We start from the raw sequence: 144,179 nt of genomic DNA, 5'->3' as shown, positions 1-144,179 counted from the left end.
AAGAGATGGAAGCCCTGATTGCTAAAAGAAATCCCAAAGGACCAGCTGGAAGTAAGTATGAAGGAAAAGTCCCTTTTAAATGTTTTTCATGCAATAAGATTGGTCATTTTGCATCTAGATACCCTGAAAAAGATGCTAGGAATCATGAAACATTTGGGAAAAGTTATAAGCCTAATCTGAAATATTAGAGCAGACCTAGATCCAGAAGGAATAAGGATAAATCATGTTAGTATGCTGGTGATGATGATTTTGGTATTTTTGATGATGATGATGATGATGATGATGATGATGATGAACCTGTGAGTGGATCCAATAATGGAGGTAACTTCGGCAAAGATTGGGTTTTTATTGTTATCAAGGATGATTCTCTAGAATCAGACATTGAAGCAACTCATACTGAGGAGATTGCTTTGGCTGCTGAAATTAAAGAAAATGACGAATGGGTCATAGATAGTGGATGCTCGCATCACATGACTGGTGACAAGAGAAATTTTCTAACATTGCAAGAATTTGATGGTGGACTAGTCAAATTTGGAGACAACAAGACATGTAGGATCAAAGGCAAAGGAATAGTATCATTGGATGGTAAGATTGATACTGATAATGTTTATTATATTGAAGGCTTAAAGTATAATGTTTTAAGTGTAGGTCAGATGGTGGATAGAGGATTTCATTTGCAATTCAAGGATGGAAAATGTAAGATCATCAATAGATCTGGATTGGAGATTGCTTCCAGAACTCAAACCAAAGGTAACAACTTTCATTTGAACTTCAATAAGAAATCTTACTTGATTGCTCAGATTGATGAAAGTTGGTTATGGCATAAGAGGATGTATCATGTAAATTTTGATTGCATAGTGAAGATCAGTTCAATACAGACTGACAAAGATTTGCCCAAGATTGTTAAACGTCATAATCCAGTATGTAGAGAATGTCAAATGGGTAAGCAAGTTAGAACTTCTTTCAGAATTATACATGATAAATCTAATGAAATTATTGATCTTATTCATACTGATCTATGTGGACCGACAAGAACTAAAAGCTTTCAAGGCGATAGATATTTTATGTTACTTATTGATGATTATTCTAGAATGATGTGGGTAGCATTTTTGAGAGAAAAAACTGAAGCTCTTGAGAAATTCAAAATCTTTAAAGCTATGGTTGAGACTGAGATAGGATTGAAGATAAAATGCATAAGATTATATCAAGGAGGTGATTTTACATCCGGTGAGTTCAATAACTTTTGTGAGAGGAATGGAATCAGAAGACAACTTTCTGCACCTAGAACCCCAGAGAAGAATGGATTGGTGGAAAGAAAGAACAAAATAATATTGGATGTGACAAGGACAATGATGAATGAAGCTAAATTGCCTGATATCTATTAGAGGGAAGCTGTCAATACAGTCGTATACACCTTCAACAGATTACACATTAAAGGTGATATCAGTAAGACTCCTTATGAATCATGGTTTGGTCATATTCCTACTGTCAAATCTTTCAGAATTTTTGGAAGTAAATGTTACATTAGAAGAGATGATGCATTTGGAAAGTTTGATCCTAGAAGTGATGAAGGAATATTTTTGGGTTATTCTACTAAGATAAAAGCATATAGATATGATAACAAATATTGAACAGGATAATGGAAAGCATAAATGTCAAGGTGGATGAGCATGGCATTAATCAGATTAGATCATATGACTATGGACTAGAAGATGAATTTATTAGACCTGAACTGATGATGTAAGAATCAGTTCAAAATTGTGAACTAGTGACATTGATAACATCAGAAAATTTAACATTGATAGATGAACAACAGAAAGAGTCAGTAAATCAAGAAAATTCAAAGACTCCCAGGTATGTGAAACTAAATCATTCTGAAGATCAAATTATTGGAGACAAAAGGAAAGGTGTGATTACTAGAAGAAGATTAGTTGCTGAAGAGGTGTGTTTAATTTCTCAAATTGAACCAGAATCATTTATTGAAGCAAGTAATGATGAAAATTGGATAAAAACAATGGAAGAAGAATTAGATCAGATAGAAAAGAATAAGACATGGGAACTAGTACCTAGACCTAAAGACAAGAATATTATTGGAACTAAATGGGTTTTCAGGAATAAATTGAATGAGGAAGGTCAAGTTGTGAGGAACAAGGCTAGATTGGTTTGTAAAAGTTATTCACGGGAAGAAGGGGTTGATTATGGGGAGACTTATACCCTGATTGAAAGAATTGAAGCGGTAAGACTATTTCTTTCTTATGATGCACACAAGAACTACAAAGTATATCAAATGGATGTTAAATGTGCATTTCTGAATGGAGATCTTGAAGAGGAAGTTTACATTGAGCAGCCTGGTTGATTTTATTTATTAGAAGACAAGGAAATGGTTTGCAAACTGAAGAAAGGTTTCTATGTACTAAAACAGGCCCCTAGAGCATGGTATGCTAGATTGGATACATATCTTTCTAAGCTTGGATTTAGCAAAGGTAATATTGATAGTAACTTATATTATAAAATTAAGCATGATGATATACTGATTATTGAAGTCTTTGTGGATGATATCATTTTTGGAGGAGAAGATGGTTTATGCATGAAATTTATTGATGATATGAAGAATGAATTTGAAATGTCTATGATTGGTGAGATGAAATTTTTCTTAGGATTACAGATTACTCAAACTGATAAAGGTATATTCATTTGTCAAACTAAGTATGTTAATGAGTTACTTAAGAAATTTGGACTTGAGAATTATAAACCTATTGGTACTCCTATGATAACCGATTGCAAATTGTCAAAAGATGATGAATCTCCTAAAGAAAATCCAAGTAGATACAAGTAAATGTTTGGTGGCTTGTTGTACCTAAATCAGACTAGACCTGATATAATGAATGATGTTTGTATTGCTTCTAGATTTCAATCAGATCCTAGAGAAACTCATGATATTGTTGTCAAGACGATATTCAAATATTTGGTAGGTACAACATGTTGGCATTGACAAAACCGGTTAATCTAGAGAACTGGTATATGTATTGAGAATTGTCATTGATGTCTAACACTAATCGGTGGAGTGGTGTAACTTAGTAGAAAAGGTGAATACTTGTAAACACATGGAAACAACATAAGAGATAGATGACCAAAGTTAAATCAGCTCAAGGGAAGACAGACTAAGCTAACCGGTCTGTCACTCGAGAAGATCGGTGTTGAGGTCAGATCTTCAGGTTAATCATTATGATGATGATGAAGTTATAAAAGGTGACTTAGAAAATAAGGCTTGAGGTTGTCTGCAAACCAAAACCTCATTGACAAACAGGGAAAGAGAATTGATGTTATCACAACAAACTGGCAATCAAAGGATGAACAGGTAGTATAAAGTGCAATGGTATACTGGTACACAGGTGATGCACAAGGATGATAGGTGATCACCATAAATATCAGAGTGGTGATTGGTTATTGAGTTGCGGTGGCAAAAGGTGAGTCGGTGAGCTTGTGTATATGCCAAATTAAAAGTTGGAGAAGTCAACTTTAGTCATCATGCAATTAAGCAATGCTTACCTGTAGATTTTCTGGTTTGCATTTATATGACTGAACCCAACCCAGAAGTCACAATTTATGAGGGATGTGGTAGCATAATTGGTTGAGTAGTTGGCAGAGTTGTTGCAGGGCGTGCAGAGAAAGAGTGGGAGATTTTGAATTTAAAATTCTCTGCAATTTGTGATTGCATTTATTAAGGAAATGCTTGAAGGTGATGACAAATAATGTATAAAGTATTTTGAGTTCATTCAAAATATTTTTTATCATAAATTTTACAAAGTACAGATCTTGTAGAGGGCGATCCAAAGTGCAGGAAAGAGTGAGAGGTAGTGCTAAAAGACTTAGCAAAGCAAAGAGTGTGTGAGTTAGACTGACAGAGTGCGGAGCCGAGGATCAAATGACTGACAGAGTACAGAGTTGAGGGTCAGAGGACCCGCAGACTGTAGAGTCAAGGGTCAGAGGACCGACAAAGTGCAGAGCCAAAGTTTTTAAGCAGAAAATCGATGTTGTGTAGAGCAGACACAACCAATGCATGATTTTCAATGTGATGTGATCAAGCTTTCAGTAGCTACTCTAGCAAATCATTCCTCTATTTCTTTCTAACCATTGCAACTTAAATCCCTTAATTGAGTGAACTTTAACAGGTCCCTTTGTAAAATCCCTTAATCGGGTGACATCTTAATTGATGTTCTTAAGACCTTTAACTAGGCTACCTTTAACAGGGTAAAGGCACTAATAGGCCTTATACAAAATCCCTTAACTGGGTGGCACCTAACAGTGTCTTTGTAATCTCCTAATAGGTATGGCTCTTCACCGGGCGTACTCGAGAAGAGTACAAATTTTGTGAGTTCCTACTCACACCGTGGTTTTCTCCCATTTGGGTTTCCATGAGATATATCTTGGTGTCACTGTATATCTTTTCATGCATGCATATTCCTTTGTAGTAATTATGTGTATTGATGATTATTAAGATAGTGCAGGTTTGAGTTAAAAGTTTTTATTGTTGAAAACTAGTAAAGTGTTGATTCACCCCTCCCCTCTCAGCACCGGTTGGGATTAACACAACAAACATTGGGTTCTGGTATCCAAAGAATGATGACTTCACATTATGTACATATATAGATTTTGATTGGGCTGGAGATGTGGATGACCAGAAGAGCACTATTGGTGGTGCATTCTTTCTTGGGAAGAAGTTAGTTTCATGGCTCAGTAAGAAACAATCATGCACTTCATTATCTACTACTAAAGCGGAATATGTAGTTGATGCTACTAACTGTACTCAAATTTATAGATGAAACAAATGTTAGAGGATATAAGGGTAAGTTATGATGATCCTATTATTATTCACTGTGATAATACTATTGCTATTGATATGTCAAAGAATCTGGTATTTCATTACAAATCAAAACACATTTTTATAAGGTATAATTTCTTAAAGGAAAAGGTTGAAGCAAAGGAAGTCAAATTGGTTTATGTGCGTACTAAGGAACAAATTGTAGATAATCTAACTAAAGCATTGCCTAAAGATACTATTCAATATCTCAGAGATCCATTGGGGGTTACCAACCCTCCGAAAGAGACTTAGAGATGTAGGAATGCATCCATCCGGTGAGCCTATCAGACATACTTTTCTAATATGGGTTGATGAAGATGGTGCTACTACTTAGGGGGGGTAGTCATTTGTTTGGATCAGTATTCTTTTTTTGGTATCTATCCTTTGTCATTGATGACAAAGGGAGAGAAGGTATTCATGTGAAAACCAGTCAATCTTTTGGGAGAAGGCATTAATCTTAGGGGGAGAGATATTTTGTTGTTTCCTGATTATTTGAGGAGATTGTTGGCATTCCTTGGCACTTGGGTGTTTTTCACATTCAGCATTGCCATCAATACCAAAGGGGGAGATTGTTGGAAATATGTTGGATTTGGCTAAGTGTTGTCATTGATGTCAACACTGTATCTCGGTTGGACCTATCCTGGTTAGTCTTGGTTTTGGCTATGATTCCAATCCAGTATGATCAAATCTTTGGACTTGGTTTTGGATGCATATTCTGGATGTATGCTTGCTATATTCCATTGGTTCATGATTTGGTGATATCACTTTTATTCTCGGTTGGTATTTCCCTTTATCGGCTAGCTTCTAGCTTTCCCAGTTAGCTCTACTGGTAAGCGATATTTGATGATTTGGTCAGATGATTTTGGTCTAGCTAATGGAATCGGTTTATATCATGCTGAAGGTGCTTCTTGATCATATCCTGAGTATTTGGTGACTTTGGTTTGGCTGATGTGTTGTCATGATGGTCCTATTTGGATCCGGTTAGACTTTTTATTATTTCACTAAGGGTTTCTACCGGTTGGTGAAGTGTGTTGGATTTTGGTCTTAACGGAATTTACGATAGATATAATTGTTTGGATATTTGATTTAGGTCCATGTTATGTAAGGGTAAGTGCATAAAGATGGTGGTCAAAAAGGGGGGTATAAGTGGACACTTTTTTTCTAAAATCAGGTGAACCTGAAACTTGGAGGCAAAATTTTAAAATCCACTCAAGATATGAAGATAATCAAAGAACAAATATTGTAGTACTCTGAATCTAGTTTCCAAACTACTAAACTTTTTCAAAATTGGATAAGATTAAGGGGGTCAAATCCTTCGCGCACGAAAAACTGACCCTGATTTTTTCTGAAAAAACATAACATAGTGTCTGACGTGCGCATCAAAAAATTCATAGTTAGATTTTAGTATTTTGACAAATTCTTTGGCAGAAAGATAGTTAAGAGTGAGCACTAGAAGATGTGTATTTTTTTGTAATTTTTTGAGTATTTTTATTTTTATGATTTTTCCCAATCGAGCACATCCTGAAAATTAGGTACCTGTTCATGCATGAAGCATAAGTTGCACTAAACAAAACAAAAATATAATTTTTTTCTTTTTAAATTGTAAAGAATAAAGTGAACTACAATAATATATAATTTTTTTAAATTTTGGATAAGTATATCAAAAGTTATTCAAAAAAATGGTTCACCTATATCTGTGAGAACTATAGAGACACTAGTAAAAGAAATTCAATAATAATATGCTATTGTTGTTTCAAATTGAAAACAAATTATATGGTTAGAAAGCTCAAAAGATGGGTGAAAATATGGTGGAAATTTTAGAAATACCCACTTTATGAAGTCTAAACCTGATGATGACAAAGTCGATAAACCAATTTGATAAAATAAAACATGTCAAAAATGAGAGAAATGGAGGGAAATCAAACTTCCAATTCATAGCTTTGTTATCCAGGCCTATTTCCAAGCCTAAACAGTCAAAAGCGTGTACCAGGTTATTATGGTTTAAAAAGCGCGTACGGGGTACTTATAGTGTAAGCAGCGCGTACGCACTTGTTTCCCTATAAACAGTGCGTATGCGCTACCTTTACTATAAACAGCGTATACGCGCTATTGTTTAATATGATATTCTATATATAATATATGTATATACATATAATATATGTAATATATAATATCTGTATAATATGACATTGTATATATAATATGTTTATATACATATAATATATGTATATATAATATATTAAACATATATATATATACACATGTAAGTGTATTGTCTCCCCTCCCAAACGCATACAAGCTCTCTCTCTCTCTCTCTCTCTCCCTCTCTCCCTCTCTCCCTCCATACCCCATCCCTCTTTCTCTTCTTCTCTCCCTCCCTCCCTCCATACCCCACTGCAACTGTGTCTGCACTTCTATAGAAGTAAGTGAATTTATTTCTTGTCTGCAACTTCCTCTTTGATTTTTATCATGTATCCTCTCCTAAAAAAATTGACTGATGGATTTTTGTGTGTATATTGAATAGGAGGAATAGGGTTTGAAATTGAACCACAGGTGTATTACCGTGACGAACAAGGAAACCTATAGCAATATTCTTCTCGAATGTGTTTTTAATGAGCTGAGCAGATGTGGAAAATAGTGTCAACAAAGCAACATGATGAGTCAGAGTACGTGCAATATGTTTTTCAAAAGAAAACAACAGGTAGGAAGAGAAAGAGGGAGAGTAACACAGATTATGTCCGATAGAATGATAGTGGTGGGTATGCAAGAGTTCCCATGTTGTTACACAATGCTTGTCACCTAAAGAAATTAAAGTTTGTTGTATGCATGGCAGTGGTAGTATATGATGATCATCACTTGTCAAACAACTTGGAATGGTACATATCCATGAAATAAATCAAGTGTGTAATTCCTATAGTCACAATCAAGATCAGTCTTATAACCTTGCAAATTTAATAGCATCATATGTTTTAGAACTTAGGCAGTACTCTTAGGGTTAGGTCAAGCTCTTACACTTGCTTTTTAGTGAAGCCTCGTTATTTGTTTGCTTGGAGTCTCGTTGTATGATGTTCTATTCATAACTTTAAATTTAATATATCATTTTATTAGCCCACCATATGACCCCTTAGGTGTCATTAGAGGTCGTATTGTTTCTTAAGAGGTCATATGGTATCATGTGACCACTTAAGATCTCTCTCTCTCTCTCTCTCTCTCTCTCTCTCTCTCTCTCTCTCTCTCTCTTCCTCCATACCCCTTCTTCTCTCCCACACCCCCCTCTTCTCTCTCTCTCTCCCTCCCTCTACCTCTCTCCCCCCTCTTCTCTCCCTCTCTCCCTCTCCCTATCCCTTCCCCCCCTCTCTCTCTCTCTCTCTCTCTCTCTCTCTCTCTTCTCTCTCTCTCTCTCTCTCTCTCTCTTCTCTCTCTCTCTCTCTCTCTCCCTCCTTCCATCTCTCCCTCTCCCTCCCTCCCTCTCCCTCCTTCCCTCTCTCCCTCTCCCTTCCTCCATACCCCTTCTTCTCTCCCACCCTCTCTCCCTCTCTCTACCTTCCCTCCCCCCTCTCTCTCTCTCTCTCTCTCTCTCTCTCTCTCTCTCTCTCTCTCTCTCTCTCTCTCTCTCTCTACCTCTACCTCTCCCTCCCTCCCTTCCTCTACTACTCCCTCCTTCCATCCATCCTCTCTCTCTCTCTCTCTCTCTCTCTCTCTCTCTCTCCTCTCTCTCTCTCTCTCTCTCTCTCTCTCTCTCTCTCTCTCTCTCTCTCTCTCTCTCTATCTCTATCTCTACCTCTCCCTCCCTCCTTCCTCTACTACTCCCTCCTTCCATCCTACCCTCTCTCCCTCTCTCTACCTTCTCTCCCCCCTCTTCTCTCCCTCTCTCCCTCCCTCTACACCTCTCTCCCCTCCCTCTACATCTCCCTTCCCCCATTCTTCTCTCTCTCTCTCTCTCTCTCTCTCTCTCTCTCTCTCTCTCTCTCTCTCTCTCTACCTCTCACCATCTCTCTCCCTTCCCCCCTCTTCTCTCCCTCTCTCTCCCTCTCCCTCCTTCCCTCCTTGCCTCTCTCCCTCTCTCTCTCACCCTCCCTCTACCTCTCTCCCTCTCTCCCTTCCCCCCTCTTCTCTCCCTCTCTCCCTCTCCCTCCTTCCCTCTCTCCCTCTCCCTTCCTCTATACCCCTTCTCTCCCACCCTCTCTCTCTCTCTCTCTCTCTCTCTCTCTCTCTCTCTCTCTCTCTCTCTCTACCTCTCTCAATAGCACGTACGAGGTACTGAAACTATTAGTTCCCTGCCCTGCCATAACTTTTTAAGGCTTAGTAGCGCGTACGCAGTACTTATTACTCATAAGCACGTACAAGGTACTATTCCCATTATTTGTTACCCTGTGATAACATTTTTTAGGATTAGTAGCGCGTACACGCTACTTATCAACCCAGAATAGGAAAAAAGAATATTGTTGGGCTTGTCAACATTTTATAGTCTAATAGCACGTACGCAATTTATAGACATAGTTTTAGTTGCCCAAGAGCCTCAACGGCCTCAAAAGAATTTTTTGAGGTTGTTGAAGGCCCCACTGGAACTGTGTTTGCACTTGTATCACTGTTGTATACATAAAAGTAATTGAATTTTTTGTTTTTGCATGATTTCAAATGATTGAATTATTTCTTTTTATTAGTTTTTTGTTTTTGCATGGTTTCAAATGATTGAATTGTGATTGTTTAATAGTTTGATTCCAAAAAATAGTGATAAGATGCATATTTATGATTATTTATTTATTTTTGAACTTTTCTTTACATATATATGTAATATGATTCTATTTAGGTCAACCGATATCATTCATGGGAAAGAACAAGCGAGGAACGATGGAACAACAAGAGGCTCAAAAGGAAAGACAAAGGCAACGTATGAAGAAATTGTGTGACATAAGAACAATGGGAGAAGAAGGTATGTCATCCTCAACATCTCAATTCAATTTACCAAATGAATATAATGCACCTAATGCAATTGAAGAAGAAACATTTGATAATTTACTGTTTGAACCTAATGCAATTGAAGAAGAAACATTTGATAATTTACCGTTTGAACCTAATGCAATTGAAGAAGATACCGCATTGAATAATCAATTAAATGATGAACATATTACACCTTCTCTACTTGATGAATTGAATGTACATAATGCATCGATGTTAACACCTCCTAGAATCATTTGTAGGAAACCAAAGTATCTAATTGACATTGATGAGAATATATTGAAGTCAATGCCCAATAAAATGAATGAACTAACTTGTAGGAGAATGGTTAAAAGAATATGGAAAAATTATTTTAAAAACTTAAATCAAACCACAAGATATCAATTAATTGTTCAAATGATTAAAATATTGAATTTTAGAGAGACAATGAAAATTATAGGCCTGAGATCATCTGAAAGTAATAGTGAAAGAACTATTGTCAGAAATCTATTTGATGCATATCAATCTATTGGTTCAAAATCACGTAGTAAAGATTCTAATGCTACTCAACGTGTCATTACATCAACCGTAATGAGCAAGAAAATAAAAAAAGATTGTTTGATAAGAAAAACAAGCAGGTCATTAAACGTTAGTAGAACAACATTAAGTAAAGCATTAAAGAGGCGACAACAAATAGAGAAACCTAACAATAATTCTCTTTGGGCATTCTTGGGTAGACTACCACACAAAGACAAGGTTGTTGTTATGCACTAAAAACATTTATTGAAAATTTCTAGCATGACAACACAAGAGTATCGCCCAACCAAAGAGATGTTGTTAGAAGGTGAATTGGATCTAAAAATCATGAGCCACATGTGAAACACTATTTGGATATGACTCAAACTAAATTTTATGAAAGATTCCTTCAAAAGTTTCCTCAATAAAAATTTCTCAAAGATTTTTTGAAATGGCAAAACCTTTTTATATTAAGATTAATCATGTACGCACCATGTATTGTTGTAGGATGCATATTGAATTTTCCATGCATTATGGTATTTTTCATCATATTTGTTCTACTTTGCACACTAACGATGTTTTACAGGAATGTAATATACAAGCACCTCCTAAGTCGGCAAGAGAATTTATTTCAAGTGTGCTATGTAATAGACATGATGGTTGCATTTATTATAAGATGCCTTGTTTGGAAGGTTCTTGTGCTATATGTGGTGGTTTGCAACGTTTACCAAGATGCATACACTTGGAGAGCACACATGAAATTGGTACAAAACTAGTTTCTTTCAAAAAATACAAGACAATCACATATGGAGTTAAAGATGGAAAATATTTGAAGAGATGTGAGCTAGTGAAAAATGATATATGTGTAGCTCAATTTATGAAAATGTTTCAAGAGAAACTAGTCTATGAGTACATAATGCATACACATAGAGTGCGATGGTTAGATGAGCAATTCAAGTTATGTAAGGACACATTTCCTCTTGGCACCATTGTCTCTATTGTTGATTTCACTGAAAATTATACACTACAACCTCAAAATGAAGTGCAATCCATATATTATCACTCTACACAAGTTTCTATTTTCGTACACATAGCATTCATGCATGCAGATGATAGCACATAGGAGGATAGAAAGGTTGTAAGAGAGTATCACTTCTACATAAGTGATGATCATACTCATTCATTAGAGTTTGTACAAGGATGCTTTAAATTTTTCTATGATAGTTTAAGGGAAAGGAACATATGATACAACCGACACTTAATATGGTCAGATAATTGCACTGCACAATTCAAGAATGTAAGGATGTTTTATTGGTTGAAAAGGATGCATGTGACAAGCAGTGTACAACATTTTTCGAATTTCACTAAGGCTGGACATGGTAAGGGAGAGCATGATGGTGCAGGAGCATGTGTGAAAAGAGCCCTAGCCAAGGATGAATTGAAGTACGAAGGTGGTGTTGAGTTGGTAGATGCAGAAACAATTGTGCGATGGTGTAAGTCTACGATTGGTCCAGGTAATCCAGGTACATCATTGGTTCGTAGATATTTTTGGTTGATCACTGAATCTAACATTGAAAACTATCTAGATTGTTGTACAATTGCAAAATCGAGTGACATGCTCTCATTTATGAGTTCAAATTCAAGTTCACTAGTAATTTATACGAGACAAATGGTATGTTTTTGCTCTTCATGCATGTATTGTTTGTGGGAAGAATGTGAATCAGAAGAGTGGGTTGACAAATGGTCTTGTAGACCGTTGGTTCCCATTGATTCATATCAAATTCCCAAAGCACTACAATTGAGCCATATGGAGACATCAGTGGATTTTGACCATGTATCTGACCTAGTGCATTAAGGTGATTTTTTGAGTTAATTTTTTTGCAAGTATTATTTTTGGTTCATTTTGTTGTACATCATACTTTATTTTTGGTATTAATTAACACTTTGTAAAATGCAAGTCATGTGTATGCAGTTTTTGCAGAAGAGAACAATGAAGAAGGAACAAATTACTATTTGTGTCGTTGTGTTGAGCCTAAAAGAAAATTGACAACCACAATCATTGATGGAGAGGGTATTGAGTACCCAATAGAGTCTATTGTCGTGACAGGAACATGGCTTCGGAGATATGCTATCAAGAATTATGATGTTTGGTTGTTCGAGGACTTTGAAACACACAGACATATTCTTCATTTCTCTAACCTTGTTGTTGCAACAAATATTCATTTGATGAAGTATCGTGGTAGACCTTGTAACAAAATTTTATGGAAAGTTCGTGAATCTAACCACAAGGCAATACTTGACACATTACAGGTTAGAGATGATCCTGAAGGCTCACTTGATTGATTCTACAGTTCAAAGTAGAATGATTTTGAGAATTTTGTATAAATCATCGACAAATTGTTCTATATTCATTTTTTGTATATATAAATGCCCATGAGCTGATTTTTTACATGTTTAGGGGCATAATTTTGTATATTTAAGTGGCAATGAGCTGATTTGTACGTATGTACATGCCAAATTTTGTATATTAAAATGGCAATGAGCTGAATCGCACATATTGTAATGCCAAATTTTGTATAAAAGCCCATGAGATGATTTGTATATTAAAATGGCGATGAGCTGAATCGCACATATTACAATGCCAAATTTTGTATAAAAACCCATGAGATTATTTGTAAGACAATTTTTTGTATAATCAAATAGCCAAGAGCTGATTTGACCATATTTAGAGGCAAATTTTTGAATAATATGTGACAATGTTTTGTGACTATTTTGTGTGTCAATATTTTGTGACTATGTTTTGAGTATATGTGATGTGTCCCTGGTCAATCATGAGCATTCTTGATTCTTGTATAATCATGGATAATTATTTGAGTCATTATCGAGGTCATAGGGGTCATAGATTGAGACTAGATACAATTTGAGCAAAAATTGTCATTGTTGTCAAAATAATTGTCAAAAAAATTGTCAAACAACTTCTACATTGCGTCGATAGGGTATGACTCTCAAAGTTTTGGTGCTTTGGGATGCATGAAAGAGGCATGCCTAGCATAAACCTGCCCACCCAGATGCGCTCGCGATGACGGTTTGTGCATACGACGAACCGAATCAATTCTAGCCAATCTTGCAACTTTTCTTTGCAAGCAACTGACGATTTTTGGAGCAGGCAAAAAAATGCTACTAATTGAAAATGGCTCTAAGTCATCAAAAACTAAGATAGGCCATTGTAGAGGATCCTCACATGACCCCATGGGATCAAAGAGATTGACCGTATGTGTCCTGGATTGGAAGAAACAGTCCAATCAAATTTTGATAAATTTTTGGACTCAGGGCACTTGAGAGATCGCACCAGTACGGTATGACTCTTGATGTTCTAGTGCTTTGGGATGCATGCCAGGGGCATAACTAGCATAAAATTTCCCACCCAGACGCGCTCGCGACGTCGGTTTGCACATACGACGAACCGAATCAATTTTAGCCAATCTTGCAACGTTTCATTGCAAGCAACTAACGATTTTTGGAGCAGGTGAAAAAATGCTACTAATTGAAAATGGCTCCAAGTTGTCAAAAACCAAGATAGGCCATTGTAGAGGAGCCTCACGTGACCCCACATGATCAAACAGATCGACTGTATGTGTCCTAGATTGGAAGAAACAGTTCGTCAAATTTTGATAATTTTTTGGACTCAGGGCACTTGAGAGATCGCACCGGTACGGTATGACTCTTAATGTTCTGGTGTTGTGGAATGCATGACAGGGGCATGCCTAGCGTAAACTTGCCCACCCGAATGCGCTTGCGACGTCAGTTTGTGCATACGACGAACCAAATCAATTCTAGCCAATCTTGCAACTTTTCCTTGCAAGCAACTAACGATTTTTGGAGCAGGCAAAAAAATGCTACTAATTGAAAGCCATTGTAGAGGAGCCTCATGCAACCCCACAGGATCAAACAGATCGACCATATGTGTCCTGGATTGGAAGAAACAGTCCATCAAATTTTGATAATTTTTTGGACTCAGGGCACTTGAGAGATCGCACCGGTACGGTATGACTCTCGACATTCTGGTGCTTTGGGATTTATGACAGGGGCATGCCTAGCATAAACCTACCCACTTGGATGCGCTCGCGATGTCGGTTTATGCATATGACGAACCGAATCAATTCTAGCCAATCTTGCAACTTTTCCTTGCAAGCAACTAACGGTTTTTGGAGCAGGCGAAAAAATGCTACTAATTGAAAATGGCTCCGAGTCATCAAAAACCGAGATAATCTATTATAGATGAACCTCACATGACCCCATAGGATCAAATAGACCGATAGTATGTGTCTTGGATTGGAAGAAACAGTCCGTCAAATTTTGACAATTTTTTGGACTTAGCGCACTTGAGAGATCGCACCGATACAGTATGACCCTCAATGTTCTGGTGCTTTGGGATGCACAACAGGGGCATGCCTAGCATAAACCTACCCACCCGGATGCACTCACAATGTCGGTTTGTGCATACGACAAACCGAATCAATTCTAGCCAATCTTGCAACTTTTCCTTGCAAGCAACTGACGGTTTTTGGAGCAAGCGAAAAAATGCTACTAATTGAAAATGGCTCTGAGTCGTCAAAAACCAAGATAGGCCATTATAGAGGAGCCTCACGCGACCCCATGGGATCAAAAAAATTGACCATATGTGTCCTGGATTGGAAGAAACAATCCGTCAATTTTTGACAATTTTTTGGACTTAGGGCACTTGAGAGATCGCACCGGTACGGTATGACTCTCGACGTTCTCGCGCTTTGGGATGCATGACAAGGGCATTCCTAGCATAAACCTACCCACCTGAACGCGCTCGTGACATCGGTTTGTGCACACGATGAACAAAATTTGACCATTGCGAGTGTGAGGGTGCTCTCGCACCAAACACATTGTTGTTTATATTCATATTGTCGATTTTTGTTGTTTATATTCATATTGTTAGTTACATATGAAAATATTCATTTAAATTTATAAAATGGCAACCACCAAATATAGCAAATACACAATAATGACCTGAATACAAGAAGTTTTGTAGGGTTAATTCAACATTTTAGAAATTTTATCAAATCATATTCCACGATTGCAATGTTTTATATCATATATTTTTGTTGTTTATATTCATATTGTTTTGATTAATTAAAAAAATAGGTTTTCAAGACCCGAAACCTTTAACAAAGGAAATTTTAAAAAAACACCAAAAAGTCCAGCTCATAAGAACCGCATACATAAAGACTGGCAAAAAGCCAGCAACCAAAAAGGACAGCAAAACTAACAACAACAAAGAAATGGAGAAGGCGCTACACAGCTATTTTCTTCAACAGATCCTCCGCCTTTATCACCAGCTCGTGGTAAGTGGCCCCGACAGCTTTAAGGTCTTCCAGATCCTTGTTGGGTTTCTTTTCCTTCTTTTTGCCTCTTGTGCGGGTTCTGGGACCTTGAACTTCCCCTATTCCTTCAGTTTCCGGCTCAATGTCTATGATTTCCTTTTCTTCATCCAGCTTGCTAATAAGGGTGTTGGTGTTGTTAGCTGAAATCCTCAAGATGCTAAGGCTCTGTTCAACAATGCTCTTCAGACACTCCTCAATTTTGCCAACTTTGTTAATAGTATCCGAGAGAGTTTGGTCGTTAACATCAACAAGCTTATTCCTTTCCAGCAAATCCTTCTCAATTTTTTCAAACCTGGGATTGAAGGCATCCCTTATGTTTTCAGCTTTAGCTATGGTGTTTTTCAAATCCTCTATATAGTTGGCCATGGTCTTTCCTTCCCCAGTATTAATGGTTTCCAAGATCAAAACTCTGTTGCAGAGTTTTTTATTTTCATCCACAACTTTCTTGTAACCATTAATAAGCCACTCCATAGTTTCCATGAAGCCTATCATTCCCTCGGGGGGAGGGTTAGCAGGGGGATCAGTTTTTCCAGGGGTTGCCCGTTCCTCTTTAGGAATGTGTTGGGTGATGATAGTGTCAACAACCCTAAGAGCTTCTCCCATAGTCTCCTTTTCCAGACTCTAATCAGCATCCAGGGCACTCTCCTGCCGGTAGACATCTAGTTCCTTAACAGTCTCCTCTTTCTTCTTGTGCTTTTTCCTGGCCTGGGTGTTAGCTTTTGTTTTCTTCTTCAGAATCCCTTGAGGGCTCTCCTCCTCAGAGTCATCTGACGCCTCTTCTTCCAAAGAAATACTTATCTGGGATCTACCTTTAGGCTTTTTGCCCTTAGAGGATGAAGGTCTTGTTTTGGCGTAACTCCTCTTCTTCCCGATTTCATAGTCTGAGACATCCATGTTGTCCTCCATATCAGTTGAAGGGTCACTGTCAAAATCCTCTTCCTCTAAGAAGGCCGAGTCAGACCCCTCATCCTCAGAATCCACAAAGGGCTGCATTCGAGCTATTTGGTTGGACTTAATATGGTCATAAATGAGGACCATAAGGCCTTGGTGCATGGCAGTATCACCCATTGGGTTTTCTTTGTATGCCTTGATGGTAGAATTCATCAAACAGAGCAGAAAATAAGGGAAGCTAACCTTTTCATTGTGCCTAAAGTGATTTAATAGAACAAAGTGATAACCATAAACTTTCGTGAACCTCCCATCTAGAGTGATATAACGCATTAAGACAAAGAGAATCTCCCGCTAGGGTTTGGCAAAAGCCCTAGGTGGGTAGTAAGTTTTGCTCAATTTTACCAGTCATTTTTTCTCCTTCTCGATGGTCAAGTATCTTTCAATTGCTTCCTTGCTGACTTTCCTATCTTTGTAGAAGTTGCACCCTTCTCTTGTGAGACCCGTGGCTTGAGCAATTAAATCTTCATCAATTTCCACCGTTTTGTTTCCCATTTTTAGCATGCCCTTTTTCTAGTTTTTGCAGAAAAAATTGGTAACTCTGCCATCTCATCCATGGAGTCTCTCCATAAAGTTCGAGAAACCTCCCTTCTGCAAAATACCCCAAACCTCATCCTTTTGTTTCCATTCTTTACAGCTACTCGATTCATATCTCCTCCTGTTTCTGCCCATGTTGTCACTGTTGAAAGCCAGATTTTGGAACTTGCAGAGCAAATTAGCTTGAGAGCTTTTCAGAACTATCATAGTTACCTAGAAAGAATGGGAACTACTGGCATTGATATCGTAATGAATGAGTCTATTATTATTATAGTGACTCGAAGTTCTCAAGTTAGTACTTTTAAAAATTATCCTGTCCATCAAGAATCTTTGGGGTACTTCTATATCGATCATTAAAAATGATTTGCCTGACATTTTCGGGGAGACCTTGTTTTCTCGTCCACGTAAACTTTTCCTCTTTGTTTATCGCCACATTAGCTGCCCAGTCAGCAGAGCAATTGGCCTCCCGATAAATGTGGGAAATGTAGCTTTTTTTAAATGTGCTAATAAGGTCTGTAGTAGTGATGATTATATTGTAGATCGACCAAGATGGTTTTGTAATTCCCTTAAGACAATTAATTATGTTGTTTGAGTCCCCTTCAATCCAAATGTAGGGACAGTTCCATTTTTTAGCTAGGAGGATACCTTGGAGAGCTGTCATAGCTTCAGCATTATGGTTAGTTTGAGTTCCAATAGGGACAACAACCATCTCCTTTCATATTCCTTTGTCGTCTCTTAGAACAGCTCCACAACCTGAAGGGCACAGGTTACCTTTGGCAGCACCATCAAAATTAACTTTGAACCATCCATATGGGGGGGTGTGCCATCTTGCTTCAAGCCTTTTATTTTGGATGGGGTTAGGTATGTCGACAATCTTCATATTCCACTCACTTAAGATGGTTGATTGTAGAGAGTTATTCGAGAAACAAGGACCCTCAATGATCCCTATATTTTCCTGGATAGCCCATTGAATTTTCTAGAACACAATATCCTGATTGAGGGAGACATCCCTGAAGATTCCGTTATTTCTTTCTTTCCATAGAACCCACAGGATGTGAGGAAGAGAAATCTGCCACAAAGATCTCAAAAAGGGGTTAGTCCAATTTATGTTCCAGGAGAAAAATAGATCACTGATAGTATTAGGAAACACCCAGGCCAAATTAAAACTTTTAAAGAATCTCTCCCAAACAGAGGCTGAGAAGGAATAGTGGATGGCAAGGTGGTCCACAGACTCTTCTTCCTTAAGGCACAAAGCACATCTATTTGGGAACGCAAAGCCTCTACTTTTTAGATTGTCAAGGTTCAAGATTTTATTTTGGAGGATGGTCCAAAAGAAGAAATTGATTTTGGGGGTTAGGCCTCTAATCCAAGCTTTAGACCAAAAGGGGTTAACTGAAAGAGAGGAGGACAAGACACCATACATAGAAGAAATAGTTAAGGTACCTTTAGGATCATGTTTCCAAATCAGGGAATCCACCTCTTTGTTCAACCAAACCGCAGACATATGGATCTTGAGCTTAGAAAGGCTGGGATGGATACTTTCAATGTTCTTCCATTTGTTGCCAGTCCAGTATTCAGCAACTAAGGAACCAAAATTTCTAATACAGGAGGGAGAATGGGGGGCCCAATCATTGATTTCAACTAAAGGTTTATAGCCAAGGATCCTCCCAGAACTTAACTTTCCTACCATTTCCAACTTTCGAGATCACACCTTTGGCTAAACTTTCTTTACATTTAGATGCATGATTCCATATATGGGATCCATTGATGCTAAGATCCGATTTGATAAAAGAAGAAAGAGAAGAGGACTAAAGAGAGTACTTACTTCGTCAAATTTTGTACCATTCAGTATCAAAATGGAACATTCTCCAAACTTGTTTGGATTGGAGAGCTTCATTTAAGGTTCTAATTCTCCTCAAGCCCAGACCACCTTTGCTCTTCGATCTGCAAACCTGGTCCCAAGCCACCAAAGACATTCTTTTCTTGTCTTCAACCCAAGACCAAAGGAATCTTCTTTTAATTTTCTCGATTGCATCAGCATACTTAACTGGAATTATGAAGAGGCTAAGAGCATAAATCAAAATACTTTGAAGAGAAGCTTTAAGAAGTTGGAGCTTGCCAGTCTGACTTAAGAGGGCTTCTTTCCAGCCAGCTAACTTTTTATGGAATTTGTCCACTAAAGAACTCTAGAAGGATTCAGGAGATGCAGTGCCCATGGGGAGTCCAAGGTAGGTAGCAGAAAAATCAACAATCCTACACTCCAGGATTCTACTAATTCTCTTTTGTCTTCTCTCAAGGGAATTGATGAAAAAAACTTCACTTTTTGTCTAGTTGATTAGCTGGCCAGAAGCTGAGGCAAACTTAAAAGGAGTATTCTTCAGGATTTTAGCTTCAGATATGCTAGATTCCCCCATGATAATAGTATCAAGGACAAATTGTTGATGAGAACAAACAAGATGAGTTGAGAAAGGGTGCAGACCCTTAAAGGATCCTTGCAAAACCAAATTTTCCATAGTCCTTCCAAAACATTCAGCCATAATAATGAAGAGGATGGGGGAAATGGGATCCCCTTGCCTAAGACCTCTTGAAGCTTGGAAGAAGGGGGAAGGGGAACCATTGACAAGGACAGCAAAAGAGGTTGTGGTGGTGAGGAGGGTGATGAGATCCAAAACTCTAGAGGAGAAACCAAAAGATTTAAGAACCTTCATAAGAAAAGACCAGTAAACCCTATCATAGGCTTTGGAGAGATCAAGCTTGAGGATGAGACCCTACTTCTTAGCTTTGACAAGAGAGTGGATATTCTCATGGATAGTAATAATCAAGTCAAGAATTTGACGACCAGGGACAAAACCATTTTGCTGGCGGGTTATAATATCAAGGAGGACAGACAGCAATCTAGAGGTGAGAACCTTTGAAATAATTTTATAAAAGGAATTACAAAGACTGATGGGTCTAAATTTGTCCATAGAGTTGGCACCTTGAGTTTTAGGAATGAGAGCAATAAAAGTGCCATTGATTTCTTTCAGAAGTTTTCTAGCCCCAAAAAATTCCTTGACCCCATTGGAGACATCTTTCCCGATAATGTCCCAAAAGTCTTGAAAAAAGAACATGGGAAAACCATCTAGGCCTGGTGCTTTATTTCCCTCAAAGGAGAAGACAACATTTTTGATTTCCAGAGTTGAGGGAATGGAAGAAAGGGAAGCATTCTTTTGTTCATCAATGAGACAAGGAATGTTACGAAGGAAGGAAGATTGAGTTTCAACATCCAACCTCTGATCCCTTCTTAGCAAATCCGAGAAAAAACTTTTAGCTTCGATCCTGATTTCATCCTCCTTGGTGATCTCCCCATTATCAACCACAAGTTTAGTGACCCTATTAACTGCTTTATGCTTGATCATCGACATATGGAAGAATCTTGTGTTCTTGTCTCTTTCCTTAAGCCATATGCATCTGGATCTCTGCTTCCAGAACGTTTCCTCTTTGGCAATGATGTTATGGTATTTTTTGAGAGTCTCATTTTTATCAGCAATAGACATAGTACTGAAACCATCTTTCTGGATTTGAGCTTGTATTTCTTTAAGGTCTTCCTGGACTTTGCCTTTAGCCTCAAAAATGTTCCCAAAGCTGGATTTAGAATCTTATGTTATCCTTTACACTTTTAAGCTTCTTAACAACTCTATACATAGCAGTTCCCTCTACCTGAATGTTCCACCATTTCTAAATGTTACTTTTGATGTTTGGGTGAAGGGTCCACATTTTTTGAATCTGTAGGGGAAATTTCTCCTTCTATTGATAGAGTCAGCTATGAAAGTGATGGGAAAGTGATCCGATCCAACCCGAATACGGGTCGATAAAGAATGAAAATAATGACTATACCAATCATCAGAAATAAGAGTCCTATCAAGACGAACTTGGATAAGGTCATTACCAGTTCTCCTATTAGTCCAAGTATAATTACATCCCTGAATATCCAAGTCATTAAGAGCCTGAGAATTAATGAAGTCCATTAGGGCCATCCTACTTTCTAGCTGAGGGGGACTTCCTCCATATTTCTCCTCCTCTCTCAAAGGAGTGTTGAAATGTCCCATAACCAACCAACTAAGATTTCTGAAACTGTCCCTAGCATGAACAAGTTTTTTCCATAAGGAATTTCTAGCCTTCAAAGTGTTGGGTGCATAAATGTTGGTGAGAACCCATGAAGTGCCATCTATTAAATACTCAAATTTGATACAAGAGAAGTTGTTGTCTTGAATAATAACATGATCTTTAATAGAATTAAGATTCCAGATGGTAGCTATGCCTCCTGAAGCACCTTCAAAACTACCACCACTAACATATCCATTTTTTAAAAACTTCAAAGATCCAACTTTTTCTTTACGCATTTTGGTTTCTTGGATTAAAAAGATATCAAGTTTAATGTCCCTAATCATATTCCTAATGATGTCATGCTTATGGGGATTATTGATTCCCCTAATATTCCAAGAGATAATCTTCATAGTTACTTGCCAATTCCTAACTCCTTGAGAGTCTTCTGGGTTCCATCTGCAATGTTCTTGCTGGCCTCCTTGTTTCTGACTATGTGATTAGAGGGTCAACCTGGGGAGGAGGTATACCCAACATCAACTTGAGCCATTTTGTTATATTTCCTTAGAAGAGATGTCGAGGGAGTACATCCTTTCTTATTCCTATACTCTAGTATTTTCCACTCAGCATTTATCTCGGGAACCTCTTCCGGGTTGCTAAGGATTTTGTAATTTCCTCTTCATTTCCCCAATTTGGGGTTCTGGAAACATTTGAATCATTTGACTCACTATTAGTTGTTTTTGAACCCCAATCTGAGTCCGAGAGATTCAGACCCAAAATAGCACATTTTTGGGCTTCTTGTATTTTAGGATTAGACATGAGCAGAGTGGAATCAGTCTTTTCTTCTTGGGAGTCAAGGATCTCTCCTTCCTTCGGTTGATCTTTTTTCTCTTGATGTTCCTTTCCCTCAAAGGTGTCAACTACCACTTCAACTATTTCATTTGAATGTTCAGTCTGGTCTTTCAGCTCCCCTGTTTGAGAAGTAACCGGAGAGTTGACTTTGATTGAATCATTGCTCAGAACTTCCTGGGTTGGGGGACTAGAGATAGGGGCTAAGGGCATAACCTTCGTCTCCCCCAAGGGATTAAAACAATTTGAATTTTCTTCTTTGTTCTTTGAGAGTTTGGCTTGCCATAACCATTTTTTCTGGCGCCCTTTGGTTCTCAGTATGGTTCTTAGGCTGCCTGGACTCCGCCTTTGGTTTGGTAGGACAGGACTTTGCCCAGTGGCCTACTTTTTTACAATGGAAGCAGGCAAAGGGAATAGATTCATATTCAATATGTTGCTTCCAAGTTCCCAGCTTAGATACTAAATCTATTTGTTCCGACATATCTGCATCATGGGCTAGCCCTACACAGAATCTAACATGAGTGAGTCTCCTTTTTGAAGCTGTAACTGGGTCTATTGAAAGCAGTTCACCAAAGGAGTTTGCAATTCCAGAGAAGATGATTTCTGCCCAATATTCAAGAGGCAAACCTGGTAGCTTAACCCAAACTAGAACATATGTCAAGAGAGAGTCGTTCATGTTCAGGTTCGGTTGCCATTTACAAAGAACCAGGGTTGTCTTTCCTACCAACCAGGGGCTCCCGTAGAGAATCATAAGTTTATCTTCTTCGCATGAAAAAGAAAAAGACAAAAGGCCTTTAGGTAAAGTTGAAATTTTTACATTGCCTTTAAGGGCCCATTTTTGCTTGACATAGGCCCTAACAACTTCAATATTTGGACGTGGTCCCATAAATTTTCCTACCAAGGAGTTTGACATACTATTTATATTATGGTCCAATACCAGATCAGGGATAGAGATAGCGAACTTACCACCTGAGGGATTAGAAATATCCTTCACAGGAGGAAATGAGGATTTACCAGTTGGTCTTGTAGCAAAGAGGGAAGACCATTTTTTGGATCTTTTTCGCTCTCCCCAAAGTCGTCACGTGGGATGGGTCCCTCGCTAGACCCTTCCCCCAAGAGCCCAGAGGAACCCACTGTCTCCTCTGGCAGAGTACCACCAGTTAGCGGAATGGCTGCAGATTCCAGAAAGTCCAGAGGCTTATCCTTCTCTCCTGTGGAACCAGCAATCATCTGCCCACTCCCACCATTGGAACCAAAGTTCCTGCCTTGCAGTGAATTTGAAATTTGAATACTCCCATTACCTCTCCCTACTCCTTCTCCCATCGTAATTAGGTCTAAAATATATAAAGAGAGTTACAAACTCAAAATACAAATATTCATATGCAAATATTCATTTAAATTTATAAAAGGACAACAACAAAATACAACGAATATAAAATAATGAACTCATTAAACATTTATTGGATCGAATATCAATATTTATATATATATAAAAGGCATGTCTACCAAGTCAATACAAGTATTATAAAAATGTGGCATATGCCATGTCCAAATCGATATACAATAAAAATGTAGAATATATCTACATGTATTGGTCATTCTATGACCAAAAATAACACTATATGATCCTAAACTTTGTTGGGAAAAATGGTGTCTCAACCTTGCATTTATGCGAGGTTACTATTTATAGTAAGTTTTCATTTGAGCACGAAATGGTGCGAAACTCTCCCTGAAGCTTCTGGTTGGCTAGATAAGCATTCCGGTAAAGTTGCATCGCAAGGTCACAGCTAGTTTTGAAGATATTAATGTTTTCGTCTTGGAGGGGTGCAATAAAATATTTAAACTTAATTTTGGGGACTTTAGAGGCTCCGAAACGCCCTAAAAAGTGGCCGTAACTGGCAAAGCTGGTTACGAGGTGATAGAGCACTTCGCGAGCTTTCCGGCGCTTCAAACGGTTTGTCAATCGGACACCCGGTTCTCAAGTTATGGCCTCCGGAAGTTTGTACTCCTGAAATAGGAAAAATTATGAGGTGATAGAGCACTTCGCGAGCTTTCCGACGCTTCAAACGGTTCGTCAATCAGACACCCGGTTCTCAAGTTATGGCCTCCGGAAGTTTGTACTCCTGAAATAGGAAAAATAATTTGTATCGGATACATAAATGAGCTGTAAAGGGGAGCGACACATGTTGATGTGTGCTTTAACATGTCATAGGGCATCTAGAAGGGAGATAAGGTCGGCTACACCTTATTGGGTGGTTTTAGCCCATGGTTTTGTAATACCATTTGACAGTTTCTTGTATTGTATCTCCTATTTATGAGGTGTGTGAGATAGAGGTTGTGTGTAAGAGTCTCATGGCTATTGAGTTGCCTCTGAATCTCTGATTAGTGGTACTCCTCCGAAGAGCTTGCTCTGCAAGTATGTTGTATTCTGTTTTTGATTGCTGAATAAAATATAGAGCTGCTTTTGGAGGGTGGGGTTTTTCTCCCGAAAGGGTTTTCCCCACGTAAATCATTGTGTTGTGGTATGATTGCTATTATATCTATTTCTATTTTCTATAACTGTTGTAATGATCTGAAAAAGTTTTGCATTACCCTCCTCTCAAGGTTAGTGTAGGAAGTTGTTTCCGCTACTTAACTTCCTTACAAACTTGTGGTGGATCATCAAAATCAAGCCTCTTCGGTGCAATATGCGGCTCTGTAGATGGTTGCAAAACCATAATTCAAAAGCCAAGTTAGAATTATTTTGTAGAAAATAGTTCACAATTAACAACATAACTATGCATTTAACTTTAATTCCTTTGCAATTGAAATGTAGATTACCTCATTGGTTGATCCAGGAGCTAATGTCTTTGCTCTCCTCTCCTTGTCACTCTTAGGAGTTTTCTTGAAGACATACTTAAATGGATCCACGTTATGGTCGTACCATGAAGGAGTCTATTGTAGATTAAATGTACAATTAATACAATGTACTAACATAAATATATCAAAAACACTTAAAAGCTATAATATAGAGAACAATGACATACCTATGCCTAAGATGCTTCTCCAATAGACTAAGGATGGCTCACCATTGATGTAGAAACTGTCACTATTACCTATACAAAAAATATACAAAGATTAAATAAAATTAATATAATGATAAGTATTGAAGGTTAAAAACAATTAATTTTATATATCAAACAAAAGTGTACCGGATCCTGATATGCTTCTTCAGTGCAAGGACGAGGGTTCGTCATTAACGAAATAGGTATGGATATTTTTTGTATGAAAAAAAAAAAGATTATAATATATCACAAGTTCACATGTACGCGTGCATAAAATCATGAAATCAAGAAAATAAAGTAGAGATACATACCTCTGCCCTCTCTTGATCCGCGGGTGAATCAGGTGCATTCAAAATATCCACAAAGCTCAATGGCCGCTGTACATGTAAAATAGACAAAAAAACGCTAATCAATCTACAAACCCCAACTAATACTTGATTTCAACATTTTCAAAAAATTGTACAACTAAAAATGTGTTCAATTACCTTCTTCACACATTTTGGCGTCTTCGAGGAATTCTTTTTCTTAGGACGAGCCCTAGACGCTGAGGGGGTACCCTAAAAACACAAAATTAACATGAGATATTAGTGCAGATAATAAATTAAACATAATTTTAAAAATCTAAAATGAAATGACTTGCATATTCCATCAAAACAATACATAAAAAGAGTTGTACAAAATATGATACCATATAGCCTTGTAGGCCAAAATCGATTGCTTAGAGCGTGATGTCATCAATCTGGGACATTTCGTCCCCTGTCAACACCTACAAACCAGAAATTGGACCAAGCATTAAACATAGTTAGTATATCTTGTATTTTTTTTAATTCAAAGTGTACTATTCTATTTTAACATGTTACAAAATTTATACCTCGGGCATCAAAGTTGCAACTATAGTAACTGGGGGAGGTGTATGGGATACCGCTGCTGCATCCTGAAATGCATATTATTTGTCTCAATTTAAATTGATGTATAAATGAAAATTCATTTATGTAATTATAAATTTAAAGTGATTGATAAATAAAATGTTATGAATTCAAATCAACACACCTGTGTCTATGGCTAATGGGAAAACACCATGTCCATCAACTCGTCTGTCAGCACGACATCCTCAACCATGTGAGCCTGACATCTACAACCACAAATCGTGCACAGATGATATGAGTATCCATCTGCACCGGCAGCATCATCTATCCCCGAGCATATCCTCGAGCAACTGACACACATATGCTCGATGGGCTCTCTGTTGCCATCTAAAGGCTCATCATCCAATACAATAGGGTGTGTTAATGACATACCATGCTGGATGATGGCACCGGTCAATGTTGTGGCCGCTTGAAGAGTTTGTAGCTCCATCGACTCTTTCAGCTCTAATGGGACAACTTGATGCACCTTGGGTTTAGGTGCTAGGGGGTGGCGACTCTTTGCGGCTAATTGCCTACGGGCTCCAGGTCTATCTTGGGCAGAGCCACCACCTCTACCATGAAACTCTCTCATGTCAAAATAGTTTGGTCGCACATTGAGCACAAACTCACAATATATTTTTCTCAAAAAATATAATGGCACCTCATAATTATTACAAGGTGGATCATCAAAGACCATCCACCACCTCTGCCAAAAAAGATTCTTCATCTGCACATTGCTACACCAATGTATGGGAAACCTCTTTGCATTAAGAGGTAATGACTGACCAGTTTTGGGATCAACAAAAAGGGCACATATTTGTTGTTTAGAAATATTTTTGTTTTTTACTCCATCATATGATAGCACATTGGCATAGAATTGACGACACCTAGCCCTAAAGCTTCCCCATTTGGTTTTTTCTATGGAAACGGCTATGGCACCACTAGCTAATGTTTCTAGGCTAGTGGCAAGGGATTGATGATGGTCAAGTTCAGAAGTTTTCAATTTTACAATCAGTCTATTGATTTTAGATGTATTTTGTCCTAACTGATTAATTAATTCTTCCTATGTTTCGGCTGTGCGGTCAAAAAGAGGAATTGGGGGTTATTCTTGTGTGTTTTCAGGAGGTGCATTTGGTTGTTCTTGTGGGTTTTCAGGAGGTGCATTTGGTTGTTCATGTTCTAGATTAGAAGAATCTGGTTTTTGAAACAAAAAATGAAAAAACCTAATCAAAATGTAAAACAAATTGCATAAACCGGAATGAAAGACAAAAATAAACAAAAACTAACCTTGATCCATAGCCTGGAGGACAAATCTAGACCCTGTTCGCAGTTTAGGAGAGGTAATGGGGAAAAAACGAAGTTAAAAATGCGATTCACGGGTAAATGAGACCTAGCTTTTTTTTTTAACTTTTTTTACCAAGCATCGCGTACGCGGTTTTATTTGGATTATTAGTGCGTACATGCTCATTTTCCTATGAGCAGCGCGTACACGCTAATTTTTCTAGGCGTAGCACGTACGTGCTAACTTTTCTAGGCTCGGAAAGAACAAACCTAAGCACGTACGCGAGAATTTCAAATTTTAAAACTGCATACACGCTGCTTGTTTTTCCAAGTTTTTTTTGGGTGGTGTCCATTTTTCTGACCACCATCTTTGTGCACATGCTCGTAATGTAAATCATAATATTGGTCCAGTGATACTGTGTGATGTAATTTTTGTAATTATGGGTTTATAGGTTTAGGGTTTAACCGATCTTGTCAATAAAATTGATGATCTGTATTTATAGGTGACTTATTCATGTAATTTGTATGATGGATGGATGGTTATGTCTTCATTATCAGAGAGTGGTTTATGAGCAAACAAAGTTATATCATTCAACGAAGGGTTTAAGGTTTGTATTGTAGGACAGACATCTGTGCTTAACTAAAACTATATCAAACATTAGTAGATGCTACTTTCATAGTTTATTCTTTTCAGATTGTAGTCTGATGTTTATGTAAGTCAGTGGGACTTCTTTTTGTGATGAGTAGTGAGCTCTAGGCAGTTGGCCTGATTGCAGGTGCAATCCCCATTGTAATTATTTCACATACTGCTATAGAAGTATTATTTGATTCTAGGTAGGGTTTCCTACTATGGTTTTTCCCTTTATCGGGTTTTCCATGTCAAAAATATTGGTGTCGTGTGTACTATACTTTCATGTTATATCTTTCATTGTTTTGGTTTCTTTGTGCTCCAGTTCAAAGGTTTTGAAATGCATTAGTTCTGATTACTTATAGTAAACCGATTCACCCCCCCTCTCAATTTACTCCCGATATCTGATCTGTCTAACAATTGGTATCAGAGCATTCCAACACTCTTCTATATATTAGACAATAAGTCCAAACTAACAGTGAGCCAAACTAACAGTGAGCCAAACCGGCAGTGAGCCACCCCTCCTCTTGTATCGTGTAACTGGTTGCATACTACACTATTCCTGAGAGTATCATCTTTGTGGTTTTTCCCATATCGTGTTTTCCACGTATAAATTGGGTGTTATGTTTTATGTCTCATTTTTCTTTGCTACATTTGAATTATGTTATGTAATTGGTTAATTAAAATTTTAAATAACTTAAAGGGAATACTGATTCACTCCTCCCCTCTCAATATTTTGGTTATTCAACATCGCCTTCTCTCCTTTTATTCTTCTAGGTGATTATGTTTACTCTCTCTCTCTCTCTCTCTCTCTCTCTCTCTCTCTCTCTCTCTCTCTCTCTCTCTCTCTCTCTCTCCTTCTCCTTTTAGTCTTCAATAGGTGATTATTAAAGATTATTAGTATCTTTCTCTTTCTTATTCTCTTGCCATCTTTAGGTCTTTTTAGTTTTCTTATGCAATTTATACGATTCTAAATTGTTCTTTCTTGTAAATTTTATTTGGCATGTAGCTAGCGCTCAACAAGCACAAGCTCAAATAGAAGCTCAAGCTATAAAAGTTAGAGAAGGGTCAGCCCAAGCTCAAACAAGTATGCATCTCTCTCTCTCTCTCTCTCTCTCTCTCTCTCTCTCTCTCTCTCTCTCTCTCTCTCTCTCTCTCTCACTCACACACACATTTAGTTTTCTTAGGTGAATATGCATTTTTAGTCTTCTCAGGTGATTAAGTCTTTTTAATTTATATAATTCTAAATTGTTCTTTTTTTTAAATTTTATTTGGTTGATATTGATCACTAGAAGCGGTCATAGTTGCAATGTCGCCAATTCTATCAATGACTCCTCGAAGTTGGGTACTACGAATAACCCCATCTATCGTATGACCTAACAAAGGGGAAATAGCGAGTGCCCTCTGGCCAACAATGACCCTATGTACTAGATTTTGTCGACCTGCTTGACGATAAGCGTCCCTATAGGAAAGCTTACTATGACCTAACCCAAATATGGTGGCAAATCAGTGTAGTTGACGTCCTTTTTAAAAAAAAACTCAACATACAACTACATTGCAAAATAGAGTGGAATTTGGTCATTATTTGGATAAAGACCACGTGCAACAAGGAAACATGGGTATATCAAAGCAACTGTTGGGGTATCCTCGCATCCAGTAACTTGATATCCCTTCACGACATTTTTTCCCAAGTATGATGGAAAACAATGCTCTTTCAAGGTTTCCTTGGACACTAAACCCTGAGGCTCAGAAAGGGATAAACCCTTATAAACCTCTTGCTACTTCCTAGAAAGAATAACCTCTATAACATCTACAGAAAAGTTATTGGTGCCTTGAATGTCATTCCTAATTTCCACGAGGTTGTCAAGAATACTTTGATAAGTGTTCTTACAAGCACTTGTGTTGCTAATACTATTTGATGCTCTGCGAAATGGACAAGTGTTAGATTAAAACCTGTGGTTGTATAACACACAAAAACACAAGAAATCGTTAGTGTTAATCAACCAAAAACTAATCTAAGCAAGCATATCAAAAGATACACTGAAAAAAAAGTAAAGCATTTAACTGTGAATGTAAATGCAAGAAGACATCTCCAAATGCCTTCTACCATGCTCTTAGCTCCTTCTCTTTTGTTCCTCTCCTCTCCAAATTCCAAACTAGTGTAGCTCTTAGCAACTTTTTTCACTATGGATGCTTATGGAGGTTCAAGATTAAAATGTTTTAACTATGCTATGCAAGTGTGAATAAAAGCTGAAATGAGAGATTTATCTAATTAACTAATTGATTTTAAACCAAAACAGTGAATATGATGCTAAATGCTCTCTAGAAATGCCTATAGATTAAATGCATACAAGTTTTCAAGATCTGGATTATGAAGAAATGGGCTATTTATAGGAAAAATGGAGCAATGGATGGTTGAGATTGAGTAATCTCAACAAGGGTCGGGATTGAATGATATTCAATTCATGTGATGGCTTCCAACCCAATCCCAGGATGACAAGTGTCAATATCATATAGGTTGAGAGGAGAGGGAATAAGCATTAAATGCTCTACATGACCTAAGAGTTAACTTGGGAGTTAAGGTCAAGGTTGGGTTGAGTGAATAAATTCTTTATTCAAAGAATAAAGTTTTTATTCAATGGATAAACTCTTGTGCAAAGGTAAAAGGGATAACCATGGTCAAAGCAATAAATGCTTGAAAAGACACGAGTCACATGAGGGTTGAGTTAGGGGTTAACCATAAATAGTCATGTAAGAGCCATAAGTGGTTTGGAACACTTTGGAGGTTAGCTTGTTGGACACACAAAGCATTTAATATTTTTCAAAGACTTTAAAGTCTTTGAGAAGTGACTCCAAGTTGCTTAGGAATGTGACAATAATTAGAGGATGGATTAGGTTAATTAGGAAGGGTTTAGAAGAATCTAGAAGGGGGTTTATGAGTGCAAATGGATTTGGTGGGTGAGAGAAAATAGGATTTTATTAAAATAAAATTCATTTATTTCAACTTGTGGTTGCAACTTGCATTTGTAGGAAAATGCAAGTATGGGGGATTTATGATTTAAATAAATGTTTTATTTAATTTATTTTAAAAAGGAAAGAGGATTAAATTGAATAAATAGGATTTATTCATTTAATTGATTGTGAATTTGGTTTAATGAATTAATTAAAATAAATTGAATAATTTATTTAATTAACAGGAGAATGTTTGAAGATGAATTAATTAAATATTGATTTAATTAACTGATGGCTAGTGGGGTTTTAATCAAATAAATAGCAAATATTCATTTAATCAAAATGGACAGATTTATGTGAGTATATTTGCCCCTCTTTGAGACGGTGCAGATTATCGCGTTGTTTCAAAGAAAGATAAATAGGTGTTAATTTAATGAGTGGTATGTTCCATAAAATGTTAATTTAATGGGTGGTATGCCTCCTTGAGAGATGGGCCGAATTTTTTTGAAAAACGAACGATCTCTCGAAAAAGAATGAAAATTGGCAGGGTGGTAGAAGAGAAGATTTTAGCAATACCAGTGAAAAATAGAAGAAATCGAAGATAAAATGAAGAAATGGGAGGCTCGGGAAGTTCGCGGTGAGCAAGGGAAAATTAGGGTTACGATGAAGGGTTTATATAGGGAGAAAGGGGTGAAAACAAGCTCATTTGTATTTGCGACCATAGTGAAATTTTAGCTATGGTGTTGACTTTTTGGAAGAGCAAGCAACAGTCAGGATGTCGGTTCCCATAGCAGAGCACCGATTAGAGTGAGTCTGTCGATTCCAGCGGTCAAACGACTACGGACCAGCAGTATGTAAATTTGAATTTTTTATTTTTGTGCATTTTTAATGTGTTTTTAGCTAAGTCCAAGTTGAATAAAGACAATAGCGCTAAAAACAGTGTTTTAGCGTTGTTGTCAATTTAATTAGCACTATTGTATAGTTGTTTTAGCGCTGGTGGGTTTTTAGCGCTATTGCTCAGTCAATTGAACGCTTTTGTTTCGAGGTAGCGCTTGTGTGTAGTTAGAATAGCGCTATTTGAGTAGTTGAATTAGCATGTTTAAGGTGACGTAGCGCTATTATGTAGTCAATATAGCGCTATTGTTGTTTGAACGTTATTGTCTAGTTGATTGAGCACTTTTGTTAGGAGATTAGCGCTTTTCTGTAAGAAAATAGATGCCCCAGTGTGTTTGAAACAAAAATCTCCCGATGCTAATGATGGATAGATAGAGATGTGAGGTGAGAGTTTTTTGAACCATAGCAGCCCTAATGATACTTAGGTCATTAGGATAAATGTTTGTTGAAGTCTAGGTGTGTCATTATTGCTTACCTATTGAGACCCGAAGATACTTGATCAAAGTATCTATTGATGGTCTAGGTTTAAACTTAAGAAAGTTTGAAACAAAACAACTGATGATGATGGTTGATGCACTTGTGTAGGAGGATATTCACATCTTACAGTTGCACGAGAGGCATCCCACCACATAGATGTTGCGCAAGTGGCTGACAGAGGCCGAGGTGGATTGCATTGTAGCAACAAGCCTATACGATGTGATGTATATGCCCGTAATTTAGATGAATCACGATTTGATTACAACATTGGCAGAGCGATGGCATAGTGAGATATGTACGTTTCACTTGGCGCAGGGAGAGATGACAGTTACACTAGAGGATGTATGGCGCATCCTACACATTACCATCCGAGGAGAGTTGGTGAGCTATAACCGAGCGTGGGGGACCCTAGCAATGCAGATATTTTTTGAGGAGGATGTCTATATTGATGATGGATGATAGCTTGGGAGGACATAACCGCATTCTATGAGTCGTTACCAACAGTGCTATCAGGTATTGTTGGGGGACTCCTGTGTCCTGATAGACGATCACATGGACTAGTCGTTGGTTTGGGCGAAGGCAGAGATTGCCTAGTGGTTCAGGAGAGTATGTTAGGGTGGTTCGAGGGACGTACTTATGGGGGCCAGTATTACCGTATGATCAAGAATTAGCAGAGTTTCACATACTACAGGCAAGACCATGGCACATGAGGTCGGGGATGGTGGATGCAGGGGTGTTAGAGGAGTATACACAGTATATTGCGGCCCATATGATTCCTCGGATATCATATCCGACAGAGCTAATTCCAGATTTTGAGGAGGAGAGGGGATGGAGACGGAGGAGGAGAGGAGGTCGTAGAGTAGTAGGTGTTCGGGGGAGAGGGGATGGTGGTGATGGAGATGGTGGTGGTGGGGATGGAAGAGGAGGAGGAGGGGGTGGTGGTTTTGGAGGAGGTGGTGGATTCGGAGGTGGAGGCAATGGAGAGGGAGAGGTGGGTAGCCATTGTGGCTATCTCAGTTGATGAAAGGAGGCATGAGGTTAGGTGGCAGGGATGCAGGTGAGGGACAAGCACCTATGGATATAGAGGAGGGAGCGATGGGAGAGGGAGCCACTGGGGAGGCACCTATGGATATAGGAGAGGGAGCTACAAGAGGATATCTATGGGATCATATGATAGGATATTTGCAGACTCGCGTAGAGGATTTGGAGGCAAAGGTGGCAACCAGAGATGTGCAACTATTTGCACGAGAGTCAGAGCTTACTGTGGTGCTACAGGAGAGGGATGAGGTCGTGGAGAGATTTGTGGCGTTGCAGGAGAGAGTACGGGTGGGAGAAAGAGTAGGAGCACAGGGTCCTACTGGGGATGCAATGAGGGAGATGCAACAAGCACAAGAGGAGATAGACTATTGGCGGGGGTTATATGAGCAGACAGTGCCAGCTAGTTAGCGAGCACTTAGCTATTCACAGATGCGACGGGCGAGATCAGAGCGGTCTCAAAGGATGCAGAGAAGTGGTGGTGTGATGGGTCCTCCACGGAGGGATAGATCAAGTGGTGTAGGGGCTAGTGGGGAAGCAGGTAGTGATGGGTGTGCAGCATTTGGTCAGAGTGGCATTTGAGAGAGCATTTTGAATGCCTGTATTTATATTGTCATTTTGGACTGTGTCTTGGATGGCTCTTGGTAGCCGATGTTTTGGACTTCATTGTACTCTGATACATGTATTTTTTTGGCGATATATGTGATGCTCTACGAAATGGGGGAAGGTTAGCCTAGAACCTGGTGGTGAAATAACACATAAAAACACCAAGTATTGTCAGCGTTAGTCAACCAAAAACTAATCTAAGCAGGCATATCAAAAGAGATACCAAAAACATGCAAGAATATTTAACTATGAAAGTAAACATAACGAGGCATCTCCAAATGCCTCCTAACATGCTCTTAGCTCCTTCTCCTTTGTTCCTCTCCTCTCCAAGTTCCAAACTAGTGTATCTCTCAGCACCTTTTTGCACTATGGATGCTTATGGAGGTTCTAGATTGAAATATTTACTCTAAATGTGAATAAAAGCTAATACTAGATGCTATGATGCTAAAATGATTATTTTAGACCAAAATAGCAAGATATTAGTGATTTATGCTAAATGCTCTCTAAAATTCCCTATAACTTAGATGCATACAAGTTTTTTAGGATATGGATTATGAAGAAATGGACTCTATTTATAGGAAAAATGGAGCAATGGATGGTTCAGATCGAGTAATCTCAACAAGGGCCAGGATTGAATGATATTCAATCCATGTGATGGCTTTCAACCCAATCCGAGGATGACAAGTGTCCATATGAGATAGGTTGAGAGGAGAGGGAATAAACATTAAATGTTTGACATGACCTAAGAGTTAACTTGGGAGTCAAGGTCAAGGTTAGGTTGAATAAATAAATTCTTTATTCAAAGTGTAGACACCTAAAATTGTCCAGTCTAATTAAATAAATATTTTATTTATTTAATTATTTTATCCTAATTCTTCTATTAATTAAATAAATCTTTATTTATTTAATTAATTCATTTATCCTCTTCTAGCCTTATTTCTCATTTAAATAAATACATTTATTTATTTAAATCATCCTTTTTCCTAAATTAAATAAATATTTTATTTATTTAATTGATCCCACTTCTTCTATTAATTAAATAAATCTTTATTTATTTAATTAATTCATTAACCTTTTCTACCCATGACACATGTCATTCAACTCTTAATTCCTACACTACTTACCCTCTCATTATTTTTTTATTTTCTTTACCTACCCTTTAATCATAATCGACCATTTATCTTTTACAGCTCTCAATCTTATCCCTCCATTTCCTAAAGTGTCTTCTATATAAGGAGATGATTTCTTCATTATCAATCCCCTGGACATATACATTCTAATCAAGCATCCTAACATTCAAACTTTCATATGTGATCCTACTTGCAACCACATTTCCGTTCTTTGTTGAGCTCTTGTGCACATAAAATCTGAGAGCAAATATATTAAGCAAGATCAATGGAGATAGGAAGAATGGAGATTCAAACCTATTGGACATGTGATGGTATAATCTTTGTGATTTCATTTGATTTGCATTGTCTTAAGTAATCTTCATATGTTATGGTGGATCTTTGTTGTTGTTAAGCTAGGGTTTTTGTGGTTGAATTCATTTAGTCTTTCAATATTGTTGTATCCATTTTCACCATATACATTTTGGCACGCCCCGTGGGACATGGATTTTTGTTAGATCTGTATTTTTTTGTAGATTTTTCTAACCCTATATTGTTGTTTTGTAAAACAATTTGGAGAATAACCTTGTGCAGCTAAGGTTTTGGACACAAAATTAAGATGTTGGAGAGATTCAATCATATCTCACAAACGGCTTGGAAATTTTGCACCAAAGTGTTTTTGCAGGTTGAACACAGTATCAAGAGCTCTCAAAGAAAAATTCAGATCTATTGGAGCATATTTTAATTTTCTGTGAATTTTTTATGAATTTTCATAAAAAAAAGTAATTTTGAGAGCAAATGAGCGAATTTTTTAGATTTTCTTACATTTTTGGAAATCTCTCACAATTATAAACAGGATCTATTCTTTGTGATTTTAATTTTGATGCAAAATATTTCCCTAAAAAATTGTATCTTTAAAAATTAGGGTTTTTCCTTATTTTGATCAGATCTCACAAACGACTTTGAATTTTGACATCAACTATTTTTTTGCAGGTCAGAAAAAGCATCAAAGGTGTTCAGTAAAAATTTCAGATTTTTTGGATCAAAGTTTCATTATATATAAATTTTTTATGATTTTTCATAAAAAAATAATTTTGAGAGCAAATTAGCTAATTTTTTAGATTTTCTTACATTTTCAGAAATCTCTCAGAATTATACATAGGATCTGTTCTTTGTGATTTTAAATTTGATGCAAAATCATTCCTCAAAAATCAAATCTTTGAAAATTAAGGTTTTACATTATTTTACTCATATCTCACAAACTGCTTGGATTTGTTGCAGACATTTTTTTATGTAGGTTTGGAAGACCATCAAGATTGTCCAGTAAAAATTTTAGATTTTTGGGATCGATTTTGCATTTTATATGAATTTTTTATGATTTTTCATAAAAAATTAATTTTTGGAACAAATTAGCAAATTTTTTGGATTTTCTTACATTTCTGGAAATCTCTTGAAATTTTACAAGTGGTATTTTTTTATGATGAATCAGATCTTTGAATTAGTCAATAAAACACATTGTTGAAGGCCCCTATTTCACAAAGTCTTTTGGATCTAAAATTTACCTAACTTGTGTGCTTGCAGGAAGAGGTGATCATTTGAAACTGTATTAACATAAATCTGTCCACTTAATTAAATGAATATTTAGTATTTATTTGATTATTTAACCATCAATCAATAATTAATTAAATTAATATATTTAATTAATTCATCTTAACCCTCTTCTCCTATTAATTAAATAAATTATTCAATTTATTTGATTTAATTCACTTAACCAAATTCAAACCATTAATTAAATAAATAAATCATATTTATTTAATTAAATATTCTCTCACATTTAAATAAATTAATATTTATTTAAATCCCCCAAAATCCCACCTCTCACATTTAAATAAATTAACATTTATTTAAATCACCTTTATCCTCTACCCACTTGCATTTTCCTACAAATGCAAGTTGCACAATTATTTTAAATAAATAATTTATTTAAATCACCTTTATCCTCCACCCACTTGTATTTTCCTACAAAAGCAAGTTGCACAACTATTTTAAATAAATTATTTATTTAAAATCTTATTTATCCTCACCCACTTGAAACCTTTAATGGTTTCCCTTAAAGTATTCAAACTTGATGGCTTTAAAGTCTTCAAACTTGATGGCTTCCTTCTATAGTCTTCTTAAGACTTTAATGGTTTTCCTTAAAGCCTTCAAGCCTTTAATGGTTTCCCTCAAAGTCTTCAAGCATTTTAATGTTTTATCTTCATTTTTCTCATTTAAATAAATTAATATTTATTTGAATATTTATCCAAATGCAAATTACACCATTTAATTGAAATAAATGATTTTATTTTAATTGAAAATACCAAAATTTCTCCCACTTGCATTTTCCTACAAAATCCACTTGCATGCCTAAACCCCTTCTAGAATTTTCTAATCACTTCTAAATAACCTAACCCCTTCTCTAAACTTTGTCACATTCCTAAGCAAAAAGGAAGTCACTTCTCAAACCCTCAAAGTCTTTGATAACCATTAAAGGCTTTCAACCTTCAACCACTAAATGGCTCAAAGTCTTTGATAACCATTGAAGGTTTTCAACCTTCAACCACTTAATCCCCAAAGTCTCCAATAACCATTAATGGTTATCTCAAACCCTCCCACATGGTTAAAACATTTGTTTTGACTCAACCTCTACCCAACCCAAAGGTCTCATCAGGCCATTAATGCTTTGACCATGATTATCTCTTAAACATTTGCACAAAGGTTTATCCTTGGATTAACTCTTAATCCAGTGGGTAATCTTAATTTGGACTTGACCCTTAGCCTCTAGATAACCATGAGGTCTTCTCAGGCCTTTAATGCCTCCAACCTCTTCTCTCAACCCAATCCTATGTTGACACTTGTCACCATTTTATTGGTGCCAATTGTGCACATGGATCCCCATCTTTCAATCCTAACCCTTGTTAAGATTACTCAATCTTAACCCTTCATTTCCCCATTTCTTCTATAAATAGAACCCTTCTCCTCAAGCAAAAAAGAAGCATTAGAGTATTGTTGTTATACTAGCATTAGCATAGAGCTTTCTCATAGCATCACTATCTACACTTGCATAGCATTTTCTTATCATATTCAACCATCTTGAATCTCCATATGGCATCCATGGCTAGTGCTAAAAGTTGAGAGCTACACTCATTTGGGACTTGGAGAGGAGAGGAACAAGGGAGGAGCAACTATGAGCATCTTGATTAGCTATTTTATTCTATGTTTATATGATTTTTATTTCATGCTTCATATCTCTCTTGATATGCCTGTTTAGGATAATCTTTTGTTGCTAACACTAACGTTTGTTTCTTGTGCTCTTGTGTGTGTTGCCATCAAACAGATTTTCTAATCTTTTTTGCAGAGCATCAGAAACAATCCAAACTACTAATAAATCTTTGTTGTAGGACCTTGACAAGGATTTTATTTTGATCTTTATTGTGCCTTGTTTTCATATATTATCAAACACTTCAATTAGTGCACTAAAATTGAACCAGTGTCTTTTGCGTCTTGGGCAATAGGCTCTTTTTGTTTCATCTTTAGAGGGTCTGTCTCCCTGTGTGGTCATTAGGACTACTAGTGAGGAGAGAACGACCCAAGTGGTAGCGAGGAAAAACCATCCTCTTCCGAACCACTATAAACAACTGTATTCATGGTGAAAACTATGAATAACGTGTGCTGATTAGTTCATACCGACACTATGTCTCCCCATAAACCTGTTTGATCAAATTTATTTGATCAGTTGTAGGGCATAATCGCTACTAGTTGGGAGCCTTCTATATTTACAGAGCTAAAAGTGTCGCATGTATGGCCACACGAGCGGATGCCCTTACTAGCACCTTTTTGTTTTAGAAGCCAAAATCCTTCTAGTTGTTAGGGTAGGAGGTCGGACCTCTGGTAGCGGCCCACACACATACGGTTCTTAGTAAAGATACAAAGTTTGCTACTGGGAGTTTTCGTGGGGACTGATGCTTGGCTACCCCGAGAAGTGAGTACCGAGGGTGGAGCCAATGGGGTCAAGCATCTAAGTATCCGCTCTGAATAACGTAGCCTCGGGGGAAACTCCATGTGGGATCAACAACTATTGTCCTGGCCAACCATAAGAATTGTGCTTGACTTATTTTAAACATTCAAACATTCAAGATCAAACATCAAAACATTGTGTCTTTTGTATCTTCAAGTGTATGCAAAACAATTTGACATCAAACAATGCACTTTTCTTTGAGTCATTTTGAGTCTAAACACTTGCAAACATTGAGTCCTCATCAACATTGTGTCCTCTTGTCACGAAAAATAGTCAAAAATTCAGATTTGGTCACAACAACAACTTCACGAATTGGAAAAATTTACAGTCCAACAAACAAGAGCAGCCAGTTTCAGAATTCTTGAGCTTCCTAAGTTATTACTCTAGATTTTCATCTAGCATTCAACCTATCTTTGGGTCTCACAAAGTTCATCATTTCTTTACACCTTGCATTACATTTACATATGTCTAAACTTGAGTCAAAAGGTCACTTGCTTGTCCTCATCATACTTTGTCAACACACTACATACAACAACATTTTGCTAAGTGGTCCCTCATCAAGGTCTATCACCTTTGGGTCTCATTTGGTCTTACATAGAGTCAAGGTCAACTTACCTCATCAAGAGAAACTATCATCTGTTTGGAAGACACACCTACTCTACTACGTACATACTTGGTTTTACACTTTGGACGTTGCAAGTACACCTCAGATTCATTTACATTCCATCCAACTCTTGGTCTTCCATACTCTTTTCATTTTCATCTAGTCTCACACATCTTGGTCAATACCTAGTTCATGGTTGAAACCCATTCCCAAAAATCTAGGAGAGAAGCTAAAGAGGCTCAAAAGTCTGCAAACATGAGTTCCTATGAGTATGATAATGATGTCTTTTTCAATTCTGATCATACCACATTACCTGACATGGATGCCTATAGAAACATTTCAAATGTTGAGAACATGGATAACACAAACAACATTGATACACACAATGACAATATGGACAAATTTTCAGTACATTCAGCAGAAGTGGAAGACTCCATTATGGATCCTTGTTTCAATCGATTGGTTGAGGAAATAATGAGGAGAGATAGACAATACTTCTTACAAATGATGGCACAAACTGGAGCCGAGATACCTCATGATTTTGACATGTCTCAAATAATGGAAAATCAAACTTTGCAACAACCTCACCTCAACATGGAACAAAGGAGGCCTAATAGTGGAGGAAATAGAGGACTACATATGGTGCCTGAATCACCATCATCTTTGTTTCAAAAACTAGAGGTCCCATACACACATGGTCAAGCATATGATACTCACCTTCGCAGACCATTATGGAAGTCTTATGCAGAAAAATATACTCAATCACATACCAATGCTAAGGACCAATCCCCAAAGCAAATGGATATCCAAAGACATGTTCAAAATTTGGACACAAGGAAACCCCACATCAAATTTGGGGGCAACACACTAGAACAAACACATGACATTCCTATAGAGTATGGTATACATGGACAAAGCAGATAGTCCATTCCTCACCATGACTCTATACCAAGTGGTCCATATACGCAACATCACTACCTCCTCCATATGAACATGCGTATGATCAATATCATCCATATATGCAACATGCTCCTCCACACATTGGTTCAGGCATGGGGTATGGTCCAAGAAGTCGGTCTCCACCTAAAAACAATTTGGAACAACAAATTAAGGACTTACAAAAGAAAATGGAGGACATAAATACACCGAAGCCAACTTACACAATGAGAGACATACGTCCCTATCCATTTGACAAAAGGATTCCAATGCCTCCATTTCCTACACACTTTGTGACACCCAAGTTTGATAAGTACAGAGGAAAAGGGGATCCTAAGGCACATATAAGACAGTTTTTCACAGCTTGCATTGAGGTAGCAGCAGAAGAGACATATTTGATGAGATTATTCCCATAAAGCTTAGGTGATTAGGCTATGGAATGGTTCTCCCAACTTCCACTTGGTATTAAGTCATGGGGTGACTTAGCATAGGCATTTATCCAACATTTTTCATACAACATAGAGACAGACATATCAGTCACTACCTTGTGCAACACCAAGCAAAAGGATGGAGAATCTTTTTCATCATTTTTACAAAGATGGAGAAATCTAGCCAGCAAATGCTCTTGTGAAATTCCACAAAAACAAATGGTAGAGATGTTCGCCCAAAATGTTAACAAAGACATTGGTTATGACCTAAGAAAGGCTTGTTTGTCCACCTTCAAGGATGTCATTGAGAAAAGATTGGCGATAGAAAAGGTCCTAATTGAGCAAGGCATCGTTAAGATATTCAAAGACAACAAAGAGGACTATAAAGGAAAAGACAAGCCAAGATTTTGGAATAAAAACAAAAACACGGTCAATGATGGTGTTGTGGATGCCAATACAGTATGACCCAAAATCGTTTTTTCTAGATCAAGCTCTACAAACAATCAAGTGAATACTCAAACAACTTCCAGATCACGAAAGAAGTACACTCCATTGGGAGAACCACTAGAATCAATTTTCAAGAAGCTAGTGGCAAACAAAATAATAACAATTCCAGATCTACCTCCATATGAGCCAAAGGTTAAACCAAATTGGTGGAATGATGATGAGTATTATGAATTTCATAAGAGCAAAGGTCATAAAATAGGAAATTGTCATCGACTGAAGAACATCATACAAGATCTTATTGATAGAGGTGACATTGAGATTGAAGGACATTCATCCAATCAAGAACATGAAATGTTTAAAGAACTATTCCCAAAACATGACAAGGAAAAAGCTAAAGCCACAGATGAGCAAACCAACTATACCAGAGCATCTTATAACTATGATTCAATTGTCAATCACATTTCGATGGACAATTATGTCTCTACCATTATCATCAAGAACAAAACGCCTGAGAATTCTACCCAAAGACCTAAGATTGTCCTAAAAGGCATTGGATCTTCTTCCGAACCTAGCTCTGAATGTAATGTTACAACTCGCTGAGGTAAATTCACTTTGCAAGGTTCTCCAGCTAAAAACAATGCTTCCTCATCAACCAAACCTAAGTATGAACTTGTAGAATAGTTAGGGAAGACACCTGCGCTTATTTCAATCCTTGAGCTCTTACGCATATCCCCTGCACAGAAAGCCATTCTTGGCAAAATCTTGAGAGACACCTCTGTCCCTACTAATCTGAACGTGGACCAGTTTCAAGCCATGGTGGGATACCTTTCCATTCCACACTCTCTCACATTTACAGAAGCTGACAACACCTCCATGAACCAACCACATAATGCACCTTTACACATTGAAGCCTTCATACACAAACATCGAATAAAACGAGTCCTAATAGATGGAGGAGCAAGTCTAAACATTTGTACATTGAGCACTATTAAATAATTGGGATATTCTGATAAAGCTGTGAATTCTATAAACAAAATTACCATCAAAGCATATGATGATGAGGAACGTTCATCCAAAGGCACAGTCATTTTACCTCTCAGAGTTGGGCCAGTTACAAAGGATGTGGTTTGTCAAGTCCTTGATTTAGATCTCACATACAACATATTGCTAGGACGTCCATGGATTCATGAGATGAATGCAGTCCCATCTACATATCATCGATGTATCAAGTTTCCACACAATGGAGTTGAAGTGACCATCAAAGCTGATCCAAATCCATTCATATATTGCAACAATATGCGACATAGATCAGAAATAACAATACCAGTCAATCGAGAAGTTGTTCCTTCATTAGCATATGTGGATCTTGAATCCTTGAAAGCTTCTACATCAAAACAAGCAGAGATCAAAGAAAAGTTCAAGTTTAAAGACATGGGATGTGGTGAGTATATCTTTCATGTTGATCAACTCCCACTATCTCCTAAGGTATTCAGTCGACGAGAACAATCTATAAGCAATTTGCAAAATCAAGGAATTGGGTGTGAACCACCTAATGTTGTGGCTACTAAGTCTGAATGTAAATCTCCTCTAGTGGTGCAAACAACTCTTGATATCAATAGTCCTAAAAGTGGTTCCAACAAAGAATCTATTGAGCATATCGCCAGCCCTCTTGATAACTCACATAACTTTACTATTTCATCCACTCATTCCATTTCCACTCCTCTCCTAGACTTGGATCAACAAGAATTACAAAAGCCCTTACTCATTGGGGATCAAAAATCAAGCTTTGAAAATAAAAATCTAAAAGTCAAAACTAAAGAAAAGTCCTTCAGTCGAAATCAAAATCATAAGCTATTGGACTCTGAAAAAATAAAAGTCAAGAATAAAAATCCTATGAAGGAAAAAGAACAAGAGTTGATCTCTCCTAATATCAAAATAACTGGGGCAAAAGTTCTACACTTTTAATTCAAAAAGCATATTTGTTGATCCTAAGTCTCCATCATGCTATCCTACTTTCACTTCTTCTTACAATCATAAGCCTTCATAACTCATCCACTTGTTCCCCACATCCATCCCCTTTTGGCGATACATCATGGACCTTTAATGGAACTTCCTTGAAGGATTTTGTTTTCAAGGATGCCCAAACTTCTTCAAGTGACACACATACGGGTCTGTGTAGTCCACACACTAGTAATTATATCTTAGTTCCTTTATCAAGGAAGACAGTTACTCGAGGTACACATCATTCAGTAAAGGAACAATATAGCTACAATCATAAGGTTAAGCCTCATGTGTTTGAGGTGGGTGTCTTAGTTCTAAAAGAAAAACCTAAAAATCAGCAAGACAAAGAGAAGGGAAAGTTCGAACCAAATTGGCTCGGTCCTTACATCATTACAGCAGCTTGTGGATATGATGCATATCAACTCTCAACTCCAGATGGCGAACCTTTGGAGGATCCTATCAATAGCATGCACCTTCGCAGGTTCTACACATAGCTCTTCAGAGTATCCTAACTCAAAAATACAAAGAAATATAAAAAAATTTAAAAAAATTAAAAATACAAAAAAATCATAAAATTAAAAAATTAAAAAAATAAATAAAAAAATTGAAAAACAAAAAAAAACTATTTCGTCCAACGGTGAAAACCACTTCGGTGGCTCCCTAGGCAAGTACCATGGTGAAAACTGGGTCACCAGCGCCATGTGTAGAGACATTGCTCCTCCCTCCTTCAGGATTTCATTTCATCATTTCACTTTGCACACACTCACAACCTATTCATCCACAATAAACTTTACGCATTCCCATCATGGCTTGTTATTGATCTACCTAAGATTGGTTAGCCATTCATAATAAACATTCCTTTTCAACCTTTCCATCCATTTTAAATCAGCTCCTATCTGTGGCTAAGGCAAATCCTACGTCTAGTAATCGGTATGGAACTGAGAACATCACACGTTCCAAGGAGTACAGTTTCTTCCAATTTTCTTCAGTCTATTCGGGCACAATCCGTAATAAAACAACATCTGCATCGCAAATATGCAATAAAGTTTTGTCTTCTCTGCAATAAAGTATCAGTTTCATGGATTTAGTCAGTTTTAGATGAGACACATCAGCAACAATGGACTTTCAACAGACTCAGACAACATTATGGTTCAGTGCTATCTATCCTTTTGTGAAAGTAAACATTGTGACCACAATCAAATAAGACTTATACGAGTGACAAGAGACATTAAACTTGAGGACTGCAATGGATGTTTGTGTCGAATCTTGGTTTTCTTTTGATTTTATCTTTTTGGTGACATGTCTTTTAGCTTTTCCAAGATGTCTTTGACTAGAGATTTTTATCTCCAAGATGTCTTTGACTAGAAAGGCGAGGATGGGGTATCATCACCTATTTTTCTTTTGTTGTCTATGGATTGTCTCTTAGTAATGCTATGACTTGTCCAAGGATATGAGGACACTGTGAGTCTAGTGTGAACCGAGGCATTCCTTGTTTGTAACTATCTTATCTCCATGCAAACAGGTACAATGACTTTCTAGGTCGAACATATGCCTCGATTGTCATAACCTATTTTTCCATAATAAAGCTCAATGATGATAACGCACAAGAAGCTCTTTCACTTTCATATCTTCTATCTTTCATCCCCCTTTCTTGATTGACTTCCATCATCCTTCTTGAGTCCGTGTAGCCCGCTATCACATGACTGAGTATAATGGCACACCAAAAATATTTGCATTTCATGTAGTTGCACTTGCATTACCACATATTAAGCATTTCATACATACATATAGGTATCAAAATTGCATCACATCCTACACGCAACACATATTAGCACATTTTACATTTTCATCATGTAAATAATCATTTGCATTATCATATTCATTTGCATTTCATACATTCACATTTGCATTGGCATAACATATTAAAAACATAAAAGAACAAAAATATTGCATTTCATTATGTACATATTTGCATATATAATCATAAGTGTCATGATACAGTGATGTCAAAATACATATGGCTACAACCAACCCTTGTGTCACCTTGTCCGGATAGAGGAACCCACTGATCACTCCTGCCAACATTGCTGATAGTGCTAATCATGTTTGTGTCATGGTATCCCAAGCCACGTTTCCAGCCCTCATCTCCAGTCCTGGATCCTGAAACACTCGTCTCAGTGCATCCCTGTCTCCATCTAGATCGTAAGGAGCTAACTCCCCATCGATTGGTATCCTCAAAATTCTGTATACATCCTCTAAGGTGACTGTCATCTCACCCATCGGCAAATGAAAACTACAAGTCTCTGAGTGCCATCTCTTAGCCAATGTAGTCAGCAATCTCATGTTCGCCCGAAAATCAGGCACATACAAAATATGTCGCAGGCCCATAGTCTAAACCGCTACTCTATCCTCAACTATCACCTCTGCTCACAAACTCTAAGTCGATGGGAATCTCTCTCATTATTCCAACATAGGTAGGTATTCCTGCAGTCAAGCAAATAAATCATGTCAATCATAGTGGCATTCCCTGTTCATCACAAAATGTTACTCTTTATCTTAGTGTTTATATTTATCATATGGCGCTATTTATCCTAGTGACACTCACTGTTCATCACAAAGTGTTGCTATTTATCCTAGTGGTACTCCCTGTTTATCACAAAGTACTACATGTTTTTGCACTCCCTGTTCATCACAAAGTGTTGCTCACTTTTGCACTCCCTGTTCATCACAAAGTGCTACTCTTTTTAGTACTCCTTATTCATCACAAAGTAGTCTATCTTGGTACTCCCTATTCATCACAAAGTGCCTCGATCTATCTTATCCTAGGGCCTCTACTTGAGTGTATCCTCTTGATTAGTTTCCTGATTGGCAACGTATGTTCTATCACAGAATTGTCAATTAACTTTATGCATCTAAATAATATGAAATGCACTTGATGTAAATTCAACTAAATGTAATGATGATGATATGATCATGATAGATGAATGCAAGGTTGGTTAGACTTTGCATGATGCACTAATGATGTATCAGAGTACTCTGTCGCGATTGTATCCAAGACCAGCTCAATTTCCACATAACTGCTTATATTTAACTTTGTTCGCACTTGCATACAAAACCATGTATATGAATAATGAATGAGTAAATGGATGGGCAAGATGGAACATAATGCAATATAAATAGATGAGATGGAATGATGATCCATAGTTCTTTATTTTCATCATTGAGCTTAAAAAATGTTGTAAGAAAATACAAGCAACTTGACATTATGATTCAAGATGACTTGAGTAGTTCTTACATGAATTTTGATATAGCAAGTTAATACAAGCAACTTGATATAATGGATCAAGTTGACCTGAGTATTGCTTGCGGAACAAATAAGGATTGTCTCCTTTCATGCATGACTTGGAACGTCCTCCTTGATCTTTTGTCAATCATATCCTAAGACAAGTTCATACCGTAATCAAAGATAAACCATTGTCGAGTTTGGACGAGGCAGTAGGAACCAAAGATGGAGCAATATACCTGTAAGCAAACAACATATATAAAGAATAAAGAATATGGATCCTCGATAATGGTTCATGCTCATATGGTCGAGGTATACGCTGTAGTCAGCAAGTTGTAGTGATCTATGACTGTATTTTGCCTATGATCACGTAGCTTAGTGAACTTCCCACGTAGACACCATTAGTACATGCCCCAAAACTTCATCAGAATAATTTGTAGAAGACACACAAAAAATGTTGTAGGAACCCGATATATGAATAAATAACCCACAAATCAACCAAGTATTTGATAGCTTAAACAAAATTTTCTTGTCAAAGAAAAATGTCATCGTGTCTTTGTTTCTTAGTAAGGAAGGATGTATCCTTGTTAAGACAGTTTTGCGTGTTTGATGTTGATTGTTTGGTTGACGGATAAGTGGTCATCGTTGGAGTTTTTCATAATATTTTGCTTGGTATCTGCTTTGAAAAATGTATGTACAGGGTGTTGCCATGTTTTTGATTGATTTTTTCTATTTTCTGATGTTTTTGGATTTTGTGAGATAGTTTTCAATGTTTTTGGATTTTGAGAGACATTTTTGAATGCTTTTGGATTTTGTGAGATAGTTTTTCAATGTTTTTAGATTTTGTGAGATATTTTTGAATGTTTTTGGATTTTGTGAGTGGTTTTGAATGAAGAACTCAATGAATCAAAAAATAATGTAGTATCCACTTCCATCAACTATATTAAGGGTATTGCCCCCAGTTTAGGCATGACTTCGAAAAAGTGGGATGCAAGACACATGAAGTACTATTTTGGATTGTAGATCAATAACCAACCATGATTTGGATAGATGGATGAGTGGATACAATGAATGTGATTGCAACAAGTTTGAAAAACAATGGAGCCATAGCCTTTACGAGTGGCGCCTATTTGCCAGGTTTTCACCATCATACTTACCTAAGGTGCCACCAGAGTGGTTGTTCACCGTTTGGATGCATGATTTTTCTTTACTATTTTGTTGTGCTTGTATTTTCTTCAAAACATTTATCTGAATGTTTTGAGTGTTTTGTCCGTATGTATGGGAGTCTGATGCTCTATGCAGCTTATGTATAAAACCTTTTGAGGTGCATGTTGTTGATCGGATCTGCTAGCAGTTCTCCTTCTGAAGTTGCCAATTGGTATGCCCCGGACCCAAATACAACAGTAATAACATATGGACCTAGCCAATTTGATTCAAACTTTCCCTGATGTTCTCGGTTGGGTTGGTTACGAGGATTTTCTCGAAGAACAAGATCACCTACCTCGAATGTATGAGGTCTAACTCGATGATTATAGCTTCTACTCACGCGTTGCTGATAGGCTTTGAGGTGATTGTATGCAGCTTGTCGCTTCTCATCAAGTAGCTCTAAGTCTTCAAGACGTGATACTTAGTATGCTTCATCATCAATGAGATTATACAAGGAAACCCGTAGAGATGGTATCTCGACCTCAATAGGTAAGATAACTTCTGCACCGTAGACTAGTGAGTAGGGAGTTGCACCTGTAGGGGTTCGAATGCTAGTTCGGTATGCCCATAGTGTTGGATTCAATTGAACGTGTCAATCATGACCGACATCATTGACTGTCTTCTTGAGGATTCTTAATATGTTCTTGTTTGATGCTTCGGCCTGACCATTGCCTTGTGGGTAATAGGGAGTGGAAAAGCGGTGTTGGATGCGAAATTTCTCACAGAGATCACGAACATCCTGATTCTTGAAAGGAAGACTGTTATCTATGATGATGGACATGGGTACACCATACCGACAGATGATGTAATTAAGGATGAATGAGGCTATTTGCTTGTCGGTGACTTGGGTAAGTGGAACAACTTCGATCCACTTTGTGAAGTATTTAGTGGCTGTAATAATGAATTTATGGTCGTTGGATGAAGATGGATGGATTTTACCTACAAGGCCAAGTCCCCATTAACAAAAAGGCCATGGTGTTGTGATTGGTTGCAATTCCTATGCTGGTGCATGCATTAGGTCTCCATGAACTTGGCATTTCTTGCACTTTCAGACAAAGTAGTAGGAGTCTTTTTCCATGGATGGCCAATAGTATCCAGTGTGCAGGAGTTTCTTGGCTAGTGACAGACCGCTTGCATGAGTTCCACAAATTCTTTCATGTACCTCTTTCCAGGCCTTTGTTATCTCATCCTGTTCTAGACATCGAAGGAGAGTACCATCAAGACTACGTCGGTATAGGGTTTCAACAATAATGGTATATCGAGTGGTTTGGTGAATGAAGGTTTTACGTTGGTTATTTGATTGGTTAGGAGGAAGTGTATGATTGCAGAGATAGGTGTAGAAATCACTATACCATGGGGATTCGGAACTGATAAGGTGACATATCATCTCAGATTCGAGGATATCATAAGCAGGAATCCAAAGTTGTTCTACCAAGAACTCGTAGCGTGTTGAATTCTGTGAAAGATCTAGGAGAGATGCGATGGTAGCCATAGAGTTAGCAGCTCGAATCTGATCTCTGGGTATCTGCTCAAAGGTGATAGTAGTAAATGATGCCTTTAAATTATCCACCATTTGTTTGTACGACATGAGTTTGTCATCTTTAGTCTGATATTCATCAGTTTCTTGTCGAATGACCAGTTGGGAGTCTCCATATACTTGCACTTCTTGTAACTTCCATTGTATGGCTAGCCTGAGTCTTGTGATCAAGGCCTCATACTCTGCTATGTTGTTTGTGCATGGAAATGTGAGCCTGTAAGACTTCGGGATGCTATCACCTTGAGGTGTGATAAACACAATGCTTGCCCCCGAGCCATGCCTAGTGTATGAACCATCGAAGTATAATTTCCATGGTTGTGCTGTTGTGATCATGAATATCTCTTCATCTGGAAAATTAGAAATGAGAGGATGATTGCCTATGAGGGGAGCATCGTCCAACTAATCTACAATGACTTATCCTTTGGTAGCTTTACATTCCACATACTCGATGTCAAATTCACTTAGAATCATTACCCATTTGGCCAAGCGGCCCATCAATGCTACTTTGCTGAGTAAGTATTTGAGTGGATCAATTTTGCAATGAGTTGTACTTTATGTGTTAACAGATAGTGCCTCAGTTTAGTGGCTGTCAAGATTACTACTAGGCAAGCTCGCTCAATAGGGGTGTAATTGAGTTCATAGCCCACCAGTGCATGAGAGATGTAGTAAACAACACATTCTTTCCCTTCTGCATTGTGTTGTGCCAATAGTACACCCAATGTTGTACTTGTTACTGATATATAGAGTAATAAAGGTCTGCTCGGATTTGGTGGGATCAACAATGGTGTATTTATGAGATAGTTTTTAAGCATCTGAAATGCTTGTTGGCATTTGGCATCCCACTGAAAGCGGATGTTCTTGTGTAGCAGGTGTGTAAATGGGTGACACTTATCTGCCAATTGTGCAATGAATCTTCGGATGGATTGTAGGCGCCCTTGTAATGTCCTTAACTGACTGATGTTCTTTGGTGGTGGCATGTCCATGATTGCTTTGACTTTTTCTGGGTTGACCTCAATACCTTTGCTTGGGACAATGTATCCTAGAAGTTTCTCTAGGGTTACTCCAAAGACACATTTCTTTGGGTTGAGTCGAAAATGATATCGTTCTAGTCTATCAAAGATTTTCTCCAATATTTCCAGATGACCTTCTCTTGTGAGTGATTTTGCTAGTAAGTCATCAACATAATCTTCCATTATAGTATGCATAATGTCATGGAAGATGGTGGACATCGCTCGTTGATAGGTCGCTCCAGCATTCTTTAGACCAAAAGGCATTACATTCCAATAGTATGTTCACCATGGACATGTGAAGGTCATCTTATGTTGATCCTCTGGTGCGATCTTTATCTGATTGTATCTTGAAAAGCCATCCATGAGTGAAAACATGGCATGTCCTGCTGTTAGATCCACTATTATGTCGATGTTTGGTAGGGGGGAGTCATCTTTAGGACATTCTTTGTTCAGATCTCTAAAGTCAGTACAGATACAAATGCCCCCATTTGGTTTGCTGACAGGCACAATATTGGATATCCAATCTGCATAATCAATTGGTCTAATAAAACCAACGTCTAGGAGCTTGTTAAGTTCTGCCTTGACTAGTACTGCAATCTGAGGATGCATTTTGTGAAGCTTCTACTTGACAGGTTTGGCTCCTTCCGCTACGATGAGGTGATGCATGACTAAATCAGGATCAAGTCCAAGCATGTCTGTGAATGACCATGCGAAGTTGATCTAGTGCTTCTAGAAGAACTCTACAAACTTAGGTTGTTCCTTTGGAGTTAAAAGAGATGCCAGATGTATGTGGTGAGGTGTTTGAGGAGTCCCCACGTTGTATTCTTTTGTCTCTTCAATGAGAATTGTTGATCTTTCCTACTGTGTACTAGAGGGGAGAATGTCAAACCTTTCATCCTCAGGTGCCTCAGGGAGGTTTTCGCCATTGGATACGCTCTTTCTTTTTACTTTTGTGGGATCAAACAATGCCACAATGTGGTTTTCACTAGAAGATCCTTGTTTTATTGTTATATTTTTGTAGCTGAAAGGTTTGGCATCCACCCTGAAGTATATTGCGCTATTAAGTTCAATGGTGAATCCATCCTTGTGATCCCCACTTGGTATGTTATCCCGTAGTTCCAAAAAGTTAATGATCGCCTCATCATTTTGGAAATGGTTGAGACATGGGGGATTAGGTTGGTTCCATTCGATGAGTTCAAGATGGATAATGGGCATTACTTCATCGATTAGGTTAAGTTCGTTAGATGTGTTAGTGAGGTTTAAGACGTTGTGGTGAAGGTCGTTGATGGTACTCTCCCTGTCAGAATCAGGCGTAGGATGTGACGCAGGGTCTGTGGAAGAAGTTTCCAGTTCAGGAACCCAAGAGGTCTTTATTTGTGCTTCTTCATAAATAGGGATGTCTTTGTGGTGTGGAGGTGGTGATGTGTCTTCCTCATCTGAAGTATTAAGCTGTATGGAATCAAATTCCCACTCATGTGAGTCAGTTTCTGAGTCACTTGCTAGTAACCGGTTACTGTACCATACTAGGATATCCTTTGAGTTAAATATTGCAAGTGTGATCGGTTGATGTACCTTTGTAGATGAAATGATCAGTGCTGCAGGAAGGATTATGGGGATCAATGAATCCGATACGGGGAGTATTGGTAGTCTTGACTTTGCTGGAACTGCTAATGTCCTAGATACTTTTGTGGGTTCTGATACAGTTGCTGCTGCTAATGGTGCTATTGATATTATTGATCTTGTTGTTGGGATTGCTGGTTTATTTGGTGGGATGATTAGTGTTGCAGATGGTTTTGCTAAGATTTTTAGCCTCAATGGGGCACTTGCTATGGTGTTTGACGCAACTTTTATAATCAAAGGTGACCTTTTGTAATAGGCTGATATAGTGGTTTGCTGGGTTTCTCTTTGAATCTGAGCTTAGGAAGGATCTCCTTTTGAAAGCCTAGGCCAGTGTTATCTTTGGGTTTTAATTTCGGCTGCAATGGTTCATGTCATCCTTTCTTGCAAGGTCCTAAAGCACTCTGACCATCATAAACTATTCTTTGCATAATGAGAAGGCCTTTGCCATACTGATCTATGGGAAGCTTAGCTTGTGGGATGTCTGCGGTGATGGGATCTTTATAGATCCATTCTACTAAGTCTTCATCTCTAGTCTCTTCTTCTTGACTCTTTCCAAGGATGAATGACGTCAAAGTACATGCTAGCTTGATCAGTGGTTGTTGAAGTAACCATTGAGGTTTACCATGTGTTCTAGGAGAAGTGGGCATTTGTCCAACACAAACGAGTTGGTTGAGATTGTATTCCCTAGGACCTTCCTCTGCAATTTTTATCTTGAGCTTCTCTTGCTTGGGTATAGTGGTTTTTGAAATGGAAAGAGAGGCTGGACTTACGTATGATGTGGAGGCGATGGCTTCTCTATTGTTGGGAATGGTAATCTCTGATTGATGACTGATATTATGAAAATATGCAAAGGGGTTTGCATCGTCTAGGATTGTGATTTCTACACCATTATGCAGGAACTTGATACACTGATGGTAGGTGGATGGGACGACTTGCATGGCGTGTATTCAAGGTCTTCCTAACAATAAATTGTATGGCAGAGGAAGGTCTAGAACTTGACAAATGATGTATTTCACCATAGGGCCCACTTGGATTGGTAGCACAACAGCTCCTTTGGATGAATGCTCTGCATCATCATAGGCTTTGATTGTGATCTTCTTGCGAGGTTCCACTAATTCAATTGCATATCCCAAAACTGTGACTAATTATAGTGTACAGATATTCAGGCCTGCTCCATTATCGATCAAGACTCGCTTGATCCTATGTTGGTTGATAAACCCTTCAATGTGGAGTGAGGCGTTGTGAGTTTGCTGGAAGGATGAGTTGTCACTTTCAGAGAAAGTGAGACAATGTGACGATCTAAGGTTTCCAACCATAGCTTGGAATTGATATGTATTTAGGTTTGCAGGGACTGATGCCTCTTGGAGAGCTTGATCCAAGATAGGTGCAATAGCTCTAAGATAGATATCAGTGCGGGCGTTTTGTCTAACTATTCCACAAGGTTATACTATTTTGGGATAGATGGGGTGCCTTGTGGAGCTGCTTTTATGGTAATATTACCATGACGTGTAACGACATTGCAAGTGGAGTTGGGATTTTTTATGGTTATAGTTGCAATTTGTTCACTGGCATCATATAGATGATTCATGGTGTAATTATATGCGGCTTATTTATAATTGGTGATATGTGTGTTTCTCCCCGAAGTGGAAGGACCCCTTTGATCATGTGATGGAAGTGGATTTTTAAACATGAGATGATCATTGTTTGTTGTCTTTGGGTCATGTCCTTCGATTTCAATTTCACCTCGGTCAATAAGATCCTGAATAAGATCTTTCAATCTACGACAATTGCTTGTTTTATGTCCTTTCCCTTGATGGAAATCACAATGTTCAATATCCCTCCACCATGAAGGTTTGACTTGAGGTTCGTAATTTGATGTTTTGAGTAAGGTAACCAGATTTTGAGAAACCAACTGATGTAACACTATTTCGATAGGTTCCCCTAAGGGAGTGTATGTTCGCTTTGGTTTAAAATTTTGTTGATGTTGTCTGGGTTCCTCTTGAGATGTGTTGCGTCCTTGATTTGGTGGAGCAACTATGTTATTCTTGGGTGGGTTCTGTCCTGCAAATCGAACCACAGCTTGTGCACTTTTGATAGTTCTTGCATCCACAACTCCGTCGTTGACGATGTTTTCGTTTTTGTTCCAAAAGTTAGTCTTGTCACTATTGAAGCATGGGCGAGGGCCATCCTTTGGCTCATTATATATCTTGATAAGTCCTTTTTTGATGAGAGCCCGCTCACATTTTAAGCCTTTGGTGATCATGTAATTAAAAGAATCTGTGTCTTTTACATCTAGGTGAAATTTCATTTCTTCGTTTAAGTTGGAAATAAATATTTCCACTAGTTCTTGTTCAGGTAACTGAAGAAAACATCTGCTAGACATTTGACGCCATCGTTGCAGAAAGACTGAAAATAGTTCACCTGGTTTTTGTTTAGTGTTACATAGATCAGCCATTATGATATCAGGTTCAATGTTGTGTGAGTAATGTGCAAGGAACTTCTGGACTAGCTCTTTGAAGGTCCTAATGCCACCTGGTAATCAAGAAAACCATGATGTGGTTGTTCCTCCCAAGCTTTGGGGAAAAAGTCGCATTAGGTATGTGTTTTCATATGCCACTTCGAAGCAAGCTGAATGGAATTCTCTAACATGATCACGAGGGTCTCCTTTTCCTCTATACTTTTCAAACTTGGGTGTTTCAAACCCTCGCAAAAAAGGTGGCATATGTAGATTCCTATCAAAGGGATAGGGACAAATGTCATTAAGTGAAAACTGATTAGTTTTCACACAACTATGAATTTGTTGGGCGAGATATTCAACATGTTCCCACAACATGTCTATTTCATTTGGAGGAGGAGGTGGGGGATTACCTTGAGGAAGGTTATATCTGATGTGATCTCGATCTCTTTCATCCTCATTACGACTTTGGCATTCTGATGCTTGTCTTAGTTGTGCAACATCAAAGTCAGAGGGTAGTTTAGCCCCTTCTTGAGCAAGTCTTAAAAAGTGAGCATCAACATTACTCTTGAGTATTTCATCAAAAAATCTATTAAAGAGAGGGTTGTGTTGTGCCCTTTCTATTGTTGCTGGAGTAAGAGTGTCTGGATTTTCATCATTTATATTTCCTCCAAGGGCTTCTTGGAACTCATTGATATTTTCCTCCTCTTCTTCTTCAATTTTTGGTTGTCTAGATCTTGATTTGGTATGAGCCATTTTGTTTACAAGTTTTTGTTGAAGTTTGATGAAAATGATGATGAGTTGGTGATGAAATGAAAGATTGATGTTTGGTGAAGTGTTTTGCATACGGATCCCTAGCACTAAAGGTAAATGTTGCCAAAGTTCTTTCTTGAATTTCTTGTTGTGTTGGATTGACAAAGTTTGATGTGATAAGGTTTGGAAAGATCTGAGATGTGTTACAAACTCAACTACCTAGTAATGAGAGGATTCACTCATAGACTAGTTTTAACCTACATAGAAATGTCTCTTAGGATGAGTTTATCCTATATGTAGAGACACTCTAAAAAGTGATGTATTGTGTTTGATTCAAGCAATATTAAAATAGAGCTTAGGACAAAAACCATTTGATGTTTTGAGAGTTGGAATGAAGTGATAATATGTGAATGTGAGAATGGATGAAATGTTAACTTCAATAGAAACTTTGTGTTACAAAATGAACAAACTCTTCCTCTTCTTGTTCAGGAGTTGGTGGTTCTTCCCTAGCTACGTTATATGTGATGCAAATGTCGGGAAAGAAGTTAGGATTGATTTTGCCTCCTTTGTTTTTGTGATAACTCAAAGCTCTATATTGCACAAAAGCTCTACGGTTCAATGACTCTTGATCAAATTCGTTTGATTTCCCTTGAAGATATAGGCGCATGTGACATAAGAAGGTTCTATGAGAGACAAATATTTATCTATTAAGATAGAAGAATGTCCTCCTTTTGATAAGAGTCTTTGAGCTCAATGGTCTTTTCTTTAAGTTGATGTTTTGATGAAGATTCTTCTTTCTCAAGATGTGAAGAATGGTCATATAGTTTGATACTCTGATTGTTGCTCTTTGTTTTTTATCTTTTTGTGTTTTGAAAATGTTGGTGTTGGATGAATACTTGTTTTGGAATTGGATTTTCTGATTTTTCTTTGACAAGAAAACAAAGCAAGCACACAAACACAAGAATGTTGCCTCAAAAGGCACAAATAGGCGTGGGTCTAGATCAACCCAATCCTTTGAACTTTTTATGACCCTTTCCTTTAAATGTATTTTTAGGTGTTTTTCCAAAGCCTGAAGTCGGCTCAATTTGCACTTGGTCTTTGACTAAAATGAAAACACTTCAAACACTTTTTATCCCTAAGGTCAAATGGCCAGTTGCGATAATTTCAGCCCACATTTTGATATTTCTTCGACTTTGGTACTACATACCTTATGAATCTTGTCGTGGTAGGTAAGGATGTGATATACTAAGTCTTGCACGAGCATAACAAATAGATAATCCCTGTGATGGGGGAGTCACCACTTTCATCAAGCCACAAGTGACTTTTCAAAAAGTTATGTTTCTACTCAAGGAAATATGTATGGTGAGTATCTTGGGAGAAAAACCATCTATGCTCTTCCACTGAATTTACCACAAATATCCTCAATCAACAGAACGAGTGGGCTACTATTTAAAGGTGTTTAGTAATTTTAGATGTTTTTGGACATAAGTTCATTCTGCAGTGACCCATTTAAGAGCCTTGTAACTTGTGGTGGGGCCCATTTGTCCTTTCGGCAAGTTACACTGTAGGAACAACTATACCCAAGGCTACAGCTTTCGCTCTCACCTGATTTCTATAGCGGCTCCAAGGATTTACCGTGTGAGGTCATTCCCAAGAGTGATGTGTCTCTTGGTAGGCCTCTCTTTAAAAGATAAAACTTGAGTGTTACTAACACTTTTCTCTTGCACCTAGGACCACGAAAGCCAAAGGAGAGGATAGTGTGTGTTAAAAGTAGGACCACTCGACCAACTCTTTTTGCATAAGTGTGCCAAGCACAAAATACACTTGTTCTTTTTAACTTGTCATTGAAATGATGTTCTATCTATTTGTAGATGTTGCTCCAATAACCATGATATTCTTTTTAACTTCAAAGGAAAAATCTTGAGTAAACTAGAATTTGAAATCCTGGTCAACTTAATGAAAAACATGTTTGCATGAAGTAAAATCGTTTTGCAAAATTGAAACAAGTTGATTGTTCTTTTTACTTGTACAAGACGAAGTGTTGATTGTGAATTTTAGTTTGATGCAAGAAATAAAAATTGTCTTGTTGATTTTAAGCACCAAATTCAAATCGTCCCTAACTTGCAAAAAAAATAAAGTTTGTTTGGTTTGGAGTTTTGTGGTTCTTTTTACCTTGACAAATGAGGTTCTTTTTTTTACAAGCCCAAACAAAATGTGTGATTCTTTTTAAGAGCCCAAAATGGAAGTGAAGTTTATTTTAACCAAGAAAAGAAAGTGAATTCATTTTATCCTAACTTTAAAGACAAAGTTAGTAACATAAATAAATTTACTTCCTAAGCTTAATTTCTGAAATCCTACAAAAATCGGGTTAGTCTAAACCTGCACAAAAGATAACAAGTTAGTAAAATTCGCATGTTTGGTGGGCTTTTACAAGCCTAATATTTTTGGTTTTTTGGTTACAAGGAATTTTTTTATAAGGTTCTGTTACAATAGCGCTACTCTGTGTGAAAACATAAGCGCTACTTAACACAAACACACTACAATATAGACAAAAGTGCTAAAAGCAAAGATTTTTACAATAATACAAAAGTACTAATACAGAAGCAAAAGTGCTAATATACTAACAATAGCACTAAATTTGAGACAATAGCGCTATCGTAAAGACAATAATGCTAAAATATCAAATTACAAAAGCGCCAAAGCGCGACCTGTGTGTCAAGCTAAACAATTAAAAAGTTATTTTTGTAAACAAAATCAGAAGGTTGCGTGTTCGATTCACGTTGGGTTCACCAAATGATACTCTGTGAAATGGACAAGTGTTAAATTATAACCCGTGGTCGTACAACACACAAAAACACAAGAAATCGTTAGTGTTAATCAACCAAAAACTAATCTAAGCAGACATATCAAAAGAGACACTAAAAACAAAATAAAACATTTAACTATGAATGCAAATGCAAGAAGACATCTCCAAATGCCTTCTACCATGCTTTTAGCTCCTTCTCCTTTGTTCCTCTCCTCTCCAAGTCCCAAACTAGTGTAGCTCTCAAAAACTTTTTGCACTATGGATGCTTATGGAGGTTCAAGATTGAAATATTTTAACTATGCTATGCAAGTGTGAATAAAAGCTGAAATGGGAGATTTATCTAATTAACTAATTGATTTTAAACCAAAAGAGTGAATATGATGCTAAATGCTCTTTAGAAGTGCCTATAGATTAAATGCATACAAGTTTTCAAGATCTGGATTATGAAGAAATGGGCTCTATTTATAGGAAAAATGGAGCAATGGATGGTTGAGATTGAGTAATCTCAACAAGGGTCAGGATTGAATGATATTCAATCCATGTGATGGCTTTCAACCCAATCCCAAGATGACAAGTGTCAATATCAGATAGGTTGAGAGGAGAGAGAATAAGCATTAAATGTTTGACATGACCTGAGAGTTAACTTGAGAGTTAAGGTCAAGGTTGGGTTGAGTGAATAAATTCTTTATTCAAAGAATAAAGCTTTTATCCAATGGATAAACTCTTGTGCAAAGGTAAAAGGGATAACCATGGTCAAAGAAATAAATGTTTGAGGAGACACATGAGTCACATGAGGGTTGAGTTAGGGGTTAACCATAAATGGTCATGTAAGAGCCATAAGTGGTTTGGAAGACTTTGGAGGTTAGCTTGTTGGACACACAAAGCATTTAATGTTTTTCAAAGACTTTGAAGTCTTTGAGAAGTGACTCCAAGTTGCTTAGGAATGTGACAATAATTAGGGGATGGATTAGGTTAATTAGGAAGGGTTTAGAAAAATCTAGAAGGGGGTTTAGGAGTGCAAGTGGATTTGGTGGGTGAGAGAAAATAGGATTTTTATTAAAATAAAATTTATTTATTTCAACTTGTGGTTGCAACTTGCATTTGTAGGAAAATGCAAGTGGGGGGCGGGGGAGGGAGGGGTATTTATGATTTAAATAAATGTTTTATTTAATTTATTTAAAAGAGGAAAGATGATTAAATTGAATAAATTGAATAAATAGGATTTATTCATTTAATTGATTGTGAATTTGGTTTAATGAATTAATTAAAATAAATTGAATAATTTATTTAATTAATAAGAGAATGTTTGAAGATGAATTAATTAAATATTAATTTAATTAACTGATGGCTAGTGGGTTTTTAATCAAATAAATAACAAATATTCATTTAATCAAAATGGACAAATTTATGTGACTACACTATTTATTAAGGCTCTCAATTTCTCAATATCAATGTTTGTTTGTGAAAACAGATCTTGTTGGGAAACTACCTAATTTGCCATGGTGTCTATAATGTAGATAAGTACACTTGAAGGATAATTTAATGTCAAGCCTTAGATTGCTTTATTTACACCTAAAATTAAAAGACAATTACTAGATACATTCAAATTAATTCTAGATACTAGATTTAAATGTATGTACTAAAATTTAATTTAATAAGTTTTATATGTACTCTTAAATTTCTAGAGATCTCAAATAAGATATAAAATTAGCTTTCACAATCATAAACGTTGCAATCAATTTCATATCTAGTAGTAGATCTAAAAATATTGAATACATCATGCACATGAGAATATAACGTGTACATCAATATGTAAATGTACACGCACATCAATCTTAAACATGCATCAACCATATCAACACACAAGTGTAATTTGTATGCATCGATTTCATAAATTTGAATCATAAACATGGATCAATTTTGAATACTAGTTTGTACACCTAAAATATGCTTTTCAATTCTTGAATAATTACATAAATTTTGAAGCTTGGGACCATGTCCCTTTGAAAACAAGATTCACTGATAGTGATGTGAGAAATAAAATTTATTAATATAAAATAGTACAATGTTATCAATGAAATGAAATATATATTTTTTATATTGAAATAAAATTATATTTATTATTGTTGATATAAATTAATAAAAATAAAGAAAAATGATATTTATTAAGCTGATAGGCTTTTAGTATGGGGTTTTTCTGACCGGAAAAGTGTCAGTATCCCGGTATTTGCAAGGACTCCCAAAATTTATTAAGCTGATAGGCTTTTAGTATGGGCTTTTTGGAAAAAGAAATTTCTGACCATGTTTTCCGACTGTAGGATTTCTAGGCTGGAAACTTTCGACTGTCAGTAATTAAGACTGCACCTGCGAATTTATGCACCATGCTTGCTTGCCGTGTCAACTTGTCAAAGTGTGTGATTTATTGTTTTGAAAATAGTGGAAAACAACATGTAAAAGTACAAAATTTTCTTGTTGATTAAGGCTTAAGAAGGTTTCACATGGAAATTGGTGACTTTGTGGTTCATGCAAAGTTTAACGCTTCTCTGACAAATGCACATCAAATACTGGAAAAATTTACCGTTGATTGGCATGTTTCGTAATCACAGGATCGTTACATTTTCCATGCCAAAATGACTGATGCATTAACTCTCGTGTATGGCAGTCAATATTGCTAGAAGTAAGTTAACTATCTTGCCCTTATTTGCTATCTTTGTTACACTTATCACTGCTTTTCATTATGTTTTAGAAATTACAATTTTAATGGGTAAAATTTTGCGATATGAACTATCGAGAATCTCTTTGACCAAAATTACAAATTTTAACACTGAATTCCCATGTAGAATAACTTTCTGCTTAGATGCCGCCCATTAGGATGCACTTCGTCAAAGCTACAAGTTTATCAAATTTTAGCCTCAATAGATTTTGATTGGTAAAATTTCCTTAGGGGAGTTACCTTTGGCTTAGATGTCACAATTAAGAGTATTTCTTGCACCAAATTTACCTAGTGCTTGAACATGACCACCTTCTTTTATCTGCTTTGGATTTCAAGTCTAATGTAACCCCATTCAAAGTTGGATGCACCTATTTCCACTGGATATGTTAATCTACATTATCCATAGTTGGATGCAGTCTTATATACTACATCCATTGTTGGATGTAATTAATAGTCTTGAATGCTTCATCCAGAGTTAGGTGCAATAAATATTGAGCTAGGTATAAGGTTTAATTTATGTTGCATTGCATCCAATGCGATATATGTGAAGCTGATCCAAAGTTTGCCTTAATTTTTTTCGTATCCAAAGTTTATTGTGCTATTTTACTCTACGTGCAGCGGATGAATGTGAGTGATTGCATTTCATTCAAAGGTTGGATTTTTTATTTAAACCCAATTTTAGCGGTTGGATTCAATATTTTACATGACATTTATGGTTGGTGCAAAATGTGGAAATTTGCATTGCATTCAGAATTGAATGTAGAATGCAGTAATATGCATGTCGTTAAAAGTTGGGTGCAAAACCTAGAGATGGATTTTCTCCACCATCTAGAGTGGGTATAATTAGGAGAACTATCACTTTCAGGGTATTGAATTTTACCCTCAGCTTTGTGTGTCTTGAATTTTACAACTTTCAGGTTATTAAATTTTACCCTCCGCCTATTTGAAAATCACCTTTTCAATTTGCCTTTCCTTTCCTTCTGGATGAGCCTGGTAATGGGAAGGTGAGCAAGCAAATTCCCAAGTAGCAAGAAAATTTCTTTTTCTTTTTCAAGATGGATCAATTTGCGCTGGTTTAATGCGAGCTCATTTGTCATACGCGATTCCTACTCACCCTCCACTGCTTTTCACAATGCCATTAGAGGAATTTTGTATTTTGAAAAAACCCTTTTATTATGTAGCTTCCCAGCCTATTTTGAAAAAAACCCACTCTTGAGGATTTTTGAAAATTTCAAACTTCAATTTTTTTTGTTGTTGAAAATTCTATTAAATTTGTGTGTGATTTTTATTTCCGAATTAGGCTTTCTGTCTTCTCTGCAGTACCTGACATAGAAAAGGCCACAATGTTTGCATTTTTTTCGTGTTGTTGGGATTTTGGTGAGGTTGCAAAGAGTAGAAACTATGACAGGGCTTTTATGGCACAACACACTCGAGTGACAGGTAAGGATATTAACAAATCTTTACTTAGGCTATGAAGCTTGTTGGTTTCTAAGCAAATCCATCCACTTTGCCATTCATTCATGGTCTTGTTGACATTAAAAATCTTTCATTCTATTTTATTCTATTCTTATTCATGCCATGCACCTTTCATTATTCATATTCTCAATACTTTTTATGACTATAATTAGGATTGGATTCTATTTATGCACTTCATTTCAGAATAAGTGAGGCACATTTATGGTTGAATAAGTTATATTTCTACAATTAGTAGACACCAATATCTAAAATTTAGTCAAAAGATATTAAAATGTCTTAATAAATTTAGACACTTCTAACCTTACCATCTCTTGTCTACATCCCCATTTACAAGTTAGCTCCCCTTTTATTCCACAATCCCATCCTTTGGTCTGGCAGGCATCCCAGATGTCTAAAACACCCCAGGGAGTGGGGGCAGACAAAATAGACACTTGGAATCCCCCCAACATTTGTTGAAATTTGAGTCCATGTCTCCATGTTGCTAAAGACTTCCTATCCCATTAGTGCCAATGATAACCAAATCACTCCAAATGTTTGTCAATCATCTCAGAGATGTTGAGAAGTCATCAGATGGTTTAGCAGTGAAATTTTATGTTGATTATTATGGAATCATGGATGTGTTTGTTTGGTGAGGTTAAACGCTATCTGATACTACCGAAAATTTGAGATATGTATCATAATTCATCTTGTTCTTATTGAACTTGAAAATTTCTTTAAGATGTCTGTAACAAAGATACTTTTTTTAACTATATTAAGCTATTGAATATGCCTTGTCTTGGAAAGCAATCTATAATCTTGTTGAGTATTCTATGTTTGAATCACGAAATGGCTTATCTAAGTGCTTTAGTGACTTCCTACTTGAAGTATCATATACATAACTTGAACTTCTAACATAACCAAAACAAATTAGTTTATGAGCTAAAAATAGAAGAAAAGGGCAATAAGTAATAAAGAAGGATATAAGATCACCAAATAGTTTAATAAACACAAGCCCTTCCTTACTTTATTGCAAGCCAATATATGCCTCTGCTTTTTACATTATAAATTAACTACATACACTTTTGTCCGTTGACCTACTTAAAAGTTGTTTATACTAGTTTATGGACTGCTTTGTATCACACTCACACACTCACACACAAATTGTTAAGAAAATAAAACCAATGCCTAGATTGTCTAGGTTTATGTACAACAAAATATAGATTCTTAGCACTTAAAAATTAAGTTTCAACTGGAAATATCATCATAAAAACGGACAAAACAATGGATCAAACTTTCAATTTCGCAAGCTTGAACCCTAATTGTAGAAGATCATCAAGTTTGACTACCACTTCAATTTCAAATACAACAAAAAAAGGTTATGAAAAAGAAACACATACATTGTTAAGGTTATAAACATTGCTGATTTCAGATTTTGAGACAAAAATATAAAAGTTTTTTTTAGATTGATGATAGTATGTATTTGTATTAATAATTAAGTGAAAAAAGTACATAGTGAAAATGTCAAAAATTGTGTTAACCCTTGTAATCTATCCATGAGAATTGAAAAATTTATCTACCCATCTAATACACCACATCCATAAAGCCTGTGAAAAAACTATGCCTTCTCAAAAAACATGTAACCATCCCAACTACTACAACTACAATATCAAAATTTAATAGATTGAGCATATTTTGTAGATTTGATAGTAAGTCATAGCCTTGAAGGCACAAATTTTCTCCAATTTAGCATGTGTTTTAATATTTTTAACAATAGGCAATAGATTGTGTTTCTAATTATAACATCATCCTACAAAGGAGTTGTCCCTTTCAAACGTAGGAAATCAGATTCTCAATAACTAAAGATGATAAAAAAATTGTGGTAATAGGTTTGATGATTTTCATAGAGTAAACCAATCATAGTAAATAAGCTAAAAGATGATGTAAAAACCTTTAAAGATTGATAAATAACTGCTCGTTGAATGCAAAAACAATAGACTATTTACATCCTTGCTCTGACAGAACAAATTATTCTATCACACAATGCCACACTGAAGCTCAAATTTTCAAAGTTAATGATGTTCAAATCCTTATTTAACCTTATAAGAAGAAGCTCAAAGCTTTCAAGATTTGAAGTTTTTAATTCTCTTAGGAAATTAATTGGTTGATTCTCTTTGACCATGGATTTTTTTATCTAGAGAAATAAATTTGTTGCTATATATGCAAAAAAAAAAAAAAAACAATGTCAGAACTCAAAGGAAAACATTGCATGCACAACACCAAATAATTTAAAAGTGAGGATATGCACAGAAAACACACAAGGAATCACCTTCTCAATCTATAGCTAAAGATGATAGAAAATTGCCGTGATAGATGCCTTCCAACAAAATCCCATATGTCAAATTTTACCAAACTTGCAAATATTGATATTTAATTATTGTTGAACATGTCCCCAGCTAATTATATTTTTCACAGATGATTGGAATTGTTGAAATGGATTGCTATTTGAAAGATTTTGAAGGACCAATGTTGGAAGATTCTATGGTAAATGATATATACAAAGGATGAAAACATGATAAAATAGTTTTTTTTTTCAAGATTCCTATTGAGAATTTTTAAATTTTTTAAGAGAGAATTCTTAGACCTTCAAGCAACCCTCTTTTGGGAACCTGATGGGTAAGCTATAATTATAACTCTATCTCAAAAGCTTCCTATTCTGAGCACAACATTTAAATTAGGGCTCGAACTTGCAACCAATGCCTCTTTTTTTCTATTTATAATTTAAAAATTTAATATTTAAATGTGATTTTGCATTATGAGTCAACATATTGATTTAGGTAATTGTAAGCATGTAGACAAATGTTCTTCAAATCCATCTTGCACGTTGGACATGGTTTTATCAATGATCATATCCATGTAACTTGTAATGATTAATTAATCGATAGTAATTTTGTTTTGAAAAGTTTTAGAAAGTGAATATGATGATTTGTTTTCTTCATGTTGTAATGGTTTTCAAGGATTTGTACGAAGAGTTAGTGACCTACAACAAACTTGACTATAGAATTGCTCCATGTATTTTCTGATAGCAGTATTGAGAAATTAAGCGATGATGAGATTGACCTTGCTCATCACCTAAAATAGTTAATGAGTGCAATTTTGTGAAAAAGTGGTTAATGATTGCTTTATTATTAATTTATAGCAGAAGCCCTAGGTTTAGAAAACATTTCTAATCTTAACCAATCAAAATAGAGATCTATATGTTGAATGTCCACTAATTAATTGATTATTTATATTCTCAAAAGAAAAGGTTTAATAAACAATTTAACTGGTAAAATAGAAAAATAAATAATACTATAATGCAATTGAAATATCCGTTCACGCTGAAAAATCCTAACCACAAATTTCTATTTTCAAATATTCGAAGTTCTGATATCAAACGACTTAGGAAAATCTGCATAATAATAAATGCTATATATAAGTTCTCTTATGAATATGCCATCTTTAGGCTGTCAAATGATAATTGAATATTATGTTAGTTTAACAAATCTCTTTTCAAGTCTTGTGTCTTTTGATATCTATTACTGAATTGCAAATCACATTGTTAGTCCATTTACAATAGCATATAAATTTTGAAGACTAACAAATCTAGCTATGGGTTGTGCAACTATGGTGCAAACCTATTTAGAAACCATGTAATTGTGAACGAGACTCTTCAATGTTGTCTATTTTTTTTAATCAATAAATATAAAAGAATTGCTAAAAAATGACTTTATCAATAAATTAAAAAAAATTACAATTGACACCACAATGATTAACAGAGTGAATTGTGGGTGTCAATACCTTAGTGTTGCATGGGTGATCGCCTATGGACCATCGCCTATCGGCTTTCCGTTGCACAAAAAAAACCATGCAACTGCTAGTTTTATAATTGTAATGATTCTTTAACTGGAAAACCCTCTTTCGTTTATTTGTTTTGGTCCTTGCACACAGGCACGGGTGTTTTGCAGGGCCAGGTGACATGATTCAGTCAAGTGACAGTAGCTTTGGTGGCTCAAAAAACCAACTTTCTTTCAGTTTTACTGACTACATTTACCTATCGTTCCAAACTTGTTATCTCTACGGGAGACCTCCTCCTGTCAACAAATGTCAAGTCGGTCTGGAGTCTAAACGATGATTTTTACCGCAGCTGATTTGATTGGACGGCAGATATTACGTATCTTGAAAAGGATTTCCCTTGATATTCTTGGTAAGTTTTTGGGCAGCAGATTAAGTGTTCGCATCACATAGGAACTCGTAACCTCCTCTGTTCTATCAATTCAACAAAGGACAATGTTGGGCACTATAAGCGATGGTCGCGTGTGAATTAAAGTGAATGATTTCTATTGGCTCACATGTCAAGGCGTATTTTCAACCGTCGATCGCCCAAAACAGGTCGTCCATCTCAAAGACGATGTCCTTTCTTTTCTTTTATTCGTTGCGTACAGATGATCTTAAAATTTGTCTCACGCCTGAATACTATCAATAACGCCTAAAACAAGTCTCACTGGCTGGGAAACAGGTCCTTGCTCCGTCGGTACACAATCTTCTTCCCCTGTAGGAGTGAACTCATTTAAAGAAGATCTTTATATTTTACTGTCCGCAGATTGGACTGCTATCTTGGAGTAAATGTAGTATTGTCAATCAGATTGCAATCTTACAATGAATGCAAAGATAACTACGCCGTTGCCATCTTTACATCTTTACGCTTTGCCTAGACTGATAAACATGCCGTGACTGGTATTCTGTACGAATTGATAATAGTGGACGAGCTAGTTGACCAGTGTCTCGTTTCTCATGAATTCATGGTGAGGGAGGAAAATACAGTGGATTTCCCAAAAGAGTGGAAGAAAATGAAGGTGCAAGAGCAGCGAGACAAGTTTTCTAGAAAAGGGTCCGAGTATAGTTGGTTTAAGGCCTGCCTTGCTGGAAAGGCTGGCAAAGTCCTCTTCTCTGCCGGAGAATGGCACAGAGAGACGGAGGAGGAGAAGCGCAGTTCAAGAGCTGCGAGGTAACAAAATTTTACAAAATGTAACTCTTCTTTTAAGTTGCAGCTCAAATCTTTTTTAGGGTTTCAATTCTAAGGAAATATTTGCCCTAATGTTCTCGGTTGACCATCCGGGCAATACATATATTTTCATTTTAAGTGAGCGGGCTGACGTTTTTTATTTTTCTTGCTATTCACCTCTCAGCATTGCCTTGCTGGAAAGGCTGGAAAAGTCCACTTCTCTGCCGGAAAATGGCACAGAGAGACGGAGGAGGAGAAGCGCAGGTCAAGAGCTGCGAGGTAACAAAATTTTACAAAATGTAACTCTTCTTTTAAGTTGCAGCTCAAATCATTTTTTAGGGTTTCCATTCTAAGGAAATATTTGCCCTAATGTTCTCGGTTGACCATCCGGGCAATAGATATATTTTCATTTTAAGTGAGCGGGCTGACGTTTTTTATTTTTCTTGGTATTCCCCTATCAGCATTGCCTTGCTGGAAAGGCTGGAAAAGTCCTCTTCTCTGCCGGAAAATGGCAGAGAGAGGCGGAGGAGGAGAAGCGCAGGTCAAGAGCTGCGAGGTAACAAAATTTTACAAAATGTAACTCTTCTTTTAAGTTGCAGCTCAAATCATTTTTTAGGGTTTCCATTCTAAGGAAATATTTGCCCTAATGTTCTCGGTTGACCATCCGGGCAATAGATATATTTTCATTTTAAGTGAGCGGGCTGACGTTTTTTATTTTTCCTGGTATTCCCCTCTCAGCATTGCCTTGCTGGAAAGGCTGGAAAAGTCCTCTTCTCTGCCGGAAAATGGCACAGAGAGACGGAGGAGGAGAAGCGCAGGTCATGAGCTGCGAGGTAACAAAATTTTACAAAATGTAACTCTTCTTTTAAGTTGCAGCTCAAATCATTTTTAGGGTTTCAATTCTAAGGAAATATTTGCCCTAATGTTCTCGGTTGACCATCCGGGCAATACATATATTTTTATTTTAAGTGAGAGGGCTGACGATTTTTATTTTTCTTGGCATTCCCCTCTCAGCATTGGCTTGCTGGAAAGGCTGGAAAAGTCCTCTTCTCTGCCGGAAAATGGCACAGAGAGACGGAGGAGGAGAAGCGCAGGTCAAGAGCTGTGAGCTAACCAAATTTTACAAAATGTAACTCTTCTTTTAAGTTGCAGCTCAAATCATTTTTAGGGTTTCAATTCTAAGAAAATATTTGCCCTAATGTTCTCGGTTGACCATCCGGGCAATAAATATATTTTCATTTTAAGTGAGCGGGCTGACGTTTTTTATTTTTCTTGGTATTCCCCTCTCAGCATGGGTATTAACAATACTTCATGAAATTTTAACACTTTAATCTCGTTTCACTGCGATTTGAATCAGGGGCTTTATTATGAAAATTCCAGTGTGTCTATAACTCATACCATTTTATGAGGAAACTTTCACAGTATATCATGTTTTCAACATTCATATTATGCATCACACATGTAAACCTATGGCTTTGCAATTAAACTTGCAATGCTTTTACCACTCGAGCTTATCCTATTCAGTTATATACACTCCAATGCTTTCGCCACTTGAGTTTTTTTCATTCGATGAGGGGATTCACATTTTTAATCTGCACTATAGAATGAAATTGATGTCTTCTATAGTAAAAGCCTAGCATATAACACATCCCTCGTGAAATTGAAATAAATATCTATTATACCTAATAGATGGTTCGGTTTTTTTTTTTTGGTTTGTTTGAAATATTGGGTTTGAACCTAGTAACAGCTAGTTAAGCGAAAACTGGACTTTGCACAAAGAGAGTTTGAAGTAATTTTTTTCTCAGAAGTTGCATGATCAATGGCTGTTATATCACAACCTCACCCGTAGAATCAAGGGCCATCTAATTGTGGTGAGATAATTTGAATCTGCGTCATGCTCATACCTGTGTTTAGCAGTACTATTACATGGCAATTCCTCGGTTCACGTTTGTTTCACTTCATTTATTACAACCTTAGCACTTGGCTGAGGGGTCGCTGTAGTCCGGTATGGGAATTTGAACCTGGTTGTGTCGTAATGAATGTCTACCATTACCATTCCACAACAACCACTCAGTCAATTGTATGTAATATGTTTCGTATAGTTGCATTGTTAAGTAAAGATCATGATACGCAAAAGCAATCATCAAGTTTTCTTGTGGATGAATTAAATGCTTATTATAGGGCTAATTTGATCGCACAAAATTAAACCTTCATGTTAATATTATAACATCACAAAATTGAGGGTTCAGTTTGTGAAGTGTGCATAAATCACCTTAATAAGAGCTATAATTATCAATATATCCTGCTCTTGTATATCAATATAACTATCAACATGTTCCTAAGTTTATTCTAATAGTCTATCAATATCTCTTGATCTTGTATGACGTCTTAGAGGGCATTGCTTTGTCTATTTATTATTAGAGTTACGTTGGTCTATTTTCGTGTGTACAATATACATTTTCAGGCGAAATGTTCTGTGTTGTGTGTTTTAAATTCTAGGTGACTCTATGCCCGTAAAGTTTTGTGAACGTTGGTTATGCTAAGTGGAAAAATGAGGAACTCCGTCTTTAGCAAAGTTTATTGTCTAATGGTTATGTTAATTAACGATCTGTTAAGCCTCTTTGATCGGATATGCAATGTGAGATAAACTTTCCTACTCTCGCTCATTTAATACCTTCAACGTTTGAAAGATTAATCTCGTGATTCATCGCACATGATTTATTAGTCCCTGCCTTAAGGAGGGAACTAATGTTTTTATAGCCAAATCAAAAAAATCTAATGTTAAAGTTTTAAACATGATTTATTTGATCTGATCATTTTTTAAATTATTTTTATTTTTTTAAAAAAATATCATTGGCCGAAATTTTTTTACTGGAGTTTAAATTAATTTTCAACAGTAAGAAAATATAGAAAAATTTAAGTTTGCACCTGTGCTCATTAATTTTTTAAGGTGAAAAAAACATTACCGTGCATTTTAGTATTTGCTGCTAGAAAGAAGGTTTGGTTGAAAGCATTCCCGTAATCAGGCACTCTGGAGACAACATTGTAGAGAGGGAAACGGATTGATTTATCCAGGTGAGTTTCTAGAAAATTTCATGCTTTAAGATGAAATGTTATCTGCAATTTTTCTCTCTATTTTCTGATAACCCAAATTCGCAGTGTTGCTTGAGTGAGTTTGTTTTGACCACAATTTTGTCCGTTGTATCTTGCATCCATTTGCTGACAAACAAACCTGTGAGGGCAGGCTAATCCTAGTCTGCAATAATTCCATGGCGGCGTGGATAAGGGGGAAACTCAAAATTAAAGAGGGGTCACAGCCAAAATATCTGACAAAAAAGGCTACTGTCGAATCTTCCGCAGCTATTCTGCCAAGAATAAACTTTAAGAGCTAACTATATAATAGCATTGCAAAACCTTGTATGTATGCAGGGTCTTAAAAAACCATGTAATAACAAAGCAAAAAGGCGTAGGAACATAGAAACTATGAAATAGAAAGCCGTTGTTGAACATCCAGAATGGACCGGGCGGACTTCATGAGACTAGGGTTCTCCTCCTATGTCAAGTGGACATTAACAACACTGAGCACACGTCCTCTTCCCAGTTGTGTAGGTAGGATAAGAAAGACCTCTTCTTCAATACTATGAAAACCCTTGGCCAGAACAGAAATCGGGTGGCTCTTTCTTTGGTTACGCAGCAAACTCTTGGCCAAATTAGTCATCGAGTACATTACAGTATCTGAATTTTTAGGGTGAAGGTGTATTAAATTCAATATGCAATGGTGGTTTATTTTCATTAGCTGGCTATGTTTTTCAAATTATAAAATGCCCAAGGAGAATGCCTCTAAGGAATTTAGGATTTTAATTACTCTTTATTGTATTCTATACATTGGCTAAGCAGATTACTATAAGAAAATAAGACTCTTTTATTGACAGGGACTGCACAGGTCCAGATTTAAGACTCTTTTATTGACTGGAACTGCACAGGTCCAGATATTCATTTTTACCCTTTTACAGAGTCTTTGAGTTTAAATGATTCATTTGTCATTTTCTGAATGCCTTTCCAGATTTTTTAAAATAAATCTATTCTGTGCATATACTACAATCATCGTAGTTTACGAGTAACATTTCTTAGCAGCATTCTATCAAACAGTTCACTGTGCCCTGAGGCAGGGAGGATGTTGGCAAAGGTTGTGCAATTTGGCTTTACACCTGCCGATTGCATTTTCTTGAAATTTTCTAAAGCGTTTTCAAGGTATGCATTATGTGCATATCGTGCTATCATGGCATTCCATAAGACCACATTTCTTTTAGGCATTTTGTCAAACAGTTAGCATTTAGAAGGCTACACTCAATTTCTCTCCAGAATCTCTTCTGGGGCTTGATTGGCCTTGTCGCGGTTTGCTCACCACGTCAGAAGGTGCGAATATTATTTCCAATATCTTGCTTCTGCGCTCACGCATCCTTTATAGTTCAATTAGGGGTCCATATTGATGGATATGGCATCTCTTAATGACACATTTACTGAAGTTTATAGAATGGTTAGGGGAGTCTGTGTTTTCATTTTAAAGATAGTTTTTTTTGTCTTCTTAGCAAAACATTTCTTCTGACGGATGAGTTCAGAATAATTTTATCACTATTTTCCTTTTCTGATAATTTCATATTCCAGAAAAAGTATTACATAGTAAAACTTTAAATCTTTTTTTTGATAAATATCACTTATGTTATTCTTCATTGAAAAATTTGGGTGTCACACTTCTTAATTATTTTAGACAAGCCTATATCGGGTAAGAATCTGATAAAGAAAGTGGTATGAATACAATTGTTTTGATGTTTTCAATTATATATTTATCAAAATTACAAACTTCTAAAAAGAACTCAAAAAAATCTTAAACACTTATTTTTTTTGAGAAGTTATCATGATTAGATTTTTGTATTGTATTGAAATTCCATTATTGTGCTTGCAATGATTATTTTTCTTTTGTTGAGATCCTAGCTTGCATTTGAGGTTATAAGTATTTTAACAATAACTGAGACAACAAAGAGAAAAGGATGACTTAATAGTCAAATGTTTCATTACAATTTCCATAGATGCAAAACTTAAGTCTCTTAATCCATGATCATAGATTTACCCATTTGTCCATGCTGATTACTACATCGATTAATTTATCACTCCTATTCAACGCTTTCTTCATGTACATTGGTATCAGCTTACAGGGTCTTCATCTTAGTAGTTGTGCACTTGACAGAGATGGATTTCTATGCATTCAAAGCTTTGGCAGAAATTTGACTGTCACATTTTTTTTTGTTTTCGAGTCAAATTATATGTGTGATATGAATACTAGATCAATATTTGACAATTAGGAAATATTCATTCATCATGGAAACAAGTTTTTGAAATCATTTGAGATAAATGTTTGATAAATTTGGATGATACAGGTCTAATATAACAGTAATTCATTATATTTTTGCATAATTTAATGGTGACCTAACATCACAGAAGCAACAATCATTCAAACCATCGTCAAGTTCAGAATTTCATTCATTATGGACTATATTTTTAGAAAGGAGTGAATGCTCTAATACTGAGCTTAAATAGTACCATTATGAAAAAAAACTTCCAAAAGAAGGATTACAAAAGCAAACATTTGAGTTCATGAAATGCATTAACCATGCATTTGTTTGCTTGTAGAACAGAAAATTTATGCCTCAAAAACATTCTTAATCCCTAATCACACTTTTCCCTAGCTGCCAAATTGGTAGGGTATCCTCTTGTACTCTTCATCCATCTTTTGCTGCTATATATGGATCATTTTGAATAGTATGATGTTTTATATATGCTTGCATGTCTGCAATCTCCCTAGGTTATCATATCCTAGTTCCTTTGTATTCCTGTTAGCTTGCATTTCTTATAAAAAAAGAACATTCAAGTTATAACTTTTTTGAATTTCCTTCCAAATAAGATCTCAATACCATAAGTGTCTTCCTTCCCATCTTGATTCTTTGGTTGGTAGAATAAAATTCTAATCGTGCATCTAAATCATTTGACAAAGGCAAAAAAGGGACATGCTAGATTATTTTATAAATTTCAAGTAACAGAATACTTAAATAATTTTAACAAACACATTTGGGATGATAAATAAGTCACATTATTTTGATTTAACTTTCAATAGTTTTACTTCAATATTATTGAATTATGGTTGTGTTTTTAAGCATTTATTTAGTTAAAAAAGTTATAATGTTGATTTGAGCTGTAATTGTATAATAGAAATATAAGATAATTAATAAAAAATAATTTTTTTTTTTTTTTCAAGAAATAATCAAATATGAGAGCTAGTTCTTTAATTTAATCTTTAATATTTATATCTTGAAAGGATGTTTTAAATAACTAAATTTATGCATATACTTCTATCTATTTAGTGTTTAGTGTTTTACTGTTTTATAAGTTTTATTAGCATTTCATGTTCACATGAAAATGAATAAAAAAACATCTTGTATAGAATTTAAGTTGTTTTGAATTTTATAGGTTGGTTTTTTATTTTACTTAATTTTCGAGGGTGCTATTGAAAAGAATTTTAGAAATTTGTTGTGTTAATTGGGAAGATTTGAAATTCTGATTTTTAAGCAAAAACAAATATTTTAATATGAATTGACAATGTAATTGTGCTTTTGTTTTGCAGGCTATCTTTTGCATAGGGCAATGTTCTAGTTTCCACACACTTATTGCTCAAGGTGAGTAATGCATTCTTAAAGTTGTTCCCTGTTTAGTTCTTCAAACATAATTGCTTTATTCTTTGTGCATCCATCTGTGGGCTTTCTTGCTTGTTTTCATCTCCTTCGATTGTGATTGTCACATTCAACCTATTCAAAAGAGCTATATTTCTGCTACTATATATGGATCATTTTGGGGAAGATTTGAAATTCTGATTTTTAAGTAAAAACAAATATTTCCACATGGATTGACAATATAATTGTGCTTTTGTTTTGTAGGCTATCTTTTGCTTAGGGCAACGTTCTAGTTTCCACACACTTACTGCTCAAGGTGAGTAATGAATTCTTAAAGTTGTTCCTTGTTTATTTCTTCAAACATAATTGCTTTCCTCTTTGTCTACATTCTATATTTCTAAGTTGACACTACTACAAATACAAAGTTTCTTAGATTGGTTAACTAGTTTAGTAAAATCCTTGCAAACACTAGTCCAAATAAACAAAATGCGTTAGATAACCCAATTACAGTAGAAACTTACAAATCACATGACCAACAAAATATGATATCAATTGATGAGGCTTTAGACAAGGTACATTGTTTTTGAATTGATTCATTCAACTACAAAGTTGGTAACTGCTTATTTGACACAATACATGTCTTTCTTCATTGTAGATATACACCTAATGAACTACGTAATGGTCTTGTGGACCATTTCTTACATTGTCTTCACGAAGGTTGTCCTGTAGCTTTGAATTCTTTTAAACATGAATTACATCCAACAATACTATATGATTTGCATAATATACATGACAAAAGTACATATCTATGTAGAATGAGACTTTTGGCAACAGAAATCAATGCCAATGGTGAAATTGGACTTTGGGGTGACACATTTTGTGTCCACTGGTTAGCACGTTGGTTAAATATACCCATATGCATTTGGTCCTTGAAACGCAAAAAAAATATTTGCATTTCAATAAAGATGCATGTCATGCTCCAATATCAATTCTTTTCCATGACACAAATCCAGGTGCTGGACATTATGAGCCTATCTTTTCACATACAATTGCAAATTGCAGAGCGTATAAAATAAGTTTGCCATTTCCAACAAGATCTTCATTCACTACGCACTACTCCTCAAGGTAATGCTAACTTTCCCAAACACATCCATATATCTTGTACTCCTATAATCCTAATTTCTTTATATACCAAACTGAATTATTTTACAATGTTATTACTATATTTCATATTTGTCATTGCCATGTCTCAAAGAATTTAGTTCTACCATGGGTATAGCAATACAAAAACTACTGCTTGATACTTTTTACACCGCCATGACGTATGCAAATGTACATATATTTTTGCAAGCTATTGTTTTATGTGCCTTAAAATGCGATTTTCTGAAATTCTCTCTTGTACTATAGCTCATAGCATTTACAACATGATTGTCCACGATGATTCCAATCAAAGAGATAGGTGCATAACAAGACTCAATTTTTTACTCTACGGACTTATAAAACAATTTATTAACTTTCTTTTTGATGCTTCAACTATTAATACGATGCTGATTTCAATTTTCAAAGTTGGTACAAGGTTCCATAATCAGAAGAGCTAAATTTTCCTATATGACTTATATGACTTGTGTTGACATGGGAGAAAATACTTACATAGATTAATACTGTTATTTTGTTCATCTTGCTAACCATAAAATAGACATTTCATGCTGAAGAACAGAACTGCAACGTCATTTTTGTTCCTTCAATTTAGTTTGAACAACTCCATCCAACTCCTCATTGTTATGATAATTAGAAGGGAAAGCGAGAGGATTAATCTTCAATAAGCTTCCTGAATCCCTTTTCGACAATGTACACATCAGATTGAAGTTCTGTTGGAAGGAATAATATAAATTTTATATTTTTAAAGGATTATTTCTGTATATGCTTAATGATTCTTATTGTTTTGCTTTATATTTTCAATCGGAAGGGTTTGATAAAATAATGTAATGTAACTTGACATAGGAATAATGTCTACAATGCATATTAAAAAAAAAAATAAAAAATCTACAATGCATATGTGATATCAGCATTGTTCATGTACATTTGCACATTTCACTTGCTCTCCAACTTTAATAATTAATATCTTTATTTCTAAGTTACCCGTACGTCTAGGTTTTCCCTCAAATCCGGATACTATTCGTCTTGGATTTGGATTCAGATACGATTCGTCTAGGTTGACTTTCACGGAAGGAAAATGGGTTATTTAAACCCTAAAACAAAAATAGAAGAGGTATTTATGATTTCTCTTCGGCGAAGACACGAGCAAGACAGAAAACGCATTTCGGATTTGTCTTCGGCTCACAACGACTCACGGCTCACGGCTCACGGCTCATGGCTCATGGCTCATGGCTCACGACAACGCTCAGGGAACAACTCACGACAATGCTCAGGCGACGATAGTAGTTTCTTCATTTGTTCGAGCTGAACAAAAATGTTTTAGACAAATGTAGTTTGTGCGAATGGTACTAATAACCATGACGGAATCCAGGGATGTTGTCGCAAACCTTCATTGTTAATAATGGAATATATAAAATAGCTTTTTAAAAAGTATTATACAATATCTTAATATATTGTCCCGTAACCTATATATTAGTAGTTATATAATTAGATTACAAATTTAAAATAATATAAATTTTATAAGATATATTTAATATTAATTTATAATTAATATGTTTAATTTTTAATAATGAAATATATAAAATAGTTTATTTTAAAATTATTATACATTATATTAATATATTGTTCGTAAAACTATATCTTAATAGTTATATAATAAAATTATAAGATTAAAATAATATTAAATTTATAAAGTATATATTTAATATATATAAATATATTTTTAATTTACAATTAATATATTTAAATTTTAATATTCATATTTATGATTTTTATATGTTTTTTATACCAACGTACCCAAAAGGTACCCAACTCCCTCAAATTCTTTTTGCCATACTTGCGTACCGTACCCGGTTATGATTCCGATTCCAATTCGGTAACTTAGCTTTAATGATTACTACAAAAATTCGATGCCATGCTTGCTTTTTGCAAATATAAATCTTGTCCAATCTTTACCTGTATCTAGAACAAACACAACATTGCCTACGATACTTTTCAAATTGCCATTTAATAGTACTTTTCAAGACTCGTTCATAGAAAACTACAACTAGTTATCATTTTTGTACCCATTATCAACTTTCAACTATTTTCCAAATTATAATATATATTTAGTGCGCAATTTATTGTTTCACTCTTCTCCATTGTATAATGTTCACTTAATGAGTTAAGATTTGGCAAAATGTTCACTATATTTGAATCTGACACAAACAATTCTTAGTTTTGACCATCTCTAGCACCTCTGGGTGCTATTAGCTATTAAATTCTAATAAATAATAAACTGAACACATTCAGAACATGCACAAAATCCTTGTACGCCACCCCTAAATAATTAATATTACATTTTATAAATCAGTGTTTGTGTATTGGAAGTTTCATTTAACTCCAATATCCCTATATCAAAGACTTAATTGAACCACAAAATGCACATTATTGCCTTTATTTTCCACTCTCTCCTGCAAAGTCTTTACTTTCCATTCTCTATCTTCCATTCTCAAATCCAATACTTCATCCCCCCATCACTTGCAAAAGGCAGGGACTATAGCTCCATCAGAGCTCTTGTTTTTTTTTATTTGGATGAACAAGAAAAGGCACAGAGAGGGTTTAGAATGACTCATTTGTATTGAGATCACTAATGCAACTATGTTTCTAGATTAATGCAACTATGTTTCTAGATTAATACAACTATGTTATAAACACACCTAAATTGACCAAGGATCATTTGTTTCTAGATTTGAAATTTCAATATAAGTATTTTGGATATCATTAAAAACCATTATTAAATTCACTTAATTTATTTTATCTTGAGGGCACATTTTTTATTTCTTATTAACTTCATAAAAATGAATATTTTTCTACTATGAAAACTCATCAATATGATATTTACCTTTAAATTAGGAATCAATAGAAAATATAATTCATTTCTTTTAACTTGAGCCCTCTTTTTTAATTTCCTATTAACTTCAAAATGAATATTTTTCCACTATGAGAACTCACCAATAGGATATTTACCTTTAATATTCTCTATAGCTTATTATAACTTTGGGTTTAATTCTCTTGCTACATCATTTTATTTTTTTCTTAATTTACATGAATTTTTACATGAGAAATTATTATTTCTTTTATGTTCATTTTGGTAAGATCTTTTTTGAGAATAAGGAGGCTCTTCTTTTTCTTATGACTTGTAGGGTTGTAGCTATCTTGATGGCTTCACGAGACTTTAATTTTAACTATTCTTCTTCCTATTCCTTATTTAAGTTTTTTATGAATACTTGGCAATTCTTACAATTGCTTGATGGTTGCCTCATTTTTAAGCAGGAAAACTTTGCAAAGGAAGTATGTTCTTGAATATAAAAATTAAGACTTTTTAACCTTTTGCGACAAGCTATGATGTTTTCAATTATCTAACTTCACTCTCCAAAACTCTCTTCCCTAGATAAGCCTTTATTCTTATTGATTTGTTATCATGAAGAGATCAATCCATCATATATTAGATATTTAACGATATTTAACGAATTATCCCATGATTCACAGGGTGGCAAGAAAACCATGTCTAATACCATCGTAGTAGCCTAGGATAAAACAATAATACAAATATACTTTTTAACATTCCATAAAAACTTATCAGTTGAATGGCAATTCTATCTAGCCTTTTAATATTCCAAACCTCGTAAAGCCTAGATTTAAATCACTATTAATATCTAAAAATATATTACACTTTGATAAGAGATGACAACGTTATACTCAATCTTTTATAATGAATCTCAAGGTAAGTTTGAATCTCTTTTGTATTAGAGATAATATATTACATTCAAATACTTATACAATAGTAGCATTTCATACCAAGAACAAGGGTAAATTAGATCAATACAATGCGACTAGAGTCCCCATCTAGTGAATCTCAAATGTAGCCTTTATATGAGATACTCTAAAAACTCACCAAGGTTTTCCTTTTAGGAATTGCATACACAATCATAAGTTCTTAAAATATATCATGAGAGAATTTTGGTTAAGTGTAAATGATGAACATTGAATGGAATAGAAATAGATCTTGGTTTGGTCACGAGCTACCAAGATTTTATTGCTTGTATACAGATTTATTAGATGGCACATCATCATAAACTCTTTATATTAAATAATTGTACAAGCAAGAAAATCTCTAGAGCTCTCAACCTTACCAAGTCTTGTTTCTATTTGAACACAAAATTCTTCCAAATTTCTATTATCTTAAGTATCTTCATTTCACATATTCAAGGTATCTCCCACAAAATATCTAACATCCTCTTAAAAAAGACCTTTCATGTGCCTTTAAACTATTTCTAATGTTGAGAGACTAGATACATACTCCCAATATTCCAAGGATATCTTCCTAGAGTTAAGGGTCTATAAGATAGTTTATCCATGTAACACACCTTATATAGGTGAAATAAGTTGTTCTTTCAACACCTAAGTTATTGATTCGAGTGCAAATATGGGTACAACTTCAATTATAGATTTATAGGTATGGAATTTTTTCCCTTGGATATTGGTACAAGTTCAATCATACATATATATTATAAGTTATTATTATATATATTTTATTATATATATGAATCTAAAACAATAATAAAATTAATAAATAAATAAATAATAACCCATTTTACTAGTCTACATATGCATATATACCTAAACAAAGATAGAAAAATGCTAGTGCAGACAAGAACAAAAATATCTTTGCACAAAAATTAGAAATGAAAGAGGAAAGAGGCACAAAGGTTTTCGACAATTGGCACACAGAGTTTGAACTCGTGACACACCCAAGGTTGGATTGGATTCGGATTTGGACTTGCCCCTGTCTCAAACTCAGGCCCACACCTTAACCCTAGGTTATGATTATGGTATTTTAGTTCAACACCAAACCAAAGAGCATAGTGCCAACATCAACCATCAAATTAATCCTAGATAAGCTCTCCACTTCAAATGAATATCATATCTATTTAGAAAAAAAAATCAAATCTTGGTGAAAGAAGATAACTTCTACAAGAGTAAAGTTAAGGAAGCCATAGATATGAACAACCACACTACTACCTCAATCGTAGTGAAAAGGGTAGAATTCAAGTCTTGACAACCTCTATTACCCAACCTCAAAATATACTACTGCCCACATTCGTGACCTTCCTCCTCAAGATGTTGCCTTTTGCCTACCCTCCTCTACCTCTCCTCCATTCTATGTGTTGTGGTTTAATGCAAACCACTTCACTGCAAAGTTTATGATACTAAAGTATCAAGCATTTTTTTAAGCTATTAAAGAGTTAAATGCATTTAATTTAGTTTAAAAATGAATGAAAAGAACATGTGCATCCCCAAATCAAAATATAGAGTTATGAAGCCTTTATGCTAACTAAGGAACTTCATCTCAAATAGATTATAATTTAAAATTATGCTAATACCTAAAAACAATTATATTCCCTTTCTCTAAACATTTTTGTTCTAATTTCTTGATATTTAAACCAAACCAATAGTTTATAAAAGTCAACTTAAGCTATTTTTTATTATTGAAAGACCCATCCAAGGGATTTGGTAGGCTTATGTATTTGGGTGAAAAGTGAGCACATAGAAAGTGGAATTGCTAATTTTATTAACATTTAAATTGTACCCAGATTCATTTAATAAATAGATGTAAAGGTTCTCCATAATAGTAACACAAACCATCTTATTGCTTGTACATGAAACTAAATAATTGAACCATCCTCATATTGTGTGCCATCTATTAGAAATTAGAAGATTTATTATACATGAAATCAAAGATTACTTTAGTGGCAAATATTCGCCAATGGTAAATTTTTCACGTCAGTCATGTCGGAAATGGCGAATATTTTGTATCGATTGGGGGTGGCCATGTCGCCAGAACATTATCAATTTCCGTCAAAGTCACGGTCCGATCGCCATATGTTATATGCAATTAAATGTTTCTATGCGACGATTTTGCCAATACAATATATGGTGGACACGGTAAATTTAATTGTTTCGGCTACACTCTTCGAGGTTTCCTTAATAGATGACCTTAATTTGCCTATAGGCATGTGAAGATTTGTTATCCAGGGGGACCCAATTCGCTCGACATCTTGCCGACGCGTGTCTCCATTCACCCCAACTTTCACCAACTATATTGTATTCGCGTATTATTTGGATGACCTATAATCGCCTCAAAAATTACATAAGTCATATTTGGACGACCTATAATCGCCTCGAAAATTACATAAGTTGTGTTATAGTTACACAAGATTCGCCAAATATTTGTATACCATATAAAATTCTCGCGGAATTCACCATATAAGGATTGGTATAAAATTTAAATACATGCAAAGATCAGATCTATCTCAACACAATCTGGTGGGTTCAAGGCTCTGAATTCTGATCAACAGCGAAATTTCAGACCAAGGAAAATCATTGTTGTTGACAACCTTGGCGACTGCTAGTGACCTAAAGCCTAAAGGTGAGCGATCATATTTTTGAAGTGGTATATTATACATTATAGTCTATTATTGCTTTTTCAACAAATTGATATTTTTTTTGACCTAATGCCCTCTCCTTTGGGACCTAGACCACCACCTTCAAAACCCATTTTTTCCACAATGCTTGCCCCTTTGCTATATTTTTCTTTCATGGACTCATTAACTCCACCTAATATTGTAGGGATTGTAGTAGTTGTTGGAGTGGGCTCAACCTCATACTCATCATTATCTTCAATTTTGTCATATGTTGTTGTGGGATGCTCCATATTCCATAATTTGCTAAACTGTTCATTCTTGTCGGTGGTCTCAAATTTTGCATTGGTCTTTGGTTCATCGAGATTCTTCCTCATAGTCCAAAAATCATTTATTTTGGTTTGAGTCCAAAAACTATCTTTACATTCTTGCAGAATTGATTTGGGAATAGATTTGTTAGATGGATTAGTAGATTTTTGGTAGAAATTGTAGGATCGCCTATTTTGGATGCCCTCGCCCTCCTTTGTTGTCCTCTGTGTGTGCAATGCCATAATTTGTGATGAAATTTCTTCTGTTGAAATGTTATTGTCAGCTGCAATTTTCTCCATCTCTTTTTTGATCTCATCCCACGAGTCCATGTTTGTAAGATTTTGTAGCAATGGTTTACTTTCATGTTGACGTAACGTTGAAGAGTTCCCATTTTTCTTAAGCCTTGCTTGAACTACACCGTTTGGATCATATTGCCAGAGACCCTCATCACCAAAGTTAAAAACTGTCAAAAAATCATTTGCCACATTGAAAGCTTTTCTCTCAAATGTGAACCCTCCACATGAGAAAGGCAAGGAACGAAATATGTCTTCTTTTGTTGACCATGGAAGTGCCTATCTGTGCTCTCCAATTGTCGTACATATTCCAATGCAAATACCCTCTCTGTCACATGTATTCAAAGTTTGTATGGTTTTATTATCGATCCGTAAAACCATAACACAATGAATTCTTCCATGAAAAACCTGTTAGCCAATTCTATTTGACTTCCAAGTTGAATGCAATCTCTACAAGACACAGGCAACCTAGGCATTGGAGTGCTTGTAATTTAACTATACGTTAGTGCCAAAAGAAGTCTACAAAAAGGTTGTAGTTCTTTCTGTTATTGTGCATCCTTATCTTTGGTGTCCCTTCATATATTGGACACTCTGTTCCGTTCTGAGTCTTCTCATCAATCTTATAGTTCACAATTTGAAGATTGTTGGTCTCGAATATTGCATGATACTTGGATAGAAGGAGATAGCACAAGTAGGATGAAAACCAAAATGTATTACAGGAACCCTTTTTGATCGATAGTAATTGTTTTTGCATGGATTGAACAATGTGCTCAATAAAATTATATCTTACTAGTTGACCTACACAATGGATATTATAAATCATTTCAAGAAGGCTTGCACGCCCAGTTGTCTATCATTTTCCAATCCCAAGCAAAACGACAGTAAGGAAATAGTATCTCGAACCCATGCAACAAAAATGTTAGAATCATAAGGAGGCCTCCTTATGATTTCAATCCAACAAAATACCACTATTTATTAGAGCTTTGATAAATGAATCTCTACGACTTGGATCGAGACTCTCATAATTCCCTGCCAGCTTTCCTAGGTCAATTTGGATGTTTGAGTTTGGTGCTTCAAATCCTAGGTTCAACAAATGAACAAATTCTCCCTTGATGGATAAAATTTCCTCTTTTGTATTTTTATTGACAATTGCTTTTTTATCTTCCTCATAATTTTTGGCGCAGACATTGACAAAATTAGGGCAAGGGAATACTTTAGGTAACACCATGCTTCCCAGTCCAACATCCCATGATGCAAGTTTATTTGTTTTTTGTTTTAACATTGGGTTGAAAATAATAAATTTTGCCTTGGATGTATCTGCTGCCTTACTAGACAATGTATATCTAATATCTATGATACACTTTTCACCATGGATAGCAAGGTCATAAATATCATGGTATTCATCAGTGAAATTTGGTGTTTTAACCAGTTCGGTTAGGTACATTTTTTTTTTCACTTGGCTTCCTGTTGAACTATCACTTCCCATTAACCTCATCGCTGTTATTGTTAATAATTCAAAATAATGCTAGATAAAAACTTGAAAATACTAACCCTCAAATTGGACCACGAGATTAAAAAAAAACAAAAAAGGCAGGATTGACGCAGACAGTCTTTGTTGTAACTTGCATTCCTCAATCTAGTAGTTGGTTTTGAGTCACAGTCTTTGTTGTAACTTGCATTCCTCAATCTAGTCATTGGTTTTGAGTCTCCCTCGATTTATTGGTTTGTCCATTCAAAATGAAATATGATTATGATTTATGAGCCTTATTTTGAAAACTTTGAAAAATACAAAAGAAATACCTAAAAGGCAAAAATTAAAATATCTAGAATCATGTTGTAATTTTATTAATTATTATTAATAACTATTTGATGCCCAAGGACAAAACATTCATTACTTCAGTCTAAAATCTGAGGAGATTAAATGTAAAATGTTCAATTCCGGGCGAAGTTCTCACAAATGTGTTTACTTCCCACCTTCGGGCCGAAATCTACCCTAAGTCGTTGATCTTTGCTCATCCAATAGATGATGCTACTTGTTGTTAGATGTCGTGGGTCCCATGACTTCTGCCATTTTTAAGGCACGTCACCATATTCGTGTCACTTTTCGGTACTGTTTAATCATTTTAAACCTCCGCCTGAAAAAAAGTTTTATAGATGTAATTATATTTAAATAAATTTAAAACGTTCAATTCTTGGAAAAGTTCTCACAAATGTGTTCACTTCCCACATTCGGGCCGAAATCCATCCTAAGTCGTTGATCTTTTTTCATCCAACGGATGATGTTACCTATTGTCAGATGTCATTGGTTCTATAATAAGAGGCATTTAAAGATGTGCAATAGTTTGAGATAACTATTAAATATAATGTTAATATTATTTGTAAAAGTACAAAATTCAAAAATGGTATAGAATCTGGCTCTCCTTCCATGTAGAATTCTTTAGACAGCATAAGCTGAGATAATTCTTCAAGCCACATGTAGTTTGGAAAGTCGTCTAGGAGCAACCATTTTCGGAGGAATTCCTTGCCAATCCGTGCCCATTTCCTGTAACGCATCAAATGCTCCGAATTCAGGTCCAGGAGAAACATTTGCTTGACCACTGACATTGTTTGGTCAGGGAGGAGAAGCTTGGATTATTCACTCGCCCAAGGGATCCCCACCCCTACTTCTGCAAGGACGACAATAGTATTGTCGTCTCCAAGGAAGTCTTCCTTAAAAACCTTCCTCAACAACATCAACATATCTACCTTCTCTCCTCCGAGGTCTAGAAGACACGCTAAACATTGGGATGTAATATTCGTGTTAACAGGGTATCTATTTTCGTTTCGCAGAAACTCTCTGCCCAACACCATCTGCACGGCCTCATTGGTGAACGACCCAACCTCTTTGCAGACTGATTGGAGGGTTGAGTCTCTAACAGAGCCCAAAAAGGCCCTCTGGTCCTTTGCAGAAATGCTTTTCAATGGGAGTGTCCATCTTGAGAATACAAATTAACAAAATAGACAACCAGAGCCTATAAACCTAAACACGAGGAAGAATTTAAATACCCTGAGCTCCAATGATTTATTTACCAAATGGCAAAGGCTAATTGAAGATGAAAGAAGCAAAGATCGTATATAAATAGTTGAATCTCTTGACTATAATAATTATTTCTCTAGCCATATTAATTGCTTTAAACTTTTTAAAATCTTTTGTATCTCTACAAATCTTTCCCATAAATGCACTATTGTGCGAAAATGGAAACAGTTATAAACAAGTATCAAGTTGGTAAGTATCACATTGGAAGTCGTGGGGACATAGTGGATTGCAATTAGTGAATAGATATATTAAATGAACGAAATTAGCGATCGTGATTCGTGACATTTGATATGTGTCTATTGAATCCAATTCCATTCTAGGCACTTTCAGGTGAGTTGTGTTCTCTTCAAAAAATTGGACCGAAATAAAACTTCAGCCATTGATCTACGATCATCGAACGGTTTAAAATCATTGATGTTTTTTAGGTATGTGTCACCCTTCACGTTTTAAAGAGGCCGCACTTATTGATACATTGTGCAAGGTCCAGACTCAATGTGATGTATTGATATGATGTGATGTGCCTTGTCTATCAATGACAATGAATTCATGAAATCGCCAATAAATTATAATTTTTTCATAAATAACAAAATATTCGCCAAAACAAATTAAATAATTTTCAAGAGGTGGATAAATATCACCAACACATTTAAATAATTTTTCCTTCAAAATAAAATTTTTCACCCATACAATTATATATTTGTTCCTTTTAACAAAAATTATTCGCCTCCTACAATATATATATTCCCCATAGAACAAGGTATTATTCACCACAAATTTATGGAGTTTTCGTAGCCTAGAAAAAAATCGCCAATAAAAAATAATTTTTTTTCCTATATTGAAAATTTTATTCGCCATCATTATGAAAATTTCTCCCCGAAAATAATGTTTGATTCGTTAGGATTTTACACAGTTACCCGGGGGGTGATTTTTTAAAGTTATCCTTGGGCCCCTCAAGTTAAAGCTTTATTAAGAAAACTTTATGATCTTCTAAGTCAGAAGCTAATGATAATCAATGTGCAAAATAAGAGAATAGCAATAACAGAGGTCAATAAGGTCGCTCTAAAGAGTTAGACCTATTTATCCACTTAGAGTAGGTCATGAAAGAAATGATGGGGCAAATACTCTATTTGGTTAAACAAGGGTTTTTTTCTTGAATACTAGACAATGAACTAGTACTCCATGAAGAATAATTGAAAGCAATCTTCATAAACAAAGAAGAAAACTAGACATTTTAGGGGATGGACATCTATTTCAAGAATCAAACAAATATAAGAAACCATTAATCTACTTGCATATTTATGATTGCATAAAAAAGGTTGTTGTGTAAAGACTCAAACCCCTCCTATATAGACATCATTATAATAGACAAGGCCTTTAAGGCCTTCAAAATAAATGAGCGGCGATTAATATAGAATGGGTATTTCACAATTGACTTTGGAGAAATATAAGTACTACATTCTTGGGTACTGTTGCATTTATCTTCATTCTTCTTTAGTTAATTTCATCACCAAATGGAAAGATCATAATTTTCATTTCAATTCACTTGGTTTTATGTAAGTTGTAAAAAAATTGAATACTTCATAGGGTTAATTTTAATGATATCATCAAGTTGGTTCGCATCATTTGTAATTCCCTTCGAGAAAATCTACCTTTAATTGCTTTCCTGGATGTGAAAATTGAAGATGAATTCGAAGCTTTTCTTCAACTAAAACCCCTTCAAAATTTCTTCAACACCTTTAGCAAAATTCACATTCAACAACAGAGAGCCAATGAAAAAGAAAGTTAATAAACTGTTGATTTTGCGGAATCCCATATGATGAAAATATATGTTTGTGATTGTGTCGACACTCTGATGAAATCATAAATAGATATATTATATCGGCACTCCGGTTGATTTTGTTGACACTTCGATGAAAATTCGTCGCAAATCCGACAAACGGTCGTCGGAAATCAGCTCCGAATGTACTAGTGTGGAGGTTGAGGGAGCTTGGAAAAGCCCTGTTGGGTCTCCTATAAAGGTGGAGAATCGGTTGGACAAGTTTCTTTCAGTGTGGCATATTTTAATGCATATGGTTATGGGAGCTATGTATAAACCCATGATGGTTGGGGGATCCTGGAAAAACCCCCTTGTTGGTTGAGGGATCTTGGAAAATCTCTATATATTTTGCTTTTTTTAGGGACAGACTGGATGTTGGCAGTTTTCAAGGGCCCAGTTTGGCCAGTATTTGTTTTTGGTTAGGTTCAGGTTTTGCTGTTGATGATTTGGAGATCTTGTTATAGGTTAAGGGAGCCTGGAAAACCTTGAGTTTTGGTTGGGGGTGTTAGATAAATCCTTGTTTTTTTTTCTTAGATTTAGTGGTTTAGAGTTGCTGATGTTGCCATCTTGGTTTGTATTATCTTTCTTTTATGTTTGGCTGGTAGTAGTTTTGTTTTGGCTCCTTTGTCTTGTAGCCTTTGGTTCCACAATAGTTGTTATGTTTCTTCCTTCTGGTTTGATTATGTCTTTGATATTGTTTAGCTTGATTGTATCTTCCTGCAACATACCTTTGTTGGTTCTAGATCCGTAAAAATATGATGGTTTCAGGTCCCTTCAAAACTTCTTGTACGGGGTTTCTGGTCTCCTCAAAATGTGTTTATCCTAATAAAAAACAAGTTATGTAATATCAAATGGACATATGTCAAAATTACAGTTAACTCAACTTTAAGTCGTAATAAAATATTAAATATTAAAGATAATATTACAAAACAATTGCAAACACTAGATATGTATGTTACAAAACAAAATTCAAAAGAATCACACTCATCTATTTTAGAAAAAAAGTTATACTATACAAAGTGAGTATCACTCTTTAAAAATGTTTTTTTTTTTGAAAAAAAAACTAGTTTTTGAGGGAGATAGAAAAATTAAAGAAAATTGATTCAAAAAATAATCAAAAAAATATTTTTAGAATCTACATACAAAATGACACAAATCACTAGTTCACATCATCTACAAATTTCTTATGGTTTAGAAGTAATAGGTGTCTGGATCTGAAGTTTTTTTTTTTTTTTTTCTGATACTTTATAATAAAGTGCATGTAAAAAGTAAGAATAAAATGATGTGCCAAAACCCCAAATTCATACACAAGAGTGACACTTTATCTCAATGTTTCTACAAATATAAAAGTACATACAAAAGATGATCAAAATGTCCAAAGTGAAAAAATTGTTGGAAATACATGTTGAACAATCTTGTTGTTTCTTGCACTGATTCTCCTCTTTGATACTTGTCAAAGCGGGGACCTTTCTTTTTCATTTGTTTTCATAGTTTTTTCAAAGGATTGTGCCTCTTGGCGAGTTTTTGTTTTTTCCCTTTGTCCTTACAGGATTTTTTGATGTTTAGAGTTTAGACCTTTTGTGTTAACTTTTCAATTCCAAAATAATTAACTTCCAAAACCTAACTGTTAGTAATTCTTTTTCCTTCTCTCCTTTTATTTATTTTTGAACATTAGTCTTTCAATATTCATATTTCACTAAGTGAACATCTCAAGTGTGATCCCCAACCCCAGTCTTTCCTTAATTGTATCGAGCATCAAATGTCTTATGTTCACTTGCTCACAAGTGAACATTTAAGTCTCAATTCACGATCCCCAGTGCCTTCCTTTGACGATCTCATTGAATACTCAAGATCTAACCCTAGGTGGAATTAATTATGATAGGTGGTTGTCTATTGATATAGACAACCTACTTATATAAAGAGGTATTTTTAAGACCATTACTAACATTATGCACTACAATTTGAAACATTTCAAACCCCACAAAAATTAAAAATTGTTCCCTAACCACTCCATCTCTCTAATTTTGGTGGCCTTTGTCAATGCTTGGGGTCAACTATCAAGTTCTTCTAGTTTGGTGCTTTCTATATATTCCTATGTTTCTTTGTGTTTTGTCTTGTCATTTTAGGGTTTTTATTAAGGTTTTGGCATCCCTCTATGCCTTGCCCTCTTTTTATTTTCCTTTTTCGTTTCTACCAAATCCCTCAATATTTTAACCTTGTCATCCCTTAGGATTGTGTAGTGGTTACTTGGAATTTCATATTTTTATTTAGTTTGAACTACCTCCTAATCTTGTGCATGCCCTTCACTCTTGCTCATAAGACACATCCTAGGGTTTGCCAAGAAAAGAATTATAGTGTACTAAATTTTAATTGGTCTAATTTACACTTTATATTTATGCTCCTTCTTTAGTGTGTCCTACACTCGTCTCCTTTCTAGGTTTGTTTGTGCCTATTCTCCAACTTTGAGGCCATGGAAATCATTTTGTGGGTCCTACCATGGGATACCCACCCTCTTTCAACATTGTTTTGGTCTTGATTGTGGTGGGATGAGGGCATGGAATTCTCTAGCACCCTGGTATAAACCATGGTGCCCCAAAACACAATGGTACTGCTCAATTTGGCCCCAATTTGAAATGGGGTAGGGGCTACATATGATTAGTAAGATTTGATCCCTGTGGCTCCAGATGACTGTTGGAGGTCGTGCTAATTGATAATTTACCTAGAAACCCCTATATAAAGACATTTTATCAACTTGTTTTCATCTAAGCAATACAAGTCTCCATCCCTAGCATTTATGCATCCATGAAGCATTAACTATCAAGCATTTTTAGAGATCTTCAAGGCCACATATTCATCATTCAACCATTTTGGAGAAAATTCAAGTAAATTTCCACACAAACATGTGTATGACTAGGTTTTTGTGGTTATCATGCCATTTCATACAACATTTGTTATTAATTCCAAGAGCAAAGTATCATCATCAACAATTGCAGATTTGAGATATATATATATTCAGTATTTACATTACTTCATTCAAGGTTACTTGTTAAACCAAGGTTTGACTTGGGAAAACCCTTATTCCGAACAATTTCCCCCTTTTTTCTTTGTGCAAGTAATAACAAAGTTCAATGAAGCCATAAAAACATGCAAGTGCAAATGAAACATAGAACTAGGTTAATTGGGTCACAATAAGGGTGGAATCACATCTTTCATCCCTTAGCCCCAACTTCCTCCTATAAGTTTCTATAATTGCAAAGTATAGAATATTTATTAACCGAAAATTATGCACAAGAAATATAACTAATTCATCTATTAGAAAAGTACCATCCATACACATAACCACTTTCAAGAAGCTTAAGTCTATGCTAGGATCATGAGGATGAAGTCCCATTCCACCCTGAGGATCAAGTCCCATTCCACAGAACTCGCCAGGGAAACCAAAGGCTTTGAGTATCATGAGGATGAAGTCCCATTCCACCCTGTCATAGGCCTTCTCAAAGTCTACAAGGAACATGACAGTATCTTGATTTGATGTTTTGGCCCATTCCATAGATTCCTAGCTAGTGACAAGGTTCTCCAAGATATACCTTCCTTTAATGAATCTTGTTCGGGTAGAGCAGATGAACTTGGGAAGGATCTTCTCAAGGCGAGAGGCTAGGGATTTGGCCAGGATTTTATAAGAAACGTTGAGGAGAGTGATTGGCCTCCAGTTTTTTATGAGAGCTTTGTCCCCATCTTTTGGGATAAGTTTAACAATGCCCCATTGATGGACTCCCCAAGGGTGTCACTATCAAATGCTTGGGTGTATATGTCATAAAGGTCTTTGGTGACCCACTCAATATTGGCTTTGTAAAACTCAGCAGGAAGTCCATCGGGGCTTGGGGCCTTATCATCCTTGAGGGCTTTAATGGCATCAAAAATTTCTGTCATAGAGATTTTGGTCTTGAGAGAAAGAGCTTCAACCTCGGAGATTCTTTTTGGGATAATGTTACTGCACCTATTTCTAGCCTCTTTTGAGGCTTCACTATCTTCTTAGGTAAAGAGGGTTTTATAAAAAATTTCAAAAGCATCTTTGATCTCATTGATGTTTAGGAGTTCCTTATCCTCAACTATGATTCTATCAATTTTTTCTCTATTTTGTTTTTGTTTAAGGAGATTGAAGAAGATTTTTGAGCCTTTATCTCTGAATTTGAGCCAATGATTACGTGCTTTGATGAACGCACCCTTGATTTTGACCTGTTGATGTTTCCTAAGAATGTCTCTAGCTTGAGCTCTACCCATTCCGCTAGGACAGAGGAGGAAAGATGTAATTGTATTTCATGCTCCAAGTAGTGGAGTTGATTAGTGAGAGTTTTTTCCACAAGCCTGAAATCCTTGGCTTTCTTCTGGCCTATAGTTTGGAATATTTTTTGAAAAGAGGAGACATTTCTGTTTCATCTGAGGGTGTGGGATTGGGGATGTTGAGAGTGTATGTTAAAGAGTCTAACCATTTTAATGGCAGTTAGGGCATCCTTTTTGTTTAGCAGGGAGGTATTTAGGATAAACTTCTTATTGAGAGGATTGTTGTTAGGGATGGAGTTCCTAGTATTGATGACAGCAATGATAGGGAAATGGTCAGATAAGGTTACTGGCAGAACAACCATTGAGTTCCCCAAGTGGTTAGGGGAGAAGGAGAAGAAATTTTTATTAACATAGAACTTGTCTAATTTGGAGTAAATTCGGCTTGGGCCTTGCTGAAAGTTGCACCAAGTGTACCATAGGGCAGAGGATTCAGATTTGTTGCCCTCAAGGAGGTCAAATAGCTGCATGTGTTGTTTAAATCTATCCCCGTGAGGTTTTTCTTGGCACTTCCATTCGAAAGGGATACCCCCGACCTTATCATCTTGGTTTTTAATCATGTTAAAGTCTCCAGCCATGACCCAGGGGATACTTGGAAGGGTTGCCAGCCAATTCCAGAGGGACACTCTTTCCCTATGATCATTAGGTGCATATATAGAACATACCCCCAAAAAGGAGCCTCTGATATCTAGGGAAGCCCAATACACTCTGTTACAAGGGGAGACGCCCCTATCCCCCCAGGGGATACTTGGAAGGGTTGCCAGCCAATTCCAAAGGGACAATCTTTCCCTATGATCATTAGGTGCATATATAGAACATACCCCCAAAAAGGAGCCTCTGATATCTAGGGAAGCCCAAGACACTCAATTACAAGGGGAGACGCCCCTATCCCCCCAGGGGATACGCCCCTATCCCCCCAGGGGATACTTGGAAGGGCTGCCAGCCAATTCCAGAGGGACACTCTTTCCCTATGATCATTAGGTGCATATATAGAACATACCCCCAAAAAGGAGCCTCTGATATCTAGGGAAGCCCAAAACACTCTGTTACAAGGGGAGATGCCCCTATCCCTAATGTGATTTTCCTACTTAGGGTTAATGAGGAGACCAATTCCACCCTTTCCCTTAGGATGATTGGTGCATATTTTGATCGCATCTCTCCAAATAAAATCAAGCACAGTGTCAAGGGAGAACTCAACAGATTTAAGCTCTTGAAGCATGAAGAAATCTAGATGTTTATGACAATTCAGAAACCCCTTAATAACAAACTTTCTATCAGGCGACTCCAAGCCTCTAATATTCCATGAGATGTATTTTATGAGAAAAGGGGATTAAGAGGGATTGTTTGGGAGACCATTTTGATCTCCAGACTTTTTCTTATTTTTGGAGCCAAAAGGCTTGCCTTTCTTTTTAGCCATGGAGGAACTTTTCTTGAGGTCATCCTCTTCCTCACTAAGCTCAGTTAGCTCAGTTTTATCATATGCAATTTCTACAATGTTTGACTCTGGTACTTGGGAGCTTGGAAAGCCAAGGAGCATTGACCTAGACTTAATGTCCTATAGTCCCTTATTAGCATAAATGACTTCAATAATATGGTTGTCTTCTAATTCATTTAGTAGAGATGCAGTCGTGGGGTTGGAGGTGTTAACATCACGGGTAGCCTCTGCAAATAATGTGGATTTAGATCGTTTGGGGGTCCAAGACCTGTGCACCATTTTTGTAGGGTTATCACTCATGCTAGCATCACCAGCACCGCGATCAGGCTTCTCTAAATTTCTAACCATATTTTTAACCAGGGAGGTGGTCAGAGTTTGTGAAGCTTTTAGTATGTCATCATTCATAGTGATGGGGTATTTGATATTGGTAGTCAACTGATTAGCAGTTTGATCACCAACTTGGATTTGATTTAAGGCAAGTTGTTGGGCATTCTTTCATCTCCTCTTTCTTGGTGTGATTGTTTGAAAACAATCAGAAGGCAAATCCTCAGAAATTTTGGAGGGAACGGAAGCAGGGTTGAAGGGTTTGGTAGTGGTGTCCACAATCATTGGATTTAATTCAACAAGGATGAGGCTAGGAGCCGAGCTTAGGGAGGGATCATCTTTAGGGTTGGTATTGTTTCTAACAGTATGAAGGTTGCTTGGGTTAGGGATCAACTCCTTATCGGAGATAGGGTTTTCAGATGTTCCTACTAGGTTAGTGTTATTTTTTTGTTTTTTGCGGTTGATGATTGGGAAGTTCTTCCAAAGATGCCCTTCTTTTTTTCACAAAAACCAGGCGTTGAGTCCTCTAAGTATTTCAACAGGGAAAACAAATGTTTCATCACCGATGTTAAGGTTTAGTAGAGGAGGGATGTCAACCCCAGGTTTAGTAGAGGAGATATGGGCAATGCATAGATTGCATATGCTTGTGAAGTGGGATTAGTGTCCAAAATATGACACCTATCAAATTGATATTCAAACAATGGAAAGAAAAGGTTGTTGATCTCTTTTGACTAAATTGCCAATTTTATGGATTAGAAACAAAGAAGAAGAACGAATATTCAAAATCAAAATGATTGGTCATTTGGTTTTCTTCGTTATAATAATGACAACACAAGCAATATTTAAAATCTTTAAGGAGGTGCTAGATTGGTTGCAAAATGTTTTTGAATTTATAGTAGCTGAGTTATATCGATCAAAACCATGGAGTCACATTTGATAATAATTATTTTGAAGGTCTTCTTTTATGGTTAAGCCTATCATAAAGGCTTGAGCTTCCTATTGGTTCTTTTCAAGATTTTGATATCAATGTCAAGATAAAATTATCATTTTTATCATTGCTAATGTAACTATCACTCGAAGTTCTAGAGTCTCTTTTTGATGTATCACAAAATTTAACTTCAAGGAATTTAAGACGGGTTGTTTTCATTTAATTTGAAATCTATCAACTAGTATTTTAGTAAATGCTAATCAAATATTTTTGAGTTTTATATTAGGCCATGTTTTTGCGATGATAAAGTTCCAAAGAGTATTGCATAAATTAATACTCTTTTAATTTGACCCATTAAATTCTTCAAAATAGAGGCCTTCAATTGTACTTATAACTTCCTAGACTTTTGAGAATTCATTTCTAAAAATTTGGTTCTCCATCAACCCTCAAATTCCATATTGTAATGGACTCCATTTTTTAGATGGATGTGAAAATTCCATATAGACATGACCATCATGCCAACTTCAAACATCTAGATGATGATGACAAATATTTTTTAAGTGTACATAATGTCAATTTATTTTCAATTTTCACAAATCAATTTTATGTGGAGAAAAGGTTCGGGATATAATTGATTAAATTTAAAGGTATCAAGATCAATCTGTATAATATTTTTTAAGACCTTCAATTAAGACTTTCTTAAAACCAAGATAATATATTTCATGATAATGATGTATTGATCATAATGGCATCAATTTTATTCTTCCATTATCAACCTTATATCTAACTCCACTAAATTTATTTATATAATTTTTATATCTATTTCAATTATTTATCAAACACGCTTTTCTAAATTAGTTGTTTCCAAATAATAACATGTATTTTCTTTACTATTTCATTTAACTTAACAATCAATACCCCTAAATAATATATTAGAAACATGAAATAAATAAAATGATAGATTAATTAAGTCGAGAGGCTTCTACAATAGCAGCAAATTTACACGTCAACATTTAGGGGTTTTGAAAAAAATTGACGGTCATTTGGATTTCAATTGTGTTTACAGCCTTAATAATAATAACTAGCAATTGTACCTTGGTGTGCAATACTTTGAATAGGTATGCAAGGTCGATTAGAGAGAATTGGTTTGTTTATTGCATCAATTTGTGCAATACACGAGATGAATGGGAGAGAGAGAGAGGGGGGGGTAAGGATATAGAGAGGAAGACAAGGTTAGAGATGAAGATGAAGATGGAGATGGAGAATAGGGCTATGGAGAGAAGGAGATAGAGAGGAGAGGGGGATTGATAAATAATAAAGAGATAAATATATAGAGAGGGAGATATAGAAAGACAAGATAAAGATAATATGTAAGGGTAGAGAGATCGAGAGATAATAAGATCGAGATAAAGGGAAAGACATGGATTTACATAGAAAATAAGGAATAATTGTAGAGAGATATTTAGGGTAGGGAGAGGGAGAGATGTATGGTAAGAAGAGATAATAAGGGTCCATCACCAACAAACTCATGTTATGTTTGCAACAGTTAGAGAGGAGAAAGAAGGAGAGATAGAGAGAGATAGAGGGGTAAAGAGCAAGAGAGAGGGGGTCAGAATATAGAGATAGAGAGGGAGGATGAGAGGGAGAGATAAAGAGGAGAGGACAGAGAGAGATAAAAATGGAAGAAATAAATATATATAGAGGGAGAGATAAAAAGATAAAAATAGAGATAGGAAGTGATGTAGAGAGGGGTAGTAAAAGGGAGAGATATGGGGATAGAGAGAGAGATGAAGAGATAACGAGATAGAAATAGAGTGAGATAGAGGGGCAAAGACGTCCATGAATAGGGATGTATGTAGAGAGGAAGACATGTTTAGAGATAGAGGGATGAAGATGAATATCAAGTACAATAGGATAATGGAGATAAATAGAAAGTGTAGAGAGAGATATATAGGGAGATAGATATATGAGAAGAAAAAGAGAGATATTAAATGGTATACCAATTATACAATGTATGCACAAAATAGACCATTTTTTTCCTAATTTACCCTCCACACCTCTTTAGCATACCCATTGCATACCAAAGTATAATTATTATGGCACGAGAAGTCTATAATGATAAAATTATTCCTTGTGCGTAAAACACTATCACACTTATTTTGCATTAGGTGGTGTTAGAATCACATTGGCAGAGTAGCGAGAGAGTGGAATAGTACCGCTAGTGGAAGGTGATTAGGCGTGATTAAGTTAAACATAATAAGTAGAAGTGAAAGAGTCATGTGTTGTGTTTTTAAGAGAACTGTGGAAGGAGTGTTGTTGTGTGGGTATAATTAGATTTCATTACGAACAAGATCATGTTATGTTTGGAATAAGGAGAGATAATAAGTTGTATTGTCTATCAAAAACCCGAACTGGATAAGCCATTAAGCACTGATAGCAATGCAACAAGAAACTGGAAAAATCAAGGGGAAACCATGAGAGGAAGTTGAACATTGAGTAACTCAGAGTGATGCAACGAAACATGCAACAAGGGTTACTAGGACCTTGACCTGTGGGAGTTAGGCTGATTATGTGGCAGCTACATGATGATATATCAAAGAATAGATGCACTTTTTATGGAGTCCAGTGGTTTGCAGGCAAGCATCAGGATAAGGGGAGAGAAAGAAGATTCCCGTGACATCGGTTTGCATGCCGAATAGATCGAACATCACAACACTTGTTTGACATTTGTGAGGGGACACCACCATTCTCACATCATTCTTTATCTGAATCGTAGGCTAATCCTGGTAATCTTCCATCATATGTAACTTGGCCAAACAATACCCTGTTGATAAACCCCAAATTCCTTTCAACCCCAAAAAAACTCCCAATAAACAACTTGCGTCAAGGAGCACCCTTCAAACCAAAACAAATTACACAGAGCTGGAGAAAGAAAACCCCTTCCACATTACTTTCCGATCCACAAGCACTTAACTCAGATGCAGAAGGTAATGGGCAATGTCTAAATGAAATAGCTAAAAAGGGTAGTCGGGCTCTAGTCTTGCCAAAGAACAAGATTGCTGCTAACACTGAAAAATCTGGCAAATCTGAAGGTGTGTATAAGATCATTTTTCCGGACCATATTATTCAGCCTCAAATAGATCTGCTATGCGCCACAACCCTCATTGGTAAACTTCATTCTACTGTTTCCTTTATGCAACTTTCATTATGGGCTAAATAGAATTGGTTGGGCTTGAAGGATAAGCAGTCTCTCTTTTTTATTGCCATTTTTGTTTCTAAAGAATATAGAAATTATGTTCATAGATTTAAGGGATGGTTCTATAAGGGTATTGGTATTATCACTTTGACGTGGGTTCCAAAGTTTAGCATGGAGTCAGTTCCCCCTCTTTTCATGCCTTTTTGGATTACTCTCCCGGGGCTCCCTCTTGAATATCATGATCCAGATATTGTGGAAATTTTGGCTAACCATATGGGTATTTTTATGAAGCACGATCTTATCCCATATGAACTTGCCCATTTAACCGCCAGGGTATGCTTATTGCTAAACCTCACAAAGCCACTTCCCAAGTCCATTATAATGACTTCCTCCATAGGGAAATGGAATAAAGACATTTGCATACAGGGCATTAGAGATATTGATGACCCTATAGATAAATTGGGTCATTTTAATTCGCAGTGTCAAGGTTCGGGCATTGATGTTGTTAGGGTCTGCAAGGACTTTGTGACTGATTACCATAAATGCTCCTTTTATCAATCTGCTCCATCTCCTCCTTCTACAACAAATGGGACAACAAGTGCAATTAACTCAACAGAGAGCTCCGTACCTCTAAACATTGCTGATAATATTACAAGACCTTTCTAGGGTGGTTAGTTGTTTCAAGATGTTTCTCCTTTCTCTCTGATCCTCTCTCAATCCCTTTTGGGCTCTATGATTGACGCTTTAATTCCAGCAGAAAAAAGAACAAAGCCCTCCAATTTGAAGAAATCTCCTCCATATCAGATTGTTATTTCTAGTTTGAGTTCTCTGCAAAAAATTGGGGGGAGATACAAGAAAGTATCTTTTAAGATCCACTGCTCTTCAATCCTGGTTGATTGGTTGTACAAGAAAATATTTGCTTCCTCTCTCTTTAGGAAGCTCACTTCTTCTTTTTTGGGTTTAACTTCTATGGGAAACTCAGATACTCAACTCTAGGAGCTCTATATATCACAGAATGCAAAGGTCGACCTTATTCACAACTTGATGTTTAATTGCCAACCTTTCCATGTTATTCAACGCAGTCCTTCCATTCTTGGATCCTCATCGGATTCTCCAAAAATTGAATTAATGGCCCATGATATCTTTATCTCTGTTGCATCGAACTTGATAGATGAAATTGCTCTTGAGGAATTTCCAGAAATTTAGGGTGTCCCTGTTGTTGATGCTATGCCTCTTGCTCTCAATACTTCACCACCCATTCCCTCATCCTTGTTAGAATCTAGTCATGTTGAACACCTTGTGGTTGAAGATAATTCATATCAGCCCTTTCAGCCTTCCACACAGCTTGACTTTGATTTTGGTCAACACCTCTCTCTTGTTCAAATGGTTACTTCATTTCCTCTGTTATATAAAACACCTAAAAAAAGAGGTCGGAAGCCAAAGATTCTTAAAACCCAAGAAGAGATTGCAGCAGGTATCCAGACCACAATTGTAGATAAGTTTTCACCCCACACAAGACCGAGAAGAACATGTTGTTCTTCTCGGATGCAATGAGGATCTTATCTTGGAATGTCAAAGGTTTGAATGCCTCTGACAAGAGAGGGCGGATCAAGCAGCAACTGGATTCCTCCCAAGCAAACATCATTTTACTACAAGAAACAAATCTTTTAGATGAAGCCACTCAAAAGATTTTTAAAAAATGGACTTTATGGGATTTCATACATATTCTTGCATTAGGGGCTTCAGGTGGTATTCTGACCTTGTGGAATACCAGGACAATCAAAGCAAAAACTTTGAGTGAAGGGACAAATTGGCATCTTATTCTTATTAAATTTTTTGATATATCCTTTGTTCTCTTCAATATCTATGGCCCAACAACTCTTCAAGAGAAACATGCTCTTTGGAATACTATAACTTGTCAGATCCAACAACAAGGAGTTCAGAAAATCATCTTAGGAGGTGATTGAAGACTTTAGATCTTTTGTCTCTGATAACGCCCCTTCTGACATTTCACTTTCTAATGGTCAATTTACATGGACAAACCAGAGAACTTCCCTTCAAATTGCAAGTAGATTGGACAGGTTTTTCACTTCATATGAATGGATCCTTCAGAAATATACCTTCAGCTCTAAAATTCTATCGTTCTTCGGGTCTGACCATTTTCCTATTGAATTATGTCTAGATAAACATGAAGTTTCTCATCATAGATCTTCTTTTAAGTTTGAAAGAATGTGGTTTCGACACCCACATTTTCATGCTCTACTTCGTCAATGGTGGGTGAGTGCCCCCTTTTGCACGGGGAACAAAATGTTTCAACTTTATATGAAAATGCAGTTTGTAAAAGCAAATATCAAAGTCTGGAATAGGAAAGTATTCAAAAATATCTTTGCAGAAAAAACAAAGGTAGAGAAGGAATTAGAGGACGTCAATGAACTTATCTTTTCTACTGGGATTAATCCAAAAACTTTCTTAAAGCAGAAGCATTTAAAAAGCTACTGGGAAGAATTGTGCTCTAGAGACAATAAATCAAGGGAATTATGGCTAAAAGAAGGAGATACAAATACTAAATTCTTCCAGGCTTCTGCAAAGATTAAACAAGCTACATCTACTATCTTTTCTATAAATGCCTCTTCTTCGGGGGAAAACTTAACTAATGAACAAGAAATAAGGGAAGCGGGTGAATTCTTCTATAAAAATCTTCTTGCTCCCTCCCCTCCTTTTGTTTCTGAGGAGTCCAGTGTTGACATATTGTTAGACTCCATTCCTTGTCTGATTTCACAACGTGATAATGATTATTTGATGCAACCTTTCTCTCTTGCTGAATTACAAGAGGTGGTATTTTTGATGGCTACTGATAAGTCTCCAGGCCCTGATGGTTTCACCATGCTATTCTTTCAAAAGTGTTGGGACGTTTTAGGCTTTGATCTTTTAATGGCTTTGGAGGAGTCAAGACAAAAAGCTTTTATTCTCAAGAACTTCAATTTAACCCATCTTGCTCTTATCCCCAAATCCAATAACCCTCAATATTTTGCAGATTTTAGGCCTATCTCCTTATGTAATTCAGTGTACAAGATTTTTACAAAAGCTATCTATGGCCGGTTAAAATCCTTGATACCTAAAGTAATATCTCTTCAACAAGGAGGTTTTGTTCCTGGCAGGGAAACATCAGAAGGTGCGCTTGGGGCCCATGAAGTTATGCACTCGATTAACTCTTCATAGTCCCCTTCTTTTATAGCTAAATTAGACTTGTTGAAAGCATATGATAAAATATGTTGGTCCTTTCTTTTGAGAGTGCTTAAAAAGTTTGGCTTTTCGGACAAGTGGTGCAAATGGATCAAAAATTGCCTCTTTGGGGCACATTTTTCAGTTATTGTTAATGGTAATCCTTCTGGCTTTTTTCGAGCCACCCAAGGGGTTCGACAAGGTGACCCGCTATCACCTTTTATATTCATTATCATGGCAGAATCTTTTAGTAGATTGGTCAATAAGCAGTTGAGTTTGGGTTTCTGGAAGGGGGTATGCATCTCTAATACCTCAATTTCTATCACCCACACCTTATTTGCATATGATACACTTTTATTTGGTTGTTCCAATATACAAGAAGCAAGGCATATTAAGAAAATATTGGACATGTATACTTCTGGATTTGGACAGAAAATCAGTGCGCAAAAATCTAAACTATTCATATTCAATACTTCTGAATTGGTGTCTAACAACATTATCTAGACATTGGGCTTTCCAGTGGATTCTCTTCCATCATCGTACTTGGGTATGCCTTTCTTTATAGGAGTAGGAAAACCTTCTTTTTGGAATTCTGTGATTGACAGATTTAAAAGAAACATTTATGTGTGGAAAGCTAGATGGTTATCTCTGTCAGGGAGAATCCTTTTTGTCAAAATTGTTTTGGCTACAATTCCAAACTACTACATTTAAGTCCTTCAAGCCCCGAAATCTATTCTCTCTCATATCGAGAAAATTAATCGGAATTTTATTTAGAAATGTAATCTTTCAGAAGAGAAAAAGATCCTGCTTGTGTCTCTCAACAAAATGACTCCAAGGAAATCTACGGGCAGGGTGGGTCTGCACTATCTGTCAAAAAGGAATAAGGCATTTGGGGGAAAGCTAGTTTGGAATATGTATGAAAAACCACATGCTTTATGGTGTCAAATTTTGCAAAAAAAGTATTTAGATACTCCTACCCCTTCACGTATATTTACTATCCTTGATCCTCCATCAGGATCTGTAGTTTGGAACTTCATGATGGACTCTAGGAATGTGATTACTAGATACTTATCGTGGCAAGTACATAATGGCAAATAAGTCAACTTTTGGCATGATTCATGGAGTGGTTTCCCCCCTCTTAATCTGGAGGAGTCCCTAGTAGATGTGATCCCTATATTTACTGCTCATTTTGGTTCACACCTTTATGATTACATAGATGATCTTGCGAAGCCTTGAAATCGTGTCATTTCGAAGAAGCCAACTCTACTCCTAATCTCCCCAGGTCAAAAGGTAAAATTTTCTTTGATTCTCAAGAACTGCATTATCTTTATCTCTAATGGTTTGGACAAATTGATATGGTGCCCTGCGAAGAATGGAAAGTAATCTATCAAGGAAGGTTATAAGGCAATTCATCAAATGTCTGTTCAATCCTATTCACAAAGAGCCTACAATTTTTGTTGGAATAATAGTGTTCTTCCCAAGGCAGGGATGTTTGCTTGGCTTGCTCTACATAAGAGAATACTCACGAGTGAGAGACTTGTTAAATTGAATATTGCACATCCATTTGCTTGTGTACTTTGTGGTGAACACAGTGAAACGTTAGATCATCTCCTCCTCCAATGTGATTTTGCTCACTATTGTTGGATGTTCGTGCTTGATAAGCTTTCCTTTAGCACACCTCTTCTAGATAATGTATGGGATTTGTTCCAGTCATGGCCAGTCTTATACTCATCCTCTCTTTCTGCATGTATTTGGAAAGTTATCCCATCCATAGTAGTATGGTCACTTTGGTGGGAAAGAAATAAGCGTATTTTTAGAAAGGAAGCATCTCCTCTTTCTGAAGTTTTCAATTATATTGAAAAATCAGTAATAGAACTGGTTAATGCTCAAGTTTCAAATTAGTTCAATTCAAATAGGGAATTTACTTCTTGGGATGGTCAAGTTATTAACTGTTGGAAGGGCATCTCTATTCTTGTATCACCTTGTCTTTCGAGAGTGGGAACTAGTAAAATTGATAGAAATAAAGTGAAATGGTGTCCTCCGGATTCAATGCATTTCAAACTAAATTTTGATGGCTCCTCTAAAGGGAACCCAGGTGATGCAGGGATAGGAGTATGCATAATGGATCACACAAGATGTGTTTTAGCTTTGAAAGCTGTTGTTATTCCGTCGGGTACTAACAACTTTGTAGGGGCATATGCTTTACTTGAAGGTATTCTACTAGTAAAAAAACTGAACATCTCATATACACACATTGAAGCAGATTCAACTATTATTATCAACGCTTGTATAAAGAGATATTGATAATTGGCAGATAAGATATTTACTTGAACGAGCATGGACACTAATTGATACATTTACAAACTTCTCCATTTCACATGTGTATAGAGAAGGGAACCGGGTGGCAGATCATTTTGCAAATATGAGAAGTTCCAAGGAGGAACTTAATATGATGGGTCCGAATTGTGATTTTGATTCTTATCTAATTCTTAAGGCAAAAATTTTGGAGGATATGGGTACAGGATAATATTACATATAGCTATACAGTGGTCTTTTTCATAATGATATAAATTGGTATGTGTGATATTATAAGTGCAGGTTCCTCTGGTTTTGGTGCATTTGTATATTGTGAAGGGATATTGATTTGAGAAGTGTGCAGGATTGTAAGTTGGATAAAGTCATAAGTGAGACAGATTGTGGATTGCTATGTAAATGTGCACAACTCTCGTGATGTTTTAGTTTAGATTGCATCTTGTTCAATACATTCCAAAAAATATTAGATACTGGGGGATGTTTTATGGCACTCGCTATTCTAGACACTATAAGATATTGTATTTCTTGGCATATTTGAGATTTAAATCTCACAACCTTTCTATGGATTGTAGAGCAAGGATTGGAGTTTTTCTTACTGGTTCTTTTTTCCGGGAGCTCTTTGAATCAACTTTATATAATAAAATATATTAAGTGGCACCGCCACCTTGTTTTGTAAAAAAACAAAAAAGAAGATAGGAAGACATAGATAAGATGGAGTTCAAGAAGAGGGATATAGAGATAAAATGATGGGGAGGTAAAGACAGAGAGGAGAGAGATAGATAGAGATGGAAAATGTAAATATTTTGACAAGGAGAGAGAGAGAGGGAGAAAATGATAGGAGATATAGAAAGATAAAGATAAAGATAAATATAGGAAGTGATATATATAGTGAGAGAGGTAGAGAGATGTAAAAGTAGAGATAGATGGATAGATAATGATACATAGATATATAGAGGGAGAGATGAAAGAAGAAATATGGAGGGATAGAGATAGAGAGACACTATATATAGATATAGTGGTGTAGGAAGAGGGAGAGGGAGAGGAAGAGAGAGACAAGAATAGATAGAGGGATAGAGAAAGAGATAAGTAGACAGATAATGTGTGTGTGTGTGTGTGTGAGAGAGAGAGAGAGAGAGAGAGAGAGAGAGAGAGAGAGAGAGAGAGAGAGAGAGGCAAGGAGAGGAGAAAGGAACAAAACAAAGGAGAGATACAAAAAGAGAGAGAAGGGGGGAGAGTGAGATTGATAAAGAATAGAAAAAGAGAGAATAAGATATATATTATATTTATTTAATTTTTATTATAGAACTAGGTAATGTATAATAATAAATTTAACTTAAATACTATTTTAAAAATAAATTTAATAATTTGCATTACATAAATATAATTAATCATTTTGATTGTATTATTATATAGTAATAAATATAACTTTTGAAATATTATAAATTAATTATGTGATGTTTGTATGTAAAGATAATACATAATAATAAATATACAATTAATATAATATAGATTATATATCTTAAATAACAAATTTAATGTTTTAATTTTAATTAATATAATAATATATAAATATTATTTAATATAAATATAATATTATTTTTAAATTTTAGTTTTACAATTTGGAAGACAACATAGCTTTTTGACCTTGTATGAAAGAGCTAGGCCTTTTTGTTAAAAGTAAATACAAAAATCCACATGTAGATCAAACAAGAAAATCCAAGTTAATATTGTTACAAGAATAAATGCAATGCTCAAATACCAAACAAAAAAATAGAAAACTGCAAATCATCAAAAGAAAAGGAAACAACCTAGGTACATGAACGTAGAGTATCTGGGAAACAACCTAGGTACTTAATTTTAATTGAGTATTACTTTGAAATGATAATACAATTTATATTTTAGCATTACTAACAAAGTATTAAAATGGAAAAATTATCCCCTAAGAGAATATTGTGCACTATATGCTACTAAAGAGTCACTCTATATAGATGAGGTATTAAACTTCTTCAGTATTTCTTTGGACTCCAAACACATGCATGTTAATTGAATAGAGCTTATAGCTTATTCAATTCAAAACATAACAAATGACATTGGACTTATAAATATTTGTCATATGTGAAGGCCTGAAATGATGTCATTGCTGATATTTGTATGCATAAAAGGCATGGAAGGTCAAATATCTAGGAAATCTTGGTCTCTTCTTAAATACATAATTTGTATATACATGAGATCATTTGATAGGCATATAGAAAATGATGTTTGTTGTGCAACTAAAGTCTCAATGGAAAAGTGATAGAGAGATATAAAGAGTGATATAAATGAAGAGATTGGGAAACATAGAGGGAGAGGGAGGGGGAGAGGGAAGGATAGTTAGTTTGATAAAGGATGAGATAAAGTGATTGAGAGATAGAGATATAAGGAGATATATAGAGAGAGTTGTAGATGTGGAGAGATACAAACAAGTGGATAAATAGGGAGAAATAGACATAGAAAAGTAGAGATAGAAAGAAAGAGGAGGGAGAGAAAGGGAGAGAGAAAGAAAGAGAGATATATGGGGTGATAAAGAGAAAGATAGAGATAAATGGGATGAATAAGAGAGAGAGTGTTAGAGATACATGATAAGAAAAGGGAGAGAAAAGTGGAGATAGAGAGATAGAGGAAGACAAAAATGAGAGAGATGGGTAGAGAGGGAAAGAAGAGGAGGGGAGAGGGAGAGATAGCTCAATATATAAAGAGAGAGAGGGAAAGATGGATAGATATATGTAGAGAGGGATGGAGAAAGAGAAAGATAGAGGTTAATATGAAGGTGGAGAGACAGATGAAGAAGGAGAGAAATAGATAGAGAGATATTTAAAGAGGTATAGGGAGAGATAAAAATAGAGAGATAGGGATGTACATACGGAGTGATAGAGAGGTAGAGATAGAGATATATAGGTGAAGAGGGAGATGGAGAGATATAAAGAGATATAAATGTTTAGATAGAGTGATAGAGAGATAGAGATATAAGGACACAGAGAGAGGAGGATAAGAAGAGAGGGATATAGAGATAGGAAAACATATAGAGAGAGGAGGACAATCAGATAGGGAAGAAAAAGAGAGATTGAGATATATGGGGAAAAAAAGGGAGAGGGAGGTAGATATGGAGACTTATAGATGGGGATAGATAAATAGGGAGAAAGGGATGGGGGAGATAGAGAGGGAGGGAGAGCAAGGGAGAGAGAGAGAGATAGGTAGAGGGGGGAGAACGAGAGAGAGATGGATAGAGAGAGATTAATATATAGGGAAGAAGATGGAGATGCGAGATATAGATAGATGGAAAGGGATAGGGGAAAGATATAGTGATATACAGAGATAGATGGAGAGATATACACAAAGAAATATATAGATAAAAAGAGATAGAGAAAAGTGAGAGGGAGTGATAAAGAGGAAAGGAGTTATATTGATAGATAACGAGGGGTAGGAAGAGAGAAAGAGATTGCAGGTAGAGATATGTGGATAGAAAGAGAGAGGGAAATAAACAGATAGATATATATAGTAGAAGAGATGGAGTAAATAGGCGGAGGTCAAATAGAGAGAAATAGAGTGGAGAGGAGATGCAAAGAGGGAGTGATAGGGAGAGAGAGGTAGAGATGGAAGTAGAAAGGGAGAGGGAGAAATAAAGATATAAAGAGAGAGATATTGAGAGATAGAAAGATAGGATATTTTAAGTGATATATAAAGAGGGGTAGAGTGCGGGATATATATAGAGTGGAAAAGCATGAGAGATAAAGGAGGCGATAAAGACAAGTAACAGAGAGAGAGAGAGAGAGAGAGAGAGAGAGAGAGAGAGAGAGAGAGAGAGAGAGAGGAAGAAACAGTTTGTGTGTCTGTGAGAGAGTGAGAGAGAGAGAGAGAGTTCTCTCCTTAATTTGTGCAAATATGCGTCTCCATTAAAATAAGTTACAACTTGAAATTGATTTTTATTTTGGAAACACAAACATGTCACACAAAAATGTAATACTTAATTATTGATATTTTAGAAATTTGAACTATGAATCTCCATCTTGAAATTTTCATTACAGCTTATAAATATATTGAGAGTTACATCTAGTTGGTTTTTGTGGGGAGTGCATTGAATCTCCTAATTTAAGGCCTTTATGTTAAATAGTGATTTCTATTTGATAATGGTATTCGTATATAATGATTTTAGATTAACTATATTTGAGCTAATGTGTAATCCTAAAAGTAATCTAGCATAATATTTATATTACTCAAAGTCTAGTTAGGTTATCTAACATTCAGGTAATAATTTAAGACAAATATTTTTTTTTCTTTTAAGAGATTGGATTTCTTTCTTAATAAATTCTTGTCTATGCAAGTAATTTGTTTATAAGGACTAAAAAAGCATAAAAAAATAATAAAGAAGAAGGGGACATTCAAGGGAATCATTGATGTCTACTAACAATACATAAGAAAACGATTAGATGATAAACTAAAAAGTTAAGTGTCAATTTTAAAGATTATATAAACTATGAAGTTAAATAAACATGCATTGTAAATTCATTTGTATAGAAGAGAAAATAAACAAACTTAATCACATAATAAAAAAGAAGGTCAATCAAATAAAAATAATAATTATATGACATGTCTCTTAAAATATAAAATTCATATTTTAAATATTTATATTGATTGTCAATATTAACCATTGCAATTACTCAAAAATATATAATTGATAACTATTCCATGAAATAGTTAGTAAAACCCCTTCCAACTTCTAATATGCACCAAAACATTATTATACTTTATACATTAAAATATAATTGATGCATTCAGGGAAAAAACAAAACAACCATTGGAATGAAATTAAAACCCTAACCACGTAGTTCTAGAACTCAAACTCCAAATCATGTAAAAAAAGGTTAATTTAAATTGCCACGGACAGTGAGCTTTTCGTATTCTATACTGGTTCCTTTTATCTCTTTTGACCTTCCCAAATTAATGCAGAGAAAGCAAAAGCAACAAACCAAAGTTGCCAATATTAATGGTAATAAAACGGGATCACGAGGCTACGATGTGAAACTCGGTTATACTCCATAAAAACTCTGATTATTGATTCTCCTGTATTTCTCCACTATCTCTGACAGTCAATTATTGACTCTTCTACTCTCTCTTTTCTGTCGGGCAACATTTTACGCTGCACTCTTCTCCATAGCAAATAGAATATACACTTTTTCTTTTTGAACTTTATTACAGCAAATGGAATTTACACTTTTTCTTTTTGAATTTTTGTCTCTGAATTTCTTCATGTGGGCTTCTGTTTTTTAGAACAACTTAAAGTAAAGTTAGTGAGATTAAGTAAATAAAACAATAAAATGGAGGCGAAATCAAGCAAATATGAAAAACTAAAACTATATAAATAGGTAAACAATTTCTTGCTGGAGTTAAAGTGCTGTGCGGCGAGTAGATCTGATATTAGATCCGCTGTGACAAGGTTTAGCAGTGCAGTAATCCTCGAGGTAGTATATCTACATGTTTGGTAAACTATTTTAATTTATTTCCTACATATAATAACATTTAGAACTAAAGCGGTTGCTGCTTCTTGTATAACAAATTTCTGTTTCGTTTCGTTACATCTGTTCTATCTAATATATGTTTTTTTCCTCAATACAGTTTCAAGTGTAGATCTGAGACGATTTGTGATCTAGTGCAGAAGTGGTAAAGCTATGGGGGAGATAGTAAGTGTGCGTTTCCAGAAGGTTGAAAGGAGTTATTTCAGCACTCCAACTGGATGGCGCCTCGCTACTTTTGAGGAAGCCAGAGATGGGGTGGATATGATTAAGGAGCATAATATTTTAGAGAAATGGGACAGAGTACGTTTGCTGGATGGCTGGATACTTGGTTGGGGTTATGATTTTAAAATGGGAAATGACTTTAAAGGGTGTTTGGGCTACATGCTTCTCGTTCAAACTCATGCTTCGGGTATGCTCTCTTATTCTTACATCAAATTTCTATCGTACACGTACAACTAATATTATATTTGGGTGCGAGTGTTTTAAACGTCCGATTGGCTACCCTCGCCCCTCTAAAATTTGTTATTTGTGCGAGAAGTATTTATCCCTTTGACCTAAGTAGGTTATTTGCAGATTAATTAATTCTAATTACATTTAACATACCGAAATTAAGCTTTTCGACCAAAGGCGTAATTCAGAATTAAATTGAGTATTGCTCAAAAAGTAAGAAATAGTTATAATAATTTGAATTATTTTAATAATTAATTATAGTTGGATATAAAAGGGAATGGGAGTTGGATATAAATAATTTGGATATATAGTTGGAAAAATCAATTAAATATTTAGACTAGTTCTTTTGGAATATGCTTTTAAGTTATATATGATTTAGTTTGTGTTTCTTTTGAAATAATATTTTGATATTTGTACATGGAGACACATAGTACATACTCTTTTGCGAAGTTGGGTTCACTTGCCTAGTCTTTTATCTACTTCTATGTGCACTTATTCTTAGTCCTATCTTTATCAAAGTCCTATAAAATATATACCTACCCCTTACAACATTCTCATGATCGAAAATTCCTATATGTTACCACTTACATTATCCATATGATTGCACATTTGTGTATATTCATCCTATCCATTTCCTTATCACACCCATATTTTGGACCCTTATATAAAATTCACTAAAATTGACTAATGCTTGTGACGACATCCTTGAAAGAAGAAGTCACCTCATCTTAAGAGTAAATTTTAATTTCTAAATTTATTCAATTGATTACTCATGTCTCTTTTCCAAAAAATACTAAGAATGTGCTTCTATAATTTGATAATGTATGGTAAATTTGAATATTTTTATTGAAATTATTCTAGTTATCTCTCAAATGAATAGTCTATTGACATCCTAAAGCATCGAAAGAGAAATTATTAATGACCAACCTAGTACACTAAAAAAGGAAAAAGTCTATATTTTAGGTTTTTGATTCTTGTCTTCAATATTTGAACAACCATAGGGGGCTAATATAGGTAAAGACTGTTACAACCTATCAAAAGTTTACTAAAATAAACTCAAACTCACGTTGATAAATAATCTTAAGTTTGACTAATACCAATATGGTGAGTAGAAGAGTAAAGTTCCAAGTTATGGCTTGGACGAGTTTGGGCTTCAAAGGCCAAATCACTATGTTTGGTTCTTAAATCTATATGTTCACAATTGTAGAGCATAAAGTATCTACTTAAAGCTAGGGAATTACGATAGTTTAGACTAATGAGATAAGACTAATACTAGACTATATTGACAAAAATGGGTCGATTGATTGGAGTTAGAAAATCCTCTACATTTCTATCTTTGGAAGGCTAAGAAAAGTAATCCTAAAGGTCAATTATAAGAGAAGAACAAGAAAATGGAAATAGAGTAAGAGTTTTAGTTAACACCCATCCTATATGTACAATGAAATCCCAAAGAGTTTTCATTAGATATTACTTATACTATCTCACTCATAATAAAATTAAAATCCATCTTTCAAGTAAATACAAATTTGTTTTGTATAGAAAAATGAATTTACCATTTTTTAGTTCAATATGATATCAATTATAATATCATACATAATTGTGGACAAAATATTAATCCATAATCCTCAAAGGATAGTTATCAAGTATAAAATATAATAAGATAAATTGAATGGTTTAATAGTATCGTATCATTACTATTATGCAATGAAAAATTGTAAAAAAAATAAAAATAATTCTTCAATTGTCAAATTCTCAATAGAAATTTTGTATATCTCACTAATCACAAAAATTTAGTAAAAATTTGTCTCATTTTCATTGGCTAAATTTCAATTTTTACGATTAAGCTAGATGATTCTTACGTATTTATATCTAACAAATGGAAGAAGTTTGTGAAAACTTACTTAAACATGACCAAGCATTTAGAAGATTGTGTTTACTTTCTCTATAGACACATCACTTGGAAGTTAAATTTTATAAATAAATAGTTGATGAGCACTTTAAATGATAAATAGATATAGATAATACCAGTCAAATTAGACCCAACTAAAATGAAAAGTGATTATAGAACTATTCACTCTACAAAAACATAAAGATTTATAAGAAAATTAAGAGCACCAAGATGATGTGATTCTATATATAGTGATAATTAATATATATAACCTTGATAGAAAGGATTCAATTCGTTAAGAAAGAGAACAACAACCACAACTCAAATGAAATACAAAGAAATAAAATGGTATTGTATTGATTAATAAGATTTCGTTATAGAATATTATTAGCCAATTTGTAGAGGAACCTACTTTGATTAATAGTTAAAACAATATAATTAAATGCGTCTCAAACAATAGCCTATGCCTTATACCTAATAGGATTAGTACAAAACCTTTGTTTAATCATATTATTTAGTTTTAAGATGAGAATATGGAGATAATTATTAGATGATATGAAACACTGTTTAAGCCCATGCCATATGTTTTTTATTTAATTGAAGTTTTGTTTTTTTCTTTCAGTGTTTTACTATGTATATATGAAATTTTAATTATAATATAGACTTTATTTCTAAATACCTATAATTAAAATTAGAATCTCTCCTCAAATTTGTACCTCTAATGAAAAATTGGTGGTGTTGGTGAATACTTTATTGATATTATCAATCTACTATTTGATATTCAAGAATCACAAAATAATAGAGAAAAATCGCTTTATCTAAGACGTGATATAATAAGAATTTAAATATAATTAAATAAAGTCTATCCCCTCAAATTAGGGTGTTATCTTGATTTACGAAGGTGGATTGTGGTTGATATTTTTTTTCTTTTGTGTGTATATAGATGGCATGGCTGAAGTATCTAGTCCCATTAATAGGAAGCACAATATTTGGACTTGTAATTTACTTTATATTAGCTAGGGATAAGATGTGAAATATAACCTCCACAACCTTAATACTCTCTCTGCAATATTACTCATTTGAGGTAAAATCATTTCATTTGGTTCAATGATTTTGATGATAAAAAAGTAGTAGGATAACACTTTAAATCAATGCAAATGACTTTTTATTTAAGAGGATAAAATTTATTTTAAACAACAATGTTAAGTGATGATGCATGTAATAGGTTTAGTAACTTTTTAATAAATACGCAATGTAATTTGAACGGGTAATATAAATTGGTTCAATAAATAAGGAAAAATAGTTTTTAAGTGGCACAATTCAAGTATTGGATGATTTTAGATGATAGGGTAATCTTTCTTGATGAGTAAAATATAAATTAAGGATGATATCTTTTTTATACTTTAACTAGCACATAATTTTCAAGAGAAAAATATAGTGATAATTTTTAATTAAATTACCTTGGGCCAAAGGATAGGGAATTTTGAGCATATGGATAAAATTTATGTTGCATAAATTAATTTGATTACATTTGTAGCTAAGAATAACCTTTTTCAAGTAATTGATAATCTAAACAGGTGAAGTTGTATTTATAAAATTATTTATAAGGTTAATTTATCAATGAGGGAATCAAATTAGCTAAAACAATGTGCTAGGAAAAAGTGATTAGGACACCTTCCAAATAGCATAACATGACTTGGATAAAATTTTGGGTTATGGAATTTTTAATCAATAATTTTTTTACCACTTTTGTGTGCATGAATCTATTTAAGTAAGTACAATAAAGTAAATAAAAAGGGAAAAAAATTAGAACTAAAATAAAAAATACTTGGATTGTACATGTGAAATGCACATAAATTTTTATAATTAGTAAAATATGCTTTTTCATTTTATATTTATATTGTAAATAAATGGATGCAAGTCAAGGAGAGAGAAGGATTAGACACACATTGAGTGTTGTAACATGATAATGTGCATAGAAATAAATCATAAGCATGGTAAAGTGAGCATGATCTATATTCATTATAACATTAAGCATGAAGCATCAAAGTTATCATAAATAAAAAAATCAAGGGTACATACCTAAGATTCTTCATTATGTGTATAACATATGAAAGATATCCACACTACTTAGCTCTAACTAGTATTTAATTATGGATGTTTTTAGATTAGTAAAATTCATTGAAACAAAATTTACACCTAGAAGTGGAAATGTCTAGAGGATAGTAAAGTTTAAAATGTAAATAAATTTAGATTTAATATAACAAAAAAATTAGTATATAGAATTGGTGCCCCCAATTGTAACCTTTTTCTTTATAAATATGATATATAAGTAAAAAATTGTTTTCTAATGTCTCTTCATGTACACATCTTATATATTGATGGAACTTTAGAAGGATATACCTTTTCTTTCTTGTGAGAAGTATCTTAATATGCATATATTTCTCATTTATATTCTCATCATATATCTTTGTAATAATATTGATATATGATGTTCTATTGATGTCCATATGGATATATATTCTATCTATCTCTTTATCATGCATACCACATGATGCACACACTATATAAATATTCTTTTATTAACACAACTTTTAGTTTATTTATCATTATCCATGGAAGAATCTTACTTATCTTACTTATTATGATGATGTACTAAAGGACTATGTCAACAAATAATTATAGTTCTAATACATACCACATTCTTGTTTATATTGATGAATATATCATATTTAAATTTGCATTATTTGAAAAATAGTAATATTCACAAAGCAATAGGAGGGTGAATATTATGCTTGATAAAGTAACATGTACTCATATTATTTCCATGCATCTAATGATAGACACAAAAGTAATATGAGTAGTGAAAGACTTTGGCATGTTTCTAGTTGTAAGAACTAGCTTGGTTGGAGGTAGCTTGATAAGGTATGATTGAAAAAAATATCTGATATAGTAAATGTAGAATATCCAATACTCATAAAATTCCTTTGATTTCATATGTTTATTGTGGCATGATGTGATAATTATCAATAGTACTAACAAATGGTGAAATCTAGTGCTCATATTATTTATCCTATTGAATTATACACACAATTTGTAAACACTAATAAAGACTAAAAGTAAAACATTATATTAAATTATTCATAATATCTATTAATGGAGTATTGTCTTGTGGGATCTAGATGTGAAAGGCACCTAGAAACTTGAATTTCCTCAAATAAAATTTAAAATTTAAAATTTAAATGGAAACTGAGCTTCTTGCTTGTACCCACCTGCACTGGTGTTGTTTGCGATGAATGTTGCAGAGGGGGCCCCTCTTCGGGCTTCCCAACCACTGGGGAATCGAAATCATGAGTCTTGTGCTTGTCCTGTGCCTTTTGTGGACCCTTTGGTGGCAAAATATTTCTGGCGCCGTCCTTCTCCTCATTACTACTTTGACTACTTTTTTGTAGATGTAGAACCTTCCACATTAATGGACAAGGTCCTTGGTGAAATCCCTGATAAGATGGGAAAAATGTTTGACATTCCTATATCCGAAGCGGTATGTGTGGTCAATGAACATCAAGTGGAGATACCTGACGTGTTTCCAAACTTGACGATTTCAGAGTTGAGCCTTTTTCTGGTAGCAAAGTTCCTTTCTTTTTGCCCTTCTTTGGACCAGGTAAGAAAGTGGATGACAACTAAGTGGAAACTGAAAGGTAGTGTTTCCATTAATGCTATGTCACATGGTCTTTTCCTTTTATCTTTATTAATCAAGACAATGTGGCCTGCAGCCTCACAAATGGACCCTGGGCTTATGAAAGTAGTCACTTCCTTTCCTTGTGCAACTGGAAGCCAAATCTTGACCCATAGAAGGATTTAGTTGTTTTGGCTCCAACATGGATCTGTCTCCCTCACCTTCTCCAGGAGTTTTGGAACTTGGGGTTTTTTAAGGGGATTGCCAACTCTTTTGGTAAATTCTTTGTTGTCGACCACATTACCCAAACCCAGTCGAGATTATTGTTTGCTAGAATCTGTGTAAATGTTGCCATCAACAATATGCTACTGACCAAGGTAACTTTCCTTTCCAGATTGGGCTCATGGATCCAACCAATTGAGTATGAGAATGCTAAGGCTTTTTTCAAAACTGTAATAGATATGGGCACCTTAGCACAACTTGTAAGAAATATACAGGGATGAACCAACAACCCCCCAAGGCCATGGATAAATCGAAGGAAGAGTTGGCCATGTCCCCTATCTCCAACCAGATGTAGTGCCTCCCTCTTGGTCAGGGCCCCTCCAACCTAGAGTTGAGAGAAATCTGGCCCAAGACAAGGAAAAACAAGTTGATGACCTCACTGCCTCTTCATCAAATGGAGCTTTGTAGGATGGAGTGAGTCCACTACCCTTAAATAATAATACTGAAGAAAAAGTAAAAATAGCAACCCCGAAGGCAAGGGAGATGGTGATAGATCTAAGTCTTAGCTCAATTCAATAGAAGGATACAACTGGAAGAGAGGAGTTAGAAACAACAAAGAAAGAGAGTCAAATAACTCTACCTAAGATAAAGAAAATATAAATTTAGAAAACCAAATGAAGACCCCGAAGAGGAAAAGTAATGGAGGTTTTGTGAACCTTACGGAAAATTTACAGATGTTGGGATTTTCTTCTACCGCCCCAACCACCAAGTTGAAGTTTTGGCTCTCAGATGATGAGAGTGAGGACAAAGAGTGGACCCAAGTTACAACGAAGAATAAAAAGAAGAAAAAGGTAGATGTGGGTGGAGAGGGTAAATTAGGGAGACCTTCACAGAAGGATGCTAGGTTGAAAGATGCAACCAATGAAGTTTTAGAGGGAAGACAAAGAACCTTGGATGCTCTCTTTGAGAACAAAAAGAAGAAAACTTAAGTTATCCTAGATTTGGGATACTGCTTCTGTTCAGGTGAGTAGAGGTTCTTGTGTTGTGTTCAAATGAAGGTTTTATCCTAGAATGTCAGGGGCTTGAATAGTCCCCTAAAACAACATATGCTTAAATGTACTTTGATGGAATAGAAAGTGGATATTATTTTGATTCAAGAGACCAAAATGAAAGTTGATGTTTTCAAGAAGCCTATTAACTCCTTTTGGACCTCTATTAGTTTCCTTGGTAGTGATGTCGAAGGTACCTCTCGAGGCATTGCTACTCTTTGGAACCCTTCCTTCATTGGTGGCACTCTAATACAGTGAGCAAAAAAATTGTCTGATAGTTAAGATGCGGGATCTAAGAACTGAACTTCTATGGCTCCTTATTAATGTCTATGCACACAATGGGACATCCCCATGTGCTTCCCTATTGCCCTCTTTGACTGACCTAATTTTGAATTAGAGGAATGTGCTCTAGATGGTGGTTGGAGATTTAAACTCTCCACTTTATCCCTCAGAGAAATTGGGAGGTATTTAAGACGACTCTAACAATATGACTTATTTACTTGTTTTGATTTCAACTATGGGTCTGATGGACATAATCCTCAATGGCTCTAGATTCGTATGGTCAAACAGAAGGAAATGGAAGAATCTAATCCAAGTCAGATTAGATAGGGTCTTGGTGTCTAGTAACTGGGAAAAATTTGACTCCTCTCTATGCTCCTTGTTGAGAGCAAGATCTGATCACAATGCAATTCTTTTGTCCATGGAAGACTCTAGGGAGAAACAAGGGTACCCCTTTAGATATGAGATTATGTTGTCACACCACCCTGACTTCAAATCCCTAGTTAAACATTGGTGGAAGACCCCTGTCAGTGTTACCCCAATGTATCGTGTTGCCCAAAAACTCAAGATTCTTAAAGATAAGGTCAAAGGAATGAACAAGTACTCTTTTGGATAAATCTTTCAACAAAAGAATGAAATTATGATAAACCTTGAGATATTGCAGAAAAAGGTAGAGGAAAGAAAAGCCTCGGAGGAAGAAAGAAGGGAAGAAACTGAATTAAGAGATCAATGGGTTAAGCTAAGTAAGAAAGAGGAGGTATTTTGGAATAAAAAATCAAAGGTACAATGGCTCAATTAGGGGGATCAAAACACTAATTTCTTCCATCAGTCTACTTTGAAACACAGAAGCAGCGACAGAGTAAGAAAGTTAACTAAAGATGATGGCTCATATGTTGAGAATGAGGAGGATACGACTGATATGTTTATTCAATTCCTTAGTCTAAATAACCCAAATGATTAGGGTAGCTTCCAAGACCCTAACAACCTGCTTGATGTGATCCTGAAAGTCATCACTAATGAAGACCTTTCTCAGTTTTACTAAGAATAAAACATTTCAATAGGTCAAGAAGGAAATGTTGTCATTTGGAGCCTTTAAAGCCCTAGGCCTTGACGACTTTCCCCCTGCCTATTTTCAAGACAACTGGAAAATTGTGGGAGAGGAAATCTTCCATGCAGTGAAAGAGTTCTTCAAATCAGGTAAAATTATTAAGGAAATCAATGCTACTTTCATTTCCTTGGTTCCTAAGAATGACAATGTTGTCTCCACCAAAGATTTCAAATATATTATCTTATGCAATACTTTGTACAAGATCCTCTCTAAATCTATGGTTAATAGATTAAAACCATTGTTGGATAAGATGATCTTTATCAATCAAAAAGGATTTTTCAAAGGTAGACATATTTTAGATGTGATTGTTGCTCATGAACTTGTCCACTGAATGAAAACAACAAAAAACCCTCTATGGCCTTCAAATTAGACATTTTTAAAGCCAATGACATGGTCTCTTGGAACTTTCTCTTTTAGGTTATGAATTTTTTTGGTATAAGGTGTAAATTTTTAAATATGATTGAGCAATGTGTCACTATTCCTAGATTTTCAGTGCTTTTAAATGGATCTCCGAAAGGCTACTCTTCCTGTCGCAAAGGGCTTCGCAAGGGCGATCCCCTTTTACCCTACCTGTTCATCATAGTTGCTAAAGTGCTGGGGATAAATATTTATAAACTTAAAAGGAGAGGAATGCTGAAAGGGGTAAGGGCTGCTTGCACGCTTGATCCTGTCTCATCAATAATTCGTTGATGATACCATCATTTTTGGACAAGCTTATATATTAGAAATGAATATTGGAAGAAGATGTTGTATAATTATGTGAAGATGTCAGGGAAACATATTAACTATGAGAAAAGAATTTTTTTTTTTTTTTGAATGTCAACCACTCCCTTCAAGAGAAAATCACTACTATCCTAGCCTACCAGACTGGTATTCTTTCTGACTCTTATTTGGGGTTACCTCTCATTTCTAAATCCCTCTCCTTGACCTTCTGGAATACAATTATTGAGAGGTTCCAAAAGAAATTGGATAGTTGGAAAGGTAAGTTACTCAGTATGGATGGGAAAATTCGGCTGGTTAAATCTTGTCTTCGGAGCATCCCCATATATTACCTCTCCCTCTTCAAAATACTGGGGAAGGTCGCTGAGAAAATTGTGAGGATTCAAAAATGATTTTTATGGGCTATTACTGAGGAGAAAAATAGACTATCCTTGGTTGCCTGAGACAAGGTCTATTGCACCATCAAGTTGCGGGGGCCTTGGGATAAGAAAAATCAAATATTTCAAGAAAGCACTATTATCTAAAGTTGGTTGGCAGGTAACTGAAGGAAAGAAGGATTGGGTGAATATTTTGAAATCCAAATACCTCAACAATGAAAGACGTAACAAATTCTTAAATCAGTTTGAGCTATCCTTAGGGTCCTTCATTTGGAATAATGTGTCCAAAACTAAGCCTTTGTTCAAAAAGAGTGGAAGAATGATTATTGGGAATGGGAATAAAGCTATCTTTTGGGATGATGTTTGGATTCATGACCAAGCTCTTTTAGATTTACCTCAATTTAGGAAGGCGAACCCGATCTTAATAAGGAGTTGTGGGAAGATGGTTAAGGATTGTATAGTCTGGCAAGTAGAGAAAGCGGTGTGGAAAAATCTTGAAGAGGTGGTGATCCAAAATGATGTTATCCTGACCCATCATCTAGTTCAAGTCATTGGGGAGGCTTAATCTCTATCCTCTATTCTTCCTGATTATGCCATCTTCTCCCCCCTATTTGAGGATGAGTGGATATGGAAATATAACCCCTCGGGTGCCTTCTCAACCAATTCTGCCTACCAAAGTTTGGAGGAGGAAACAGTGGAAGATTTCAATTGAAAAAACATATGGATTAAGGGCCTGATCCCAAAAGTCAATTTATTTTGGTGGGCTACTTCTCATGGAAAAATTCTCACAATTGATAACCTTAACAAAAGAGGATTCTCCTTTGTTAATATATGTGTGTTATGCTACAAAGATATGGAAAGCATTGATTATTTGTTCCTGCATTGCCAGTACACCAAGGAAGTTTGGGATGCATTGTTAGATGACTTAAATATCTATTGGATACTCTCAGATAAAATGAAATATTTCATGAGACAATGGCCCTTAACTCGTTATTTCCACCCCATGACTAAAAATCTATGGCTTTAGACTCCTCTGGTGATGGCATGGAATATCTGAAAAGAAAGGAATAACATAATGTTCAGGGATGAAGGTAGAAACGACAAGGTACTCTTTAATATTATAAAACAACAAATTAAAGAAAGGATCAATGTGGGAAAGTCATGCACCTCTAAGGTAACACCTACTTTGTTGGACCTTAGATTAAAACAAAAATGAAGGATAATGCAAAATCTGCTAAAGCTAAACTGATACACTATGATTTTAAGGAAGAGGTATGTTTGGAATCCACCTGAGGAGGGTTGGCTCAAATATAACTCTAATGGTTTCTTCAAAGGAAACCCAGGTGCTTCGAGAGATGGAGGCCTAATAAGGGATTGGAGAGGTTATATCATAGAAGGATTCTGTGCAAATTTGGGAAGAGGCACGAACTGTAAAGCTAAAGATATGGTGGCATGGATGGGTCTTACCCAATTGAATCATAATAAAGGAAGAAATGTGATCCTTGAAGGTGACTCAAAACTAATTGTGGATTTCCTGAATAATATTATCAAGGATCCTTGGGAGATGAGAGGAATTATCTAAAATTGTAAATATGTGATGAATGCTTTTAGTAAAATAAAAGTTCACCACCAATATAGAGAAGGTAATGCAATTGCGGATGATATTGCAAATCAGGGGTTAACGAAAATAGGATTGTATTAAGTTAATTTTGCTGAAAACTGAAAGGGTTTAAAATAAATTCTAGTCAAGGAAAGGGCCAACCCCTCATGGGATGACATGGTAAATTATTCAATGTAGACGGGACCAAACAACCTTTTTTAAATTTAAATTTAGAATGAGCACCAAAAAATTTAAATTTTAAATTTCCTGCCCACCTTCCTTCAATTTGTTGAGTAGAAGGATGATCAATTGGAAACTTGAGATGACGTATTACTTGCAAAGTTGGCAGAAGGATGAGGTGGAGGCCATAAATTCGAAGGATCTAAAGGAATGTAGGAGAAATCTCTTCCCTTACATCAAGAGGATTATGAAAGATAATAAAATCATTTGCGGTAAAGGCAGTGATTGTCATTCCCAGATTGCCTTAAAGTTTAATAATGAGAAAAATAATCTTGCATGTGTGGACAATGAATCCGATCAAGCCAAAAAGTACCTTTTTAGAAATAATTGTTTAAAGGAAAAAGTGACTCTAGAAAATCTCATTAACTCTATTTGTCACTTACATATTTATTGGCTATGTTCTGCAAAGACAAAGATCAATATGGGGGCCCTCTCAAAAGGACAAAACCGTAAAACTGTAAATAATAGTAGAATAATGAAGAAATTTGAGAGCTCTTCCTCAATGTGGGTTTAACCCCTTATTTTCTTGCTATGAAGGAGTATAACAAATCCTTATTTGCGATATTCTACAACTTGTGGCAAGACGGTGTGGTCACTATGAGAAGCATTACCTTTGCAGTTTCTTTAGAGTTTATTGTAGAGGTCACCAGGTTAAAAAATGAAGGCGAACTAGTGGATAGGCAAAGCAATCAATACTATAGAGATTATATGAATAAGTTCTTTGAAAAGGGTGAGCAACCAGTTGCAATCCAAAATGGGTATGGTCTCTTTGGACTTCCTAAACCTTACCCAATTGTTAGTTTTTTTGTTATGAAATATTTTACTCTAGAGGGGCGTTACACTACTATCCATGGGTACCACTTCCCTATCTTGAATCACATTAGGCATGGAGAAAGGGTTAATATGCCATAATTTTTTGTTTTCATCCTTGGAATCCTACATTGCTAATTGTGCCAATCCACCGATTCACCAAGCCTAGTAATCTACCTCATGTATAAATTTTCATTTGACCACTCCCCAAATCGTAGCTGTTTGTTTTCCTTACCCAGTAATGTTGAGCAAAATAAGATAAAAACAAGGTTCCTCTCTTAAGATTGAGTTAATTGATTCCAAACCTCTCCTCTCTTCGGACTCCTTCCCTAGGTAGTTCCAAGAGTAAAAAACCATAATGTTGCATAAAATTCAACCCTTGGAGGTGGCTTTTTTTAATATCGACCCAGACAAGACAAAAATAGAAACCCCTATGAATAGCTCGACTAAAGCCAAAAAGATAGGAAAAGAGTCGGTGAGGAAGAATGTCACAATTGACTTGGACCTACATAACTTGGAAGATGAGGAAGAATAGGGATTGAAAAGAGAAAGGAAAGATGGTTGCTAGGGAGAGAAGATCAGCTAGGCTTCGTGCGAAAGAAAAGAAAAGAAAGATTGAAACTAAAGAGACCACGAAAAACCTTGAGGAACCCCTTAATTTCGAGGAAAATAAGGAGATGTCTACTAACAATTTGGAGGATGAATATTTCCAAGCTGAAGAAGAGGACCAAGAGGAACAAGTTAGGAAGAAATGGAGGAAGAGAGTGAAATGGATGAAGATTCTAAAAATTCCGACTAGAGGTCACAGGCCTTCAATAATATGGAAGATGATGAGATGGTCCCCTATTCTCAAGAAATGTCGTTGGATAAACAGAAAAAAAATAATATGGAGGAGGAGATAAATGAGCTCAAAGAACGGGTTCTTAACATGGAAGAAAAATATAAAGATTATAAACAAAAAACTGATAATCTGTGCGAGGCTTTTAGTTCTCTCTATGAAATCATTTATGGTGTGATGAACAAGGTGGTTATGGGAGTGGTGTCTGGACAAGGAAAATTAAAGAAGAAAAATAGGAAGCTGACTAAATAGGGAAAGAAAAAGGTGGACACGGAAAGTAGGGAAGACTCATAGGAGGACACTTGGGTCGTCCAAGTCGATAGGCTAAAGTGCAATTGGAACCTGATTAATAATGATTAGGCATCCCCCTCTTTTTTTTGTTAAGTGATTTACTTGGTATAGGAGATTAGTATTTTTTATTATGTTTATAAGATGCTAGGCCTACGTGCCTCTGAAACTAGACTTTATTTTGATGGTGAATTCTACTACTATGTTTAATTTTGATGATACTCAGTATACAAGTATTATGATAGGTAGATGGTGGTTAGTTATAATTAGTAGGTTTAGCTACAGGAACATGGCTATGTTTGACTATTTTTGAAGGTTGATTTTATCTCTCTTTGACCAGTTGTTTGGGGCCAGGGTTTTGTTGTTGCTCTGTGATTTTGTTTTTTCATAGGTTCAGGGCCTTCTCCCTACTAACATAATAAAAAGAAACAAGTTTTTATATTAATATGATGTTATTCCTTTAAATGATTATGAACATCTTGGTGAAATTATAGATAATAACACAATATTTAGTTTAAATGAATAAGACTATTCTATTTATTCTTCTTTGATTGTATCATATTCTCCCATGTTTATTTTTTCTTTACATATTATTCTTCTGGTCCTCATTCGATAACCCTATTTTTACTATCCTTTCCTTCATAAATATCCTTCTTTATTCACAATTTAGGTGCCTTTTCAAATTAAGAATAGTCACTAAACTTTTTTTCTCTCCATTCCCTCATGTCCTAAGGATTTGAGTTTAATTGTTTAATCCTAAAAAACAAATGAATTTTCTAGGAAATTATTTCAATCATTTAATCTCAAACTAGGTGAATAATTTAATAGATCTAGATTCTTTGAAACCTAATAAAAATAATATCTACATAGTGAAACCCCCTTTATATTTTTCTTGATTCTTGATAAATATGTCAAATAGCTTATGTGATCCCAATTTTCTTGATGAAATATTATAAATAAAACTACAAAGACAAATATACAACCCTTATTGGACATTAGAGGCTTTTGAAAGCCAATTACGTCACAATATAATACTAGGTGACTTTTGGGATTTATGTCACTAAAAATTATATCTACTAACAACTATTCATGGTTTAGTGTTAAATTCATCCTGGATGCTGCAAAATTCATAGTGTTTCTTATCTGAATCACTATGTTTCTTAACTTACACATGTTGTTGAAGTTACACATGCTATTGTTGAAGATGTTATAGAATAATTTTGAATTAGAACAAATTGTTACCAAAAGATGCGCTATGTTTCAATACTACCAAATTTAGCTAAAGAACTCATCGACCTTCTTTAGACATCTTAATTGATATATTATTAAAATTTCTTCTCATCCTTCCATTATTTATTTTAAGATGAAGTGATGTGTTCTTTGTGAAATAAAATGTTATTACATCATAAATAATAGGTAAGAAATTTTTGAGCTTTCAATTATCATAAATATACACTAAATAATAAAATTTCTCTTCTAGCTATTTGTAATGGCCATAGTTCTTTTTCACCATTTTAATTACTTTTTAGCTTATATCCATTTTTAAACTTCTTCCTTCTCAACTTACTTCTCAATTAGCCAATCTTTTATTTAGGCTTAATTTCCCACTTAGCTTCCTTTCTATGCTTAGTTATAACTACTCTTATCTTGCATCTTTTGTTATAATTAATTTATTTCCTATACCTACTAAATCCCATAGGAAATATTTATCTCATTTTGTATTTTACATGCCAATCATCTTGTCATTTAACTTTAGACTCCAAGTAATCTCCCATTGCCTTTATTACCAATCTTAGACAAAATTAAATTTCATACATCTTATTCACTTCATTTAAACATCAAATAAATCATTTTATTTTACTAAAATAAAATATTCTTGGAGAAATTTAGTCTTCATGAATTCATTGGAAAGACCATCCAATTTTATTTTATTTTTTAAACACTAGGTAAAAAATTCAAAATCACTAGTGACAATGGCATGGCATGCCCTCGAGTACCACATGAAATGATTTTGACCTAGAGCTATGAATTAGTGAGGTCACAAATGGGGAACCTTATCCCCATTGGATCAACAAAGGAACAAGTTAATGGGTTTGAACCTTGGTGAGCACAACAACACCACCACTTAACCAACACACTATAAGGTCATCCAAATTATTATATAATTCTTTATCTATTCAGTAAATTCTACTATTGCACCTTAAATTTTGTCATTGTATTTGCCTCCCACATTAGTCCTCACTAACAAACATCTTCCACCACACTTGGTACCTTCTCAATATTTAACACCCCCGCTATGAGGCCTAGGGGACATAAACAAAAGAAACAACAAAAATGTGAATATTTTTTTTTTATAAACGAATCAAAATATACAAATATAATGAGTATCATGATGATACAAGATTTAGACGTAAAGGACATATAATATCATACAAGAGTCCTTAGGCCCCACAACGATGATACTCAGATTAACACAACCAATCATATATGAATAAAAGAAATTATTTAAAAATAAGATTGCACTATCCTTTACAAGGTACACGAATCAATTACATTTCCAAAATTCAATTGGTCGAAGCAAGAGAACAAGAGAAAATCTAAAGAGAAAGGCAAATAATTCCTCTCTCAATTTATAGGCGCTGAAGAAGGTAGCGCGTAATATGAGTCTACTTGAGGCGAAAGTTGCAGACACTCTCAATAATTTGGTTTAGTCTTCTCTATCTCTTCCTAGTTGTTGCAGTTCTTTTTTGGGGGCTTTTGCTATCTTTTTGCTGCTGGTTTCAATGTTTATTCTTTGGTCATCTTACTGGTCTTGTTGTGTAATGCTTAATTCTTCTATGGCTTGGTCTCTTTGTCACGAGTTTTTGGGTCCCTTTAAAACATGTTTTTATCGTAATAAAAAATAAACTATAAGTATCTTATATGATTAGCAATTGTTTATCCAAAAATAAAAGGTTAATAGAAACTAAGAAAGAAAATTGATTGGAGCCTTTGTTAAGTAAATCAAGGAAAAATAAAACTTTGACTATCTTTTTTAATCCACATCAACAAGAGTCATCCCTACCATATTGTCAACCATACTAACTAAAATTATGCGTGGCATGCTAGTGAAGGAATCTCATTGTTGCCACATTTTAAAATTTTTTATAAATATTGAATCATTCAACAAGAAATATTAATTGCATGACATATAAATAATATATTTAGCATGATGATCCTACTAGGAAACACCTACTCGTCCTAAACCTACTCATTCTCTCTAAGACCTCTAGAATTCAACACATCCATAACCAAACCCAAAAGCGGTATAGATTAAGAAACAAAATATTCTCAATTTGAAACCCTCTAAAGTTAAGACTACCAAAAAATTAAAAATTTGGTATGATATAAATATGGATTCATAATCAAATATTTAAATTGGCTTAATTATATTTTATGTCTACCAAATTTCTCCTAAAGTATTAAAGCCTAAATATAGGACATCATTAAAACTCCAGAAATACTCTAAACCAACTTAATATTATAGATAAAAAATAGAATGGCCTATTACCAAGTGTAAAACCTCAAGATAGAATACAAAAAATTACTTTATAACTATTAATATTAGATAATAAATATATTTCAAATGTACCCTTATGTTGAAAGAAAAGAAAGCTAAACTTTTAAAAAATGACACAAAATTGAAATGAAATGTAAAATCATTTTTAAATGGGGTGATATCAGTTCACATACATCATATCTTGTTTACAAAATTACAAAAAGTAGATAAAAAAATAAAATTAAAAAATAATTTGAATCTAAAATCCTTTCACAAATACCCAAAGTTGCATAAACATATAACTAAAATGCATTTCAAATGCAAGAAAAATCATAAAATTGTAAGACTATATAAATCAAATGTGAAAATCCTATTAATAAAGTAAAAAATATATTTTGATCCCAAAAACAACTCCCATAAAAAAAAAATTCTTGAAAGATATCGATATTTGTGAATAAAAATTGTATTTTCTTCCATTAGAATTTTCAAGTATAAATTCTTGAAAACATAAGAGATTAACCAATGATAGAAAACAAACTCAATCAAGAAATCAATGATTTGAAATCAATGATTTGATTATTTAAATGTGGAAATTAAAGCAATATAGGGGCATAGAATAGAGTCCAACTAGCTTAGAGACTAAAATAAACCATAACATCTATCCTAGGAATAAAAATAAATATTTACTACAAGGGTTTTTCTTGATTAGTTGTTAATATAGATTGATTCCTTGATTATAATTCAAGATTGAGGACAATAAGGAATTTTATGAAATTTCAAATAAGCTATTAATAGTTAGTAAGGGAGGAAAATATGGATCTGTATGAAAAAAAAATAAAAAAAAATATATATATTTAATCATTTAAGGTTCAAATCTATGACTAAAACAACACCTTAGATCAATTTGAAACCTGTAATTCTAAACTAAGATGATGAATAATTATATATGAAGATCAAATAGAAATTATAAATATGAATGGTAATGAAACATATTAAATAATTAATTTATCAATTTCTACATAAAATACACTATCTTACTTCCTACTACGCTATCTTACCTCCTAATTGATATAAAGAACAATTCAATCATCATAAATCCAAAATAGAAATTAAAAAACACCTACTAAAAAAGAAAAAAAGAAAAAAATACAAATAAAATAAAATTGTATAGATCTAAGTAAGTCACGATTGAAGATGTCGATCATACCGTGGCCCTTATTATTATTTTCCGTGATGATGTTTTAAGGCCCCACGCCAAGTATTCCAAAAATATTTAGGGTCTAATGATCGCGAGATAGAGAACACCTTACTTCACCAAAAATATATGGATAAATATTTAAAATTCGAGTAAGAATATGCTCATACTTTCTCCATCGCCCTTTCTTCCTACTGATTTCCTTCCAAGACCACATTTTGGTATTTGTCTCGGATCCCTCGTGCTCAAAAGATTTGATACGATTTTGGTAGCCCGTTATAGCCTGCACAAATTAGAATTGTAGACTTCATGTTTTAAAATGCATTGAAGTGGAATCCGTTGTTTCTATTAACGTAGTCGCTAAAGATGATATTATAATATTAACTAATAGTTAGTGTACTTTCAGGGTTTGCATATGCCGATGTTAATATCAGTGACCCGCAAAAACAAGTAGCTCTATTCCTCTGCGCAGATGACTGTAATTATGAGGTTGTTTACTGGTTGTTTAACTCATGGGCGAAAACTGATAGTATGGACCTACAAGATGTTGTAGGTGGGAGAATTCCTTTCCGTGATCGTCAGAAATTTGTAGACATGAACAGGAAAGTTTGTTCTCTAGCAAGAAAGCTTGGTGATAAGGGACCTGTCAGTCAGAAAGCAGCCAAGGGGATATTTTCAGGGTCTTATGGAAGTTGTCCTGTCTGACATGATCAATATTGTGGATGAAGAAAAACTAGAGCGATACGGAAAATATAGGTATTCTAGTGTAGATACATTAATGGAGGATTGCTTTCCAGAATTGCTAGAGCCCGACTGGCTTAAAGATTTTTCTGTGCGGGGAGGTACGGATTGGAGTTACATCGCAGACACATTCTGGAACTTTTTGTCTGAATGCTTTGCAGGGTCGATGATACAGTTTTATGTGAACTACATTCTTGCAAATATATGTGAGCAAAGTAATGAGTGTGATCTGAAGACAATAACATCAAGCCAAGAGAATTTCATGGTTGCCTCTCTCATTCTTTTCTATCTGTCCCATCGGAGAAATGACATCATACACACACCTCTGGCACATGACTGCAGATTTAGTTGTGCTGAAAAAATATTAAATTATGTGGCATCAAACAACGGGCCAGCTGATCTTCAACGTTTTAACGAGACACTAGAAAAGAATGCAATGTGGAGGTGTTACGACCACATAAGAAATCCGAAATTATGATCTTCTAAACAAGCTTCTAGTCCTTGCAGCCGCTGGCCAAGCTTCTGAAGAGCTGAGAGTGGAGGGAAAGACACATATCTGTGTGGTAAACAGGTTATTAGAATGCGGAGCTCAGCCTGGACCAACATATGCTATTTTAGATTTTACAAAGCTAACAGCTCTACTTGCTGCTATACGGTACTTACCGGACGGAGATATTGAAAGAGAGGTTGCAATATCTTTGCTCAACAAGTGTGATGAGAAACAACATGAACAGGTGTTGAATACTCCACATGAAATGGGGTGGAGTGCACTTCACATCGCTTCTAACAATAATGAAGCAAATGCTTGCCAAATGCTTCTTAACTATGGAGCTAAATTAGATGTTCTGAATAATGACGGCAAGACAGCTCTGCACATTGCCGTTGAATGTGAGGATGATAGAGTTGTAAATGTATTTATGGAACATCCACGTATTACTGAATCAGTTGATTTAAAAGATGAAATGGGGATGAGCCCTTTAGATACAGCCGTTGCCTCAACAAATGAAAAAATAGCAGCAATGTTGTTATTCAAGTCAAAACAGCCTGAAGCTTATTTTGACAAGGTGAATCTGGAACGGCTTCTACGTTGCTCTTTACTGAATGGATTTGTCTATACTGTTAGAAATCTGTTTGAGAGGGGAACAAAAGTGCCAGCTGGGGAGTGCGATGATGAAGGAAAAACAGTTTTGCATTTGGCTGCCACGTGTAAAGATGGTCAGAAAGCAATGGAGATGGTCAACATGGTATTTGAAAATATCAAAGTTAAGGAAAGCTTGATGACTAAACAGGACAGAAGAGGGAGGACCGCTCTCCATGAGGCCGCTTTGAATGGAAAACAAGAGCTCTGCAAATATCTTCTGAAAATAAATCCAAAAATAATAAGTCTGAAAGACAGGGATGGACGAACTTCTATATATGACGCAATTGAAGGAGAACATAATGAGAAAGATGTTTTACAGATCTTTCTTGGAGTCTATGTCAATACAGATAGTGCTCTCAATTCTTTGACAGATCGAAAAGGCTTGAACACCATTGCACATTGCTGCTTCACTAGGCAAAAAAGATCTGGTTGAATTGCGCCTTTCTAAGGTAAAAGAAACTGCAGAATATTTGAAGAGAAGTGATTTTCTTGGACAAACAGCCCTTCACAAGGCCACAAATTGTGGAGACTCGGATACAGTGAAGCTTTTGTTGAAAAGAGGTGCCCATCCCCTGGAAGAACGTGATTGTGATGGTCGGACTGCACTCCATTATGCTGTGAAAGCTGAAAGAGACAATATAAAATTGACTGGTTTGCTATTAAATGGATGCAGAACCAATCAAGAGAAATGCCTCTTGTTATGGGCCTCTGCAGCAGGCTTAGGCACCGCTGAAAGCAGTCTTAGCGATGATGATCCACTTCGAGAAATCCTTGCTGTTGAAAGAAATAAAATAAAAGAACAGCTTACTACTGAAAATCTGTTGAAAACTGCTGCTGTTGCAGGAGACATAGAAATGACCAAAGAACTGATTGCCAGAGGTTATAAAATGGCAGATATACAGGATACAGAATGGAGAAATAGATTAAGAAAAGAAGAAAAAAACAATGTAAATAGAGGTAATTTTTAAGTCCTTCCTGGACAGCCTTAGTATTTTATATGACGATTGCCATTTAATTAAGAGTTACTTGTTTTGGACACAGTTTTAAGTCAACTTGAGAGGATCGCCCAACAGGCAAATGACCAACCTACCATATTGGACAATCTTGGTAAATAAAAATCAACTATTCTTTAACTCATGATTAACTGATTTTGACTTTTTTTTCTATAATTTTATATTTTTAATCTTAAATTTTCTTAAATTGATCGGGGAGAATTGACTATGCCCATGGACTTGCTGCATTGTTGCTGAATCCTTATATAAAACCTCCAATTGTTGTTGGAATTTCTGGATCTTGGGGAACGGGAAAATCAAGCTTAATGGTTCAGGTATCATGTACTTCCATTTTAGGCTTGTACAAATATTTTTTCTCATTGTAAATCATTTCATCTAAAATTCTTTTTGGTTTTTAAACAATTTAGACAGAAAGCATTTTGTTAAAAACGGCAGCTCAAGTGGCATTGTTGCCATCTGCAAAATTATCAAGTTCATCTTCAGAACTGCCTGGTATCTCAACCTCTGAATTATCCATAAAAGGAAAAAAGAAATATGAAGAAATCAAAAGACATGTCGATTTTGAACAAAATGGTAACAAAACCTTAATTTCTATCATGATGGATAACATTTGGAGTTGGGTTAAAAAGTTCAACAAAGAGGAATCTCCAGCAGAGGTAATTTCTTCAATGTCTAAGATAAATTTAATTGCTACTTCACAATGCATGTTAAAAATATTATTCGAACTATATATTGAGTAATAAGTTGTTTTGCTAGATCGGACATACCAAAGAAGACTCTCTTGGAGAGTTCCTAAATACATACAAAGCTAAATATCGCAAGATTTTTAAATCACTTGCTGCAATGGATAGCATAGACATGGTAAAAGTGCTAGCTTACAATGAAAGTGCTTTAAAACAGCTTAATAGTTAATGCTCAAGTGGATTATATAGAGTTGAGATTTAATTCTCAATGGCAAATATTTATTCTTGTTTTCAGTTCACAACCAGAACCAGAAAAGATCAAGACTCTCAAGACCCACATTCAAAGTCAGTCTGGCGAACGGTGAGGGACATGGTGAGTTCTAAATTTAAATAAGTATTTCAATATAATTTTATTTAAAGACTTTATTTTTTAATTTTTAAATATTATTTTTTATTATTTTTAAGTATGATCTAATTCAATATTTAAAGATAATTTTAGTTATAAAAATATGTTAATTATTTTTTATTTATTTTTATCTATCAATAAAAAGAAATGAAAATTATTATTTTAATTTGATTATTAAAAGATAAGATATTTAATTTAAATGATTATTTTCATTGCAGTTCACAATAAAGTGTTAGTTATCAAAACCAAATTTACTATCATCAATAGTTGATTCTACACTAGAGGAAAGTGTTCTTGCTATTTTGACTGTAAATTATAATGTCTGGAAATATAAGAATGAAACAGAGGCTTTGGCAGGTATGGCAGTTGAGATCACTAAAGAACTTGAGGGAATTATGACTAAGGCTCAATGGCTTAGCACTTGTTGGAGAAATACATGGAAAAAAAAAAGTACAATATATGGATTGAAATTATTTATCCAAGTCTTCTTGCAATAGTTTTGGCATGTACAATTACTTGGATTTTATGGGTACTTCTAGATAGATCAAACAAGTTCAAACATTGGGCAATACCAAAATATGCTTGTTTACCAACAGGTATAATCATAATAGGATGGACTGTCACAAAGTCAGTAATGAGTATTTTAAAACCAGTTAGTACACAGTTGATGAGTTATGTATCATTTCCAGATCATACAGACAAATTGGGTTATCAAGAGAGGGTGATATCAGATATCACTTTTTTAAAAGAAGAAATTGGTAAAAGGCCTTGTTTAGTTTTTAAGGCCTATTCATGGGTATCTGCCATGATTTCTACTTTGTGGGTTATTTTTTTTGAATGGTGGTTCACAATATTTTTTTTCAATCCTAAAATTATTGGAAAGACCATGTCAATTCCAGAGATAGCCTCTGCAAATGGGACCAATCTTCGAATAATTGTTTTTATTGATGATCTTGATCGTTGTCAAGAATCTGTGATTTTACAGGTATGTATAAGCTAATTTGTTATGTTTTTTATTTACTTAGGAAAAATATTTAGTATGGTAAGCAAACTCACAAATAATATTCATGCTCATTTTGACTTCTAATAAGATTATATGTTTGGCATAGGTTTTATCAGCCATCAATCTTGTGTTAGTAGTTTGTGAAATAAGTGTGGTGTTGGGAATCGACAAAGGAATGATAGAAAGGGCTATAATAAAAAAATATGGAGATATGAAAATGAATAGGTCATTGAAAGATAATCAAGATCTTGCAGATAAGTATTTACAAAAGATTATACAACTTCCACTTGACCTTCCTGATCTCAGTGAAGAGCAATCTAAGGAGTTTTTAGAAGGACAATTGGGTGTTTTTAGAGAATCAAGTGGGAGTGCTAAGGCGTTTTTAAAAGGACAATTGGTAAGTGGGAGTGCTAAGGAGCTTTTAGAAGGACAATTGGATCTTTTTAAAGAATCAAGATTAGAATCACATACAGGTATGACCAAAATATTAAATAATATATAACACTTATAATAGGTAGATATAAAGGCTTAATGCAATAGTTTTAAGGAATATGAAGATTTATTTTATTTTATTTTTAATCTTTAGCTTTAAGATATTAAATAATTGGATTTGATGTGAAACATTTGTTAATCACAGAGACTGGGCAATCAGAAAAGTTGACATCATCAAATATTAAAGGAGGAGAAACTGGATTAGAAATAGTTTCAGAAGTTAGTAAAGATATGGATCATACAACCATAACTACAAGACACAGCCATACCAGCAAGATTTTGCAATTTGTGAACCAACTACTTTGGAAGATTTGCCCCTCTTCTCTTAATACTTTTTGTGGTTGGTATTCAAATAAAATTTTCAAAAATTTCAAATGTTTTTATTTTATTTTTTTAATTATTAAATAATTAGAAATTGAGTAATAATCTAAAATACTATGTAGATATAAGTTATTGGAACTAATGAAGAAGAGTGAATATTTAGTTAAAAAATAATTATTATAAAATATAATAAATATTTAATTTTTATGATATATATTAGAAATATTTATCATTATATTACTTTACATTTTTATAATGAAATATATTATTTTCATATCAATATTTAACTAATATATTAAATTTTATGTAGAAAATTGTTATCTTATCTACAAGTTGTATTAAACAAAGAGAGATTTACCTTATGAAGAAGAATAGTAGAAAAAGAAAAATATGAATTCAATCCAATTCCATTAAGAAAAAAGACAAAATATTTTCATTTTCTGTTCGTAATGCAAGAGGTAATATTTGATGGGTAATTTTTTACTCCAAATAGCTTAATCTAAACTTACACATGTTTACAAATAGGAGGGGAAAGTGAAACGGAACCAGTACCGCATGATGCTCAACAAGTGGGAGATGTACCCATTCCTAAGGATGCTACAAATAAAATAAGTAATTAACAATCTATCCTAATGTTACTTTCAAGCTATTTACTCTTCGTAAAATTTCTTTTAACTTATAAACACAATGAAATATTTAGACATTTTACACATGATTATGCAGGTAACAAAGATTACTGGTCATGGATTCCTCTAAGAGAGTTGTTGTTCGTTAGATATAGCAAAGGAGAACAAGATGCATTTTGTTACTTTCAGAAGCTGTCAACAAATAGCAGAAAATTTCCTCGTGAGTGGAAGCGCTTCCTCAATTATCATAGACTAGTGTGGTATATATTTTATTTAACAGGAGAAGCAAAGGATTTGGCTGGTTGGCAAGTACAATTTATCTCTTGGATATTTGTTTGCTGGGAATGGCAAGAAAACATCAACTTCATTATTCAGGTACATCAAAGTTCTTATAACTCATTTTTAGGTGTGTCGATTTAAAATTAATATGAAAAGTTAAGAAGAGATGTTAATTTTTTTTTTTTTTTTTTGGTTTTGGTGCAGAATTGGAATGAAGTTGGTGTTTTATCTACAGAATCCAATAAACCTTCTCTATATATGATTGTAGATCATTTTATAGAACTTGAGGATAAAAAGCACAGGAAGGGGATTGAGATTGGCATTGAAAAAGGTGAAACAAAAAAGGCCATCCTTGGACATAGAGATCTCAATTATATAAATAATGTAGTAGGATCCAGTAAGACCAAACAAGACATATTAGAAACAAAGGCTCCAGAAATTATGTTGGGGGTAAATGCTGGTCCACTGGAGAAAACATTGAAGGATGTGCTAGATAAGCTGAAAAAAGAAATTAAAGAGGAGTTAAAGAAAGAAATGAAAGAAATTAAAGAGGAGTTAAAGAAAGAAATGAAAGATTTGAAAGATCAAGTTATGAAACAAAATAATATGAAGAATGAAAAGAGGGAGGAGGAAAAGAAAATGAAGGTAAAACAGTGGAAGAAAATGAGGTCAGCACTATACAAATATGATGTTACAATGGAAGGCATCTTGGCATTTCAAAGGTTTAGATTTTATTGCATAGCTGGGCATCTCTCATGGCCTTTACTTGACCAAGAGAATAATTAACATCCATAAAATTACGGATAATATCTGTTTTTATTGCTTCTCTGTGTTTGATGTACTTAGATCGGTCTCTATGTGATTTGCAGTCGAGACCAGTATGTTTATGTTTCATGATGCTTCTCAAATACTAATTTTATTTTCAGATTGTAGAATATCCACATCCGGCTCTCGTTTTTGTTTCATGGCTGGGGTTTGTTCTTTTTTTTTTTTTTTTCTTGCTTGCAATGAGGGGCGTGAGGCTACCACCGAGGCTTCTCTCGCCAGTCAAAAATAAATTTGCTTAGGCCAATTCAATTGGCGTTTGGATTTTAATTTTTTCTAAAATGTAAAGTTTTTGCATTGATATTAAAGTTTTTAGGGTTGCTATTTATAAGTACATATTGCTGTGATTTGAGAGTTTTTAACTTATAAGCTTTGTATATTTAGTTTATTTGATATGATGTGCATATTGATAAATAAATTATGACAATTAATATGTTTATATATCTTGGAATTAAAGTCTCAAATCATTAATACATTATGATAATTAATATGTTTATATATCTATAAATTTTATTGGTATTCTTGATAAAATTTATTAAATCAAAACTACAATATAATATATTATGTTTTATTTCTCCCACAAATATAAAAATGATTAATGAGTTTTCAATTAAATAATATTTTTTCTGAGTTTGATTTTAGAATTTAAATTGATTTACAGGGAAAGGGAAAATGGAATAGAAATGTTACTTATATATCTTTTGATCATAAACCTAATTGAACTGTAACTCTAATATATTTTATTTAATGGAATAGAAATGTTACTTATATATTTTATGATCATAGACCTAATTGAACCATAACTCTAATATATTTTATTTAGTAGAATAGAAAGGTTACTTTTATATGTTTTATAAACCTAATATATTCCATTTCTTTTAACCTTAACTATAATCCTAAAATTATGTCCTAACTTTGACTTGAACCATCATATAACCATAATTTAGCACTAACTATAGAAATGGAATAGAAATGTTACTTATATATCTATAAAAGAGTTTTCAATTAAATCATAATGTTTCTATTTTTTCTATTTGTCAATTGTAAATCTCAAAAATCAATTGAAAATAAATTAATTGTTAATCCAATTAACTACTAAAAAAGTAGAATTTATTTTCATTTTAGAAGTTAATAGAATAGAAATATATATCTAGAAATCTATATTTTAATTTTATTCTTAAATGGATGATTTATTTAAAAATAAAAAAGAAAAAAGAAAAAAGAGTTTGATTTTAGAATTTAAATTGATTTACACTGGAAAGGGAAAATGGAATAGAAATGTTACTTATAAATTTTATGATCATAAACCTAATTGAACGCTAACTCTAATATTGAATAGAAATGTTTCTTATATATTTTATGATAGTAGACCTAATTGAACCCTAACTCTAATATATTTTATTTAATGGATTAGAAATGTTACTTATATATTTTATGATCATAAACCTAATTGAACCCTAACTCTAATATATTTTATTTATTGGAATAGAAATGTATTTTATGATCATAAAACTAATTGAACACTAACCCTAACCCCTCAAATGGATTATAAATGTTACTTATATATTTTATGATCATAATATATTCCATTTCTTTTAACCTTAACTATAACCCTAAAATTATGCCCTAACTATAGCTTGAATTGTCATATAACCATAATTTAACACTAACTATAGAAATGAAATAGAAATGTTACTTATATATCTATAAACAATTTAGAAAGTTTATATTTAAACTTATGTATAAATTTTATTGGCATTTTTTTCTATTCCATTAAATTCTAACTCTAATGTTAAGGTTATAGTTGGTTATAGTTAGGTTTCAATTATGGTTATAGTTAGGTTTCAGTTATGATCATATTCCATTTCTTTAAATCTTAACTATAACCCTAAAATTATGCCCTAACTATAACTTGAATCGTCATATAACCATAATTTAGAACTAACATGATATAAATCCAAGCCCTAACAATGATGTAAACCCTAACTATACTCATAAACCTGACCCTTAACTCTAACCCTAACCCTGTGATATAAAACTTAACCCTAAAAATAATTATAAGAATAACACTAAATCCTAATCCTAACAACAATAATAAACCTAACCCTAAATCCAAACCCTAACCATTAACCTAACCCTACCAATGATGTAAACCAGTACTACAATCCTAACTCTAACTCTTAACATTAACCCTTAACCTATGACATAAACCCTAATCTTAGACATAATCCCAATATAACACTAAATCCTAGGCCTAACCACAATCATAACGCTATCCCTAACCTCAACGCTAATTTTTAGGTATATGGTTAGGATTATGTCTACGATTAGAGTTTATATCATAGGGTTAGAATTATGGTTAGGGTTAGCAATTACGGTTAGGATTATAGATAGGATTTATTTTAATCTTAACTATAACCCTAAAATTATGCCCTAACTATAACTTGAATCGTCATATAATCATAATTTAACACTAACTATAGAAATGAAATAGAAATGTTACTTATATATATATATATATATATATATATATATATATATATATATATATATATATATATATATATATATATATATATATATATATATATATATATATATATATATATTTTGCACTTTAATGTTGATAAATTAATAAAAAATAGGGGGCTCTAGAAGGATATCTCTCGGCTTATTCTATATATATTATTAAATATATATAAGCTAGTTATTATTTTTCTTAAATTATTTTATTGTATTTATTGTTACAACTTCAATGTAGCCATTAATGAAGATAAAATGAGTGATTTCTACCATTTAAAGGTTTATTATAGTTTTGGGATGAAGAGTAGTATCTGCTAAGAATATCTTTCAATGATAGAAAATATTTTTATTTATTGTTATCTTCTGAAGTAGTAAATGGTGAGACTCTTTATCATCATCAATAGAATAATATTAGGAAAATAAAAGACTTAAATAAATTCATTATGGATATATTCAAATATATTTTATAATATAATATGTCAATTCTGTATATGTACTTGATTTAACCATTATTGAATTTATTTTTCCAATAAGTAGATCATTTTTATGTATTAGGCAAGTGCTAATTAAAGAAGTCTATAATTAATATACTAAATTATTTTGGCAATTTAAATTTTTTAAAACTTATAATTGATCTTGTATCTTAAAGGCCATATAATTTATAACACAAAATTTAATCACATTTAATAACATTATCATTATATTTATATTCACTTATAGTATACTCATTATTATTTTTTCAACTCATTAGACTAAAATGGAAATTATGAGGTAGAACATGTCTTAAACTCCAAAGAATAAGATTAAAAACATTTTAAATATTTAATATTTTAGAAAGATGAATTTTTTAAAAATTTGAATGGTTTTATTAAATGAGTATTCATCATAAATGTTAGTCATAATAAATTTTCTATTTGATAAGGATAGTTAACCATCAATTCTAAATTTCTTTTTAATTGTTTGTAATTGTTTATTCCTAACGAAAAGGTATAAATGATTTTATTTTGTTTATAGTTGACATATAAATTGAATCTTATTTGTTATCATTTTCCTTCATTCTAGTGAGTAGTCCTAATCTTTAGATTTGTCTATTTCTCATTCTTGGTTAGATGTGTAGTTTTGAAAATGATCTTGATTTTTATTTTTCAAATTCAAGTTAAGGTTTGACCTAAGCCTTTCATATTCAAGTTAAGGTTTGACCTAAGCCTTTCCACTTAGTTAGACACTTACTCTTATATTTTAGGGGTAGTCTTATTTCATTTATAAACCATTCAAAAAATAGAAAAAATCTATAAGATGCATTAATTAACATTTAATTTAGATCGTTTTGTAGTATCTTTCTACTTGCATCATCATCCAAGGTATCTACTACATGTTATCTTGTTATCATTCTTTAAGTTGTCTAGAGAAAAACATAGAAAAATCACAATATGTTGAAATTGAATGGTCATGGATTTATAGAACATAAATTTGCATATCTAGATAAGATTTGTATCTATGTAGGTCATATCTACAAATGTGTCAATCCCATAATTATAAAATCATTTCACAATGACAAAAAAAATTATATAAGAATTAAAAAACTATGCACCTCAACGAATCATTTACAAACATATTCACAATACATTTAGATTAAATTTATAAATATATACTTTTTTAATTATTTAATTACTTTGCATGTAATAAATATAAACTTTCTATCTAAAATAGATATGAATAATTGTATTTTTTATTAATTACCCTAAATTTATGGAAAAGATATTTTAGTCTTCTTAATATTTATCACTTTTTACACTACCATGAATAATTTAATTTTTCTGATTGAAAAATTATATGTATTAAAATATTAAATTATATTTTTTATATTATTTAAATTTATAATTTTTTAATGAAAGATAAAATGCTTCTCTAGTTGTTTACAATATTTGAAAAAAACAACATTGCATCTAGAAAACATTAGTATAGATTAAGTTTAAGATACAACATAAAAATAGCCTATAAATCGAAGGAACAAATATTTCAAAAATAAAACAATAAAATAGGGTGGAAGATACATTTGAATTTAAAATAAACTCTAGAAATACATTTAAGAAGGCTAGGAGAGCATGTTTGTTGAATTTGGCCAGATTCTAGGTGGACTCATTTGTAGGCATCAAGCACTCATGTCTAGGAATCATATCATGTGCTCACATGTGCTTGTTAGGCACTCATTCTTGGTTGACATGTTCTCGCTTCCTTTATATTTCCTTATGCGAGGAAATTTTTAATTGATTATTGGAAAATACCTACGATTCCCCGATTTAGATTGTTTTGTCATACATGGCACTATACAAAAATCGTTAGATGTGTATTAGTTCCTTGGTAAAGTATTTGGAGAGGGTTTGGATTTCAAGGAAAGAGAGCCCTAGGGAGAATTATACACTAGAGTGGTGTGTGCAAGTTGATGAGGGGAGATTAGGAGATGGGAAATTTACAAAGATATGGAATATTGAATACTAAGGGTTAGCATGAAGGTTAAAATGAGATTATGAAGGTATGAGAAGAATAATCATGTGCGAAAGGATTTGAAGTGGGATAAAAACAAGATGGAGAAAAGAAAAAATGATAATTGAAATAATAGAGAGATATTAAGATGTAAAAATGGGAGGAGGAGAGGAATAATTTAGTAGTAATGGAGTGAAATGTGAGGATATTGCAACCCTTATTTATGTCTATTTTATTATTGGATAGTAATTAAATTTATATGAATAAATAAAAATTTGAGATCTAACATTTCAAAACTTGATATGAATTTAGGGTTGTCTAAAGTTGGTCATGGTGGATGGTAATAATATATAAATTATAGATTATTTTTTTTAATAATCATTGTTAATTTTTAATTGTTAATGATTGACATGTCTATAAAATTATGAGATCTAAAGATAAATATTTTTGACCAAGTCATAAGTTACACTTTGTAAAGGGTACATAGACTATGGGGAATTGATTTCCTTCTATCTCTAATAATATTAATTAATTCATTTTATCTAGCAGTAAAATTATAGTATTGATGATTAATTAAAGGGGAGAAGTTATATATGAAAATTAATGAGATTTAAATCTACCTTACCCACTTCATAACCATCGATAGTGGAGTTAATAAGGTGTATCATGCCTAGCTAAAATGAGTAGATGTGTAAATGTAAATTATTTAGATAAGACTTGAAGAGTTGAAGAAAAATATAATGCCTCTACATGCAATTATTGTTGAATTTGATCCCTCAAACCCATAGCTCCCAAGGATTGTTTGCAATCAAACACCTATCATAAATAAAGAGAAAGGGACTATGAAGGTCAAAAGATAATTGAACTATAAAAATAAATTATATATTGATTATTCAAATAACTTAATAAATAATATTTATATAATGTGTCCTTGTAAAGGAACATAAAGCTAAAAATAACACAACATATAAATAGGAAAAAAAAATTCCTAAGTATAGCTTAAGTGTAAAGAGTGTAGGAAGACCTAATTAATCTAACAACCCGTTAAGTAAAAGATAGGGAGTATCTAAAAACTATAAATATGAAAGTGTGAAGTGAAAATATGGGTTTCAAAAAATAAGGGCTAACATGGTAACTATGAAAAATAAAAAGTCTCTCATAACAAGAGAAAAGTAGAAAATCTAATAGAAAAATTTGTACCTCTCCAAAAGAGAGAAAATTGAATGGACTAAGAATCCTCAAAAAATATGTGCAAAATATAATAAGAATATAAAGGAACACATTTGAAGGATAAAGAATATACAAACAACTGTGAACCTTTGACCCCCATGTTAGCATTATGTTATATGTTGTCATCGGATGTGGTATGTCAAGAAAAAGCATTTGATTAAGGTATGTTGTGCGTTTGGATATTTCTTGGGTTTACCAAATGAGTTTGGTGTTTTAGAAGATGTTACCAATGCTCTCTTTGGGTCCAGATTGGTCTGGAGCTTGAGGTTTTGGACTGGATATTGAAGCTGTGTAACATAACGTGCGCATGTGTTTTTGGGTCCGGCTTTGGTGATGTATATAGCATGTTGACATGCTTGATGAGGATCGATGTAATATGGTATACTTCTTATTCCTTCCCACCACTAGAATATTTAGTGGAGACCTATTTTAGATCTATGTCTTAGCCGACGTTAAAAATTATTTTATTCCAGAGATAGTATATGAAGGAGTATGGTTTGATGAGATTAGACATGGATTTTTGTGTTGAAGACATGTGAGATTGAAATAATCTAGTAGTTGTGTGAGTATAGTGTTGCAATTGTTACTAGAAGCAGTTACGGTAGTGGAAACTATGTTTTTATGGTGGTTTCTCTTTATCTTTCTTTCTTCTTCGGTATTGAGCCTTTCAGGGTAGTGAGCCCACAAACAGTGAGGCTTTTAGGGCAATGAGCCCACCTATAGTGAGAACCTTGGTAGTAAGCCATCCTTTGTAAAACTCACCTTAACCAGTGTTTATATATTGAGAATTAGCATTCTTCATGGTTTCTCCCGTCTTGGGTTTTCCACATTATTTTTTGTGTTTCTTGTGTCTGATCTATTTCATGCATGTGCTTTCATGTTTTGTTAATTCTGTAAATTATTTTAAATCTATGAATAATTATTCTTGGATCCAGAATAATTAACAGAATTAACAAAACTTGAAAGCACATGCATGAAATAGATTAGACATAAGAAACACCAAAATCTACATGGAAAACCCAAGAAGGGAAAAACTAGAGAGAATGCTAATTCTCAAAATATAGACACTGGTTAAGGTGATTTTTACAAAGGATGGCTCACTGCCAAGGTTCTCATTGTTGGTGGGCTCACTACCCTGAAATGCTCACTACTTTGGAATGCTCATCGCCAAAGAATAAAGGAAGATAAAGAGAATCCACCACAAATACACAGTTTGCACTACCAAAATTGCTTTCGGTAACAATCTGCAACACTATACTCACACAACTACTAGATTCTTTCTATCTCATATGTCTCCAACACAAAAAGTCATGCCTAATCTCATCAAACAATACTCCTTCATATATTGTCTCCAGAAAAATATAATCCTCAATGTCGGCTAAGACAAAGATCTAAAATAGGTCTCCATTAAACATTTTGGTGGTGGGAAGGAATGAGAAGTAGACCATATTACATTGATTCTCACTGAAAATGTCAACACACTAATTAAATCACCAAATCCGGACCTAAAAACACATTTGCATGCTATATTACACAACTTCAATATCCGTCCAAAACCTCGCACTCTAGACCAATCCAAACCCAAAGATAGCATTGAGTAACATCTTTGGAAATCGTAAACTCATCCGATAAACCCGAGAAATCTCCAAATGTACAACATACCTTAATCAAATGCTTCTGTTTGACATACCATGTCCGGACCTAATCTGGACCATAGGATTTGACATCAATGATAAAATATAACATAATGATAACAATCTCCCCCTTTGTCATTGATGGCAACATCCATCAAAAACAACATCAACATGTAAACAAATTATTATGCATATGTAAGCACTCTGTCTCTCTTCCCCTTTGACAACAATCACAAAGGTGGACAAAACTCTCCCTGAGAAACTCACTCTTGCAACCCCTAAGAGGAAGCACATAAGAATTAGTCTAGAAAAATAATATATAGGCTACACACTAGAGAAATTCACATTAGTTCAAACTGGGGAGGGGTAATACCCCTAACTTTTGATGGAGATGCTCAAAAATATCTTTGCACAATGCCTTAGTGAATATATCTACAATCTGCTCTTTTGTAGGTACATACTCAAGTCTAACCTCATTGTCTAGAACTTTTTTCCTCAAGAAGTGATGCTTAATAGATATGTGCTTTGTTTTGGAATACTGTATTAGATTCTTTAAAATATTTATTACACTAGTATTATTACACATGATTAAGATAGGATCATCAAACTTTACACCAATGTCCTTCAAAGTTCGTTTCATCCATAGAATTTGAGTGCAACAAGAAGATGTTGCAATGTATTAAGTTTTTGTTGTAGATAGGGACATAAAGTCTTTCTTCTTACTCGAGCAAGCAACTAACTAGGAGCCAAGAAAGAATGCTCATCCACTTATGCTTTTTCTGTAATCAAAACTTCTGACCCAGTCTGCATCTATGTAAGTTGTGAGAGTAAAATATGAACTCCTAGGATACCACAAACCAAACTCTTTTGTGCCTTTAAGATATCTGAAAGCCCTTTTTACTACCACAACATGAGATTATTTTGGCTCTTGCTAAAATTTGGCTACCAAACATACTACATACATGATATTTGGTCTGATAACAGCTAAATATAGCAGTCCACCAATCATTAATCTATATTGACTTGCATCTGTCTTAGGCAACTTATCATCTTTAGTTAACTTGTATTCAGTAGTCATAGGTGTATACACTAGTATGGAATTCTCCAGCCCAAACTTCTTTAACAGTTCTTTCACATACTTAGACTAAGAAATAAAAATTCATTTGCCATTTTGATTAATTTGCAATCAAAGGAAGAAATTTAACTCACCAATCATGGATATTTCAAATTCTTACTGCATCTCATTAACAAATCTTCTGCACTTGTCTTCATTTCCTCAAATGATTATATCATCAACATATGCTACCACAATTAGATTTTTACTCGAATCCGTCTTGAAGTACAAATTTTTGTCCATTGAACCCTTCTGAATTCCTTGATCAATTAGATACTTGTCTAGCCTCCCATACCAAGCTCTAGGAGCTTGTTTCAATTAGAAAATGATTTTCCTAAGTTTGATATCTCTAAGACTGTTGCTAATGCATTTCATGCTATCACTATGCAAGGACACCATTTTCCCTTTCATTATCTATTCTGATCCATTTCAAGAGCACACCTGTGTTCTTAACCTGCATCTCCTCTTGAGGGGGCATACCATGGCTTCCTCGTCATCCTTCCCCAACTCACCAAAGACTGGGGCATCATGCTACTAGTCCCTATCCTTTTCTATCACCTAGATTTTATTCTTCTTTGACGTAACATCACTTCATGATGCTATATCAAAGAGGGGAAAATGCAGACACATAAAATTGACTAAATTAATATTTAGTTAATTATGCCTTTATCACATGGTTAATTTAATTAATCATATTATCCTGCCATTACACTTACATTAATTAAATTATATTTAATTAATATCCCGTTTCCACTTCTTCTGTATATTGATTTATTTTAATAAATCAAACCCACCTTTATGGAATATTCCATTGTTATCC

At 34.7% G+C, this 144,179-nt stretch overlaps 3 protein-coding genes across 6 annotated transcripts; all 3 read left to right on the top strand.

Annotated features, from left to right (window-relative positions):
- Positions 1-66,552: 66,552 nt before the first annotated feature.
- LOC131051480 (uncharacterized) lies at positions 66,553-74,464 on the top strand. Its single transcript, XM_059208483.1, has 9 exons — positions 66,553-66,628; positions 66,941-67,043; positions 67,278-67,429; positions 67,611-67,705; positions 67,888-67,982; positions 68,165-68,259; positions 68,441-68,555; positions 74,103-74,154; positions 74,413-74,464. The coding sequence occupies exons 1-8, from the start codon at positions 66,553-66,555 to the stop codon at positions 74,116-74,118; spliced, it is 747 nt and encodes a 248-aa protein (XP_059064466.1). The 3' UTR covers positions 74,119-74,154; positions 74,413-74,464.
- A 341-nt stretch (positions 74,465-74,805) lies between these two features.
- Positions 74,806-134,486, top strand: LOC131051479 (uncharacterized). Of its 4 annotated transcripts, XM_059208043.1 has the most exons (14): positions 74,806-75,273; positions 108,667-108,975; positions 127,251-129,683; positions 129,768-129,833; positions 129,939-130,053; positions 130,147-130,395; positions 130,496-130,600; positions 130,718-130,795; positions 131,047-131,813; positions 131,938-132,304; positions 132,469-132,663; positions 133,170-133,256; positions 133,368-133,645; positions 133,754-134,486. In XM_059208043.1, exons 9-14 carry the CDS (start codon positions 131,265-131,267, stop codon positions 134,333-134,335), a joined length of 2,058 nt encoding a protein of 685 aa, XP_059064026.1. In that variant the 5' UTR covers positions 74,806-75,273; positions 108,667-108,975; positions 127,251-129,683; positions 129,768-129,833; positions 129,939-130,053; positions 130,147-130,395; positions 130,496-130,600; positions 130,718-130,795; positions 131,047-131,264; the 3' UTR covers positions 134,336-134,486. The 4 variants fall into 4 exon arrangements, with proteins under 4 accessions (XP_059064026.1, XP_059064025.1, XP_057842014.1 ...); XM_059208042.1 differs by having other exon boundaries at positions 129,768-130,053; positions 131,186-131,813; XM_057986031.2 differs by having other exon boundaries at positions 129,768-130,053.
- Positions 127,551-130,651, top strand: LOC131051477 (uncharacterized). Its single transcript, XM_057986029.2, has 6 exons — positions 127,551-127,992; positions 128,093-129,076; positions 129,141-129,683; positions 129,768-129,833; positions 130,151-130,395; positions 130,496-130,651. Exons 1-6 carry the CDS (start codon positions 127,551-127,553, stop codon positions 130,649-130,651), a joined length of 2,436 nt encoding a protein of 811 aa, XP_057842012.2.
- Positions 134,487-144,179: the final 9,693 nt, after the last annotated feature.

Source organism: Cryptomeria japonica, chromosome 7, assembly GCF_030272615.1.
Source record: "Cryptomeria japonica chromosome 7, Sugi_1.0, whole genome shotgun sequence".
Classification (NCBI taxonomy): domain Eukaryota; kingdom Viridiplantae; phylum Streptophyta; class Pinopsida; order Cupressales; family Cupressaceae; genus Cryptomeria; species Cryptomeria japonica.
The sequence above is the reverse complement of the archived record's forward strand: the minus strand, read 5'-3'. Positions and strand labels throughout refer to the sequence as shown.

Coding starts and splice junctions, on each gene's coding strand:
- LOC131051480 (XM_059208483.1), top strand. CDS start 66,553: ATGATTTTTACCGCAGCTGATTTGATTGGACGGCAGATATTACGTATC. Junction 67,706..67,887: donor CGCAGGTCAAGAGCTGCGAG/GTAACAAAATTT, acceptor TTCCCCTATCAG/CATTGCCTTGCTGGAAAGGC. Junction 68,260..68,440: donor CGCAGGTCATGAGCTGCGAG/GTAACAAAATTT, acceptor TTCCCCTCTCAG/CATTGGCTTGCTGGAAAGGC.
- LOC131051477 (XM_057986029.2), top strand. CDS start 127,551: ATGATCAATATTGTGGATGAAGAAAAACTAGAGCGATACGGAAAATAT. Junction 127,993..128,092: donor CGGGCCAGCTGATCTTCAAC/GTTTTAACGAGA, acceptor TAGTCCTTGCAG/CCGCTGGCCAAGCTTCTGAA. Junction 130,396..130,495: donor AAGAGGAATCTCCAGCAGAG/GTAATTTCTTCA, acceptor TTGTTTTGCTAG/ATCGGACATACCAAAGAAGA.
- LOC131051479 (XM_059208043.1), top strand. CDS start 131,265: ATGGAAAAAAAAAAGTACAATATATGGATTGAAATTATTTATCCAAGT. Junction 132,305..132,468: donor AAGATTAGAATCACATACAG/GTATGACCAAAA, acceptor TGTTAATCACAG/AGACTGGGCAATCAGAAAAG. Junction 133,646..133,753: donor ACATCAACTTCATTATTCAG/GTACATCAAAGT, acceptor GTTTTGGTGCAG/AATTGGAATGAAGTTGGTGT.